The sequence below is a fragment of the Megascapheus bottae genome, unplaced genomic scaffold, assembly GCF_031878675.1.
Source record: "Megascapheus bottae isolate mThoBot1 unplaced genomic scaffold, mThoBot2.hap1 HAP1_SCAFFOLD_37, whole genome shotgun sequence".
Classification (NCBI taxonomy): domain Eukaryota; kingdom Metazoa; phylum Chordata; class Mammalia; order Rodentia; family Geomyidae; genus Megascapheus; species Megascapheus bottae.
The window spans coordinates 7,447,093-7,589,155 of record NW_028327804.1 but is presented as its reverse complement, the minus strand read 5'-3'; positions in this window follow the sequence as shown (position 1 = coordinate 7,589,155).

Below are 142,063 nucleotides of genomic sequence, written 5' to 3'. Positions count from 1 at the left end.
AATGGAGGTGTGTGAAGTCATAGAATGGAGGTGTGTGAAGTCATAGAATGGAGGTGTGTGAAGTCATAGAATGGACGTTTGTGAACTCATAGAATGGAGGTCTGTAAAGTCATAGAATGGATGTTTTTGAAATAAGAATGTAGGCGTGTGAAGTCATAGAACGGAGGTGTGTGCAATCAAAATGGTGGTATGTGAACTCATAGAATGGATGTGTGTGAACTGATAGAGTGGAGGTGTGTGAAGTCATGGAATGGAGCTGTGTGAAATCAAAGAATGGAGGTGTGTGAAGTCAAACAAGGAGGTATGCGAAGTCACAAAATGGAGGTGTGTGAAGTCACAGAATGGAAGTGTGTGAAGTCAAAATGGAGGTGTGTGAAGTCACAGAATGGAGGTTTGTGAAGTCACAGAATGGAGGTTTGTGAAGTCAAAATGGTGGTGTGTAAAGTCACAAATGGAGGTGTGTGAAGTCACAGAATGTAGGTGTGTGAACTCAAAATGGAGGTGTGTGAAGTAAAAGAATGGAGGTGTGCGAAGTCAAAGAATGGAGGTGTGTGAAGTCATAGAATGGAGGTGTGTGAAGTCATAGAATGGAGGTGTGTGAAGTCATAGAATGAAGGTGTGTGAAGTCACAGAATGAAGGTGTGTTAAGTCACAGAACGGAGGTGTGTGAACTCAGAATGGAGGTGTGTGAAGTCCCAGAATGGAGGTGTGGGAAGTCATAGAATGAAGTTGTGTGAAGTCACAGAATGGAGATGTGTGAATTCATAGAATCGAGGTGTGTGAAGTCATAGAATGGAGGTGTGTGAAGTCACAGAATGGAGGTGTGTGAAGTCACAGAATGGAGGTGTGTGAAGTCACAGAATGGAGGTGTGTGAACTCACAATGGAGGTGTGTGAAGTCAAAGAATGGAGGTGTGTGAAGTCATAGAATGGAAGTGTGTGAAGTCATAGAATGAAGGTGTGTGAAGGCAGAATTGAGGTGTGTGAAGACACAGAATTGAGGTGTGTGAACTCAGAATGAAGGTGTGTGAAGTCAAAGAATGGAGGTTTGTGAAGTCATAGAATGGAGGTGTATGAAGTCATAGAATGGATGTTTCTGAAGTAGAATGGAGGTGTGTGAAGTCATAGAATGGAGGTGTGTGAAGTCAAAATGGAGGTGTGCGAACTCATAAAATGGAGATGAGTGAAGTCATGGAAAGGAGGTGTGTGAAGTCCAAAAATGGAGGTGTGCGAAGTCAAACAATGGCGGTGTGTGAAGTCACAGAATGGAGGTGTGTGAAGTCAAAGAATGGAAGTGTGTGAAGTCTAAATGGAGGTGTGTGAAGTCACAGAATGGAGGTGTGTGAAGTCACAGAATGGCGGTGTGTGAAGTCAGAATGGAGTTGTGTGAAGTCATAGAATGTAGGTGTGTGAAGTCAGAATGTAGGTGTGTGAAGTCATAGAATGGAGGTGTGTGAAGTCAGAATGGAGGTGTGTGAACTCATAGAATGGAGGTGTGAAGTCACAATGGAGGTGTGTGAAGTCATAGAATGGAGGTGTGTGAAGTCACATTATGGAGGTGTGTGAAATCATAGAATGGAGCTGTGTGAAGTCAGATTTGATGAGTGTGAAGTCACAGAATGGAGGTGTGTGAACTCAGAATGGAGGTGTGTGAAGTCACAGAATGGAGGTGTGAAGTCATAGAATGGAGGTGTGTGAAGTCATAGAATGGAGGTGTTTGAAGTCATAATGGAGGTGTGTGAAGTCAAAGAATTGAGGTTTGTGAAGTCACAGATGGAGGTGTGGGAAGTCATAGAATGGAGGTGTGTGAAGTCATAGAATGGAGGTGTGTGAAGTCATAGAATTGATGTTTGTGAAGTAAGAATGAAGGTGTGTTAAGTAATAGAATGGAGGTGTTTGAAGGCACAGAATGGAGGTGTGTGAAGTCACAGAATGCAGGTGTGTGAACTCACAATGGAGGTGTGTGAAGTCAAAGAATGGAGGTGTGTGAAGTCATAGAATGGAAGTGTGTGAAGTCATAGAATGATGGTGTGTGAAGCCAGAATTGAGGTGTGTGAAGTCACAGAAGTGAGGTGTGTGAACTCAGAATGAAGGTGTGTTAAGTCATAGAATGGAGGTGTTTGAAGGCACAGAATGGAGGTGTGTGAAGTCATAGAATGGAGCTGTGTGAAGTCAGAATGGAGGTGTGTGAAGTCATAGAATGGAGGTGTGTGAACTCACAATGGAGGTGTGTGAAGTCAAAGAATGGAGGTTTGTGAAGTCATAGAATGGAATTGTGTGAAGTTATAGAATGGAGGTGAGTGAAGCCAGAATTGAGGTGTGTGAAGTCACAGAATTGAGGTGTGTGAACTCAGAATGGAGGTGTGTGAAGTCACAGAATGGAGGTTTGTGAAGTCATAGAATGGAGGTGTGTCAAGTCATAGAATGGATGTTTCTGAAGTAGAATGAAGGTGTGTGAAGTCATAGAATGGAGGTGTGTGAAGTCAAAATGGAGGTGTGTAAACTCATAAAATGGAGATGTGTGAAGTCATGGAATGGAGGTGTGTGAAGTCCAAAATGGAGGTGTGTGAAGTCAAAGAATGGAGGTGTGTGAAGTCATCGAATGGAGGTGTGTGAAGTCATGGAATGGAGGTGTGTGAAGTCACAGAATGGAGGTGTGTGAAGTCACAGGATGGAGATGTGTGAAGTCACAGAATGGAGGTGTGAAGTCACAGAATGGAGGTGTGTGAAGTCACAGAATGGATGTGTGTGAACTCACAATGGAGGTGTGTGAAGTCAAACAATAAAGGTGTGTGATGTCAAACAATAAAGGTTTGTGAAGTCACAGAATGAAGGTCTGTGAAGTCATAGAAAGGAGGTGTGTTTAATCACAGAATGGAGGTGTGTGAAGTCAGAGAATGGAGGTGTGTGAACTCAGAATGGAGGTGTGTGAAGTCACAGAACGGAGATTTGTTAAGTCATAGAATGGAAGTACGTGAAGTCATAGAATGGATGTTTCTGAAGTAAGAATGAAGGTGCGTGAAGTCATAGAATGCAGGTGTGTGAAGTCAAAATGGAGGTGTGTGAATTCAAAGAATGGAGGTGTGTGAACTCATAGAATGGAGGTGTGTGAAGTCATGGAATGGAGGTGTGTGAAGTCAAAGAATGGAGGTGTGTGAAGTCAAACAATAAAGGTGTGTGAAGTCACAGAATGGAGGTGTGTGAAATCACAGAATGGAGGTGTGTGAAGTCAATAAGGTGGTGTGTAGAGTCACAAATGGTGGTGTGTGAACTCATAGAATGGAGGTGTGTGAAGTCACAGAATGGAGGTTTGGGAAGTCATAGAATGGAGGTGTGTGAAGTCATAGAATGGATGTTTCTGAAGTAGAATGGAGGTGTGTGAAGTCATAGAATGTAGGTGTGTGAAGTCAAAATGGAGGTGTGTGAAGTCATAGAATGGAGGTGTGTGAAGTCAGAATGGAGGTGTGTGAAGTCATAGAATGGAGGTGTGTGAAGTCATAGAATGGAGGTGTATGAAGTCATGGAATGGAGGTTTGTGAAGTCAAATATTGGAAGCGTGTGAAGTTACAGAATTGAGGTATGTGAAGTCATAGAATGTAGGTGTGTGAAATCAGAGAATGGACGTGTGTGTAGTCAGAATGCAGGTGTGTGAAGTCATAGTATGGAGATGTGTGAAGTCATAGATTGGAAGCGGGTGAAGTCATAGAATGGAGGTGTGTGAAGGCATAGATTGAAGGTGTGGGGAGGTCATAGAATGGAGGTGTGTGAAGTCATAGAATGGAGGTCTGTGAAGTCATAGATTGGAAGCTTGTGAATTCACAGAAAGGAGGTGTGTGAAGTCACAGAATGGAGTTGTGTGAAGTCACAATGGAGGTGTGTGAAGTCATAGAATGGATTGTGTGTGAAATCACAGAATGGAGGTGTGTGAAGTCACAGAATGGAGGTGTGTAAAGTCACAGAGTGGAGGTGTGTGAAGTCACAGAATGGAGGTTTGTGAAGTCATAGAGTGGAGGTGTGTGAGGTCACAGAATTCAGGTGTGTGAAGTCAGAATAGAGGTGTGCGAAGTCATAGAATGGAGGTGTGTGAAGTCAGAATGGAGCTGTGTGAAGTCATAGAATGGATGTGTGTGAAGTCAGAATGGAGGTGTGTCAACTCATAGAATGGAGGTGTATGAAGTTACAATGGAGGTGTGTGAAGTCACAGAATGGATGTGTGTGAACTCAGAAAGGAGGTGTGTGAAGTCATAGAATGGAGGTCTGTGAAGTCATAGAATGGAGGTGTGTGAAATCATAGAATGGAGGTGTGTGAAGTCACAGAATTGAGGTGTGTGAAGTCAGAATGGAGGTGTGTGAAGTCAGAATGGAGGTGTGTGAAGTCAGAATAGAGGTGTACGAAGTCATAGAATGGAGGTGTGTGAAGTCATAGAATGGAAGTGTGTGAAGTCATAGAATGAAGGTGTGTGAAGGCAGAATTGAGGTGTGTGAAGACACAGAATTGAGGTGTGTGAACTCAGAATGAAGGTGTGTGAAGTCAAAGAATGGAGGTTTGTGAAGTCATAGAATGGAGGTGTATGAAGTCATAGAATGGATGTTTCTGAAGTAGAATGGAGGTGTGTGAAGTCATAGAATGGAGGTGTGTGAAGTCAAAATGGAGGTGTGCGAACTCATAAAATGGAGATGAGTGAAGTCATGGAAAGGAGGTGTGTGAAGTCCAAAAATGGAGGTGTGCGAAGTCAAACAATGGCGGTGTGTGAAGTCACAGAATGGAGGTGTGTGAAGTCAAAGAATGGAAGTGTGTGAAGTCTAAATGGAGGTGTGTGAAGTCACAGAATGGAGGTGTGTGAAGTCACAGAATGGCGGTGTGTGAAGTCAGAATGGAGTTGTGTGAAGTCATAGAATGTAGGTGTGTGAAGTCAGAATGTAGGTGTGTGAAGTCATAGAATGGAGGTGTGTGAAGTCAGAATGGAGGTGTGTGAACTCATAGAATGGAGGTGTGAAGTCACAATGGAGGTGTGTGAAGTCATAGAATGGAGGTGTGTGAAGTCACATTATGGAGGTGTGTGAAATCATAGAATGGAGCTGTGTGAAGTCAGATTTGATGAGTGTGAAGTCACAGAATGGAGGTGTGTGAACTCAGAATGGAGGTGTGTGAAGTCACAGAATGGAGGTGTGAAGTCATAGAATGGAGGTGTGTGAAGTCATAGAATGGAGGTGTTTGAAGTCATAATGGAGGTGTGTGAAGTCAAAGAATTGAGGTTTGTGAAGTCACAGATGGAGGTGTGGGAAGTCATAGAATGGAGGTGTGTGAAGTCATAGAATGGAGGTGTGTGAAGTCATAGAATTGATGTTTGTGAAGTAAGAATGAAGGTGTGTTAAGTCATAGAATGGAGGTGTTTGAAGGCACAGAATGGAGGTGTGTGAAGTCACAGAATGCAGGTGTGTGAACTCACAATGGAGGTGTGTGAAGTCAAAGAATGGAGGTGTGTGAAGTCATCGAATGGAGGTGTGTGAAGTCATGGAATGGAGGTGTGTGAAGTCACAGAATGGAGGTGTGTGAAGTCACAGAATGGAGATGTGTGAAGTCACAGAATGGAGGTGTGAAGTCACAGAATGGAGGTGTGTGAAGTCACAGAATGGATGTGTGTGAACTCACAATGGAGGTGTGTGAAGTCAAACAATAAAGGTGTGTGATGTCAAACAATAAAGGTTTGTGAAGTCACAGAATGAAGGTCTGTGAAGTCATAGAAAGGAGGTGTGTTTAATCACAGAATGGAGGTGTGTGAAGTCAGAGAATGGAGGTGTGTGAACTCAGAATGGAGGTGTGTGAAGTCACAGAACGGAGATTTGTGAAGTCATAGAATGGAAGTACGTGAAGTCATAGAATGGATGTTTCTGAAGTAAGAATGAAGGTGCGTGAAGTCATAGAATGCAGGTGTGTGAAGTCAAAATGGAGGTGTGTGAATTCAAAGAATGGAGGTGTGTGAACTCATAGAATGGAGGTGTGTGAAGTCATGGAATGGAGGTGTGTGAAGTCAAAGAATGGAGGTGTGTGAAGTCAAACAATAAAGGTGTGTGAAGTCACAGAATGGAGGTGTGTGAAATCACAGAATGGAGGTGTGTGAAGTCAAAAAGGTGGTGTGTAGAGTCACAAATGGTGGTGTGTGAACTCATAGAATGGAGGTGTGTGAAGTCACAGAATGGAGGTTTGTGAAGTCATAGAATGGAGGTGTGTGAAGTCATAGAATGGATGTTTCTGAAGTAGAATGGAGGTGTGTGAAGTCATAGAATGGAGGTGTGTGAGGTCAAAATGGAGGTGTGCGAACTCATAACATGAAGATGTGTGAAGTCATGGAAAGGAGGTGTGTGAAGTCCAAAAATGGAGGTGTGCGAAGTCAAACAATGGTGGTGTGTGAAGTCACAGAATGGAGGTGTGTAGTCAAAGAATGGAAGTGTGTGAAGTCAAAATGGAGGTGTGTGAAGTCACAGAATGGAGGTGTGTGAAGTCACAGAATGGAGGTGTGTGAAGTCATAGAATAGAGGTGTGTGAAGTCACAGAATGGAGGTGTGTGAAGTCACAGAATAGAGGTGTGTGAACTCACAGAATGGAGGTGTGTGAAGTCAAAATGGACGTGTGTGAACTCATAGAATGGAGGTTTGTGAACTCATAGAATGGAAGTGTGTGAAGTCATGGAATGGAGGTTTGTGAAGTCAAAGAATGGAGGTGTGAAGTCAAACAATAAAGGTGTGTGAAGTCACAGAATGAAGGTGTGTGAAATCACAGAATGGAGGTGTGTGAAGTCAAAAAGGTGGTGTGTAGAGTCACAAATGGAGGTGTGTGAACTCATAGAATGGAGGTGTGTGAAGTCACAGAATTGATGTTTGTGAAGTCAGAATGGAGGTGTGTGAACTCACAATGGAGGTGTGAGAAGTCAAAGAATGGAGGTGTGTAAAGTCACAGAGTGGAGGTGTGTGAAATCACAGAATGGAGGTTTGTGAAGTCATAGAGTGGAGGTGTGTGAAGTCACAGAATGCAGGTGTGTGAAGTCAGAATAGAGGTGTGCGAAGTCATAGAATGTAGGTGTGTGAAGTCAGAATGGAGCTGTGTGAAGTCATAGAATGGATGTGTGTGAAGTCAGAATGGAGGTGTGTGAAGTCACAGAATGGATATGTGTGAACTCAGAAAGGAGGTGTTTGAAGTCATAGAATGGAGGTGTGTGAAGTCATAGAATGGAGGTGTGTGAAATCATAGAATGGAGGTGTGTGAATTCACAGAATTGAGGTGTGTGAAGTCAGAATGGAGGTGTGTGAAGTCAGAATGGAGGTGTGTGAAGTCAGATAATGGAGGTGTGTGAAGTCACAATGAAGGTGTGTGAACTCATAGAATGGAGGTGTGTGAAGTAACAATGTAGGTTTCTGAAGTCATAGAATGGAGGTGTGTGAAGTCATAGAATGGAGGTGTGTGAAGTCAAAGAATGGATGTGTGTGAAGTCATAGAATGGAGATGTATGAAGTCATGGAATGGAGGTTTGTGAAGTCAAATATTGGAAGCGTGTGAAGTTACAGAATTGAGGTGTGTGAAGTCATAGAATGTAGGTGTGTGAAGTCATACAATGGAGGTGTGTGAAGTCATAGATTGGAAGCGTGTGAAGTCATAGAATGGAGGTGTGTGAAGTCATAGATTGAAGGTGTGGGGAGGTCATAGAATGGAGGTGTGTGAAGTCATAGAATGGAGGTCTGTGAAGTCATAGATTGGAAGCGTGTGAAGTCACAGAAAGGAGGTGTGTGAAGTCACAAAATGGAGTTGTGTGAAGTCACAATGGAGGTGTGTGAAGTCATAGAATGGATTCTGTGTGAAATCACAGAATGGAGGTGTGTGAAGTCACAGAATGGAGGTGTGTAAAGTCACAGAGTGGAGGTGTGTGAAATCACAGAATGGAGGTTTGTGATGTCATAGAGTGGAGGTGTGTGAAGTCAAACAATGGAGGTGTGCGAAGTCACAGAATGGAGGTGTGTGAAGTGAAAGAATGGAAGTGTGTGAAGTCAAAATGGAGGTGTGTGAAGTCACAGAATGGAGGTTTGTGAAGTCAAAATGGTGGTGTGTAAAGTCACAAATGGAGGTGTGTGAAGTCACAGAATGTAGGTGTGTGAACTCAAAATGGAGGTGTGTGAAGTGAAAGAATGCAGGTGTGTGAAGTCATAGAATGAAGGTGTGTGAAGTCACAGAACGGAGGTGTGTGAACTCAGAATGGAGGTGTGTGAAGTCCCAGAATGGAGGTGAGGGAAGTCATAGAATGGAGTTGTGTGAAGTCACAGAATGGAGATGTGTGAATTCATAGAATCGAGGTGTGTGAAGTCATAGAATGGAGGTGTGTGAAGTCACAGAATGGAGTTGTGTGAAGTCACAGAATGGAGGTGTGTGAAGTGACAGAATGGAGGTGTGTGAACTCACAATGGAGGTGTGTGAAGTCAAAGAATGGAGGTGTGTGAAGTCATAGAATGGATGTGTGTGAAGTCATAGAATGAAGGTGTGTGAAGCCAGAATTGAGGTGTGTGAAGACACAGAATTGAGGTGTGTGAACCCAGAATGAAGGTGTGTGAAGTCAAAGAATGGAGGTTTGTGAAGTCATAGAATGGAGGTTTATGAAGTCATAGAATGGATGTTTCTGAAGTAGAATGGAGGTGTGTGAAGTCATAGAATGGAGGTGTGTGAAGTCAAAATGGAGGTGTGCGAAATCATAAAATGGAGATGAGTGAAGTCATGGAAAGGAGGTGTGTGAAGTCCAAAAATGGAGGTGTGTGAAGTCAAACAATTGTGGTGTGTGATGTCAAAGAAGGGAGGTGTGTAAAGTCAAAGAATGGAAGTGTGTGAGGTCAAAATGGAGGTGTGTGAAGTCACAGAATGGAGGTGTGTGAAGACACAGAATGGAGGTGTGTTAAGTCATCGAAAGGAGGTGTGTGAAGTCATGGAATGGAGGTGTGTGAAGTCACAGAATGGCGGTGTGTGAAGTCAGAATGGAGTTGTGTGAAGTCATAGAATGTAGGTGTGTGAAGTCAAAATGGAGGTGTGTGAAGTCATAGAATGGAGGTGTGTGAAGTCAGAATGGAGGTGTGTGAAGTCATAGAATGGAGGTGTGTGAAGTCATAGAATGGAGGTGTATGAAGTCATGGAATGGAGGTTTGTGAAGTCAAATATTGGAAGCGTGTGAAGTTACAGAATTGAGGTGTGTGAAGTCATAGAATGTAGGTGTGTGAAATCAGAGAATGGACGTGTGTGTAGTCAGAATGCAGGTGTGTGAAGTCATAGAATGGAGATGTGTGAAGTCATAGATTGGAAGCGGGTGAAGTCATAGAATGGAGGTGTGTGAAGGCATAGATTGAAGGTGTGGGGAGGTCATAGAATGGAGGTGTGTGAAGTCATAGAATGGAGGTCTGTGAAGTCATAGATTGGAAGCTTGTGAATTCACAGAAAGGAGGTGTGTGAAGTCACAGAATGGAGTTGTGTGAAGTCACAATGGAGGTGTGTGAAGTCATAGAATGGATTGTGTGTGAAATCACAGAATGGAGGTGTGTGAAGTCACAGAATGGAGGTGTGTAAAGTCACAGAGTGGAGGTGTGTGAAGTCACAGAATGGAGGTTTGTGAAGTCATAGAGTGGAGGTGTGTGAAGTCACAGAATGCAGGTGTGTGAAGTCAGAATAGAGGTGTGCGAAGTCATAGAATGGAGGTGTGTGAAGTCAGAATGGAGCTGTGTGAAGTCATAGAATGGATGTGTGTGAAGTCAGAATGGAGGTGTGTGAACTCATAGAATGGAGGTGTATGAAGTTACAATGGAGGTGTGTGAAGTCACAGAATGGATGTGTGTGAACTCAGAAAGGAGGTGTGTGAAGTCATAGAATGGAGGTCTGTGAAGTCATAGAATGGAGGTGTGTGAAATCATAGAATGGAGGTGTGTGAAGTCACAGAATTGAGGTGTGTGAAGTCAGAATGGAGGTGTGTGAAGTCAGAATGGAGGTGTGTGAAGTCAGAATAGAGGTGTACGAAGTCATAGAATGGAAGTGTGTGAAGTCAGAATGGAGCTGTGTGAAGTCATAGAATGGATGTGTGTGAAGTCAGAATGGAGGTGTGTGAACTCATAGAATGGAGGTGTATGAAATCACAATGGAGGTGTGTGAAGTCACAGAATGGATGTGTGTGAACTCAGAAAGGAGGTGTCTGAAGTCATAGAATGGAGGTCTGTGAAGTCATAGAATGGAGGTGTGTGAAATCATAGAATGGAGTTGTGTGAAGTCACAGAACGGAGGTGTGTGAAGTCAAAGAATGGAAGTGTGTGAAGTCAAAATGGAGGTGTGTGAAGTCACAGAATGGAGGTTTGTGAAGTCAAAATGGTGGTGGGTAAAGTCACAAATGGAAGTGTGTGAAGTCACAGAATGTAGGTGTGTGAACTCAAAATGGAGGTGTGTGAAGTGAAAGAATGGAGGTGTGTGAAGTCATAGAATGAAGGTGTGTGAAGTCACAGAATGAAGGTGTGTTAAGTCACAGAACGGAGGTGTGTGAACTCAGAATGGAGGTGTGAGAAGTCCCAGAATGGAGGTGTGGGAAGTCATAGAATGGAGTTGTGTGAAGTCACAGAATGGAGATGTGTGAATTCATAGAATCGAGGTGTGTGAAGTCATAGAATGGAGGTGTGTGAAGTCACAGAATGGAGGTGTGTGAAGTCACAGAATGGAGGTGTGTGAAGTCACAGAATGGAGGTGTGTGAACTCACAATGGAGGTGTGTGAAGTCAAAGAATGGAGGTGTGTGAAGTCATAGAATGGAAGTGTGTGAAGTCATAGAATGAAGGTGTGTGAAGGCAGAATTGAGGTGTGTGAAGACACAGAATTGAGGTGTGTGAACTCAGAATGAAGGTGTGTGAAGTCAAAGAATGGAGGTTTGTGAAGTCATAGAATGGAGGTGTATGAAGTCATAGAATGGATGTTTCTGAAGTAGAATGGAGGTGTGTGAAGTCATAGAATGGAGGTGTGTGAAGTCAAAATGGAGGTGTGCGAACTCATAAAATGGAGATGAGTGAAGTCATGGAAAGGAGGTGTGTGAAGTCCAAAAATGGAGGTGTGCGAAGTCAAACAATTGTGGTGTGTGAAGTCACAGAACGGAGGTGTGTGAAGTCAAAGAATGGAAGTGTGTGAGGTCAAAATGGAGGTGTGTGAAGTCACAGAATGGAGGTGTGTGAACTCAGAAAGGAGGTGTGTGAAGTCACAATGAAGGTGTGTGAACACATAGAATGGAGGTGTGTGAAGTAACAATGTAGGTTTCTGAAGTCATAGAATGGAGGTGTGTGAAGTCAAAAAATTGTGGTGTGTGAAGTCACAGAACGGAGGTGTGTGAAGTCAAAGAATGGAAGTGTGTGAGGTCAAAATGGAGGTGTGTGAAGTCACAGAATGGAGGTGTGTGAAGTCACAGAATGGAGGTGTGTGAAGTCATCGAAAGGAGGTGTGTGAAGTCATGGAATGGAGGTGTGTGAAGTAACAGAATGGCGGTGTGTGAACTCAGAATCGAGTTGTGTGAAGTCATAGAATGTAGGTGTGTGAAGTCAAAATGGAGGTGTGTGAAGTCATAGAATGGAGATGTGTGAAGTCATAGATTGGAAGCGTGTGAAGTCATAGAATAGAGGTGTGTGAAGACATAGATTGAAGGTGTGGGGAGGTCATAGAGTGGAGGTGTGTGAAGTCATGGAATGGAGGTTTGTGAAGTCAAATATTGGAAGCATGTGAAGTTACAGAATTGAGGTGTGTGAAGTCATAGAATGTAGGTGTGTGAAATCAGAGAATGGAGGTGTGTGAAGTCAGAATGCAGGTGTGTGAAGTCATAGAATGGAGGTGTGTGAAGTCATAGAATGGAGATGTGTGAAGTCATAGATTGGAAGCGTGTGAAGTCATAGAATGGAGGTGTGTGAAGTCATAGATTGAAGGTGTGGAGAGGTCATAGAATGGAGGTGTGTGAAGTCATAGAATGGAGGTCTGTGAAGTCATAGATTGGAAGCGTGTGAAGTCACAGAAAGCAGGTGTGTGAAGTCACAGAATGGAGTTGTGTGAAGTCACAATGGAGGTGTGTGAAGTCATAGAATGGATTGTGTGTGAAATCACAGAATGGAGGTGTGTGAAGTCACAGAATGGAGGTGTGTAAAGTCACAGAGTGGAGGTGTGTGAAGTCATCGAAAGGAGGTGTGTGAAGTCATGGAATGGGGGTGTGTGAAGTCACAGAATGGCGGTGTGTGAAGTGAGAATGGAGTTGTGTGAAGTCATAGAATGTAGGTGTGTGAAGTCAAAATGGAGGTGTGTGAAGTCATAGAATGGAGGTGTGTGAAGTCAGAATGGAGGTGTGTGAACTCATAGAATGGAGGTGTATGAAGTCACAATGGAGGTGTGTGAAGTCATAGAATGGAGGTGTGTGAAGTCATAGAATGGAGGTGTGTGAAGTCACAGAATGGAGGTGTGTGAAGTCAGAGAATGGAGGTGTGTGAACTCACAATGGAGGTGTGTGAAGTCAAAGAATGGAGGTGTGTGAAGTCATAGAATGGAAGTGTGTGAAGTCATAGAATGAAGGTGTGAAGCCAGAATTGAGGTGTGTGAAGTCACAGAATTGAGGTTTGTGAACTCAGAATGAAGGTGTGTGAAGTCACAGAATGGAGGTTTGTGAAGTCATAGAATGGAGGTGTGTGAAGTCATAGAATGGATCTTTCTGAAGTAGAATGGAGGTGTGTGAAGTCATAGAATGGAGGTGTGTGAAGTCAAAATGGAGGTGTGCGAACTCATAACATGAAGATGTGTGTCATGGAAAGGAGGTGTGTGAAGTCCAAAAATGGAGGTGTGTGAAGTCAAACATTGGTGGTGTGTGAAGTCACAGAATGGAGGTGTGTAGTCAAAGAATGGAAGTGTGTGAAGTCAAAATGGAGGTGTGTGAAGTCACAGAATGGAGGTGTGTGAAGTCACAGAATGGAGGTGTGTGAAGTCATAGAATGGATGTGTGTGAAGTCACAGAATGGAGGTGTGTGAAGTCAAAATGGAGGTGTGTGAACTCATAGAATGGAGTTGTGTGAACTCATAGAATGGAAGTGTGTGAAGTCATGGAATGGAGGTGGGTGAAGTCAAAGAATGGAGGTGTGAAGTCAAACAATAAAGGTGTGTGAAGTCACAGAATGGAGGTGTGTGAAATCACAGAATGGAGGTGTGTGAAGTCAGATTTGAGGAGTGTGAATTCACAGAATGGAGGTGTGTGAACTCAGAATGGAGGTGTGTGAAGTCACAGAATTGATGTTTGTGAAGTCAGAATGGAGGTGTGTGAAGACAAAGAATGGAGGTGTGTGAAGTCAAAGAATGGAGGTGTGTGAAGTCATGGAATGGAGGTGTGTGAAGTCATAGAATGGAGGTGTGTGAAGACATAGAATGGAGGTGTGGGAAGTCACACAATTGATGTTTGTGAGGTCAGAATGGAGGTGTGTGAAGTCAGAATGGAGGTTTGGGAAGTCAGAGAATGGAGGTGTGTGAAGTTATACAATGGAGGCGTGTGAAGTCATAGAATGGAGGTGTGTGAAGTCACAATTGATGTTTGTGAGTCAGAATGGAGGTGTGTGAACTCACAATGGAGGTGTGTGAAGTCAAAGTTGAAGGTGTGTGAAGTCACAGAATTGATGTTTGTAAAGTCAGAATGGAGCTGTGTGAAGTCAGAATGGAGGTGTGTGAAGTCATAGAATGGAGATGTGTGAAGTCACAATGCAGTTGTGTGAACTCATAGAATGGAGATGTGTGAAGTCACAGAATGGAGGTGTGTGAAGTCATAGAATGGAGGTGTGTGAAGTCATAGAATGGAGGTGTGTGAAGTCATAGAATGGAGGTGTGTGAAGTCATAGAATGGACGTTTGTGAACTCATAGAATGGAGGTCTGTAAAGTCATAGAATGGATGTTTTTGAAATAAGAATGTAGGGGTGTGAAGTCATAGAACGGAGGTGTGTGCAATCAAAATGGTGGTACGTGAACTCATAGAATGGATGTGTGTGAACTGATAGAGTGGAGGTGTGTGAAGTCATGGAATGGAGGTGTGTGAAATCAAAGAATGGAGGTGTGTGAAGTCAAACAAGGAGGTATGCGAAGTCACAGAATGGAGGTGTGTGAAGTCACAAAATGGAAGTGTGTGAAGTCAAAATGGAGGTGTGTGAAGTCACAGAATGGAGGTTTGTGAAGTCACAGAATGGAGGTTTGTGAAGTCAAAATGGTGGTGTGTAAAGTCACAAATGGAGGTGTGTGAAGTCACAGAATGTAGGTGTGTGAACTCAAAATGGAGGTGTGTGAAGTAAAAGAATGGAGGTGTGCGAAGTCAAAGAATGGAGGTGTGTGAAGTCATAGAATGGAGGTGTGTGAAGTCATAGAATGGAGGTGTGTGAAGTCATAGAATGAAGGTGTGTGAAGTCACAGAATGAAGGTGTGTTAAGTCACAGAACGGAGGTGTGTGAACTCAGAATGGAGGTGTGTGAAGTCCCAGAATGGAGGTGTGGGAAGTCATAGAATGAAGTTGTGTGAAGTCACAGAATGGAGATGTGTGAATTCATAGAATCGAGGTGTGTGAAGTCATAGAATGGAGGTGTGTGAAGTCACAGAATGGAGGTGTGTGAAGTCACAGAATGGAGGTGTGTGAACTCACAATGGAGGTGTGTGAAGTCAAAGAATGGAGGTGTGTGAAGTCATAGAATGGAAGTGTGTGAAGTCATAGAATGAAGGTGTGTGAAGGCAGAATTGAGGTGTGTGAAGACACAGAATTGAGGTGTGTGAACTCAGAATGAAGGTGTGTGAAGTCAAAGAATGGAGGTTTGTGAAGTCATAGAATGGAGGTGTATGAAGTCATAGAATGGATGTTTCTGAAGTAGAATGGAGGTGTGTGAAGTCATAGAATGGAGGTGTGTGAAGTCAAAATGGAGGTGTGCGAACTCATAAAATGGAGATGAGTGAAGTCATGGAAAGGAGGTGTGTGAAGTCCAAAAATGGAGGTGTGCGAAGTCAAACAATTGTGGTGTGTGAAGTCACAGAAGGGAGGTGTGTGAAGTCAAAGAATGGAAGTGTGTGAAGTCTAAATGGAGGTGTGTGAAGTCACAGAATGGAGGTGTGTGAACTCAGAAAGGAGGTGTGTGAAGTCACAATGAAGGTGTGTGAACACATAGAATGGAGGTGTGTGAAGTAACAATGTAGGTTTCTGAAGTCATAGAATGGAGGTGTGTGAAGTCAAAAAATTGTGGTGTGTGAAGTCACAGAACGGAGGTGTGTGAAGTCAAAGAATGGAAGTGTGTGAGGTCAAAATGGAGGTGTGTGAAGTCACAGAATGGAGGTGTGTGAAGTCACAGAATGGAGGTGTGTGAAGTCATCGAAAGGAGGTGTGTGAAGTCATGGAATGGAGGTGTGTGAAGTCACAGAATGGCGGTGTGTGAACTCAGAATCGAGTTGTGTGAAGTCATAGAATGTAGGTGTGTGAAGTCAAAATGGAGGTGTGTGAAGTCATAGAATGGAGATGTGTGAAGTCATAGATTGGAAGCGTGTGAAGTCATAGAATAGAGGTGTGTGAAGACATAGATTGAAGGTGTGGGGAGGTCATAGAGTGGAGGTGTGTGAAGTCATGGAATGGAGGTTTGTGAAGTCAAATATTGGAAGCATGTGAAGTTACAGAATTGAGGTGTGTGAAGTCATAGAATGTAGGTGTGTGAAATCAGAGAATGGAGGTGTGTGAAGTCAGAATGCAGGTGTGTGAAGTCATAGAATGGAGGTGTGTGAAGTCATAGAATGGAGATGTGTGAAGTCATAGATTGGAAGCGTGTGAAGTCATAGAATGGAGGTGTGTGAAGTCATAGATTGAAGGTGTGGAGAGGTCATAGAATGGAGGTGTGTGAAGTCATAGAATGGAGGTCTGTGAAGTCATAGATTGGAAGCGTGTGAAGTCACAGAAAGCAGGTGTGTGAAGTCACAGAATGGAGTTGTGTGAAGTCACAATGGAGGTGTGTGAAGTCATAGAATGGATTGTGTGTGAAATCACAGAATGGAGGTGTGTGAAGTCACAGAATGGAGGTGTGTAAAGTCACAGAGTGGAGGTGTGTGAAGTCATCGAAAGGAGGTGTGTGAAGTCATGGAATGGGGGTGTGTGAAGCCACAGAATGGCGGTGTGTGAAGTGAGAATGGAGTTGTGTGAAGTCATAGAATGTAGGTGTGTGAAGTCAAAATGGAGGTGTGTGAAGTCATAGAATGGAGGTGTGTGAAGTCAGAATGGAGGTGTGTGAACTCAGAATGGAGGTGTATGAAGTCACAATGGAGGTGTGTGAAGTCATAGAATGGAGGTGTGTGAAGTCATAGAATGGAGGTGTGTGAAGTCACAGAATGGAGGTGTGTGAAGTCAGAGAATGGAGGTGTGTGAACTCACAATGGAGGTGTGTGAAGTCAAAGAATGGAGGTGTGTGAAGTCATAGAATGGAAGTGTGTGAAGTCATAGAATGAAGGTGTGTGAAGCCAGAATTGAGGTGTGTGAAGTCACAGAATTGAGGTTTGTGAACTCAGAATGAAGGTGTGTGAAGTCACAGAATGGAGGTTTGTGAAGTCATAGAATGGAGGTGTGTGAAGTCATAGAATGGATCTTTCTGAAGTAGAATGGAGGTGTGTGAAGTCATAGAATGGAGGTGTGTGAAGTCAAAATGGAGGTGTGCGAACTCATAACATGAAGATGTGTGTCATGGAAAGGAGGTGTGTGAAGTCCAAAAATGGAGGTGTGTGAAGTCAAACATTGGTGGTGTGTGAAGTCACAGAATGGAGGTGTGTAGTCAAAGAATGGAAGTGTGTGAAGTCAAAATGGAGGTGTGTGAAGTCACAGAATGGAGGTGTGTGAAGTCACAGAATGGAGGTGTGTGAAGTCATAGAATGGATGTGTGTGAAGTCACAGAATGGAGGTGTGTGAAGTCAAAATGGAGGTGTGTGAACTCATAGAATGGAGTTGTGTGAACTCATAGAATGGAAGTGTGTGAAGTCATGGAATGGAGGTGTGTGAAGTCAAAGAATGGAGGTGTGAAGTCAAACAATAAAGGTGTGTGAAGTCACAGAATGGAGGTGTGTGAAATCACAGAATGGAGGTGTGTGAAGTCAGATTTGAGGAGTGTGAATTCACAGAATGGAGGTGTGTGAACTCAGAATGGAGGTGTGTGAAGTCACAGAATTGATGTTTGTGAAGTCAGAATGGAGGTGTGTGAAGACAAAGAATGGAGGTGTGTGAAGTCAAAGAATGGAGGTGTGTGAAGTCATGGAATGGAGGTGTGTGAAGTCATAGAATGGAGGTGTGTGAAGACATAGAATGGAGGTGTGGGAAGTCACACAATTGATGTTTGTGAGGTCAGAATGGAGGTGTGTGAAGTCAGAATGGAGGTTTGGGAAGTCAGAGAATGGAGGTGTGTGAAGTTATACAATGGAGGCGTGTGATGTCATAGAATGGAGGTGTGTGAAGTCACAATTGATGTTTGTGAGTCAGAATGGAGGTGTGTGAACTCACAATGGAGGTGTGTGAAGTCAAAGTTGAAGGTGTGTGAAGTCACAGAATTGATGTTTGTAAAGTCAGAATGGAGCTGTGTGAAGTCAGAATGGAGGTGTGTGAAGTCATAGAATGGAGATGTGTGAAGTCACAATGCAGTTGTGTGAACTCATAGAATGGAGATGTGTGAAGTCACAGAATGGAGGTGTGTGAAGTCATAGAATGGAGGTGTGTGAAGTCATAGAATGGAGGTGTGTGAAGTCATAGAATGGAGGTGTGTGAAGTCATAGAATGGACGTTTGTGAACTCATAGAATGGAGGTCTGTAAAGTCATAGAATGGATGTTTTTGAAATAAGAATGTAGGGGTGTGAAGTCATAGAACGGAGGTGTGTGCAATCAAAATGGTGGTACGTGAACTCATAGAATGGATGTGTGTGAACTGATAGAGTGGAGGTGTGTGAAGTCATGGAATGGAGGTGTGTGAAATCAAAGAATGGAGGTGTGTGAAGTCAAACAAGGAGGTATGCGAAGTCACAGAATGGAGGTGTGTGAAGTCACAAAATGGAAGTGTGTGAAGTCAAAATGGAGGTGTGTGAAGTCACAGAATGGAGGTTTGTGAAGTCACAGAATGGAGGTTTGTGAAGTCAAAATGGTGGTGTGTAAAGTCACAAATGGAGGTGTGTGAAGTCACAGAATGTAGGTGTGTGAACTCAAAATGGAGGTGTGTGAAGTAAAAGAATGGAGGTGTGCGAAGTCAAAGAATGGAGGTGTGTGAAGTCATAGAATGGAGGTGTGTGAAGTCATAGAATGGAGGTGTGTGAAGTCATAGAATGAAGGTGTGTGAAGTCACAGAATGAAGGTGTGTTAAGTCACAGAACGGAGGTGTGTGAACTCAGAATGGAGGTGTGTGAAGTCCCAGAATGGAGGTGTGGGAAGTCATAGAATGAAGTTGTGTGAAGTCACAGAATGGAGATGTGTGAATTCATAGAATCGAGGTGTGTGAAGTCATAGAATGGAGGTGTGTGAAGTCACAGAATGGAGGTGTGTGAACTCACAATGGAGGTGTGTGAAGTCAAAGAATGGAGGTGTGTGAAGTCATAGAATGGAAGTGTGTGAAGTCATAGAATGAAGGTGTGTGAAGGCAGAATTGAGGTGTGTGAAGACACAGAATTGAGGTGTGTGAACTCAGAATGAAGGTGTGTGAAGTCAAAGAATGGAGGTTTGTGAAGTCATAGAATGGAGGTGTATGAAGTCATAGAATGGATGTTTCTGAAGTAGAATGGAGGTGTGTGAAGTCATAGAATGGAGGTGTGTGAAGTCAAAATGGAGGTGTGCGAACTCATAAAATGGAGATGAGTGAAGTCATGGAAAGGAGGTGTGTGAAGTCCAAAAATGGAGGTGTGCGAAGTCAAACAATTGTGGTGTGTGAAGTCACAGAAGGGAGGTGTGTGAAGTCAAAGAATGGAAGTGTGTGAAGTCTAAATGGAGGTGTGTGAAGTCACAGAATGGAGGTGTGTGAAGTCACAGAATGGCGGTGTGTGAAGTCAGAATGGAGTTGTGTGAAGTCATAGAATGTAGGTGTGTGAAGTCAGAATGTAGGTGTGTGAATTCATAGAATGGAGGTGTGCGAAGTCAGAATGGAGGTGTGTGAACTCATAGAATGGAGGTGTGAAGTCACAATGGAGGTGTGTGAAGTCATAGAATGGAGGTGTGTGAAGTCACATTATGGAGGTGTGTGAAATCATAGAATGGAGCTGTGTGAAGTCAGATTTGATGAGTGTGAAGTCACAGAATGGAGGTGTGTGAACTCAGAATGGAGGTGTGTGAAGTCACAGAATGGAGGTGTGAAGTCATAGAATGGAGGTGTGTGAAGTCATAGAATGGAGGTGTTTGAAGTCATAATGGAGGTGTGTGAAGTCAAAGAATTGAGGTTTGTGAAGTCACAGATGGAGGTGTGGGAAGTCATAGAATGGAGGTGTGTGAAGTCATAGAATGGAGGTGTGTGAAGTCATAGAATTGATGTTTGTGAAGTAAGAATGAAGGTGTGTTAAGTCATAGAATGGAGGTGTTTGAAGGCACAGAATGGAGGTGTGTGAAGTCACAGAATGCAGGTGTGTGAACTCACAATGGAGGTGTGTGAAGTCAAAGAATGGAGGTGTGTGAAGTCATAGAATGGAAGTGTGTGAAGTCATAGAATGATGGTGTGTGAAGCCAGAATTGAGGTGTGTGAAGTCACAGAAGTGAGGTGTGTGAACTCAGAATGAAGGTGTGTTAAGTCATAGAATGGAGGTGTTTGAAGGCACAGAATGGAGGTGTGTGAAGTCATAGAATGGAGCTGTGTGAAGTCAGAATGGAGGTGTGTGAAGTCATAGAATGGAGGTGTGTGAACTCACAATGGAGGTGTGTGAAGTCAAAGAATGGAGGTGTGTGAAGTCATAGAATGGAATTGTGTGAAGTTATAGAATGGAGGTGAGTGAAGCCAGAATTGAGGTGTGTGAAGTCACAGAATTGAGGTGTGTGAACTCAGAATGGAGGTGTGTGAAGTCACAGAATGGAGGTTTGTGAAGTCATAGAATGGAGGTGTGTCAAGTCATAGAATGGATGTTTCTGAAGTAGAATGAAGGTGTGTGAAGTCATAGAATGGAGGTGTGTGAAGTCAAAATGGAGGTGTGTAAACTAATAAAATGGAGATGTGTGAAGTCATGGAATGGAGGTGTGTGAAGTCCAAAATGGAGGTGTGTGAAGTCAAAGAATGGAGGTGTGTGAAGTCATCGAATGGAGGTGTGTGAAGTCATGGAATGGAGGTGTGTGAAGTCACAGAATGGAGGTGTGTGAAGTCACAGAATGGAGATGTGTGAAGTCACAGAATGGAGGTGTGAAGTCACAGAATGGAGGTGTGTGAAGTCACAGAATGGATGTGTGTGAACTCACAATGGAGGTGTGTGAAGTCAAACAATAAAGGTGTGTGATGTCAAACAATAAAGGTTGTGAAGTCACAGAATGAAGGTCTGTGAAGTCATAGAAAGGAGGTGTGTTTAATCACAGAATGGAGGTGTGTGAAGTCAGAGAATGGAGGTGTGTGAACTCAGAATGGAGGTGTGTGAAGTCACAGAACGGAGATTTGTGAAGTCATAGAATGGAAGTACGTGAAGTCATAGAATGGATGTTTCTGAAGTAAGAATGAAGGTGCGTGAAGTCATAGAATGCAGGTGTGTGAAGTCAAAATGGAGGTATGTGAATTCAAAGAATGGAGGTGTGTGAACTCATAGAATGGAGGTGTGTGAAGTCATGGAATGGAGGTGTGTGAAGTCAAAGAATGGAGGTGTGTGAAGTCAAACAATAAAGGTGTGTGAAGTCACAGAATGGAGGTGTGTGAAATCACAGAATGGAGGTGTGTGAAGTCAAAAAGGTGGTGTGTAGAGTCACAAATGGTGGTGTGTGAACTCATAGAATGGAGGTGTGTGAAGTCACAGAATGGAGGTTTGTGAAGTCATAGAATGGAGGTGTGTGAAGTCATAGAATGGATGTTTCTGAAGTAGAATGGAGGTGTGTGAAGTCATAGAATGGAGGTGTGTGAGGTCAAAATGGAGGTGTGCGAACTCATAACATGAAGATGTGTGAAGTCATGGAAAGGAGGTGTGTGAAGTCCAAAAATGGAGGTGTGCGAAGTCAAACAATGGTGGTGTGTGAAGTCACAGAATGGAGGTGTGTAGTCAAAGAATGGAAGTGTGTGAAGTCAAAATGGAGGTGTGTGAAGTCACAGAATGGAGGTGTGTGAAGTCACAGAATGGAGGTGTGTGAAGTCACAGAATAGAGGTGTGTGAAGTCACAGAATGGAGGTGTGTGAAGTCACAGAATAGAGGTGTGTGAACTCACATAATGGAGGTGTGTGAAGTCAAAATGGACGTGTGTGAACTCATAGAATGGAGGTTTGTGAACTCATAGAATGGAAGTGTGTGAAGTCATGGAATGGAGGTGTGTGAAGTCAAAGAATGGAGGTGTGAAGTCAAACAATAAAGGTGTGTGAAGTCACAGAATGAAGGTGTGTGAAATCACAGAATGGAGGTGTGTGAAGTCAAAAAGGTGGTGTGTAGAGTCACAAATGGAGGTGTGTGAACTCATAGAATGGAGGTGTGTGAAGTCACAGAATGGATGTTTGTGAAGTCAGAATGGAGGTGTGTGAACTCACAATGGAGGTGTGTGAAGTCAAAGAATGGAGGTGTGTGAAGTCAAAGAATGGAAGTGTGTGAAGTCATAGAATGGACGTGTGTGAAGTCATAGAATGGAGGTGTGTGAAGACATAGAATGGAGGTGTGTGAAGTCACAGAATTGATGTTTGTGAGGTCAGAATGGAGGTGTGTAAAGTCAGAATGGAGGTTTGGGAAGTCAGAGAATGGAGATGTGTGAAGTCATACAATGGAGGCGTGTGAAGTCATAGACTGGAGGTGTGTGAAGTCACAATTGATGTTTGTGAAGTCAGAATGGAGGTGTGTGAACTCACAATGGAGGTGTGTGAAGTCAAAGATGGAGGTGTGTGAAGTCACAGAATTGATGTTTGTAAAGTCAGAATGGAGGTGTGTGAAGTCAGAATGGAGGTGTGTGAAGTCATAGAATGGAGGTGTGTGAAGTCACAGTGCAGGTGTGTGAACTCATAGAATGGAGATGTTTGAAGTCACAGAATGGAGGTGTGTGAAGTCATAGAATGAGGTGTGTGAAGTCACAGAATGGAGGTGTGTGAAGTCATAGAATGGAGGTGTGTGAAGTCATAGAATGGACGTTTGTGAACTCATAGAATGGAGGTCTGTAAAGTCATAGAATTGATGTTTTTGAAATAAGAATGTAGGTGTGTGAAGTCATAGAATGGAGGTGTGTGCAATCAAAATGGTGGTATGTGAACTCATAGAATGGATGTGTGTGAACTAATAGAGTGGAGGTGTGTGAAGTCATGGAATGGAGGTGTGTGAAGTCCTAGAATGGAGGTGTGGGAAGTCATAGAATGGAGTTGTGTGACGTCACAGAATGGAGATGTGTGAATTCATAGAATCGAGGTGTGTGAAGTAATAGAATGGAGGTGTGAAGTCACAGAATAGAGGTGTGTGAAGTGAAAATGGTGGTGTGTAACGTCACACATGGAGGTGTGTGAAGTCACAGAATGTATGTGTTGAACTCAAAATGGGAGGTGTGTGAAGTCAAAGAATGGAGGTGTGCGAAGTCAAAGAATATAGGTGTGTGAAGTCATAGAATGGAGGTGTGTGAAGTCATAGAATGGAAGTGTGTGAAATCATAGAATGAAGGTGTGTGAAGTCACGGAATGAAGGTGTGTTAAGTCACAGAACGGACGTGTGTGAACTCAGAATGGAGGTGTGTGAAGTCCCACAATGGAGGTGTGGGAAGTCATAGAATGGAGTTGTGTGAAGTCACAGAATGGAGATGTGTGAAGTCAGAATGGAGGTGTGAAGTCAGAGAATGGGGGTGGGTGAAGTCATAGAAAGGTGGTGTGGGAGGTCATAGAATGGAGAAGTGTGAAGTCATAGAGTGGAGGTGAGTGAAGTCACAGATTCGAAGTCTGTGAAGTCATAGAATGGAGGTTTGTGAAGTCAGAATGGAGGTGTGTGAACTGATAGAATGGAGGTGTGTGAAGTCACAATGGAGGTGTGTGAAGTCATACAATGGAGGTGTTTGCAGTCACAGAATGGAGGTGTGTGAAGTCATAGAAAGGAGGTGTGTGAAGTCACAGAATGGAGGTGTGTGAAGTCATAGAATGGAGGTGTGTGAAGTCACAGAATGGAGGTGTGTGAAGTCATAGAATTGAGGTGTGTGAAGTCATAGAATGGAGGTGTGTGAAGTCACAGAATGGAGGTGTGTGAAGTCACGGAATGGAGGTGTGTGAAGTCACAGAATGGAGGTGTGTGAACTCAGAATGGAGGTGTGTGAAGTCACAGAATGGAGGTGTGTGAAGTCCTAGAATGGAAGTGTGTGAAGTCATAGAATGGAGGTGTGTGAAGTAAGAATGGAGGTGTGTGAAGTCACAGAATGGAGGTGTGTGAAGTCCTAGAATGGAAGTGTGTGAAGTCATAGAATGGAGGTGTGTGAAGTAAGAATGGAGGTGTGTGAAGTCACGGAATGGAGGTGTGTGAAGTCACAGAATGGAGCTGTGTGAACTCAGAATGGAGGTGTGAGAAGTCACAGAATGGAGGTGTGTGAAGTCATAGAATGGAGGTGTGTGAAGTCATAGAATGGAGGTGTGTGAACTCACAATGGAGGTGTGTGAAGTCAAAGAATGGAGGTGTGTGAAGTCATAGAATGGAAGTTTGTGAAGTCATACAATGAAGGTGTGAAGCCAGAATTGAGGTGTGTGAAGTCACAAAATTGAGGTGTGTGAACTCAGAATGAAGGTGTGTGAAGTCACAGAATGGAGGTTTGTGAAGTCATAGAATGGAGGTGTGTGAAGTCATAGAATGGATGTTTCTGAAGTAGAATGGAGGTGTGTGAAGTCATAGAATGGAGGTGTGTGAAGTCAAAATGGAGGTGTGCGAACTCATAACATGAAGATGTGTGAAGTCATGGAAAGGAGGTGTGTGAAGTCCAAAAATGGAGGTGTGTGAAGTCAAACAATGGTGGTGTGTGAAGTCACAGAATGGAGGTGTGTGAACTCAGAATGGAGGTGTGTGAAGTCACAGAATGGAGGTGTGAAGTCATAGAATGGAGGTCTGTGAAGTCATAGAATGGAGGTGAGTGAAGTCATAATGGAGGTGTGTGAAGTCACCGAATTGAGGTGTGTGAAGTCACAGATGGAGGTTTGTGAAGTCATAGAATGGAGGTGTGTGAAGTCATAGAATGGATGTTTCTGAAGTAGAATGGAGGTGTGTGAAGTCATAGAATGGAGGTGTTTGAAGTCACAGTATGGAGGTGTGTGAAATCATAGAATGGAGGTGTGTGAAGTCATAGAACGGAGGTGTGTGAACTCACAATGGAGGTGTGTGAAGTCAAAGAATGGAGGTGTGTGAAGTCATAGAATGGAAGTGTGTGAAGTCATAGAATGAAGGTGTGAAGCCAGAATTGAGGTGTGTGAAGTCACAAAATTGAGGTGTGTGAACTCAGAATGAAGGTGTGTGAAGTCACAGAATGGAGGTTTGTGAAGTCATAGAATGGAGGTGTGTGAAGTCATAGAATGGACGTTTCTGAAGTAGAATGGAGGTGTGTGAAGTCATAGAATGGAGGTGTGTGAAGTCAAAATGGAGGTGTGCGAACTCATAACATGAAGATGTGTGAAGTCATGGAAAGGAGGTGTGTGAAGTCCAAAAATGGAGGTGTGCGAAGTCAAACAATGGTGGTGTGTGAAGTCACAGAATGGAGGTGTGTAATCAAAGAATGGAAGTGTGTGAAGTCAAAATGGAGGTGTGTGAAGTCACAGAATGGAGGTGTGTGAAGTCACAGAATGTAGGTGTGTGAAGTCATAGAATGGAGGTGTGTGAAGTCACAGAATGGAGGTGTGTGAAGTCACAGAATAGAGGTGTGTGAACTCACAGAATGGAGGTGTGTGAAGTCAAAATGGAGGTGTGTGAACTCATAGAATGGAGGTGTGTGAACTCATAGAATGGAAGTGTGTGAAGTCATGGAATGGAGGTGTGTGAAGTCAAAGAATGGAGGTGTGAAGTCAAACAATAAAGGTGTGTGAAGTCACAGAATGAAGGTGTGTGAAATCACAGAATGGAGGTGTGTGAAGTCAAAAAGGTGGTGTGTAGAGTCACAAATGGAGGTGTGTGAACTCATAGAATGGAGGTGTGTGAAGTCACAGAATTGATGTTTGTGAAGTCAGAATGGAGGTGTGTGAACTCACAATGGAGGTGTGTGAAGTCAAAGAATGGAGGTGTGTGAAGTCAAAGAATGGAAGTGTGTGAAGTCATAGAATGGACGTGTGTGAAGTCATAGAATGGAGGTGTGTGAAGACATAGAATGGAGGTGTGTGAAGTCACAGAATTGATGTTTGTGAGGTCAGAATGGAGGTGTGTAAAGTCAGAATGGAGGTTTGGGAAGTCAGAGAATGGAGATGTGTGAAGTCATACAATGGAGGCGTGTGAATTCATAGAATGGAGGTGTGTGAAGTCACAATTGATGTTTGTGAAGTCAGAATGGAGGTGTGTGAACTCACAATGGAGGTGTGTGAAGTCAAAGTTGGAGGTGTGTGAAGTCACAGAATTGATGTTTGTAAAGTCAGAATGGAGGTGTGAAGTCAGAATGGAGGTGTGTGAAGTCATAGAATGGAGGTGTGTGAAGTCACAGTGCAGGTGTGTGAACTCATAGAATGGAGATGTTTGAAGTCACAGAATGGAGGTGTGTGAAGTCATAGAATGGAGGTGTGTGAAGTCACAGAATGGAGGTGTGTGAAGTCATAGAATGGAGGTGTGTGAAGTCATAGAATGGACGTTTGTGAACTCATAGAATGGAGGTCTGTAAAGTGATAGAATTGATGTTTTTGAAATAAGAATGTAGGTGTGTGAAGTCATAGAATGGAGGTGTGTGCAATCAAAATGGTGGTATGTGAACTCATAGAAAGGATGTGTGTGAACTGATAGAGTGGAGGTGTGTGAAGTCATGGAATGGAGGTGTGTAAAGTCCCAGAATGGAGGTGTGGGAAGTCATAGAATGGAGTTGTGTGACGTCACAGAAGGGAGATGTGTGAATTCATAGAATCGAGGTGTGTGAAGTCATAGAATGGAGGTGTGAAGTCACAGAATAGAGGTGTGTGAAGTCAAAATGGTGGTGTGTAACGTCACACATGGAGGTGTGTGAAGTTACAGAATGTATGTGTTGAACTCAAAATGGAGGTGTGTGAAGTCAAAGAATGGAGGTGTGCGAAGTCAAAGAATATAGGTGTGTGAAGTCATAGAATGGAGGTGTGTGAAGTCATAGAATGGAAGTGTGTGAAATCATAGAATGAAGGTGTGTGAAGTCACGGAATGAAGGTGTGTTAAGTCACAGAACGGACGTGTGTGAACTCAGAATGGAGGTGTGTGAAGTCCCACAATGGAGGTGTGGGAAGTCATAGAATGGAGATGTGTGAAGTCACAGAATGGAGGTGTGTGAAGTCAGAATGGAGGTGTGAAGTCAGAGAATGGGGGTGGGTGAAGTCATAGGTGGTGTGGGAAGTCATAGAATGGAGAAGTGTGAAGTCATAGAGTGGAGGTGAGTGAAGTCACAGATTCGAAGTCTGTGAAGTCATAGAATGGAGGTTTGTGAAGTCAGAATGGAGGTGTGTGAACTGATAGAATGGAGGTGTGTGAAGTCACAATGGAGGTGTGTGAAGTCATACAATGTAGGTGTTTGCAGTCACAGAATGGAGGTGTGTGAAGTCATAGAATGGAGGTGTGTGAAGTCACAGAATGGAGGTGTGTGAAGTCATAGAATGGAGGTGTGTGAAGTCACAGAATGGAGGTGTGTGAAGTCATAGAATTGAGGTGTGTGAAGTCACAGAATGGATGTGTGTGAAGTCCTAGAATGGAAGTGTGTGAAGTCATAGAATGGAGGTGTGTGAAGTAAGAATGGAGGTGTGTGAAGTCACGGAATGGAGGTGTGTGAAGTCACAGAAAGGAGCTGTGTGAACTCAGAATGGAGGTGTGAGAAGTCACAGAATGGAGGTGTGTGAAGTCATAGAATGGAAGTGTGTGAAGTCACAGAATGGAGGTTGGTGAAGTAAGAATGGAGGTGTGTGAAGTCACCGAATGGAGTTGTGTAAACTCAGAATAGAGGTGTGTGAATTCACAGAATGGAGGTTTGTTAAGTCATAGAATGGAATTGTGTGAGGTCATAGAATGGATGTTTCTGAAGTAAGAATGAAGGTGTGTGAAGTCATAGAATGGAGGTGTGTGAAGTCATAGAATTGAGGTGTGTGAAGTCAAAGAATGGAGGTATCTGAATTCAGAATGGAGGTGTGAAGTCATAGAATAGAGGTGGGTGAAATCATAGAATGGAGGTGTGTGAAGTCATAGAATGGAGTTGTGTGAAATCATAGAATGGAGGTGTGTGAAGTCATAGAAGGGAGCTGTGTGAATTCAGGATGGAGGTGTGTGAAGGCATAGAATGGAGGTGTGTGAAGTCAGAATGGAGATGTGTGAACTCATAGAATGGAGGTGTGTGACGTCACAATGGAAGTGTGTGAAGTCATAGAATGGAGGTGTGTGAAGTCACAGAATGGAGGTGTGTGAAGTCATAGAATGGAGTTTTGTGAAGTCATAGAATGGAGCTGTGTGAAGTCAGAATGGAGTTGTGTGAAGTCACAGAATGGAGGTGTGTGAAGTCAAATTGGAGTTGTGTGAAGTCATATAATGGAGGTGTGTCAACTCAGAAATTAGGTGTGTGAAGTCATAGAATGGAGGTGTGTGAAGTCATAGAATGGAGTTGTGTGAAATCATAGAATGGAGGTGTGTGAAGTCATAGAAGGGAGGTGTGTGAAGTCATAGAACGGAGGTGTGTGAAGTCACAGAATGGAGGTGTGGGAAGTAACAGAATGGAGGTGTGTGAAGTCAAAGAATGGAGGTGTGTGAACTCAGAATGGAGGTGTGTAAAGTCACAGAATGGAGGTGTGTGAAGTCATAGAATGGATCTGTGTGAATTCATAGAATGGAGGTGTGTGAAGTCACAGAATGGAGGTGTGTGAAGTCACAGATTGGAGGTGTGTGAACTTAGAATGGAGGTGTTTGACGTCACAGAATGGAGGTGTGTGAAGTCATAGAATGGAAGTGTGTGAAGTCATAGAATGGAGGTGTGTGAAGGCACAGAATGGAGGTGTGTGATGTCACCGAATGGAGTTGTGTGAACTCAGAATGGAGGTGTGTGAAGTCACAGAATGGAGGTTTGTGAAGTCATAGAATGGATGTTTCTGAAGTAAGAATGAAGGTGTGTGAAGTCACAGAATGGAGGTGTGTGAACTCATAGAATGGAGGTGTGTGAAGTCACAGAATGCAGGAGTGTGAAGTCAGAATGGAGGTGTGTAGTCATAGATTGGAGGTGGGTGAAGTCATAAAAAGGAGGTGTGGGAAATCATAGAATGGAGGAGTGTGAAGTCATAGAGTGCAGGTGAGTGAAGTCAAAGATTCGAGGTCTGTGAAGTCATAGAATGGAAGTGTGTGATGTAAAAATGGAGTGTGCGAAGTCATAGAATAGAGGTGTGTGAAGTCAGAATTGAGGTGTGTGAAGTCATAGATGGAGTTGTGTGAAGTCATACTATGGAGGTGTGTGAAATCATAGAATGGAGTTTTGTGAAGTCACAGAATGGAGCTGTGTGAATTCAGAATGGAGGTGTGTGAAGTCATAGAATGGAGGTGTGTGAAGTCAGAATGGAGATGTGTGAACTCATAGAATGGAGGTGTGTGAAGTCACAGAATGGCGGTGTGTGAAGTCATAGAATGGAGTTTTGTGAAGTCATAGAATGGAGCTGTGTGAAGTCAGAATGGAGGTGTGTGAAGTCACAGAATGGAGGTGTGTGAAGTCAAATTGGAGTTGTGTGAAGTCATATAATGGAGGTGTGTCAACTCAGAAAGGAGGTGTGTGAAGTCATAGAATGGAGGTGTGTGAAGTCATAGAATGGAGTTGTGTGAAATCATAGAATGGAGGTGTGTGAATTCACAGAATTTAGGTTTGTGAAAGAATGGAGGTGTGTGAGGTCAGAATGGATGTGAGTGAAGTCATAGAATGGAGGTGTGTGAACTCAGAGAATGGAGGTGTATGAAGTCACAATGTAGGTGTGTGAAGTCATAGAATGGAGGTGTGTGAAGTCATAGAATGGAGGTGTGTGAAGTCACAGAATGGAGGTGTGTGAAGTCATAGAATGGAGGTGTGTGAAGACAGAATGGAGCTGTGTGAAGTCATAGAATGGAGGTGTGTGAAGTCAGAATGGAAGTGTGTGAACTCATAGAATGGAGGTGTGTGAAGTCACAGAATGGAGGTGTGTGAAGTCAAATTGGAGTTGTGTGAAGTCATATAATGGAGGTGTGTCAACTCAGAAAGGAGGTGTGTGAAGTCATAGAATGGAGGTGTGTGAAGTCATAGAATGGAGTTGTGTGAAATCATATAATGGAGGTGTGTGAAGTCATAGAAGGGAGGTGTGTGAAGTCATAGAACGGAGGTGTGTGAAGTCACAGAATGGAGGTGTGGGAAGTAACAGAATGGAGGTGTGTGAAGTCAAAGAATGGAGGTGTGTGAACTCAGAATGGAGGTGTGTAAAGTCACAGAATGGAGGTGTGTGAAGTCATAGAATGGATCTGTGTGAATTCATAGAATGGAGGTGTGTGAAGTCACAGAATGGAGGTGTGTGAAGTCACAGATTGGAGGTGTGTGAACTTAGAATGGAGGTGTTTGACGTCACAGAATGGAGGTGTGTGAAGTCATAGAATGGAAGTGTGTGAAGTCATAGAATGGAGGTGTGTGAAGGCACAGAATGGAGGTGTGTGATGTCACCGAATGGAGTTGTGTGAACTCAGAATGGAGGTGTGTGAAGTCACAGAATGGAGGTTTGTGAAGTCATAGAATGGATGTTTCTGAAGTAAGAATGAAGGTGTGTGAAGTCACAGAATGGAGGTGTGTGAACTCATAGAATGGAGGTGTGTGAAGTCACAGAATGCAGGAGTGTGAAGTCAGAATGGAGGTGTGTAGTCATAGATTGGAGTTGGGTGAAGTCATAAAAAGGAGGTGTGGGAAATCATAGAATGGAGGAGTGTGAAGTCATAGAGTGCAGGTGAGTGAAGTCACAGATTCGAGGTCTGTGAAGTCATAGAATGGAAGTGTGTGATGTAAAAATGGAGTGTGCGAAGTCATAGAATAGAGGTGTGTGAAGTCAGAATTGAGGTGTGTGAAGTCATAGATGGAGTTGTGTGAAGTCATACTATGGAGGTGTGTGAAATCATAGAATGGAGTTTTGTGAAGTCACAGAATGGAGCTGTGTGAATTCAGAATGGAGGTGTGTGAAGTCATAGAATGGAGGTGTGTGAAGTAAGAATGGAGATGTGTGAACTCATAGAATGGAGGTGTGTGACGTCACAATGGAAGTGTGTGAAGTCATAGAATGGAGGTGTGTGAAGTCACAGAATGGCGGTGTGTGAAGTCATAGAATGGAGTTTTGTGAAGTCATAGAATGGAGCTGTGTGAAGTCAGAATGGAGGTGTGTGAAGTCACAGAATGGAGGTGTGTGAAGTCAAATTGGAGTTGTGTGAAGTCATATAAAGGAGGTGTGTCAACTCAGAAAGGAGGTGTGTGAAGTCATAGAATGGAGGTGTGTGAAGTCATAGAATGGAGTTGTGTGAAATCATAGAATGGAGGTGTGTGAATTCACAGAATTTAGGTTTGTGAAATCAGAATGGAGGTGTGTGAGGTCAGAATGGAGGTGAGTGAAGTCATAGAATGGAGGTGTGTGAACTCAGAGAATGGAGGTGTGTGAAGTCACAGAATGGAGGTGTGTGAAGTCATAGAATGGAGGTGTGTGAAGTCATAGAATGGAGGTGTGTGAAGTCACAGAATGGAGGTGTGTGAAGTCATAGAATGGAGGTGTGTGAAGTCAGAATGGAGCTGTGTGAAGTCATAGAATGGAGGTGTGTGAAGTCAGAATGGAGGTGTGTGAACTCATAGAATGGAGGTGTGTGAAGTCACAGAATGGAGGTGTGTGAAGTCAAATTGGAGTTGTGTGAAGTCATATAATGGAGGTGTGTCAACTCAGAAAGGAGGTGTGTGAAGTCATAGAATGGAGGTGTGTGAAGTCATAGAATGGAGTTGTGTGAAATCATAGAATGGAGGTGTGTGAATTCACAGAATTTAGGTTTGTGAAAGAATGGAGGTGTGTGAGGTCAGAATGGATGTGAGTGAAGTCATAGAATGGAGGTGTGTGAACTCAGAGAATGGAGGTGTATGAAGTCACAATGTAGGTGTGTGAAGTCATAGAATGGAGGTGTGTGAAGTCATAGAATGGAGGTGTGTGAAGTCACAGAATGGAGGTGTGTGAAGTCATAGAATGGAGGTGTGTGAAGTCAGAATGGAGCTGTGTGAAGTCATAAAATGGAGGTGTGTGAAGTCAGAATGGAGGTGTGTGAACTCATAGAATGGAGGTGTATGAAGTTACAATGGAGGTGTGTGAAGTCACAGAATGGATGTGTTTGAACTCAGAAAGGAGGTGTGTGAAGTCATAGAATTGAGGTGTGTGAAGTCAGAATGGAGGTGTGTGAAGTCAGAATGGAGGTGTGTGAAGTCAGAATAGAGGTGTACGAAGTCATAGAATGGAGGTGTGTGAAGTCAGAATGGAGCTGTGTGAACTCATAGAATGGAGGTGTGTGAAGTCACAATGGAGATGTGTGAATTCATAGAATGGAGGTTTTTGAAGTCACAGAATGGAGGTGTGTGAAGTCAGAATGGAGCTGTGTGAAGTCATAGAATGGATGTGTGTGAAGTCAGAATGGAGGTGTGTGAACTCATAGAAAGGAGGTGTATGAAATCACAATGGAGGTGTGTGAAGTCACAGAATGGATGTGTGTGAACTCAGAAAGGAGGTGTCTGAAGTCATAGAATGGAGGTCTGTGAAGTCATAGAATGGAGGTGTGTGAAATCATAGAATGGAGGTGTGTGAAGTCACAGAATTGAGGTGTGTGAAGTCAGAATGGAGGTGTGTGAAGTCAGATTGGTGCTGTGTGAACTCATAGAATGGAGGAGTGTGAAGTCACAATGGAGATGTGTGAATTCATAGAATGGTGGTTTTTGAAGTCACAGAATGGATGTGTGTGAAGTCATAGAATGGAGGTGTATGAAGTCAGATTGCAGGTACGTGAAGTCAAAGAATGGAGGTGTGTCAACTCAGAAATGTGGTATGTGAAGTCATAGAATGGAGGTGTGTGAAGTCATAGAATGGAGGTGTGTGAAGTCACAGAATGGAGCTGTGTGAAGTCAGAATGGAGGAGTGTGAAGTCATAGAATGGAAGTGTGTGAAGACAGAATGGAGGTGTGTGAACTCATAGAATGGACGTGTGTGAAGTCACAATGGATGTGTGTGAAGACATAGAATGGAGGTGTGTGAAGTCATAGAATGGAGGTGTGTGAAGTCATAGAATGGAGGTTTCTGAAGTAAGAATGGAGGTGTGTGAAGTCATAGAATGGAGGTGTGTGAAGTCAAAATGGAGGTGTGTGAACTCATAGAATGGAGGTGTGTGAAGTCACAGAATGGAGGTGTGTGAAGTCAGAATGGAGGTGTGAAGTCAGAGAATGGGGGTGGGTGAAGTCATAGAAAGGAGGTGTGGGAAGTCATAGAATGGAGAAGTGTGAACTCATAGAGAGGAGGTGAGTGAAGTCACAGATTCGAAGTCTGTGAAGTCATAGAATGGAGGTTTGTGAAGTCAGAATGGAGGTGTGTGAACTCACAATGGAGGTGTGTGAAGTCAAAGAATGGAGGTGTTTGAAGTCACAGAATTGATGTTTGTAAAGTCAGAATGGAGGTGTGAAGTCAGAATGGAGGTGTGTGAAGTCATAGAATGGAGGTGTGTGAAGTCACAGTGCAGGTGTGTGAACTCATAGAATGGAGATGTTTGAAGTCACAGAATGGAGGGTGTGTGAAGTCATAGAATGGAGGTGTGTGAAGTCACAGAATGGAGGTGTGTGAAGTCATAGAATGGAGGTGTGTGAAGTCATAGAATGGACGTTTGTGAACTCATAGAATGGAGGTCTGTAAAGTGATAGAATTGATGTTTTTGAAATAAGAATGTAGGTGTGTGAAGTCATAGAATGGAGGTGTGTGCAATCAAAATGGTTGTATGTGAACTCATAGAAAGGATGTGTGTGAACTGATAGAGTGGAGGTGTGTGAAGTCATGGAATGGAGGTGTGTAAAGTCCCAGAATGGAGGTGTGGGAAGTCATAGAATGGAGTTGTGTGACGTCACAGAAGGGAGATGTGTGAATTCATAGAATCGAGGTGTGTGAAGTCATAGAATGGAGGTGTGAAGTCACAGAATAGAGGTGTGTGAAGTCAAAATGGTGGTGTGTAACGTCACACATGGAGGTGTGTGAAGTTACAGAATGTATGTGTTGAACTCAAAATGGAGGTGTGTGAAGTCAAAGAATGGAGGTGTGCGAAGTCAAAGAATATAGGTGTGTGAAGTCATAGAATGGAGGTGTGTGAAGTCATAGAATGGAAGTGTGTGAAATCATAGAATGAAGGTGTGTGAAGTCACGGAATGAAGGTGTGTTAAGTCACAGAACGGACGTGTGTGAACTCAGAATGGAGGTGTGTGAAGTCCCACAATGGAGGTGTGGAAGTCATAGAATGGAGTTGTGTGAAGTCACAGAATGGAGGTGTGTGAAGTCAGAATGGAGGTGTGTGAAGTCATAGAATGGAGGTGTGTGCAATCAAAATGGTGGTATGTGAACTCATAGAATGGATGTGTGTGAACTGATAGAGTGGAGGTTTTTGAAGTCATGGAATGGAGGTGTGTGAAGTCATAGAATGGAGGTGTGTGAAGTCAAACAATGGAGGTGTGCGAAGTCACAGAATGGAGGTGTGTGAAGTCAAAGAATGGAAGTGTGTGAAGTCAAAATGGAGGTGTGTGAAGTCACAGAATGGAGGTTTGTGAAGTCATAATGGTGGTGTGTAAAGTCACAAATGGAGGTGTGTGAAGTCACAGAATGTAGGTGTTGTGAACTCAAAATGGAGGTGTGTGAAGTGAAAGAATGGAGGTGTGTGAAGTCATAGAATGAAGGTGTGTGAAGTCACAGAATGAAGGTGTGTTAAGTCACAGAACGGAGGTGTGTGAACTCAGAATGGAGGTGTGTGAAGTCCCAGAATGGAGGTGTGGGAAGTCATAGAATGGAGGTGTGTGAAGTCACAGAATGGAGGTGTGTGAAGTCACAGAATGGAGGTGTGTGAAGTCACAGAATGGAGGTGTGTGAACTCACAATGGAGGTGTAAGGGTGTGAAGTCAAAGAATGGAGGTGTGTGAAGTCATAGAATGGAAGTGTGTGAAGTCATAGAATGAAGGTGTGTGAAGCCAGAATTGAGGTGTGTGAAGACACAGAATTGAGGTGTGTGAACTCAGAATGAAGGTGTGTGAAGTCAAAGAATGGAGGTTTGTGAAGTCATAGAATGGAGGTGTATGAAGTCATAGAATGGATGTTTCTGAAGTAGAATGGAGGTGTGTGAAGTCATTGAATGGAGGTGTGTGAAGTCAAAATGGAGGTGTGCGAACTCATAAAATGGAGATGAGTGAAGTCATGGAAAGGAGGTGTGTGAAGTCCAAAAATGGAGGTGTGTGAAGTCAAACAATTGTGGTGTGTGAAGTCACAGAACGGAGGTGTGTGAAGTCAAAGAATGGAAGGGTGTGAGGTCAAAATGGAGGTGTGTGAAGTCACAGAATGGAGGTGTGTGAAGTCACAGAATGGAGGTGTGTGAACTCAGAAAGGAGGTGTGTGAAGTCACAATGAAGGTGTGTGAACACATAGAATGGAGGTGTGTGAAGTAACAATGTAGGTTTCTGAAGTCATAGAATGGAGGTGTGTGAAGTCAAAAAATTGTGGTGTGTGAAGTCACAGAACGGAGGTGTGTGAAGTCAAAGAATGGAAGTGTGTGAGGTCAAAATGGAGGTGTGTGAAGTCACAGAATGGAGGTGTGTGAAGTCACAGAATGGAGGTGTGTGAAGTCATCGAAAGGAGGTGTGTGAAGTCATGGAATGGAGGTGTGTGAAGTCACAGAATGGCGGTGTGTGAGTCAGAATGGAGTTGTGTGAAGTCATAGAATGTAGGTGTGTGAAGTCAAAATGGAGGTGTGTGAAGTCATAGAATGGAGATGTGTGAAGTCATAGATTGGAAGCGTGTGAAGTCATAGAATAGAGGTTTGTGAAGACATAGATTGAAGGTGTGGGGAGGTCATAGAATGGAGGTGTGTGAAGTCATGGAATGGAGGTTTGTGAAGTCAAATATTGGAAGCGTGTGAAGTGACAGAATTGAGGTGTGTGAAGTCATAGAATGTAGGTGTGTGAAATCAGAGAATGGAGGTGTGTGAAGTCAGAATGCAGGTGTGTGAAGTCATAGAATGGAGGTGTGTGAAGTCATAGAATGGATATGTGTGAAGTCATAGATTGGAAGCGTGTGAAGTCATAGAATGGAGGTGTGTGAAGTCATAGATTGAAGGGGTGGGGAGGTCATAGAATGGAGTTGTGTGAAGTCATAGAATGGAGGTCTGTGAAGTCATAGATTGGAAGCGTGTGAAGTCACAGTAAGGAGGTGTGTGAAGTCACAGAATGGAGTTGTGTGAAGTCACAATGGAGGTGTGTGAAGTCATAGAATGGATTGTGTGTGAAATCACAGAATGGAGGTGTGTGAAGTCACAGAATGGAGGTGTGTAAAGTCACAGAGTGGAGGTGTGTGAAGTCATCGAAAGGAGGTGTGTGAAGTCATGGAATGGAGGTGTGTGAAGTCACAGAATGGCGGCGTGTGAAGTGAGAATGGAGTTGTGTGAAGTCATAGAATGTAGGTGTGTGAAGTCAAAATGGAGGTGTGTGAAGTCATAGAATGGAGGTGTGTGAAGTCAGAATGGAGGTGTGTGAAGTCACAGAATGGAGGTGTGTGAAGTCAAATTGGAGTTGTGTGAAGTCATATAATGGAGGTGTGTCAACTCAGAAAGGAGGTGTGTGAAGTCATAGAATGGAGGTGTGTGTAGTCATAGAATGGAGTTGTGTGAAATCATAGAATGGAGGTGTGTGAATTCACAGAATTTAGGTTTGTGAAAGAATGGAGGTGTGTGAGGTCAGAATGGATGTGAGTGAAGTCATAGAATGGAGGTGTGTGAACTCAGAGAATGGAGGTGTATGAAGTCACAATGTAGGTGTGTGAAGTCATAGAATGGAGGTGTGTGAAGTCATAGAATGGAGGTGTGTGAAGTCACAGAATGGAGGTGTGTGAAGTCATAGAATGGAGGTGTGTGAAGTCAGAATGGAGCTGTGTGAAGTCATAGAATGGAGGTGTGTGAAGTCAGAATGGTGGTGTGTGAACTCATAGAATGGAGGTGTATGAAGTTACAATGGAGGTGTGTGAAGTCACAGAATGGATGTGTGTGAACTCAGAAAGGTGGTGTGTGAAGTCATAGAATTGAGGTGTGTGAAGTCACAGAATGGAGGTGTGTGAAGTCAGAATGGAGGTGTGTGAAGTCAGAATAGAGGTGTACGAAGTCATAGAATGGAGGTGTGTGAAGTCAGAATGGAGCTGTGTGAACTCATAGAATGGAGGTGTGTGAAGTCACAATGGAGATGTGTGAATTCATAGAATGGAGGTTTTTGAAGTCACAGAATGGAGGTGAGTGAAGTCAGAATGGAGCTGTGTGAAGTCATAGAATGTATGTGTGTGAAGTCAGAATGGAGGTGTGTGAACTCATAGAATGGAGGTGTATGAAATCACAATGGAGGTGTGTGAAGTCACAGAATGGATGTGTGTGAACTCAGAAAGGAGGTGTCTGAAGTCATAGAATGGAGGTCTGTGAAGTCATAGAATGGAGGTGTGTGAAATCATAGAATGGAGGTGTGTGAAGTCACAGAATTGAGGTGTGTGAAGTCAGAATGGAGGTGTGTGAAGTCAGAATAGAGGTGTACGAAATCATAGAATGGAGGTGTGTGAAGTCAGATTGGTGCTGTGTGAACTCATAGAATGGAGGAGTGTGAAGTCACAATGGAGATGTGTGAATTCATAGAATGGTGGTTTTTGAAGTCACAGAATGGATGTGTGTGAAGTCATAGAATGGAGGTGTATGAAGTCAGATTGCAGGTATGTGAAGTCAAAGAATGGAGGTGTGTCAACTCAGAAATGTGGTATGTGAAGTCATAGAATGGAGGTGTGTGAAGTCATAGAATGGAGGTGTGTGAAGTCACAGAATGGAGCTGTGTGAAGTCAGAATGGAGGAGTGTGAAGTCATAGAATGGAAGTGTGTGAAGACAGAATGGAGGTGTGTGAACTCATAGAATGGACGTGTGTGAAGTCACAATGGATGTGTGTGAAGACATAGAATGGAGGTGTGTGAAGTCATAGAATGGAGGTGTGTGAAGTCATAGAATGGAGGTGTGTGAAGTCATAGAATGGAGGTTTCTGAAGTAAGAATGGAGGTGTGTGAAGTCATAGAATGGAGGTGTGTGAAGTCAAAATGGAGGTGTGTGAACTCATAGAATGGAGGTGTGTGAAGTCACAGAATGAAGGTGTGTTAAGTCACAGAACGGAGGTGTGTGAACTCAGAATGTAGGTGTGTGAACTCAAAATGGAGGTGTGGGAAGTCATAGAATGGAGGTGTGTGAAGTCACAGAATGGAGGTGTGTGAAGTCACAGAATGGAGGTGTGTGAAGTCACAGAATGGAGGTGTGTGAACTCACAATGGAGGTGTGTGAAGTCAAAGAATGGAGGTGTGTGAAGTCATAGAATGGAAGTGTGTGAAGTCATAGAATGAAGGTGTGTGAAGCCAGAATTGAGGTGTGTGAAGACACAGAATTGAGGTGTGTGAACTCAGAATGAAGGTGTGTGAAGTCAAAGAATGGAGGTTTGTGAAGTCATAGAATGGAGGTGTATGAAGTCATAGAATGGATGTTTCTGAAGTAGAATGGAGGTGTGTGAAGTCATAGAATGGAGGTGTGTGAAGTCAAAATGGAGGTGTGCGAACTCATAAAATGGAGATGAGTGAAGTCATGGAAAGGAGGTGTGTGAAGTCCAAAAATGGAGGTGTGTGAAGTCAAACAATTGTGGTGTGTGAAGTCACAGAACGGAGGTGTGTGAAGTCAAAGAATGGAAGTGTGTGAGGTCAAAATGGAGGTGTGTGAAGTCACAGAATGGAGGTGTGTGAAGTCACAGAATGGAGGTGTGTGAACTCAGAAAGGAGGTGTGTGAAGTCACGATGAAGGTGTGTGAACACATAGAATGGAGGTGTGTGAAGTAACAATGTAGGTTTCTGAAGTCATAGAATGGAGGTGTGTGAAGTCAAAAAATTGTGGTGTGTGAAGTCACAGAACGGAGGTGTGTGAAGTCAAAGAATGGAAGTGTGTGAGGTCAAAATGGAGGTGTGTGAAGTCACAGAATGGAGGTGTGTGAAGTCACAGAATGGAGGTGTGTGAAGTCATCGAAAGGAGGTGTGTGAAGTCATGGAATGGAGGTGTGTGAAGTCACAGAATGGCGGTGTGTGAGTCAGAATGGAGTTGTGTGAAGTCATAGAATGTAGGTGTGTGAAGTCAAAATGGAGGTGTGTGAAGTCATAGAATGGAGATGTGTGAAGTCATAGATTGGAAGCGTGTGAAGTCATAGAATAGAGGTTTGTGAAGACATAGATTGAAGGTGTGGGGAGGTCATAGAATGGAGGTGTGTGAAGTCATGGAATGGAGGTTTGTGAAGTCAAATATTGGAAGCGTGTGAAGTGACAGAATTGAGGTGTGTGAAGTCATAGAATGTAGGTGTGTGAAATCAGAGAATGGAGGTGTGTGAAGTCAGAATGCAGGTGTGTGAAGTCATAGAATGGAGGTGTGTGAAGTCATAGAATGGATATGTGTGAAGTCATAGATTGGAAGCGTGTGAAGTCATAGAATGGAGGTGTGTGAAGTCATAGATTGAAGGGGTGGGGAGGTCATAGAATGGAGGTGTGTGAAGTCATAGAATGGAGGTCTGTGAAGTCATAGATTGGAAGCGTGTGAAGTCACAGTAAGGAGGTGTGTGAAGTCACAGAATGGAGTTGTGTGAAGTCACAATGGAGGTGTGTGAAGTCATAGAATGGATTGTGTGTGAAATCACAGAATGGAGGTGTGTGAAGTCACAGAATGGAGGTGTGTAAAGTCACAGAGTGGAGGTGTGTGAAGTCATCGAAAGGATGTGTGTGAAGTCATGGAATGGAGGTGTGTGAAGTCACAGAATGGCGGCGTGTGAAGTGAGAATGGAGTTGTGTGAAGTCATAGAATGTAGGTGTGTGAAGTCAAAATGGAGGTGTGTGAAGTCATAGAATGGAGGTGGGTGAAGTCAGAATGGAGGTGTGTGAAGTCACAGAATGGAGGTGTGTGAAGTCAAATTGGAGTTGTGTGAAGTCATATAATGGAGGTGTGTCAACTCAGAAAGGAGGTGTGTGAAGTCATAGAATGGAGGTGTGTGAAGTCATACAATGGAGTTGTGTGAAATCATAGAATGGAGGTGTGTGAATTCACAGAATTAAGGTTTGTGAAAGAATGGAGGTGTGTGAGGTCAGAATGGATGTGAGTGAAGTCATAGAATGGAGGTGTGTGAACTCAGAGAATGGAGGTGTATGAAGTCACAATGTAGGTGTGTGAAGTCATAGAATGGAGGTGTGTGAAGTCATAGAATGGAGGTGTGTGAAGTCACAGAATGGAGGTGTGTGAAGTCATAGAATGGAGGTGTGTGAAGTCAGAATGGAGCTGTGTGAAGTCATAGAATGGAGGTGTGTGAAGTCAGAATGGTGGTGTGTGAACTCATAGAATGGAGGTGTATGAAGTTACAATGGAGGTGTGTGAAGTCACAGAATGGATGTGTGTGAACTCAGAAAGGAGGTGTGTGAAGTCATAGAATTGAGATGTGTGAAGTCAGAATGGAGGTGTGTGAAGTCAGAATGGAGGTGTGTGAAGTCAGAATAGAGGTGTACGAAGTCATAGAATGGAGGTGTGTGAAGTCAGAATGGAGCTGTGTGAACTCATAGAATGGAGGTGTGTGAAGTCACAATGGAGATGTGTGAATTCATAGAATGGAGGTTTTTGAAGTCACAGAATGGAGGTGTGTGAAGTCAGAATGGAGCTGTGTGAAGTCATAGAATGGATGTGTGTGAAGTCAGAATGGAGGTGTGTGAACTCATAGAATGGAGGTGTATGAAATCACAATGGAGGTGTGTGAAGTCACAGAATGGATGTGTGTGAACTCAGAAAGGAGGTGTCTGAAGTCATAGAATGGAGGTCTGTGAAGTCATAGAATGGAGGTGTGTGAAATCATAGAATGGAGGTGTGTGAAGTCACAGAATTGAGGTGTGTGAAGTCAGAATGGAGGTGTGTGAAGTCAGAATAGAGGTGTACGAAATCATAGAATGGAGGTGTGTGAAGTCAGATTGGTGCTGTGTGAACTCATAGAATGGAGGAGTGTGAAGTCACAATGGAGATGTGTGAATTCATAGAATGGTGGTTTTTGAAGTCACAGAATGGATGTGTGTGAAGTCATAGAATGGAGGTGTATGAAGTCAGATTGCAGGTATGTGAAGTCAAAGAATGGAGGTGTGTCAACTCAGAAATGTGGTATGTGAAGTCATAGAATGGAGGTGTGTGAAGTCATAGAATGGAGGTGTGTGAAGTCACAGAATGGAGCTGTGTGAAGTCAGAATGGAGGAGTGTGAAGTCATAGAATGGAAGTGTGTGAAGACAGAATGGAGGTGTGTGAACTCATAGAATGGACGTGTGTGAAGTCACAATGGAGGTGTGTGAAGACATAGAATGGAGGTGTGTGAGTCATAGAATGGAGGTGTGTGAAGTCATAGAATGGAGGTGTGTGAAGTCATAGAATGGAGGTTTCTGAAGTAAGAATGGAGGTGTGTGAAGTCATAGAATGGAGGTGTGTGAAGTCAAAATGGAGGTGTGTGAACTCATAGAATGGAGGTGTGTAAAGTCACAGAATGGAGGTGTGTGAAGTCAGAATGGAGGTGTGAAGTCAGAGAATGGGGGTGGGTGAAGTCATAGAAAGGAGGTGTGGGAAGTCATAGAATGGAGAAGTGTGAACTCATAGAGAGGAGGTGAGTGAAGTCACAGATTCGAAGTCTGTGAAGTCATAGAATGGAGGTTGGTGAAGTCAGAATGGAGGTGTGTGAACTCACAATGGAGGTGTGTGAAGTCAAAGAATGGAGGTGTGTGAAGTCACAGAATTGATGTTTGTGAAGTCAGAATGGAGGTGTGTGAAGTCAGAATGGAGGTGTGTGAAGTCATAGAATGGAGGTGTGTGCAATCAAAATGGTGGTATGTGAACTCATAGAATGGATGTGTGTGAACTGATAGAGTGGAGGTTTTTGAAGTCATGGAATGGAGGTGTGTGAAGTCATAGAATGGAGGTGTGTGAAGTCAAACAATGGAGGTGTGCGAAGTCACAGAATGGAGGTGTGTGAAGTCAAAGAATGGAAGTGTGTGAAGTCAAAATGGAGGTGTGTGAAGTCACAGAATGGAGGTTTGTGAAGTCATAATGGTGGTGTGTAAAGTCACAAATGGAGGTGTGTGAAGTCACAGAATGTAGGTGTGTGAACTCAAAATGGAGGTGTGTGAAGTGAAAGAATGGAGGTGTGTGAAGTCATAGAATGAAGGTGTGTGAAGTCACAGAATGAAGGTGTGTTAAGTCACAGAACGGAGGTGTGTGAAGTCAAAGAATGGAAGTGTGTGAAGTCATAGAATGAAGGTGTGTGAAGCCAGAATTGAGGTGTGTGAAGTCACAGAATGGAGGTTTGTGAAGTCATAATGGTGGTGTGTGAACTCAAAATGGAGGTGTGTGAAGTCATAGAATGGAGGTGTGTGAAGTCACAGAATGGAGGTGTGTGAAGTCACAGAATGGAGGTGTGTGAAGTCACAGAATGGAGGTGTGTGAACTCACAATGGAGGTGTGTGAAGTCAAAGAATGGAGGTGTGTGAAGTCATAGAATGGAAGTGTGTGAAGTCATAGAATGAAGGTGTGTGAAGCCAGAATTGAGGTGTGTGAAGACACAGAATTGAGGTGTGTGAACTCAGAATGAAGGTGTGTGAAGTCAAAAATGGAGGTTTGTGAAGTCATAGAATGGAGGTGTATGAAGTCATAGAATGGATGTTTCTGAAGTAGAATGGAGGTGTGTGAAGTCATAGAATGGAGGTGTGTGAAGTCAAAATGGAGGTGTGCGAACTCATAAAATGGAGATGAGTGAAGTCATGGAAAGGAGGTGTGTGAAGTCCAAAAATGGAGGTGTGTGAAGTCAAACAATTGTGGTGTGTGAAGTCACAGAACGGAGGTGTGTGAAGTCAAAGAATGGAAGTGTGTGAGGTCAAAATGGAGGTGTGTGAAGTCACAGAATGGAGGTGTGTGAAGTCACAGAATGGAGGTGTGTGAACTCAGAAAGGAGGTGTGTGAAGTCACAATGAAGGTGAGTGAACACATAGAATGGAGGTGTGTGAAGTAACAATGTAGGTTTCTGAAGTCATAGAATGGAGGTGTGTGAAGTCGAAAAATTGTGGTGTGTGAAGTCACAGAACGGAGGTGTGTGAAGTCAAAGAATGGAAGTGTGTGAGGTCAAAATGGAGGTGTGTGAAGTCACAGAATGCAGGTGTGTGAAGTCACAGAATGGAGGTGTGTGAAGTCATCGAAAGGAGGTGTGTGAAGTCATGGAATGGAGGTGTGTGAAGTCACAGAATGGCGGTGTGTGAGTCAGAATGGAGTTGTGTGAAGTCATAGAATGTAGGTGTGTGAAGTCAAAATGGAGGTGTGTGAAGTCATAGAATGGAGATGTGTGAAGTCATAGATTGGAAGCGTGTGAAGTCATAGAATAGAGGTTTGTGAAGACATAGATTGAAGGTGTGGGGAGGTCATAGAATGGAGGTGTGTGAAGTCATGGAATGGAGGTTTGTGAAGTCAAATATTGGAAGCGTGTGAAGTGACAGAATTGAGGTGTGTGAAGTCATAGAATGTAGGTGTGTGAAATCAGAGAATGGAGGTGTGTGAAGTCAGAATGCAGGTGTGTGAAGTCATAGAATGGAGGTGTGTGAAGTCATAGAATGGATATGTGTGAAGTCATAGATTGGAAGCGTGTGAAGTCATAGAATGGAGGTGTGTGAAGTCATAGATTGAAGGGGTGGGGAGGTCATAGAATGGAGGTGTGTGAAGTCATAGAATGGAGGTCTGTGAAGTCATAGATTGGAAGCGTGTGAAGTCACAGTAAGGAGGTGTGTGAAGTCACAGAATGGAGTTGTGTGAAGTCACAATGGAGGTGTGTGAAGTCATAGAATGGATTGTGTGTGAAATCACAGAATGGAGGTGTGTGAAGTCAAAGAATGGAGGTGTGTGAAGTCATAGAATGGAAGTGTGTGAAGTCATAGAATGAAGGTGTGAAGCCAGAATTGAGGTGTGTGAAGTCACAAAATTGAGGTGTGTGAACTCAGAATGAAGGTGTGTGAAGTCACAGAATGGAGGTTTGTGAAGTCATAGAATGGAGGTGTGTGAAGTCATAGAATGGACGTTTCTGAAGTAGAATGGAGGTGTGTGAAGTCATAGAATGGAGGTGTGTGAAGTCAAAATGGAGGTGTGCGAACTCATAACATGAAGATGTGTGAAGTCATGGAAAGGAGGTGTGTGAAGTCCAAAAATGGAGGTGTGCGAAGTCAAACAATGGTGGTGTGTGAAGTCACAGAATGGAGGTGTGTAATCAAAGAATGGAAGTGTGTGAAGTCAAAATGGAGGTGTGTGAAGTCACAGAATGGAGGTGTGTGAAGTCACAGAATGTAGGTGTGTGAAGTCATAGAATGGAGGTGTGTGAAGTCACAGAATGGAGGTGTGTGAAGTCACAGAATAGAGGTGTGTGAACTCACAGAATGGAGGTGTGTGAAGTCAAAATGGAGGTGTGTGAACTCATAGAATGGAGGTGTGTGAACTCATAGAATGGAAGTGTGTGAAGTCATGGAATGGAGGTGTGTGAAGTCAAAGAATGGAGGTGTGAAGTCAAACAATAAAGGTGTGTGAAGTCACAGAATGAAGGTGTGTGAAATCACAGAATGGAGGTGTGTGAAGTCAAAAAGGTGGTGTGTAGAGTCACAAATGGAGGTGTGTGAACTCATAGAATGGAGGTGTGTGAAGTCACAGAATTGATGTTTGTGAAGTCAGAATGGAGGTGTGTGAACTCACAATGGAGGTGTGTGAAGTCAAAGAATGGAGGTGTGTGAAGTCAAAGAATGGAAGTGTGTGAAGTCATAGAATGGACGTGTGTGAAGTCATAGAATGGAGGTGTGTGAAGACATAGAATGGAGGTGTGTGAAGTCACAGAATTGATGTTTGTGAGGTCAGAATGGAGGTGTGTAAAGTCAGAATGGAGGTTTGGGAAGTCAGAGAATGGAGATGTGTGAAGTCATACAATGGAGGCGTGTGAATTCATAGAATGGAGGTGTGTGAAGTCACAATTGATGTTTGTGAAGTCAGAATGGAGGTGTGTGAACTCACAATGGAGGTGTGTGAAGTCAAAGTTGGAGGTGTGTGAAGTCACAGAATTGATGTTTGTAAAGTCAGAATGGAGGTGTGAAGTCAGAATGGAGGTGTGTGAAGTCATAGAATGGAGGTGTGTGAAGTCACAGTGCAGGTGTGTGAACTCATAGAATGGAGATGTTTGAAGTCACAGAATGGAGGTGTGTGAAGTCTTAGAATGGAGGTGTGTGAAGTCACAGAATGGAGGTGTGTGAAGTCATAGAATGGAGGTGTGTGAAGTCATAGAATGGACGTTTGTGAACTCATAGAATGGAGGTCTGTAAAGTGATAGAATTGATGTTTTTGAAATAAGAATGTAGGTGTGTGAAGTCATAGAATGGAGGTGTGTGCAATCAAAATGGTGGTATGTGAACTCATAGAAAGGATGTGTGTGAACTGATAGAGTGGAGGTGTGTGAAGTCATGGAATGGAGGTGTGTAAAGTCCCAGAATGGAGGTGTGGGAAGTCATAGAATGGAGTTGTGTGACGTCACAGAAGGGAGATGTGTGAATTCATAGAATCGAGGTGTGTGAAGTCATAGAATGGAGGTGTGAAGTCACAGAATAGAGGTGTGTGAAGTCAAAATGGTGGTGTGTAACGTCACACATGGAGGTGTGTGAAGTTACAGAATGTATGTGTTGAACTCAAAATGGAGGTGTGTGAAGTCAAAGAATGGAGGTGTGCGAAGTCAAAGAATATAGGTGTGTGAAGTCATAGAATGGAGGTGTGTGAAGTCATAGAATGGAAGTGTGTGAAATCATAGAATGAAGGTGTGTGAAGTCACGGAATGAAGGTGTGTTAAGTCACAGAACGGACGTGTGTGAACTCAGAATGGAGGTGTGTGAAGTCCCACAATGGAGGTGTGGGAAGTCATAGAATGGAGATGTGTGAAGTCACAGAATGGAGGTGTGTGAAGTCAGAATGGAGGTGTGAAGTCAGAGAATGGGGGTGGGTGAAGTCATAGGTGGTGTGGGAAGTCATAGAATGGAGAAGTGTGAAGTCATAGAGTGGAGGTGAGTGAAGTCACAGATTCGAAGTCTGTGAAGTCATAGAATGGAGGTTTGTGAAGTCAGAATGGAGGTGTGTGAACTGATAGAATGGAGGTGTGTGAAGTCACAATGGAGGTGTGTGAAGTCATACAATGGAGGTGTTTGCAGTCACAGAATGGAGGTGTGTGAAGTCATAGAATGGAGGTGTGTGAAGTCACAGAATGGAGGTGTGTGAAGTCATAGAATGGAGGTGTGTGAAGTCACAGAATGGAGGTGTGTGAAGTCATAGAATTGAGGTGTGTGAAGTCACAGAATGGATGTGTGTGAAGTCCTAGAATGGAAGTGTGTGAAGTCATAGAATGGAGGTGTGTGAAGTAAGAATGGAGGTGTGTGAAGTCACGGAATGGAGGTGTGTGAAGTCAGAGAAAGGAGCTGTGTGAACTCAGAATGGAGGTGTGAGAAGTCACAGAATGGAGGTGTGTGAAGTCATAGAATGGAAGTGTGTGAAGTCACAGAATGGAGGTTGGTGAAGTAAGAATGGAGGTGTGTGAAGTCACCGAATGGAGTTGTGTAAACTCAGAATAGAGGTGTGTGAATTCACAGAATGGAGGTTTGTTAAGTCATAGAATGGAATTGTGTGAGGTCATAGAATGGATGTTTCTGAAGTAAGAATGAAGGTGTGTGAAGTCATAGAATGGAGGTGTGTGAAGTCATAGAATTGAGGTGTGTGAAGTCAAAGAATGGAGGTATCTGAATTCAGAATGGAGGTGTGAAGTCATAGAATAGAGGTGGGTGAAATCATAGAATGGAGGTGTGTGAAGTCATAGAATGGAGTTGTGTGAAATCATAGAATGGAGGTGTGTGAAGTCATAGAAGGGAGCTGTGTGAATTCAGGATGGAGGTGTGTGAAGGCATAGAATGGAGGTGTGTGAAGTCAGAATGGAGATGTGTGAACTCATAGAATGGAGGTGTGTGACGTCACAATGGAAGTGTGTGAAGTCATAGAATGGAGGTGTGTGAAGTCACAGAATGGAGGTGTGTGAAGTCATAGAATGGAGTTTTGTGAAGTCATAGAATGGAGCTGTGTGAAGTCAGAATGGAGTTGTGTGAAGTCACAGAATGGAGGTGTGTGAAGTCAAATTGGAGTTGTGTGAAGTCATATAATGGAGGTGTGTCAACTCAGAAATTAGGTGTGTGAAGTCATAGAATGGAGGTGTGTGAAGTCATAGAATGGAGTTGTGTGAAATCATAGAATGGAGGTGTGTGAAGTCATAGAAGGGAGGTGTGTGAAGTCATAGAACGGAGGTGTGTGAAGTCACAGAATGGAGGTGTGGGAAGTAACAGAATGGAGGTGTGTGAAGTCAAAGAATGGAGGTGTGTGAACTCAGAATGGAGGTGTGTAAAGTCACAGAATGGAGGTGTGTGAAGTCATAGAATGGATCTGTGTGAATTCATAGAATGGAGGTGTGTGAAGTCACAGAATGGAGGTGTGTGAAGTCACAGATTGGAGGTGTGTGAACTTAGAATGGAGGTGTTTGACGTCACAGAATGGAGGTGTGTGAAGTCATAGAATGGAAGTGTGTGAAGTCATAGAATGGAGGTGTGTGAAGGCACAGAATGGAGGTGTGTGATGTCACCGAATGGAGTTGTGTGAACTCAGAATGGAGGTGTGTGAAGTCACAGAATGGAGGTTTGTGAAGTCATAGAATGGATGTTTCTGAAGTAAGAATGAAGGTGTGTGAAGTCACAGAATGGAGGTGTGTGAACTCATAGAATGGAGGTGTGTGAAGTCACAGAATGCAGGAGTGTGAAGTCAGAATGGAGGTGTGTAGTCATAGATTGGAGGTGGGTGAAGTCATAAAAAGGAGGTGTGGGAAATCATAGAATGGAGGAGTGTGAAGTCATAGAGTGCAGGTGAGTGAAGTCAAAGATTCGAGGTCTGTGAAGTCATAGAATGGAAGTGTGTGATGTAAAAATGGAGTGTGCGAAGTCATAGAATAGAGGTGTGTGAAGTCAGAATTGAGGTGTGTGAAGTCATAGATGGAGTTGTGTGAAGTCATACTATGGAGGTGTGTGAAATCATAGAATGGAGTTTTGTGAAGTCACAGAATGGAGCTGTGTGAATTCAGAATGGAGGTGTGTGAAGTCATAGAATGGAGGTGTGTGAAGTCAGAATGGAGATGTGTGAACTCATAGAATGGAGGTGTGTGAAGTCACAGAATGGCGGTGTGTGAAGTCATAGAATGGAGTTTTGTGAAGTCATAGAATGGAGCTGTGTGAAGTCAGAATGGAGGTGTGTGAAGTCACAGAATGGAGGTGTGTGAAGTCAAATTGGAGTTGTGTGAAGTCATATAATGGAGGTGTGTCAACTCAGAAAGGAGGTGTGTGAAGTCATAGAATGGAGGTGTGTGAAGTCATAGAATGGAGTTGTGTGAAATCATAGAATGGAGGTGTGTGAATTCACAGAATTTAGGTTTGTGAAAGAATGGAGGTGTGTGAGGTCAGAATGGATGTGAGTGAAGTCATAGAATGGAGGTGTGTGAACTCAGAGAATGGAGGTGTATGAAGTCACAATGTAGGTGTGTGAAGTCATAGAATGGAGGTGTGTGAAGTCATAGAATGGAGGTGTGTGAAGTCACAGAATGGAGGTGTGTGAAGTCATAGAATGGAGGTGTGTGAAGTCAGAATGGAGCTGTGTGAAGTCATAGAATGGAGGTGTGTGAAGTCAGAATGGAAGTGTGTGAACTCATAGAATGGAGGTGTGTGAAGTCACAGAATGGAGGTGTGTGAAGTCAAATTGGAGTTGTGTGAAGTCATATAATGGAGGTGTGTCAACTCAGAAAGGAGGTGTGTGAAGTCATAGAATGGAGGTGTGTGAAGTCATAGAATGGAGTTGTGTGAAATCATATAATGGAGGTGTGTGAAGTCATAGAAGGGAGGTGTGTGAAGTCATAGAACGGAGGTGTGTGAAGTCACAGAATGGAGGTGTGGGAAGTAACAGAATGGAGGTGTGTGAAGTCAAAGAATGGAGGTGTGTGAACTCAGAATGGAGGTGTGTAAAGTCACAGAATGGAGGTGTGTGAAGTCATAGAATGGATCTGTGTGAATTCATAGAATGGAGGTGTGTGAAGTCACAGAATGGAGGTGTGTGAAGTCACAGATTGGAGGTGTGTGAACTTAGAATGGAGGTGTTTGACGTCACAGAATGGAGGTGTGTGAAGTCATAGAATGGAAGTGTGTGAAGTCATAGAATGGAGGTGTGTGAAGGCACAGAATGGAGGTGTGTGATGTCACCGAATGGAGTTGTGTGAACTCAGAATGGAGGTGTGTGAAGTCACAGAATGGAGGTTTGTGAAGTCATAGAATGGATGTTTCTGAAGTAAGAATGAAGGTGTGTGAAGTCACAGAATGGAGGTGTGTGAACTCATAGAATGGAGGTGTGTGAAGTCACAGAATGCAGGAGTGTGAAGTCAGAATGGAGGTGTGTAGTCATAGATTGGAGTTGGGTGAAGTCATAAAAAGGAGGTGTGGGAAATCATAGAATGGAGGAGTGTGAAGTCATAGAGTGCAGGTGAGTGAAGTCACAGATTCGAGGTCTGTGAAGTCATAGAATGGAAGTGTGTGATGTAAAAATGGAGTGTGCAAAGTCATAGAATAGAGGTGTGTGAAGTCAGAATTGAGGTGTGTGAAGTCATAGATGGAGTTGTGTGAAGTCATACTATGGAGGTGTGTGAAATCATAGAATGGAGTTTTGTGAAGTCACAGAATGGAGCTGTGTGAATTCAGAATGGAGGTGTGTGAAGTCATAGAATGGAGGTGTGTGAAGTAAGAATGGAGATGTGTGAACTCATAGAATGGAGGTGTGTGACGTCACAATGGAAGTGTGTGAAGTCATAGAATGGAGGTGTGTGAAGTCACAGAATGGCGGTGTGTGAAGTCATAGAATGGAGTTTTGTGAAGTCATAGAATGGAGCTGTGTGAAGTCAGAATGGAGGTGTGTGAAGTCACAGAATGGAGGTGTGTGAAGTCAAATTGGAGTTGTGTGAAGTCATATAATGGAGGTGTGTCAACTCAGAAAGGAGGTGTGTGAAGTCATAGAATGGAGGTGTGTGAAGTCATAGAATGGAGTTGTGTGAAATCATAGAATGGAGGTGTGTGAATTCACAGAATTTAGGTTTGTGAAATCAGAATGGAGGTGTGTGAGGTCAGAATGGAGGTGAGTGAAGTCATAGAATGGAGGTGTGTGAACTCAGAGAATGGAGGTGTGTGAAGTCACAGAATGGAGGTGTGTGAAGTCATAGAATGGAGGTGTGTGAAGTCATAGAATGGAGGTGTGTGAAGTCACAGAATGGAGGTGTGTGAAGTCATAGAATGGAGGTGTGTGAAGTCAGAATGGAGCTGTGTGAAGTCATAGAATGGAGGTGTGTGAAGTCAGAATGGAGGTGTGTGAACTCATAGAATGGAGGTGTGTGAAGTCACAGAATGGAGGTGTGTGAAGTCAAATTGGAGTTGTGTGAAGTCATATAATGGAGGTGTGTCTACTCAGAAAGGAGGTGTGTGAAGTCATAGAATGGAGGTGTGTGAAGTCATAGAATGGAGTTGTGTGAAATCATAGAATGGAGGTGTGTGAATTCACAGAATTTAGGTTTGTGAAAGAATGGAGGTGTGTGAGGTCAGAATGGATGTGAGTGAAGTCATAGAATGGAGGTGTGTGAACTCAGAGAATGGAGGTGTATGAAGTCACAATGTAGGTGTGTGAAGTCATAGAATGGAGGTGTGTGAAGTCATAGAATGGAGGTGTGTGAAGTCACAGAATGGAGGTGTGTGAAGTCATAGAATGGAGGTGTGTGAAGTCAGAATGGAGCTGTGTGAAGTCATAAAATGGAGGTGTGTGAAGTCAGAATGGAGGTGTGTGAACTCATAGAATGGAGGTGTATGAAGTTACAATGGAGGTGTGTGAAGTCACAGAATGGATGTGTTTGAACTCAGAAAGGAGGTGTGTGAAGTCATAGAATTGAGGTGTGTGAAGTCAGAATGGAGGTGTGTGAAGTCAGAATGGAGGTGTGTGAAGTCAGAATAGAGGTGTACGAAGTCATAGAATGGAGGTGTGTGAAGTCAGAATGGAGCTGTGTGAACTCATAGAATGGAGGTGTGTGAAGTCACAATGGAGATGTGTGAATTCATAGAATGGAGGTTTTTGAAGTCACAGAATGGAGGTGTGTGAAGTCAGAATGGAGCTGTGTGAAGTCATAGAATGGATGTGTGTGAAGTCAGAATGGAGGTGTGTGAACTCATAGAAAGGAGGTGTATGAAATCACAATGGAGGTGTGTGAAGTCACAGAATGGATGTGTGTGAACTCAGAAAGGAGGTGTCTGAAGTCATAGAATGGAGGTCTGTGAAGTCATAGAATGGAGGTGTGTGAAATCATAGAATGGAGGTGTGTGAAGTCACAGAATTGAGGTGTGTGAAGTCAGAATGGAGGTGTGTGAAGTCAGATTGGTGCTGTGTGAACTCATAGAATGGAGGAGTGTGAAGTCACAATGGAGATGTGTGAATTCATAGAATGGTGGTTTTTGAAGTCACAGAATGGATGTGTGTGAAGTCATAGAATGGAGGTGTATGAAGTCAGATTGCAGGTACGTGAAGTCAAAGAATGGAGGTGTGTCAACTCAGAAATGTGGTATGTGAAGTCATAGAATGGAGGTGTGTGAAGTCATAGAATGGAGGTGTGTGAAGTCACAGAATGGAGCTGTGTGAAGTCAGAATGGAGGAGTGTGAAGTCATAGAATGGAAGTGTGTGAAGACAGAATGGAGGTGTGTGAACTCATAGAATGGACGTGTGTGAAGTCACAATGGATGTGTGTGAAGACATAGAATGGAGGTGTGTGAAGTCATAGAATGGAGGTGTGTGAAGTCATAGAATGGAGGTTTCTGAAGTAAGAATGGAGGTGTGTGAAGTCATAGAATGGAGGTGTGTGAAGTCAAAATGGAGGTGTGTGAACTCATAGAATGGAGGTGTGTGAAGTCACAGAATGGAGGTGTGTGAAGTCAGAATGGAGGTGTGAAGTCAGAGAATGGGGGTGGGTGAAGTCATAGAAAGGAGGTGTGGGAAGTCATAGAATGGAGAAGTGTGAACTCATAGAGAGGAGGTGAGTGAAGTCACAGATTCGAAGTCTGTGAAGTCATAGAATGGAGGTTTGTGAAGTCAGAATGGAGGTGTGTGAACTCACAATGGAGGTGTGTGAAGTCAAAGAATGGAGGTGTTTGAAGTCACAGAATTGATGTTTGTAAAGTCAGAATGGAGGTGTGAAGTCAGAATGGAGGTGTGTGAAGTCATAGAATGGAGGTGTGTGAAGTCACAGTGCAGGTGTGTGAACTCATAGAATGGAGATGTTTGAAGTCACAGAATGGAGGTGTGTGAAGTCATAGAATGGAGGTGTGTGAAGTCACAGAATGGAGGTGTGTGAAGTCATAGAATGGAGGTGTGTGAAGTCATAGAATGGACGTTTGTGAACTCATAGAATGGAGGTCTGTAAAGTGATAGAATTGATGTTTTTGAAATAAGAATGTAGGTGTGTGAAGTCATAGAATGGAGGTGTGTGCAATCAAAATGGTTGTATGTGAACTCATAGAAAGGATGTGTGTGAACTGATAGAGTGGAGGTGTGTGAAGTCATGGAATGGAGGTGTGTAAAGTCCCAGAATGGAGGTGTGGGAAGTCATAGAATGGAGTTGTGTGACGTCACAGAAGGGAGATGTGTGAATTCATAGAATCGAGGTGTGTGAAGTCATAGAATGGAGGTGTGAAGTCACAGAATAGAGGTGTGTGAAGTCAAAATGGTGGTGTGTAACGTCACACATGGAGGTGTGTGAAGTTACAGAATGTATGTGTTGAACTCAAAATGGAGGTGTGTGAAGTCAAAGAATGGAGGTGTGCGAAGTCAAAGAATATAGGTGTGTGAAGTCATAGAATGGAGGTGTGTGAAGTCATAGAATGGAAGTGTGTGAAATCATAGAATGAAGGTGTGTGAAGTCACGGAATGAAGGTGTGTTAAGTCACAGAACGGACGTGTGTGAACTCAGAATGGAGGTGTGTGAAGTCCCACAATGGAGGTGTGGGAAGTCATAGAATGGAGTTGTGTGAAGTCACAGAATGGAGGTGTGTGAAGTCAGAATGGAGGTGTGTGAAGTCATAGAATGGAGGTGTGTGCAATCAAAATGGTGGTATGTGAACTCATAGAATGGATGTGTGTGAACTGATAGAGTGGAGGTTTTTGAAGTCACAGAATGGAGGTGTGTGAAGTCAAATTGGAGTTGTGTGAAGTCATATAATGGAGGTGTGTCAACTCAGAAAGGAGGTGTGTGAAGTCATAGAATGGAGGTGTGTGAAGTCATAGAATGGAGTTGTGTGAAATCATATAATGGAGGTGTGTGAAGTCATAGAAGGGAGGTGTGTGAAGTCATAGAACGGAGGTGTGTGAAGTCACAGAATGGAGGTGTGGGAAGTAACAGAATGGAGGTGTGTGAAGTCAAAGAATGGAGGTGTGTGAACTCAGAATGGAGGTGTGTAAAGTCACAGAATGGAGGTGTGTGAAGTCATAGAATGGATCTGTGTGAATTCATAGAATGGAGGTGTGTGAAGTCACAGAATGGAGGTGTGTGAAGTCACAGATTGGAGGTGTGTGAACTTAGAATGGAGGTGTTTGACGTCACAGAATGGAGGTGTGTGAAGTCATAGAATGGAAGTGTGTGAAGTCATAGAATGGAGGTGTGTGAAGGCACAGAATGGAGGTGTGTGATGTCACCGAATGGAGTTGTGTGAACTCAGAATGGAGGTGTGTGAAGTCACAGAATGGAGGTTTGTGAAGTCATAGAATGGATGTTTCTGAAGTAAGAATGAAGGTGTGTGAAGTCACAGAATGGAGGTGTGTGAACTCATAGAATGGAGGTGTGTGAAGTCACAGAATGCAGGAGTGTGAAGTCAGAATGGAGGTGTGTAGTCATAGATTGGAGTTGGGTGAAGTCATAAAAAGGAGGTGTGGGAAATCATAGAATGGAGGAGTGTGAAGTCATAGAGTGCAGGTGAGTGAAGTCACAGATTCGAGGTCTGTGAAGTCATAGAATGGAAGTGTGTGATGTAAAAATGGAGTGTGCGAAGTCATAGAATAGAGGTGTGTGAAGTCAGAATTGAGGTGTGTGAAGTCATAGATGGAGTTGTGTGAAGTCATACTATGGAGGTGTGTGAAATCATAGAATGGAGTTTTGTGAAGTCACAGAATGGAGCTGTGTGAATTCAGAATGGAGGTGTGTGAAGTCATAGAATGGAGGTGTGTGAAGTAAGAATGGAGATGTGTGAACTCATAGAATGGAGGTGTGTGACGTCACAATGGAAGTGTGTGAAGTCATAGAATGGAGGTGTGTGAAGTCACAGAATGGCGGTGTGTGAAGTCATAGAATGGAGTTTTGTGAAGTCATAGAATGGAGCTGTGTGAAGTCAGAATGGAGGTGTGTGAAGTCACAGAATGGAGGTGTGTGAAGTCAAATTGGAGTTGTGTGAAGTCATATAATGGAGGTGTGTCAACTCAGAAAGGAGGTGTGTGAAGTCATAGAATGGAGGTGTGTGAAGTCATAGAATGGAGTTGTGTGAAATCATAGAATGGAGGTGTGTGAATTCACAGAATTTAGGTTTGTGAAATCAGAATGGAGGTGTGTGAGGTCAGAATGGAGGTGAGTGAAGTCATAGAATGGAGGTGTGTGAACTCAGAGAATGGAGGTGTGTGAAGTCACAGAATGGAGGTGTGTGAAGTCATAGAATGGAGGTGTGTGAAGTCATAGAATGGAGGTGTGTGAAGTCACAGAATGGAGGTGTGTGAAGTCATAGAATGGAGGTGTGTGAAGTCAGAATGGAGCTGTGTGAAGTCATAGAATGGAGGTGTGTGAAGTCAGAATGGAGGTGTGTGAACTCATAGAATGGAGGTGTGTGAAGTCACAGAATGGAGGTGTGTGAAGTCAAATTGGAGTTGTGTGAAGTCATATAATGGAGGTGTGTCAACTCAGAAAGGAGGTGTGTGAAGTCATAGAATGGAGGTGTGTGAAGTCATAGAATGGAGTTGTGTGAAATCATAGAATGGAGGTGTGTGAATTCACAGAATTTAGGTTTGTGAAAGAATGGAGGTGTGTGAGGTCAGAATGGATGTGAGTGAAGTCATAGAATGGAGGTGTGTGAACTCAGAGAATGGAGGTGTATGAAGTCACAATGTAGGTGTGTGAAGTCATAGAATGGAGGTGTGTGAAGTCATAGAATGGAGGTGTGTGAAGTCACAGAATGGAGGTGTGTGAAGTCATAGAATGGAGGTGTGTGAAGTCAGAATGGAGCTGTGTGAAGTCATAAAATGGAGGTGTGTGAAGTCAGAATGGAGGTGTGTGAACTCATAGAATGGAGGTGTATGAAGTTACAATGGAGGTGTGTGAAGTCACAGAATGGATGTGTTTGAACTCAGAAAGGAGGTGTGTGAAGTCATAGAATTGAGGTGTGTGAAGTCAGAATGGAGGTGTGTGAAGTCAGAATGGAGGTGTGTGAAGTCAGAATAGAGGTGTACGAAGTCATAGAATGGAGGTGTGTGAAGTCAGAATGGAGCTGTGTGAACTCATAGAATGGAGGTGTGTGAAGTCACAATGGAGATGTGTGAATTCATAGAATGGAGGTTTTTGAAGTCACAGAATGGAGGTGTGTGAAGTCAGAATGGAGCTGTGTGAAGTCATAGAATGGATGTGTGTGAAGTCAGAATGGAGGTGTGTGAACTCATAGAAAGGAGGTGTATGAAATCACAATGGAGGTGTGTGAAGTCACAGAATGGATGTGTGTGAACTCAGAAAGGAGGTGTCTGAAGTCATAGAATGGAGGTCTGTGAAGTCATAGAATGGAGGTGTGTGAAATCATAGAATGGAGGTGTGTGAAGTCACAGAATTGAGGTGTGTGAAGTCAGAATGGAGGTGTGTGAAGTCAGATTGGTGCTGTGTGAACTCATAGAATGGAGGAGTGTGAAGTCACAATGGAGATGTGTGAATTCATAGAATGGTGGTTTTTGAAGTCACAGAATGGATGTGTGTGAAGTCATAGAATGGAGGTGTATGAAGTCAGATTGCAGGTACGTGAAGTCAAAGAATGGAGGTGTGTCAACTCAGAAATGTGGTATGTGAAGTCATAGAATGGAGGTGTGTGAAGTCATAGAATGGAGGTGTGTGAAGTCACAGAATGGAGCTGTGTGAAGTCAGAATGGAGGAGTGTGAAGTCATAGAATGGAAGTGTGTGAAGACAGAATGGAGGTGTGTGAACTCATAGAATGGACGTGTGTGAAGTCACAATGGATGTGTGTGAAGACATAGAATGGAGGTGTGTGAAGTCATAGAATGGAGGTGTGTGAAGTCATAGAATGGAGGTTTCTGAAGTAAGAATGGAGGTGTGTGAAGTCATAGAATGGAGGTGTGTGAAGTCAAAATGGAGGTGTGTGAACTCATAGAATGGAGGTGTGTGAAGTCACAGAATGGAGGTGTGTGAAGTCAGAATGGAGGTGTGAAGTCAGAGAATGGGGGTGGGTGAAGTCATAGAAAGGAGGTGTGGGAAGTCATAGAATGGAGAAGTGTGAACTCATAGAGAGGAGGTGAGTGAAGTCACAGATTCGAAGTCTGTGAAGTCATAGAATGGAGGTTTGTGAAGTCAGAATGGAGGTGTGTGAACTCACAATGGAGGTGTGTGAAGTCAAAGAATGGAGGTGTTTGAAGTCACAGAATTGATGTTTGTAAAGTCAGAATGGAGGTGTGAAGTCAGAATGGAGGTGTGTGAAGTCATAGAATGGAGGTGTGTGAAGTCACAGTGCAGGTGTGTGAACTCATAGAATGGAGATGTTTGAAGTCACAGAATGGAGGTGTGTGAAGTCATAGAATGGAGGTGTGTGAAGTCACAGAATGGAGGTGTGTGAAGTCATAGAATGGAGGTGTGTGAAGTCATAGAATGGACGTTTGTGAACTCATAGAATGGAGGTCTGTAAAGTGATAGAATTGATGTTTTTGAAATAAGAATGTAGGTGTGTGAAGTCATAGAATGGAGGTGTGTGCAATCAAAATGGTTGTATGTGAACTCATAGAAAGGATGTGTGTGAACTGATAGAGTGGAGGTGTGTGAAGTCATGGAATGGAGGTGTGTAAAGTCCCAGAATGGAGGTGTGGGAAGTCATAGAATGGAGTTGTGTGACGTCACAGAAGGGAGATGTGTGAATTCATAGAATCGAGGTGTGTGAAGTCATAGAATGGAGGTGTGAAGTCACAGAATAGAGGTGTGTGAAGTCAAAATGGTGGTGTGTAACGTCACACATGGAGGTGTGTGAAGTTACAGAATGTATGTGTTGAACTCAAAATGGAGGTGTGTGAAGTCAAAGAATGGAGGTGTGCGAAGTCAAAGAATATAGGTGTGTGAAGTCATAGAATGGAGGTGTGTGAAGTCATAGAATGGAAGTGTGTGAAATCATAGAATGAAGGTGTGTGAAGTCACGGAATGAAGGTGTGTTAAGTCACAGAACGGACGTGTGTGAACTCAGAATGGAGGTGTGTGAAGTCCCACAATGGAGGTGTGGGAAGTCATAGAATGGAGTTGTGTGAAGTCACAGAATGGAGGTGTGTGAAGTCAGAATGGAGGTGTGTGAAGTCATAGAATGGAGGTGTGTGCAATCAAAATGGTGGTATGTGAACTCATAGAATGGATGTGTGTGAACTGATAGAGTGGAGGTTTTTGAAGTCATGGAATGGAGGTGTGTGAAGTCATAGAATGGAGGTGTGTGAAGTCAAACAATGGAGGTGTGCGAAGTCACAGAATGGAGGTGTGTGAAGTCAAAGAATGGAAGTGTGTGAAGTCAAAATGGAGGTGTGTGAAGTCACAGAATGGAGGTTTGTGAAGTCATAATGGTGGTGTGTAAAGTCACAAATGGAGGTGTGTGAAGTCACAGAATGTAGGTGTGTGAACTCAAAATGGAGGTGTGTGAAGTGAAAGAATGGAGGTGTGTGAAGTCATAGAATGAAGGTGTGTGAAGTCACAGAATGAAGGTGTGTTAAGTCACAGAACGGAGGTGTGTGAACTCAGAATGGAGGTGTGTGAAGTCCCAGAATGGAGGTGTGGGAAGTCATAGAATGGAGGTGTGTGAAGTCACAGAATGGAGGTGTGTGAAGTCACAGAATGGAGGTGTGTGAAGTCACAGAATGGAGGTTTGTGAACTCACAATGGAGGTGTGTGAAGTCAAAGAATGGAGGTGTGTGAAGTCATAGAATGGAAGTGTGTGAAGTCATAGAATGAAGGTGTGTGAAGCCAGAATTGAGGTGTGTGAAGACACAGAATTGAGGTGTGTGAACTCAGAATGAAGGTGTGTGAAGTCAAAGAATGGAGGTTTGTGAAGTCATAGAATGGAGGTGTATGAAGTCATAGAATGGATGTTTCTGAAGTAGAATGGAGGTGTGTGAAGTCATTGAATGGAGGTGTGTGAAGTCAAAATGGAGGTGTGCGAACTCATAAAATGGAGATGAGTGAAGTCATGGAAAGGAGGTGTGTGAAGTCCAAAAATGGAGGTGTGTGAAGTCAAACAATTGTGGTGTGTGAAGTCACAGAACGGAGGTGTGTGAAGTCAAAGAATGGAAGTGTGTGAGGTCAAAATGGAGGTGTGTGAAGTCACAGAATGGAGGTGTGTGAAGTCACAGAATGGAGGTGTGTGAACTCAGAAAGGAGGTGTGTGAAGTCACAATGAAGGTGTGTGAACACATAGAATGGAGGTGTGTGAAGTAACAATGTAGGTTTCTGAAGTCATAGAATGGAGGTGTGTGAAGTCAAAAAATTGTGGTGTGTGAAGTCACAGAACGGAGGTGTGTGAAGTCAAAGAATGGAGGTGTGTGAAGTCACAGAATGGAGCTGTGTGAAGTCAGAATGGAGGAGTGTGAAGTCATAGAATGGAAGTGTGTGAAGACAGAATGGAGGTGTGTGAACTCATAGAATGGACGTGTGTGAAGTCACAATGGATGTGTGTGAAGACATAGAATGGAGTTGTGTGAAGTCATAGAATGGAGGTGTGTGAAGTCATAGAATGGAGGTTTCTGAAGTAAGAATGGAGGTGTGTGAAGTCATAGAATGGAGGTGTGTGAAGTCAAAATGGAGGTGTGTGAACTCATAGAATGGAGGTGTGTGAAGTCACAGAATGGAGGTGTGTGAAGTCAGAATGGAGGTGTGAAGTCAGAGAATGGGGGTGGGTGAAGTCATAGAAAGGAGGTGTGGGAAGTCATAGAATGGAGAAGTGTGAACTCATAGAGAGGAGGTGAGTGAAGTCACAGATTCGAAGTCTGTGAAGTCATAGAATGGAGGTTTGTGAAGTCAGAATGGAGGTGTGTGAACTCACAATGGAGGTGTGTGAAGTCAAAGAATGGAGGTGTTTGAAGTCACAGAATTGATGTTTGTAAAGTCAGAATGGAGGTGTGAAGTCAGAATGGAGGTGTGTGAAGTCATAGAATGGAGGTGTGTGAAGTCACAGTGCAGGTGTGTGAACTCATAGAATGGAGATGTTTGAAGTCACAGAATGGAGGTGTGTGAAGTCATAGAATGGAGGTGTGTGAAGTCACAGAATGGAGGTGTGTGAAGTCATAGAATGGAGGTGTGTGAAGTCATAGAATGGACGTTTGTGAACTCATAGAATGGAGGTCTGTAAAGTGATAGAATTGATGTTTTTGAAATAAGAATGTAGGTGTGTGAAGTCATAGAATGGAGGTGTGTGCAATCAAAATGGTTGTATGTGAACTCATAGAAAGGATGTGTGTGAACTGATAGAGTGGAGGTGTGTGAAGTCATGGAATGGAGGTGTGTAAAGTCCCAGAATGGAGGTGTGGGAAGTCATAGAATGGAGTTGTGTGACGTCACAGAAGGGAGATGTGTGAATTCATAGAATCGAGGTGTGTGAAGTCATAGAATGGAGGTGTGAAGTCACAGAATAGAGGTGTGTGAAGTCAAAATGGTGGTGTGTAACGTCACACATGGAGGTGTGTGAAGTTACAGAATGTATGTGTTGAACTCAAAATGGAGGTGTGTGAAGTCAAAGAATGGAGGTGTGCGAAGTCAAAGAATATAGGTGTGTGAAGTCATAGAATGGAGGTGTGTGAAGTCATAGAATGGAAGTGTGTGAAATCATAGAATGAAGGTGTGTGAAGTCACGGAATGAAGGTGTGTTAAGTCACAGAACGGACGTGTGTGAACTCAGAATGGAGGTGTGTGAAGTCCCACAATGGAGGTGTGGGAAGTCATAGAATGGAGTTGTGTGAAGTCACAGAATGGAGGTGTGTGAAGTCAGAATGGAGGTGTGTGAAGTCATAGAATGGAGGTGTGTGCAATCAAAATGGTGGTATGTGAACTCATAGAATGGATGTGTGTGAACTGATAGAGTGGAGGTTTTTGAAGTCATGGAATGGAGGTGTGTGAAGTCATAGAATGGAGGTGTGTGAAGTCAAACAATGGAGGTGTGCGAAGTCACAGAATGGAGGTGTGTGAAGTCAAAGAATGGAAGTGTGTGAAGTCAAAATGGAGGTGTGTGAAGTCACAGAATGGAGGTTTGTGAAGTCATAATGGTGGTGTGTAAAGTCACAAATGGAGGTGTGTGAAGTCACAGAATGTAGGTGTGTGAACTCAAAATGGAGGTGTGTGAAGTGAAAGAATGGAGGTGTGTGAAGTCATAGAATGAAGGTGTGTGAAGTCACAGAATGAAGGTGTGTTAAGTCACAGAACGGAGGTGTGTGAACTCAGAATGGAGGTGTGTGAAGTCCCAGAATGGAGGTGTGGGAAGTCATAGAATGGAGGTGTGTGAAGTCACAGAATGGAGGTGTGTGAAGTCACAGAATGGAGGTGTGTGAAGTCACAGAATGGAGGTGTGTGAACTCACAATGGAGGTGTGTGAAGTCAAAGAATGGAGGTGTGTGAAGTCATAGAATGGAAGTGTGTGAAGTCATAGAATGAAGGTGTGTGAAGCCAGAATTGAGGTGTGTGAAGACACAGAATTGAGGTGTGTGAACTCAGAATGAAGGTGTGTGAAGTCAAAGAATGGAGGTTTGTGAAGTCATAGAATGGAGGTGTATGAAGTCATAGAATGGATGTTTCTGAAGTAGAATGGAGGTGTGTGAAGTCATTGAATGGAGGTGTGTGAAGTCAAAATGGAGGTGTGCGAACTCATAAAATGGAGATGAGTGAAGTCATGGAAAGGAGGTGTGTGAAGTCCAAAAATGGAGGTGTGTGAAGTCAAACAATTGTGGTGTGTGAAGTCACAGAACGGAGGTGTGTGAAGTCAAAGAATGGAAGTGTGTGAGGTCAAAATGGAGGTGTGTGAAGTCACAGAATGGAGGTGTGTGAAGTCACAGAATGGAGGTGTGTGAACTCAGAAAGGAGGTGTGTGAAGTCACAATGAAGGTGTGTGAACACATAGAATGGAGGTGTGTGAAGTAACAATGTAGGTTTCTGAAGTCATAGAATGGAGGTGTGTGAAGTCAAAAAATTGTGGTGTGTGAAGTCACAGAACGGAGGTGTGTGAAGTCAAAGAATGGAAGTGTGTGAGGTCAAAATGGAGGTGTGTGAAGTCACAGAATGGAGGTGTGTGAAGTCACAGAATGGAGGTGTGTGAAGTCATCGAAAGGAGGTGTGTGAAGTCATGGAATGGAGGTGTGTGAAGTCACAGAATGGCGGTGTGTGAGTCAGAATGGAGTTGTGTGAAGTCATAGAATGTAGGTGTGTGAAGTCAAAATGGAGGTGTGTGAAGTCATAGAATGGAGATGTGTGAAGTCATAGATTGGAAGCGTGTGAAGTCATAGAATAGAGGTTTGTGAAGACATAGATTGAAGGTGTGGGGAGGTCATAGAATGGAGGTGTGTGAAGTCATGGAATGGAGGTTTGTGAAGTCAAATATTGGAAGCGTGTGAAGTGACAGAATTGAGGTGTGTGAAGTCATAGAATGTAGGTGTGTGAAATCAGAGAATGGAGGTGTGTGAAGTCAGAATGCAGGTGTGTGAAGTCATAGAATGGAGGTGTGTGAAGTCATAGAATGGATATGTGTGAAGTCATAGATTGGAAGCGTGTGAAGTCATAGAATGGAGGTGTGTGAAGTCATAGATTGAAGGGGTGGGGAGGTCATAGAATGGAGTTGTGTGAAGTCATAGAATGGAGGTCTGTGAAGTCATAGATTGGAAGCGTGTGAAGTCACAGTAAGGAGGTGTGTGAAGTCACAGAATGGAGTTGTGTGAAGTCACAATGGAGGTGTGTGAAGTCATAGAATGGATTGTGTGTGAAATCACAGAATGGAGGTGTGTGAAGTCACAGAATGGAGGTGTGTAAAGTCACAGAGTGGAGGTGTGTGAAGTCATCGAAAGGAGGTGTGTGAAGTCATGGAATGGAGGTGTGTGAAGTCACAGAATGGCGGCGTGTGAAGTGAGAATGGAGTTGTGTGAAGTCATAGAATGTAGGTGTGTGAAGTCAAAATGGAGGTGTGTGAAGTCATAGAATGGAGGTGTGTGAAGTCAGAATGGAGGTGTGTGAAGTCACAGAATGGAGGTGTGTGAAGTCAAATTGGAGTTGTGTGAAGTCATATAATGGAGGTGTGTCAACTCAGAAAGGAGGTGTGTGAAGTCATAGAATGGAGGTGTGTGTAGTCATAGAATGGAGTTGTGTGAAATCATAGAATGGAGGTGTGTGAATTCACAGAATTTAGGTTTGTGAAAGAATGGAGGTGTGTGAGGTCAGAATGGATGTGAGTGAAGTCATAGAATGGAGGTGTGTGAACTCAGAGAATGGAGGTGTATGAAGTCACAATGTAGGTGTGTGAAGTCATAGAATGGAGGTGTGTGAAGTCATAGAATGGAGGTGTGTGAAGTCACAGAATGGAGGTGTGTGAAGTCATAGAATGGAGGTGTGTGAAGTCAGAATGGAGCTGTGTGAAGTCATAGAATGGAGGTGTGTGAAGTCAGAATGGTGGTGTGTGAACTCATAGAATGGAGGTGTATGAAGTTACAATGGAGGTGTGTGAAGTCACAGAATGGATGTGTGTGAACTCAGAAAGGTGGTGTGTGAAGTCGTAGAATTGAGGTGTGTGAAGTCACAGAATGGAGGTGTGTGAAGTCAGAATGGAGGTGTGTGAAGTCAGAATAGAGGTGTACGAAGTCATAGAATGGAGGTGTGTGAAGTCAGAATGGAGCTGTGTGAACTCATAGAATGGAGGTGTGTGAAGTCACAATGGAGATGTGTGAATTCATAGAATGGAGGTTTTTGAAGTCACAGAATGGAGGTGAGTGAAGTCAGAATGGAGCTGTGTGAAGTCATAGAATGTATGTGTGTGAAGTCAGAATGGAGGTGTGTGAACTCATAGAATGGAGGTGTATGAAATCACAATGGAGGTGTGTGAAGTCACAGAATGGATGTGTGTGAACTCAGAAAGGAGGTGTCTGAAGTCATAGAATGGAGGTCTGTGAAGTCATAGAATGGAGGTGTGTGAAATCATAGAATGGAGGTGTGTGAAGTCACAGAATTGAGGTGTGTGAAGTCAGAATGGAGGTGTGTGAAGTCAGAATAGAGGTGTACGAAATCATAGAATGGAGGTGTGTGAAGTCAGATTGGTGCTGTGTGAACTCATAGAATGGAGGAGTGTGAAGTCACAATGGAGATGTGTGAATTCATAGAATGGTGGTTTTTGAAGTCACAGAATGGATGTGTGTGAAGTCATAGAATGGAGGTGTATGAAGTCAGATTGCAGGTATGTGAAGTCAAAGAATGGAGGTGTGTCAACTCAGAAATGTGGTATGTGAAGTCATAGAATGGAGGTGTGTGAAGTCATAGAATGGAGGTGTGTGAAGTCACAGAATGGAGCTGTGTGAAGTCAGAATGGAGGAGTGTGAAGTCATAGAATGGAAGTGTGTGAAGACAGAATGGAGGTGTGTGAACTCATAGAATGGACGTGTGTGAAGTCACAATGGATGTGTGTGAAGACATAGAATGGAGGTGTGTGAAGTCATAGAATGGAGGTGTGTGAAGTCATAGAATGGAGGTGTGTGAAGTCATAGAATGGAGGTTTCTGAAGTAAGAATGGAGGTGTGTGAAGTCATAGAATGGAGGTGTGTGAAGTCAAAATGGAGGTGTGTGAACTCATAGAATGGAGGTGTGTGAAGTCACAGAATGAAGGTGTGTTAAGTCACAGAACGGAGGTGTGTGAACTCAGAATGTAGGTGTGTGAACTCAAAATGGAGGTGTGGGAAGTCATAGAATGGAGGTGTGTGAAGTCACAGAATGGAGGTGTGTGAAGTCACAGAATGGAGGTGTGTGAAGTCACAGAATGGAGGTGTGTGAACTCACAATGGAGGTGTGTGAAGTCAAAGAATGGAGGTGTGTGAAGTCATAGAATGGAAGTGTGTGAAGTCATAGAATGAAGGTGTGTGAAGCCAGAATTGAGGTGTGTGAAGACACAGAATTGAGGTGTGTGAACTCAGAATGAAGGTGTGTGAAGTCAAAGAATGGAGGTTTGTGAAGTCATAGAATGGAGGTGTATGAAGTCATAGAATGGATGTTTCTGAAGTAGAATGGAGGTGTGTGAAGTCATTGAATGGAGGTGTGTGAAGTCAAAATGGAGGTGTGCGAACTCATAAAATGGAGATGAGTGAAGTCATGGAAAGGAGGTGTGTGAAGTCCAAAAATGGAGGTGTGTGAAGTCAAACAATTGTGGTGTGTGAAGTCACAGAACGGAGGTGTGTGAAGTCAAAGAATGGAAGTGTGTGAGGTCAAAATGGAGGTGTGTGAAGTCACAGAATGGAGGTGTGTGAAGTCACAGAATGGAGGTGTGTGAACTCAGAAAGGAGGTGTGTGAAGTCACGATGAAGGTGTGTGAACACATAGAATGGAGGTGTGTGAAGTAACAATGTAGGTTTCTGAAGTCATAGAATGGAGGTGTGTGAAGTCAAAAAATTGTGGTGTGTGAAGTCACAGAACGGAGGTGTGTGAAGTCAAAGAATGGAAGTGTGTGAGGTCAAAATGGAGGTGTGTGAAGTCACAGAATGGAGGTGTGTGAAGTCACAGAATGGAGGTGTGTGAAGTCATCGAAAGGAGGTGTGTGAAGTCATGGAATGGAGGTGTGTGAAGTCACAGAATGGCGGTGTGTGAGTCAGAATGGAGTTGTGTGAAGTCATAGAATGTAGGTGTGTGAAGTCAAAATGGAGGTGTGTGAAGTCATAGAATGGAGATGTGTGAAGTCATAGATTGGAAGCGTGTGAAGTCATAGAATAGAGGTTTGTGAAGACATAGATTGAAGGTGTGGGGAGGTCATAGAATGGAGGTGTGTGAAGTCATGGAATGGAGGTTTGTGAAGTCAAATATTGGAAGCGTGTGAAGTGACAGAATTGAGGTGTGTGAAGTCATAGAATGTAGGTGTGTGAAATCAGAGAATGGAGGTGTGTGAAGTCAGAATGCAGGTGTGTGAAGTCATAGAATGGAGGTGTGTGAAGTCATAGAATGGATATGTGTGAAGTCATAGATTGGAAGCGTGTGAAGTCATAGAATGGAGGTGTGTGAAGTCATAGATTGAAGGGGTGGGGAGGTCATAGAATGGAGGTGTGTGAAGTCATAGAATGGAGGTCTGTGAAGTCATAGATTGGAAGCGTGTGAAGTCACAGTAAGGAGGTGTGTGAAGTCACAGAATGGAGTTGTGTGAAGTCACAATGGAGGTGTGTGAAGTCATAGAATGGATTGTGTGTGAAATCACAGAATGGAGGTGTGTGAAGTCACAGAATGGAGGTGTGTAAAGTCACAGAGTGGAGGTGTGTGAAGTCATCGAAAGGATGTGTGTGAAGTCATGGAATGGAGGTGTGTGAAGTCACAGAATGGCGGCGTGTGAAGTGAGAATGGAGTTGTGTGAAGTCATAGAATGTAGGTGTGTGAAGTCAAAATGGAGGTGTGTGAAGTCATAGAATGGAGGTGGGTGAAGTCAGAATGGAGGTGTGTGAAGTCACAGAATGGAGGTGTGTGAAGTCAAATTGGAGTTGTGTGAAGTCATATAATGGAGGTGTGTCAACTCAGAAAGGAGGTGTGTGAAGTCATAGAATGGAGGTGTGTGAAGTCATACAATGGAGTTGTGTGAAATCATAGAATGGAGGTGTGTGAATTCACAGAATTAAGGTTTGTGAAAGAATGGAGGTGTGTGAGGTCAGAATGGATGTGAGTGAAGTCATAGAATGGAGGTGTGTGAACTCAGAGAATGGAGGTGTATGAAGTCACAATGTAGGTGTGTGAAGTCATAGAATGGAGGTGTGTGAAGTCATAGAATGGAGGTGTGTGAAGTCACAGAATGGAGGTGTGTGAAGTCATAGAATGGAGGTGTGTGAAGTCAGAATGGAGCTGTGTGAAGTCATAGAATGGAGGTGTGTGAAGTCAGAATGGTGGTGTGTGAACTCATAGAATGGAGGTGTATGAAGTTACAATGGAGGTGTGTGAAGTCACAGAATGGATGTGTGTGAACTCAGAAAGGAGGTGTGTGAAGTCATAGAATTGAGGTGTGTGAAGTCAGAATGGAGGTGTGTGAAGTCAGAATGGAGGTGTGTGAAGTCAGAATAGAGGTGTACGAAGTCATAGAATGGAGGTGTGTGAAGTCAGAATGGAGCTGTGTGAACTCATAGAATGGAGGTGTGTGAAGTCACAATGGAGATGTGTGAATTCATAGAATGGAGGTTTTTGAAGTCACAGAATGGAGGTGTGTGAAGTCAGAATGGAGCTGTGTGAAGTCATAGAATGGATGTGTGTGAAGTCAGAATGGAGGTGTGTGAACTCATAGAATGGAGGTGTATGAAATCACAATGGAGGTGTGTGAAGTCACAGAATGGATGTGTGTGAACTCAGAAAGGAGGTGTCTGAAGTCATAGAATGGAGGTCTGTGAAGTCATAGAATGGAGGTGTGTGAAATCATAGAATGGAGGTGTGTGAAGTCACAGAATTGAGGTGTGTGAAGTCAGAATGGAGGTGTGTGAAGTCAGAATAGAGGTGTACGAAATCATAGAATGGAGGTGTGTGAAGTCAGATTGGTGCTGTGTGAACTCATAGAATGGAGGAGTGTGAAGTCACAATGGAGATGTGTGAATTCATAGAATGGTGGTTTTTGAAGTCACAGAATGGATGTGTGTGAAGTCATAGAATGGAGGTGTATGAAGTCAGATTGCAGGTATGTGAAGTCAAAGAATGGAGGTGTGTCAACTCAGAAATGTGGTATGTGAAGTCATAGAATGGAGGTGTGTGAAGTCATAGAATGGAGGTGTGTGAAGTCACAGAATGGAGCTGTGTGAAGTCAGAATGGAGGAGTGTGAAGTCATAGAATGGAAGTGTGTGAAGACAGAATGGAGGTGTGTGAACTCATAGAATGGACGTGTGTGAAGTCACAATGGAGGTGTGTGAAGACATAGAATGGAGGTGTGTGAGTCATAGAATGGAGGTGTGTGAAGTCATAGAATGGAGGTGTGTGAAGTCATAGAATGGAGGTTTCTGAAGTAAGAATGGAGGTGTGTGAAGTCATAGAATGGAGGTGTGTGAAGTCAAAATGGAGGTGTGTGAACTCATAGAATGGAGGTGTGTAAAGTCACAGAATGGAGGTGTGTGAAGTCAGAATGGAGGTGTGAAGTCAGAGAATGGGGGTGGGTGAAGTCATAGAAAGGAGGTGTGGGAAGTCATAGAATGGAGAAGTGTGAACTCATAGAGAGGAGGTGAGTGAAGTCACAGATTCGAAGTCTGTGAAGTCATAGAATGGAGGTTGGTGAAGTCAGAATGGAGGTGTGTGAACTCACAATGGAGGTGTGTGAAGTCAAAGAATGGAGGTGTGTGAAGTCACAGAATTGATGTTTGTGAAGTCAGAATGGAGGTGTGTGAAGTCAGAATGGAGGTGTGTGAAGTCATAGAATGGAGGTGTGTGCAATCAAAATGGTGGTATGTGAACTCATAGAATGGATGTGTGTGAACTGATAGAGTGGAGGTTTTTGAAGTCATGGAATGGAGGTGTGTGAAGTCATAGAATGGAGGTGTGTGAAGTCAAACAATGGAGGTGTGCGAAGTCACAGAATGGAGGTGTGTGAAGTCAAAGAATGGAAGTGTGTGAAGTCAAAATGGAGGTGTGTGAAGTCACAGAATGGAGGTTTGTGAAGTCATAATGGTGGTGTGTAAAGTCACAAATGGAGGTGTGTGAAGTCACAGAATGTAGGTGTGTGAACTCAAAATGGAGGTGTGTGAAGTGAAAGAATGGAGGTGTGTGAAGTCATAGAATGAAGGTGTGTGAAGTCACAGAATGAAGGTGTGTTAAGTCACAGAACGGAGGTGTGTGAAGTCATAGAATGGAAGTGTGTGAAGTCATAGAATGAAGGTGTGTGAAGCCAGAATTGAGGTGTGTGAAGTCACAGAATGGAGGTTTGTGAAGTCATAATGGTGGTGTGTGAACTCAAAATGGAGGTGTGTGAAGTCATAGAATGGAGGTGTGTGAAGTCACAGAATGGAGGTGTGTGAAGTCACAGAATGGAGGTGTGTGAAGTCACAGAATGGAGGTGTGTGAACTCACAATGGAGGTGTGTGAAGTCAAAGAATGGAGGTGTGTGAAGTCATAGAATGGAAGTGTGTGAAGTCATAGAATGAAGGTGTGTGAAGCCAGAATTGAGGTGTGTGAAGACACAGAATTGAGGTGTGTGAACTCAGAATGAAGGTGTGTGAAGTCAAAAATGGAGGTTTGTGAAGTCATAGAATGGAGGTGTATGAAGTCATAGAATGGATGTTTCTGAAGTAGAATGGAGGTGTGTGAAGTCATAGAATGGAGGTGTGTGAAGTCAAAATGGAGGTGTGCGAACTCATAAAATGGAGATGAGTGAAGTCATGGAAAGGAGGTGTGTGAAGTCCAAAAATGGAGGTGTGTGAAGTCAAACAATTGTGGTGTGTGAAGTCACAGAACGGAGGTGTGTGAAGTCAAAGAATGGAAGTGTGTGAGGTCAAAATGGAGGTGTGTGAAGTCACAGAATGGAGGTGTGTGAAGTCACAGAATGGAGGTGTGTGAACTCAGAAAGGAGGTGTGTGAAGTCACAATGAAGGTGAGTGAACACATAGAATGGAGGTGTGTGAAGTAACAATGTAGGTTTCTGAAGTCATAGAATGGAGGTGTGTGAAGTCGAAAAATTGTGGTGTGTGAAGTCACAGAACGGAGGTGTGTGAAGTCAAAGAATGGAAGTGTGTGAGGTCAAAATGGAGGTGTGTGAAGTCACAGAATGCAGGTGTGTGAAGTCACAGAATGGAGGTGTGTGAAGTCATCGAAAGGAGGTGTGTGAAGTCATGGAATGGAGGTGTGTGAAGTCACAGAATGGCGGTGTGTGAGTCAGAATGGAGTTGTGTGAAGTCATAGAATGTAGGTGTGTGAAGTCAAAATGGAGGTGTGTGAAGTCATAGAATGGAGATGTGTGAAGTCATAGATTGGAAGCGTGTGAAGTCATAGAATAGAGGTTTGTGAAGACATAGATTGAAGGTGTGGGGAGGTCATAGAATGGAGGTGTGTGAAGTCATGGAATGGAGGTTTGTGAAGTCAAATATTGGAAGCGTGTGAAGTGACAGAATTGAGGTGTGTGAAGTCATAGAATGTAGGTGTGTGAAATCAGAGAATGGAGGTGTGTGAAGTCAGAATGCAGGTGTGTGAAGTCATAGAATGGAGGTGTGTGAAGTCATAGAATGGATATGTGTGAAGTCATAGATTGGAAGCGTGTGAAGTCATAGAATGGAGGTGTGTGAAGTCATAGATTGAAGGGGTGGGGAGGTCATAGAATGGAGGTGTGTGAAGTCATAGAATGGAGGTCTGTGAAGTCATAGATTGGAAGCGTGTGAAGTCACAGTAAGGAGGTGTGTGAAGTCACAGAATGGAGTTGTGTGAAGTCACAATGGAGGTGTGTGAAGTCATAGAATGGATTGTGTGTGAAATCACAGAATGGAGGTGTGTGAAGTCAAAGAATGGAGGTGTGTGAAGTCATAGAATGGAAGTGTGTGAAGTCATAGAATGAAGGTGTGAAGCCAGAATTGAGGTGTGTGAAGTCACAAAATTGAGGTGTGTGAACTCAGAATGAAGGTGTGTGAAGTCACAGAATGGAGGTTTGTGAAGTCATAGAATGGAGGTGTGTGAAGTCATAGAATGGACGTTTCTGAAGTAGAATGGAGGTGTGTGAAGTCATAGAATGGAGGTGTGTGAAGTCAAAATGGAGGTGTGCGAACTCATAACATGAAGATGTGTGAAGTCATGGAAAGGAGGTGTGTGAAGTCCAAAAATGGAGGTGTGCGAAGTCAAACAATGGTGGTGTGTGAAGTCACAGAATGGAGGTGTGTAATCAAAGAATGGAAGTGTGTGAAGTCAAAATGGAGGTGTGTGAAGTCACAGAATGGAGGTGTGTGAAGTCACAGAATGTAGGTGTGTGAAGTCATAGAATGGAGGTGTGTGAAGTCACAGAATGGAGGTGTGTGAAGTCACAGAATAGAGGTGTGTGAACTCACAGAATGGAGGTGTGTGAAGTCAAAATGGAGGTGTGTGAACTCATAGAATGGAGGTGTGTGAACTCATAGAATGGAAGTGTGTGAAGTCATGGAATGGAGGTGTGTGAAGTCAAAGAATGGAGGTGTGAAGTCAAACAATAAAGGTGTGTGAAGTCACAGAATGAAGGTGTGTGAAATCACAGAATGGAGGTGTGTGAAGTCAAAAAGGTGGTGTGTAGAGTCACAAATGGAGGTGTGTGAACTCATAGAATGGAGGTGTGTGAAGTCACAGAATTGATGTTTGTGAAGTCAGAATGGAGGTGTGTGAACTCACAATGGAGGTGTGTGAAGTCAAAGAATGGAGGTGTGTGAAGTCAAAGAATGGAAGTGTGTGAAGTCATAGAATGGACGTGTGTGAAGTCATAGAATGGAGGTGTGTGAAGACATAGAATGGAGGTGTGTGAAGTCACAGAATTGATGTTTGTGAGGTCAGAATGGAGGTGTGTAAAGTCAGAATGGAGGTTTGGGAAGTCAGAGAATGGAGATGTGTGAAGTCATACAATGGAGGCGTGTGAATTCATAGAATGGAGGTGTGTGAAGTCACAATTGATGTTTGTGAAGTCAGAATGGAGGTGTGTGAACTCACAATGGAGGTGTGTGAAGTCAAAGTTGGAGGTGTGTGAAGTCACAGAATTGATGTTTGTAAAGTCAGAATGGAGGTGTGAAGTCAGAATGGAGGTGTGTGAAGTCATAGAATGGAGGTGTGTGAAGTCACAGTGCAGGTGTGTGAACTCATAGAATGGAGATGTTTGAAGTCACAGAATGGAGGTGTGTGAAGTCATAGAATGGAGGTGTGTGAAGTCACAGAATGGAGGTGTGTGAAGTCATAGAATGGAGGTGTGTGAAGTCATAGAATGGACGTTTGTGAACTCATAGAATGGAGGTCTGTAAAGTGATAGAATTGATGTTTTTGAAATAAGAATGTAGGTGTGTGAAGTCATAGAATGGAGGTGTGTGCAATCAAAATGGTGGTATGTGAACTCATAGAAAGGATGTGTGTGAACTGATAGAGTGGAGGTGTGTGAAGTCATGGAATGGAGGTGTGTAAAGTCCCAGAATGGAGGTGTGGGAAGTCATAGAATGGAGTTGTGTGACGTCACAGAAGGGAGATGTGTGAATTCATAGAATCGAGGTGTGTGAAGTCATAGAATGGAGGTGTGAAGTCACAGAATAGAGGTGTGTGAAGTCAAAATGGTGGTGTGTAACGTCACACATGGAGGTGTGTGAAGTTACAGAATGTATGTGTTGAACTCAAAATGGAGGTGTGTGAAGTCAAAGAATGGAGGTGTGCGAAGTCAAAGAATATAGGTGTGTGAAGTCATAGAATGGAGGTGTGTGAAGTCATAGAATGGAAGTGTGTGAAATCATAGAATGAAGGTGTGTGAAGTCACGGAATGAAGGTGTGTTAAGTCACAGAACGGACGTGTGTGAACTCAGAATGGAGGTGTGTGAAGTCCCACAATGGAGGTGTGGGAAGTCATAGAATGGAGATGTGTGAAGTCACAGAATGGAGGTGTGTGAAGTCAGAATGGAGGTGTGAAGTCAGAGAATGGGGGTGGGTGAAGTCATAGGTGGTGTGGGAAGTCATAGAATGGAGAAGTGTGAAGTCATAGAGTGGAGGTGAGTGAAGTCACAGATTCGAAGTCTGTGAAGTCATAGAATGGAGGTTTGTGAAGTCAGAATGGAGGTGTGTGAACTGATAGAATGGAGGTGTGTGAAGTCACAATGGAGGTGTGTGAAGTCATACAATGGAGGTGTTTGCAGTCACAGAATGGAGGTGTGTGAAGTCATAGAATGGAGGTGTGTGAAGTCACAGAATGGAGGTGTGTGAAGTCATAGAATGGAGGTGTGTGAAGTCACAGAATGGAGGTGTGTGAAGTCATAGAATTGAGGTGTGTGAAGTCACAGAATGGATGTGTGTGAAGTCCTAGAATGGAAGTGTGTGAAGTCATAGAATGGAGGTGTGTGAAGTAAGAATGGAGGTGTGTGAAGTCACGGAATGGAGGTGTGTGAAGTCAGAGAAAGGAGCTGTGTGAACTCAGAATGGAGGTGTGAGAAGTCACAGAATGGAGGTGTGTGAAGTCATAGAATGGAAGTGTGTGAAGTCACAGAATGGAGGTTGGTGAAGTAAGAATGGAGGTGTGTGAAGTCACCGAATGGAGTTGTGTAAACTCAGAATAGAGGTGTGTGAATTCACAGAATGGAGGTTTGTTAAGTCATAGAATGGAATTGTGTGAGGTCATAGAATGGATGTTTCTGAAGTAAGAATGAAGGTGTGTGAAGTCATAGAATGGAGGTGTGTGAAGTCATAGAATTGAGGTGTGTGAAGTCAAAGAATGGAGGTATCTGAATTCAGAATGGAGGTGTGAAGTCATAGAATAGAGGTGGGTGAAATCATAGAATGGAGGTGTGTGAAGTCATAGAATGGAGTTGTGTGAAATCATAGAATGGAGGTGTGTGAAGTCATAGAAGGGAGCTGTGTGAATTCAGGATGGAGGTGTGTGAAGGCATAGAATGGAGGTGTGTGAAGTCAGAATGGAGATGTGTGAACTCATAGAATGGAGGTGTGTGACGTCACAATGGAAGTGTGTGAAGTCATAGAATGGAGGTGTGTGAAGTCACAGAATGGAGGTGTGTGAAGTCATAGAATGGAGTTTTGTGAAGTCATAGAATGGAGCTGTGTGAAGTCAGAATGGAGTTGTGTGAAGTCACAGAATGGAGGTGTGTGAAGTCAAATTGGAGTTGTGTGAAGTCATATAATGGAGGTGTGTCAACTCAGAAATTAGGTGTGTGAAGTCATAGAATGGAGGTGTGTGAAGTCATAGAATGGAGTTGTGTGAAATCATAGAATGGAGGTGTGTGAAGTCATAGAAGGGAGGTGTGTGAAGTCATAGAACGGAGGTGTGTGAAGTCACAGAATGGAGGTGTGGGAAGTAACAGAATGGAGGTGTGTGAAGTCAAAGAATGGAGGTGTGTGAACTCAGAATGGAGGTGTGTAAAGTCACAGAATGGAGGTGTGTGAAGTCATAGAATGGATCTGTGTGAATTCATAGAATGGAGGTGTGTGAAGTCACAGAATGGAGGTGTGTGAAGTCACAGATTGGAGGTGTGTGAACTTAGAATGGAGGTGTTTGACGTCACAGAATGGAGGTGTGTGAAGTCATAGAATGGAGGTGTGTGAAGGCACAGAATGGAGGTGTGTGATGTCACCGAATGGAGTTGTGTGAACTCAGAATGGAGGTGTGTGAAGTCACAGAATGGAGGTTTGTGAAGTCATAGAATGGATGTTTCTGAAGTAAGAATGAAGGTGTGTGAAGTCACAGAATGGAGGTGTGTGAACTCATAGAATGGAGGTGTGTGAAGTCACAGAATGCAGGAGTGTGAAGTCAGAATGGAGGTGTGTAGTCATAGATTGGAGGTGGGTGAAGTCATAAAAAGGAGGTGTGGGAAATCATAGAATGGAGGAGTGTGAAGTCATAGAGTGCAGGTGAGTGAAGTCAAAGATTCGAGGTCTGTGAAGTCATAGAATGGAAGTGTGTGATGTAAAAATGGAGTGTGCGAAGTCATAGAATAGAGGTGTGTGAAGTCAGAATTGAGGTGTGTGAAGTCATAGATGGAGTTGTGTGAAGTCATACTATGGAGGTGTGTGAAATCATAGAATGGAGTTTTGTGAAGTCACAGAATGGAGCTGTGTGAATTCAGAATGGAGGTGTGTGAAGTCATAGAATGGAGGTGTGTGAAGTCAGAATGGAGATGTGTGAACTCATAGAATGGAGGTGTGTGAAGTCACAGAATGGCGGTGTGTGAAGTCATAGAATGGAGTTTTGTGAAGTCATAGAATGGAGCTGTGTGAAGTCAGAATGGAGGTGTGTGAAGTCACAGAATGGAGGTGTGTGAAGTCAAATTGGAGTTGTGTGAAGTCATATAATGGAGGTGTGTCAACTCAGAAAGGAGGTGTGTGAAGTCATAGAATGGAGGTGTGTGAAGTCATAGAATGGAGTTGTGTGAAATCATAGAATGGAGGTGTGTGAATTCACAGAATTTAGGTTTGTGAAAGAATGGAGGTGTGTGAGGTCAGAATGGATGTGAGTGAAGTCATAGAATGGAGGTGTGTGAACTCAGAGAATGGAGGTGTATGAAGTCACAATGTAGGTGTGTGAAGTCATAGAATGGAGGTGTGTGAAGTCATAGAATGGAGGTGTGTGAAGTCACAGAATGGAGGTGTGTGAAGTCATAGAATGGAGGTGTGTGAAGTCAGAATGGAGCTGTGTGAAGTCATAGAATGGAGGTGTGTGAAGTCAGAATGGAAGTGTGTGAACTCATAGAATGGAGGTGTGTGAAGTCACAGAATGGAGGTGTGTGAAGTCAAATTGGAGTTGTGTGAAGTCATATAATGGAGGTGTGTCAACTCAGAAAGGAGGTGTGTGAAGTCATAGAATGGAGGTGTGTGAAGTCATAGAATGGAGTTGTGTGAAATCATATAATGGAGGTGTGTGAAGTCATAGAAGGGAGGTGTGTGAAGTCATAGAACGGAGGTGTGTGAAGTCACAGAATGGAGGTGTGGGAAGTAACAGAATGGAGGTGTGTGAAGTCAAAGAATGGAGGTGTGTGAACTCAGAATGGAGGTGTGTAAAGTCACAGAATGGAGGTGTGTGAAGTCATAGAATGGATCTGTGTGAATTCATAGAATGGAGGTGTGTGAAGTCACAGAATGGAGGTGTGTGAAGTCACAGATTGGAGGTGTGTGAACTTAGAATGGAGGTGTTTGACGTCACAGAATGGAGGTGGGTGAAGTCATAGAATGGAAGTGTGTGAAGTCATAGAATGGAGGTGTGTGAAGGCACAGAATGGAGGTGTGTGATGTCACCGAATGGAGTTGTGTGAACTCAGAATGGAGGTGTGTGAAGTCACAGAATGGAGGTTTGTGAAGTCATAGAATGGATGTTTCTGAAGTAAGAATGAAGGTGTGTGAAGTCACAGAATGGAGGTGTGTGAACTCATAGAATGGAGGTGTGTGAAGTCACAGAATGCAGGAGTGTGAAGTCAGAATGGAGGTGTGTAGTCATAGATTGGAGTTGGGTGAAGTCATAAAAAGGAGGTGTGGGAAATCATAGAATGGAGGAGTGTGAAGTCATAGAGTGCAGGTGAGTGAAGTCACAGATTCGAGGTCTGTGAAGTCATAGAATGGAAGTGTGTGATGTAAAAATGGAGTGTGCAAAGTCATAGAATAGAGGTGTGTGAAGTCAGAATTGAGGTGTGTGAAGTCATAGATGGAGTTGTGTGAAGTCATACTATGGAGGTGTGTGAAATCATAGAATGGAGTTTTGTGAAGTCACAGAATGGAGCTGTGTGAATTCAGAATGGAGGTGTGTGAAGTCATAGAATGGAGGTGTGTGAAGTAAGAATGGAGATGTGTGAACTCATAGAATGGAGGTGTGTGACGTCACAATGGAAGTGTGTGAAGTCATAGAATGGAGGTGTGTGAAGTCACAGAATGGCGGTGTGTGAAGTCATAGAATGGAGTTTTGTGAAGTCATAGAATGGAGCTGTGTGAAGTCAGAATGGAGGTGTATGAAGTCACAGAATGGAGGTGTGTGAAGTCAAATTGGAGTTGTGTGAAGTCATATAATGGAGGTGTGTCAACTCAGAAAGGAGGTGTGTGAAGTCATAGAATGGAGGTGTGTGAAGTCATAGAATGGAGTTGTGTGAAATCATAGAATGGAGGTGTGTGAATTCACAGAATTTAGGTTTGTGAAATCAGAATGGAGGTGTGTGAGGTCAGAATGGAGGTGAGTGAAGTCATAGAATGGAGGTGTGTGAACTCAGAGAATGGAGGTGTGTGAAGTCACAGAATGGAGGTGTGTGAAGTCATAGAATGGAGGTGTGTGAAGTCATAGAATGGAGGTGTGTGAAGTCACAGAATGGAGGTGTGTGAAGTCATAGAATGGAGGTGTGTGAAGTCAGAATGGAGCTGTGTGAAGTCATAGAATGGAGGTGTGTGAAGTCAGAATGGAGGTGTGTGAACTCATAGAATGGAGGTGTGTGAAGTCACAGAATGGAGGTGTGTGAAGTCAAATTGGAGTTGTGTGAAGTCATATAATGGAGGTGTGTCAACTCAGAAAGGAGGTGTGTGAAGTCATAGAATGGAGGTGTGTGAAGTCATAGAATGGAGTTGTGTGAAATCATAGAATGGAGGTGTGTGAATTCACAGAATTTAGGTTTGTGAAAGAATGGAGGTGTGTGAGGTCAGAATGGATGTGAGTGAAGTCATAGAATGGAGGTGTGTGAACTCAGAGAATGGAGGTGTATGAAGTCACAATGTAGGTGTGTGAAGTCATAGAATGGAGGTGTGTGAAGTCATAGAATGGAGGTGTGTGAAGTCACAGAATGGAGGTGTGTGAAGTCATAGAATGGAGGTGTGTGAAGTCAGAATGGAGCTGTGTGAAGTCATAAAATGGAGGTGTGTGAAGTCAGAATGGAGGTGTGTGAACTCATAGAATGGAGGTGTATGAAGTTACAATGGAGGTGTGTGAAGTCACAGAATGGATGTGTTTGAACTCAGAAAGGAGGTGTGTGAAGTCATAGAATTGAGGTGTGTGAAGTCAGAATGGAGGTGTGTGAAGTCAGAATGGAGGTGTGTGAAGTCAGAATAGAGGTGTACGAAGTCATAGAATGGAGGTGTGTGAAGTCAGAATGGAGCTGTGTGAACTCATAGAATGGAGGTGTGTGAAGTCACAATGGAGATGTGTGAATTCATAGAATGGAGGTTTTTGAAGTCACAGAATGGAGGTGTGTGAAGTCAGAATGGAGCTGTGTGAAGTCATAGAATGGATGTGTGTGAAGTCAGAATGGAGGTGTGTGAACTCATAGAAAGGAGGTGTATGAAATCACAATGGAGGTGTGTGAAGTCACAGAATGGATGTGTGTGAACTCAGAAAGGAGGTGTCTGAAGTCATAGAATGGAGGTCTGTGAAGTCATAGAATGGAGGTGTGTGAAATCATAGAATGGAGGTGTGTGAAGTCACAGAATTGAGGTGTGTGAAGTCAGAATGGAGGTGTGTGAAGTCAGATTGGTGCTGTGTGAACTCATAGAATGGAGGAGTGTGAAGTCACAATGGAGATGTGTGAATTCATAGAATGGTGGTTTTTGAAGTCACAGAATGGATGTGTGTGAAGTCATAGAATGGAGGTGTATGAAGTCAGATTGCAGGTACGTGAAGTCAAAGAATGGAGGTGTGTCAACTCAGAAATGTGGTATGTGAAGTCATAGAATGGAGGTGTGTGAAGTCATAGAATGGAGGTGTGTGAAGTCACAGAATGGAGCTGTGTGAAGTCAGAATGGAGGAGTGTGAAGTCATAGAATGGAAGTGTGTGAAGACAGAATGGAGGTGTGTGAACTCATAGAATGGACGTGTGTGAAGTCACAATGGATGTGTGTGAAGACATAGAATGGAGGTGTGTGAAGTCATAGAATGGAGGTGTGTGAAGTCATAGAATGGAGGTTTCTGAAGTAAGAATGGAGGTGTGTGAAGTCATAGAATGGAGGTGTGTGAAGTCAAAATGGAGGTGTGTGAACTCATAGAATGGAGGTGTGTGAAGTCACAGAATGGAGGTGTGTGAAGTCAGAATGGAGGTGTGAAGTCAGAGAATGGGGGTGGGTGAAGTCATAGAAAGGAGGTGTGGGAAGTCATAGAATGGAGAAGTGTGAACTCATAGAGAGGAGGTGAGTGAAGTCACAGATTCGAAGTCTGTGAAGTCATAGAATGGAGGTTTGTGAAGTCAGAATGGAGGTGTGTGAACTCACAATGGAGGTGTGTGAAGTCAAAGAATGGAGGTGTTTGAAGTCACAGAATTGATGTTTGTAAAGTCAGAATGGAGGTGTGAAGTCAGAATGGAGGTGTGTGAAGTCATAGAATGGAGGTGTGTGAAGTCACAGTGCAGGTGTGTGAACTCATAGAATGGAGATGTTTGAAGTCACAGAATGGAGGTGTGTGAAGTCATAGAATGGAGGTGTGTGAAGTCACAGAATGGAGGTGTGTGAAGTCATAGAATGGAGGTGTGTGAAGTCATAGAATGGACGTTTGTGAACTCATAGAATGGAGGTCTGTAAAGTGATAGAATTGATGTTTTTGAAATAAGAATGTAGGTGTGTGAAGTCATAGAATGGAGGTGTGTGCAATCAAAATGGTTGTATGTGAACTCATAGAAAGGATGTGTGTGAACTGATAGAGTGGAGGTGTGTGAAGTCATGGAATGGAGGTGTGTAAAGTCCCAGAATGGAGGTGTGGGAAGTCATAGAATGGAGTTGTGTGACGTCACAGAAGGGAGATGTGTGAATTCATAGAATCGAGGTGTGTGAAGTCATAGAATGGAGGTGTGAAGTCACAGAATAGAGGTGTGTGAAGTCAAAATGGTGGTGTGTAACGTCACACATGGAGGTGTGTGAAGTTACAGAATGTATGTGTTGAACTCAAAATGGAGGTGTGTGAAGTCAAAGAATGGAGGTGTGCGAAGTCAAAGAATATAGGTGTGTGAAGTCATAGAATGGAGGTGTGTGAAGTCATAGAATGGAAGTGTGTGAAATCATAGAATGAAGGTGTGTGAAGTCACGGAATGAAGGTGTGTTAAGTCACAGAACGGACGTGTGTGAACTCAGAATGGAGGTGTGTGAAGTCCCACAATGGAGGTGTGGGAAGTCATAGAATGGAGTTGTGTGAAGTCACAGAATGGAGGTGTGTGAAGTCAGAATGGAGGTGTGTGAAGTCATAGAATGGAGGTGTGTGCAATCAAAATGGTGGTATGTGAACTCATAGAATGGATGTGTGTGAACTGATAGAGTGGAGGTTTTTGAAGTCATGGAATGGAGGTGTGTGAAGTCATAGAATGGAGGTGTGTGAAGTCAAACAATGGAGGTGTGCGAAGTCACAGAATGGAGGTGTGTGAAGTCAAAGAATGGAAGTGTGTGAAGTCAAAATGGAGGTGTGTGAAGTCACAGAATGGAGGTTTGTGAAGTCATAATGGTGGTGTGTAAAGTCACAAATGGAGGTGTGTGAAGTCACAGAATGTAGGTGTGTGAACTCAAAATGGAGGTGTGTGAAGTGAAAGAATGGAGGTGTGTGAAGTCATAGAATGAAGGTGTGTGAAGTCACAGAATGAAGGTGTGTTAAGTCACAGAACGGAGGTGTGTGAACTCAGAATGGAGGTGTGTGAAGTCCCAGAATGGAGGTGTGGGAAGTCATAGAATGGAGGTGTGTGAAGTCACAGAATGGAGGTGTGTGAAGTCACAGAATGGAGGTGTGTGAAGTCACAGAATGGAGGTGTGTGAACTCACAATGGAGGTGTGTGAAGTCAAAGAATGGAGGTGTGTGAAGTCATAGAATGGAAGTGTGTGAAGTCATAGAATGAAGGTGTGTGAAGCCAGAATTGAGGTGTGTGAAGACACAGAATTGAGGTGTGTGAACTCAGAATGAAGGTGTGTGAAGTCAAAGAATGGAGGTTTGTGAAGTCATAGAATGGAGGTGTATGAAGTCATAGAATGGATGTTTCTGAAGTAGAATGGAGGTGTGTGAAGTCATTGAATGGAGGTGTGTGAAGTCAAAATGGAGGTGTGCGAACTCATAAAATGGAGATGAGTGAAGTCATGGAAAGGAGGTGTGTGAAGTCCAAAAATGGAGGTGTGTGAAGTCAAACAATTGTGGTGTGTGAAGTCACAGAACGGAGGTGTGTGAAGTCAAAGAATGGAAGTGTGTGAGGTCAAAATGGAGGTGTGTGAAGTCACAGAATGGAGGTGTGTGAAGTCACAGAATGGAGGTGTGTGAACTCAGAAAGGAGGTGTGTGAAGTCACAATGAAGGTGTGTGAACACATAGAATGGAGGTGTGTGAAGTAACAATGTAGGTTTCTGAAGTCATAGAATGGAGGTGTGTGAAGTCAAAAAATTGTGGTGTGTGAAGTCACAGAACGGAGGTGTGTGAAGTCAAAGAATGGAAGTGTGTGAGGTCAAAATGGAGGTGTGTGAAGTCACAGAATGGAGGTGTGTGAAGTCACAGAATGGAGGTGTGTGAAGTCATCGAAAGGAGGTGTGTGAAGTCATGGAATGGAGGTGTGTGAAGTCACAGAATGGCGGTGTGTGAGTCAGAATGGAGTTGTGTGAAGTCATAGAATGTAGGTGTGTGAAGTCAAAATGGAGGTGTGTGAAGTCATAGAATGGAGATGTGTGAAGTCATAGATTGGAAGCGTGTGAAGTCATAGAATAGAGGTTTGTGAAGACATAGATTGAAGGTGTGGGGAGGTCATAGAATGGAGGTGTGTGAAGTCATGGAATGGAGGTTTGTGAAGTCAAATATTGGAAGCGTGTGAAGTGACAGAATTGAGGTGTGTGAAGTCATAGAATGTAGGTGTGTGAAATCAGAGAATGGAGGTGTGTGAAGTCAGAATGCAGGTGTGTGAAGTCATAGAATGGAGGTGTGTGAAGTCATAGAATGGATATGTGTGAAGTCATAGATTGGAAGCGTGTGAAGTCATAGAATTGAGGTGTGTGAAGTCATAGATTGAAGGGGTGGGGAGGTCATAGAATGGAGTTGTGTGAAGTCATAGAATGGAGGTCTGTGAAGTCATAGATTGGAAGCGTGTGAAGTCACAGTAAGGAGGTGTGTGAAGTCACAGAATGGAGTTGTGTGAAGTCACAATGGAGGTGTGTGAAGTCATAGAATGGATTGTGTGTGAAATCACAGAATGGAGGTGGGTGAAGTCACAGAATGGAGGTGTGTAAAGTCACAGAGTGGAGGTGTGTGAAGTCATCGAAAGGAGGTGTGTGAAGTCATGGAATGGAGGTGTGTGAAGTCACAGAATGGCGGCGTGTGAAGTGAGAATGGAGTTGTGTGAAGTCATAGAATGTAGGTGTGTGAAGTCAAAATGGAGGTGTGTGAAGTCATAGAATGGAGGTGTGTGAAGTCAGAATGGAGGTGTGTGAAGTCACAGAATGGAGGTGTGTGAAGTCAAATTGGAGTTGTGTGTGAAGTCATATAATGGAGGTGTGTCAACTCAGAAAGGAGGTGTGTGAAGTCATAGAATGGAGGTGTGTGTAGTCATAGAATGGAGTTGTGTGAAATCATAGAATGGAGGTGTGTGAATTCACAGAATTTAGGTTTGTGAAAGAATGGAGGTGTGTGAGGTCAGAATGGATGTGAGTGAAGTCATAGAATGGAGGTGTGTGAACTCAGAGAATGGAGGTGTATGAAGTCACAATGTAGGTGTGTGAAGTCATAGAATGGAGGTGTGTGAAGTCATAGAATGGAGGTGTGTGAAGTCACAGAATGGAGGTGTGTGAAGTCATAGAATGGAGGTGTGTGAAGTCAGAATGGAGCTGTGTGAAGTCATAGAATGGAGGTGTGTGAAGTCAGAATGGTGGTGTGTGAACTCATAGAATGGAGGTGTATGAAGTTACAATGGAGGTGTGTGAAGTCACAGAATGGATGTGTGTGAACTCAGAAAGGTGGTGTGTGAAGTCATAGAATTGAGGTGTGTGAAGTCACAGAATGGAGGTGTGTGAAGTCAGAATGGAGGTGTGTGAAGTCAGAATAGAGGTGTACGAAGTCATAGAATGGAGGTGTGTGAAGTCAGAATGGAGCTGTGTGAACTCATAGAATGGAGGTGTGTGAAGTCACAATGGAGATGTGTGAATTCATAGAATGGAGGTTTTTGAAGTCACAGAATGGAGGTGAGTGAAGTCAGAATGGAGCTGTGTGAAGTCATAGAATGTATGTGTGTGAAGTCAGAATGGAGGTGTGTGAACTCATAGAATGGAGGTGTATGAAATCACAATGGAGGTGTGTGAAGTCACAGAATGGATGTGTGTGAACTCAGAAAGGAGGTGTCTGAAGTCATAGAATGGAGGTCTGTGAAGTCATAGAATGGAGGTGTGTGAAATCATAGAATGGAGGTGTGTGAAGTCACAGAATTGAGGTGTGTGAAGTCAGAATGGAGGTGTGTGAAGTCAGAATAGAGGTGTACGAAATCATAGAATGGAGGTGTGTGAAGTCAGATTGGTGCTGTGTGAACTCATAGAATGGAGGAGTGTGAAGTCACAATGGAGATGTGTGAATTCATAGAATGGTGGTTTTTGAAGTCACAGAATGGATGTGTGTGAAGTCATAGAATGGAGGTGTATGAAGTCAGATTGCAGGTATGTGAAGTCAAAGAATGGAGGTGTGTCAACTCAGAAATGTGGTATGTGAAGTCATAGAATGGAGGTGTGTGAAGTCATAGAATGGAGGTGTGTGAAGTCACAGAATGGAGCTGTGTGAAGTCAGAATGGAGGAGTGTGAAGTCATAGAATGGAAGTGTGTGAAGACAGAATGGAGGTGTGTGAACTCATAGAATGGACGTGTGTGAAGTCACAATGGATGTGTGTGAAGACATAGAATGGAGGTGTGTGAAGTCATAGAATGGAGGTGTGTGAAGTCATAGAATGGAGGTGTGTGAAGTCATAGAATGGAGGTTTCTGAAGTAAGAATGGAGGTGTGTGAAGTCATAGAATGGAGGTGTGTGAAGTCAAAATGGAGGTGTGTGAACTCATAGAATGGAGGTGTGTGAAGTCACAGAATGAAGGTGTGTTAAGTCACAGAACGGAGGTGTGTGAACTCAGAATGTAGGTGTGTGAACTCAAAATGGAGGTGTGGGAAGTCATAGAATGGAGGTGTGTGAAGTCACAGAATGGAGGTGTGTGAAGTCACAGAATGGAGGTGTGTGAAGTCACAGAATGGAGGTGTGTGAACTCACAATGGAGGTGTGTGAAGTCAAAGAATGGAGGTGTGTGAAGTCATAGAATGGAAGTGTGTGAAGTCATAGAATGAAGGTGTGTGAAGCCAGAATTGAGGTGTGTGAAGACACAGAATTGAGGTGTGTGAACTCAGAATGAAGGTGTGTGAAGTCAAAGAATGGAGGTTTGTGAAGTCATAGAATGGAGGTGTATGAAGTCATAGAATGGATGTTTCTGAAGTAGAATGGAGGTGTGTGAAGTCATAGAATGGAGGGTGTGTGAAGTCAAAATGGAGGTGTGCGAACTCATAAAATGGAGATGAGTGAAGTCATGGAAAGGAGGTGTGTGAAGTCCAAAAATGGAGGTGTGTGAAGTCAAACAATTGTGGTGTGTGAAGTCACAGAACGGAGGTGTGTGAAGTCAAAGAATGGAAGTGTGTGAGGTCAAAATGGAGGTGTGTGAAGTCACAGAATGGAGGTGTGTGAAGTCACAGAATGGAGGTGTGTGAACTCAGAAAGGAGGTGTGTGAAGTCACGATGAAGGTGTGTGAACACATAGAATGGAGGTGTGTGAAGTAACAATGTAGGTTTCTGAAGTCATAGAATGGAGGTGTGTGAAGTCAAAAAATTGTGGTGTGTGAAGTCACAGAACGGAGGTGTGTGAAGTCAAAGAATGGAAGTGTGTGAGGTCAAAATGGAGGTGTGTGAAGTCACAGAATGGAGGTGTGTGAAGTCACAGAATGGAGGTGTGTGAAGTCATCGAAAGGAGGTGTGTGAAGTCATGGAATGGAGGTGTGTGAAGTCACAGAATGGCGGTGTGTGAGTCAGAATGGAGTTGTGTGAAGTCATAGAATGTAGGTGTGTGAAGTCAAAATGGAGGTGTGTGAAGTCATAGAATGGAGATGTGTGAAGTCATAGATTGGAAGCGTGTGAAGTCATAGAATAGAGGTTTGTGAAGACATAGATTGAAGGTGTGGGGAGGTCATAGAATGGAGGTGTGTGAAGTCATGGAATGGAGGTTTGTGAAGTCAAATATTGGAAGCGTGTGAAGTGACAGAATTGAGGTGTGTGAAGTCATAGAATGTAGGTGTGTGAAATCAGAGAATGGAGGTGTGTGAAGTCAGAATGCAGGTGTGTGAAGTCATAGAATGGAGGTGTGTGAAGTCATAGAATGGATATGTGTGAAGTCATAGATTGGAAGCGTGTGAAGTCATAGAATGGAGGTGTGTGAAGTCATAGATTGAAGGGGTGGGGAGGTCATAGAATGGAGGTGTGTGAAGTCATAGAATGGAGGTCTGTGAAGTCATAGATTGGAAGCGTGTGAAGTCACAGTAAGGAGGTGTGTGAAGTCACAGAATGGAGTTGTGTGAAGTCACAATGGAGGTGTGTGAAGTCATAGAATGGATTGTGTGTGAAATCACAGAATGGAGGTGTGTGAAGTCACAGAATGGAGGTGTGTAAAGTCACAGAGTGGAGGTGTGTGAAGTCATCGAAAGGATGTGTGTGAAGTCATGGAATGGAGGTGTGTGAAGTCACAGAATGGCGGCGTGTGAAGTGAGAATGGAGTTGTGTGAAGTCATAGAATGTAGGTGTGTGAAGTCAAAATGGAGGTGTGTGAAGTCATAGAATGGAGGTGGGTGAAGTCAGAATGGAGTTGTGTGAAGTCACAGAATGGAGGTGTGTGAAGTCAAATTGGAGTTGTGTGAAGTCATATAATGGAGGTGTGTCAACTCAGAAAGGAGGTGTGTGAAGTCATAGAATGGAGGTGTGTGAAGTCATACAATGGAGTTGTGTGAAATCATAGAATGGAGGTGTGTGAATTCACAGAATTAAGGTTTGTGAAAGAATGGAGGTGTGTGAGGTCAGAATGGATGTGAGTGAAGTCATAGAATGGAGGTGTGTGAACTCAGAGAATGGAGGTGTATGAAGTCACAATGTAGGTGTGTGAAGTCATAGAATGGAGGTGTGTGAAGTCATAGAATGGAGGTGTGTGAAGTCACAGAATGGAGGTGTGTGAAGTCATAGAATGGAGGTGTGTGAAGTCAGAATGGAGCTGTGTGAAGTCATAGAATGGAGGTGTGTGAAGTCAGAATGGTGGTGTGTGAACTCATAGAATGGAGGTGTATGAAGTTACAATGGAGGTGTGTGAAGTCACAGAATGGATGTGTGTGAACTCAGAAAGGAGGTGTGTGAAGTCATAGAATTGAGGTGTGTGAAGTCAGAATGGAGGTGTGTGAAGTCAGAATGGAGGTGTGTGAAGTCAGAATAGAGGTGTACGAAGTCATAGAATGGAGGTGTGTGAAGTCAGAATGGAGCTGTGTGAACTCATAGAATGGAGGTGTGTGAAGTCACAATGGAGATGTGTGAATTCATAGAATGGAGGTTTTTGAAGTCACAGAATGGAGGTGTGTGAAGTCAGAATGGAGCTGTGTGAAGTCATAGAATGGATGTGTGTGAAGTCAGAATGGAGGTGTGTGAACTCATAGAATGGAGGTGTATGAAATCACAATGGAGGTGTGTGAAGTCACAGAATGGATGTGTGTGAACTCAGAAAGGAGGTGTCTGAAGTCATAGAATGGAGGTCTGTGAAGTCATAGAATGGAGGTGTGTGAAATCATAGAATGGAGGTGTGTGAAGTCACAGAATTGAGGTGTGTGAAGTCAGAATGGAGGTGTGTGAAGTCAGAATAGAGGTGTACGAAATCATAGAATGGAGGTGTGTGAAGTCAGATTGGTGCTGTGTGAACTCATAGAATGGAGGAGTGTGAAGTCACAATGGAGATGTGTGAATTCATAGAATGGTGGTTTTTGAAGTCACAGAATGGATGTGTGTGAAGTCATAGAATGGAGGTGTATGAAGTCAGATTGCAGGTATGTGAAGTCAAAGAATGGAGGTGTGTCAACTCAGAAATGTGGTATGTGAAGTCATAGAATGGAGGTGTGTGAAGTCATAGAATGGAGGTGTGTGAAGTCACAGAATGGAGCTGTGTGAAGTCAGAATGGAGGAGTGTGAAGTCATAGAATGGAAGTGTGTGAAGACAGAATGGAGGTGTGTGAACTCATAGAATGGACGTGTGTGAAGTCACAATGGAGGTGTGTGAAGACATAGAATGGAGGTGTGTGAGTCATAGAATGGAGGTGTGTGAAGTCATAGAATGGAGGTGTGTGAAGTCATAGAATGGAGGTTTCTGAAGTAAGAATGGAGGTGTGTGAAGTCATAGAATGGAGGTGTGTGAAGTCAAAATGGAGGTGTGTGAACTCATAGAATGGAGGTGTGTAAAGTCACAGAATGGAGGTGTGTGAAGTCAGAATGGAGGTGTGAAGTCAGAGAATGGGGGTGGGTGAAGTCATAGAAAGGAGGTGTGGGAAGTCATAGAATGGAGAAGTGTGAACTCATAGAGAGGAGGTGAGTGAAGTCACAGATTCGAAGTCTGTGAAGTCATAGAATGGAGGTTGGTGAAGTCAGAATGGAGGTGTGTGAACTCACAATGGAGGTGTGTGAAGTCAAAGAATGGAGGTGTGTGAAGTCACAGAATTGATGTTTGTGAAGTCAGAATGGAGGTGTGTGAAGTCAGAATGGAGGTGTGTGAAGTCATAGAATGGAGGTGTGTGCAATCAAAATGGTGGTATGTGAACTCATAGAATGGATGTGTGTGAACTGATAGAGTGGAGGTTTTTGAAGTCATGGAATGGAGGTGTGTGAAGTCATAGAATGGAGGTGTGTGAAGTCAAACAATGGAGGTGTGCGAAGTCACAGAATGGAGGTGTGTGAAGTCAAAGAATGGAAGTGTGTGAAGTCAAAATGGAGGTGTGTGAAGTCACAGAATGGAGGTTTGTGAAGTCATAATGGTGGTGTGTAAAGTCACAAATGGAGGTGTGTGAAGTCACAGAATGTAGGTGTGTGAACTCAAAATGGAGGTGTGTGAAGTGAAAGAATGGAGGTGTGTGAAGTCATAGAATGAAGGTGTGTGGTCACAGAATGAAGGTGTGTTAAGTCACAGAACGGAGGTGTGTGAAGTCATAGAATGGAAGTGTGTGAAGTCATAGAATGAAGGTGTGTGAAGCCAGAATTGAGGTGTGTGAAGTCACAGAATGGAGGTTTGTGAAGTCATAATGGTGGTGTGTGAACTCAAAATGGAGGTGTGTGAAGTCATAGAATGGAGGTGTGTGAAGTCACAGAATGGAGGTGTGTGAAGTCACAGAATGGAGGTGTGTGAAGTCACAGAATGGAGGTGTGTGAACTCACAATGGAGGTGTGTGAAGTCAAAGAATGGAGGTGTGTGAAGTCATAGAATGGAAGTGTGTGAAGTCATAGAATGAAGGTGTGTGAAGCCAGAATTGAGGTGTGTGAAGACACAGAATTGAGGTGTGTGAACTCAGAATGAAGGTGTGTGAAGTCAAAAATGGAGGTTTGTGAAGTCATAGAATGGAGGTGTATGAAGTCATAGAATGGATGTTTCTGAAGTAGAATGGAGGTGTGTGAAGTCATAGAATGGAGGTGTGTGAAGTCAAAATGGAGGTGTGCGAACTCATAAAATGGAGATGAGTGAAGTCATGGAAAGGAGGTGTGTGAAGTCCAAAAATGGAGGTGTGTGAAGTCAAACAATTGTGGTGTGTGAAGTCACAGAACGGAGGTGTGTGAAGTCAAAGAATGGAAGTGTGTGAGGTCAAAATGGAGGTGTGTGAAGTCACAGAATGGAGGTGTGTGAAGTCACAGAATGGAGGTGTGTGAACTCAGAAAGGAGGTGTGTGAAGTCACAATGAAGGTGAGTGAACACATAGAATGGAGGTGTGTGAAGTAACAATGTAGGTTTCTGAAGTCATAGAATGGAGGTGTGTGAAGTCGAAAAATTGTGGTGTGTGAAGTCACAGAACGGAGGTGTGTGAAGTCAAAGAATGGAAGTGTGTGAGGTCAAAATGGAGGTGTGTGAAGTCACAGAATGCAGGTGTGTGAAGTCACAGAATGGAGGTGTGTGAAGTCATCGAAAGGAGGTGTGTGAAGTCATGGAATGGAGGTGTGTGAAGTCACAGAATGGCGGTGTGTGATTCAGAATGGAGTTGTGTGAAGTCATAGAATGTAGGTGTGTGAAGTCAAAATGGAGGTGTGTGAAGTCATAGAATGGAGATGTGTGAAGTCATAGATTGGAAGCGTGTGAAGTCATAGAATAGAGGTTTGTGAAGACATAGATTGAAGGTGTGGGGAGGTCATAGAATGGAGGTGTGTGAAGTCATGGAATGGAGGTTTGTGAAGTCAAATATTGGAAGCGTGTGAAGTGACAGAATTGAGGTGTGTGAAGTCATAGAATGAGGTGTGTGAAATCAGAGAATGGAGGTGTGTGAAGTCAGAATGCAGTGTGTGAAGTCATAGAATGGAGGTGTGTGAAGTCCTAGAATGGATATGTGTGAAGTCAATAGATTGGAAGCGTGTGAAGTCATAGAATGGAGGTGTGTGAAGTCATAGATTGAAGGGGTGGGGAGGTCATAGAATGGAGGTGTGTGAAGTCATAGAATGGAGGTCTGTGAAGTCATAGATTGGAAGCGTGTGAAGTCACAGTAAGGAGGTGTGTGAAGTCACAGAATGGAGTTGTGTGAAGTCACAATGGAGGTGTGTGAAGTCATAGAATGGATTGTGTGTGAAATCACAGAATGGAGGTGTGTGAAGTCAAAGAATGGAGGTGTGTGAAGTCATAGAATGGAAGTGTGTGAAGTCATAGAATGAAGGTGTGTGAAGCCAGAATTGAGGTGTGTGAAGTCACAAAATTGAGGTGTGGGAACTCAGAATGAAGGTGTGTGAAGTCACAGAATGGAGGTTTGTGAAGTCATAGAATGGAGGTGTGTGAAGTCATAGAATGGATGTTTCTGAAGTAGAATGGAGGTGTGTGAAGTCATAGAATGGAGGTTTGTGAAGTCAATATGGAGGTGTGCGAACTCATAACATGAAGATGTGTGAAGTCATGGAAAGGAGGTGTGTGAAGTCCAAAAATGGAGGTGTGTGAAGTCAAACATTGGTGGTGTGTGAAGTCACAGAATGGAGGTGTGTAGTCAAAGAATGGAAGTGTGTGAAGTCAAAATGGAGGTGTGTGAAGTCACAGAATGGAGGTGTGTGAAGTCACAGAATGGAGGTGTGTGAAGTCATAGAATGGATGTGTGTGAAGTCACAGAATGGAGGTGTGTGAAGTCAAAATGGAGGTGTGTGAACTCATAGAATGGAGTTGTGTGAACTCATAGAATGGAAGTGTGTGAAGTCATGGAATGGAGGTGTGTGAAGTCAAAGAATGGAGGTGTGAAGTCAAACAATAAAGGTGTGTGAAGTCACAGAATGGAGGTGTGTGAAATCACAGAATGGAGGTGTGAGAAGTCAAAAATGTTGTGTGTAGAGTCACAAATGGAGGTGTGTGTACTCATAGAATGGAGGTGTGTGAAGTCACAGAATTGATGTTTGTGAAGTCAGAAATGGAGGTGTGTGAAGACAAAGAATGGAGGTGTGTGAAGTCAAAGAATTGGAGGTGTGTGAAGTCACAGAATGGAGGTGTGTGAAGGTCATAGAATGGATGTGTGTGAAGTCACAGAATGGAGGTGTGTGAAGGCAAAATGGAGGTGTGTGAACTCATAGAATGGAGTTGTGTGAACTCATAGAATGGAAGTGTGTGAAAGTCATGGAATGGAGGTGTGTGAAGTCAAAGAATGGAGGTGTGAAGTCAAACAATAAAGGTGTGTGAAGTCACAGAATGGAGGTGTGTGAAATCACAGAATGGAGGTGTGTGAAGTCAAAAAGGTTGTGTGTAGAGTCACAAATGAGGTGTGTGAACTCATAGAATGGAGGTGTGTGAAGTCACAGAATTGATGTTTGTGAAGTCAGAATGGAGGTGTGTGAAGACAAAGAATGGAGGAGTGTGAAGTCAAAGAATGGAAGTGTGTGAAGTCATAGAATGGAGGTGTGTGAAGTCATAGAATAGAGGTGTGTGAAGACATAGAATGGAGGTGTGTGAAGTCACACAATTGATGTTTGTGAGGTCAGAATGGAGGTGTGTGAAGTCAGAATGGAGGTTTGGGTAGTCAGGAGATGGAGGTGTGTGAAGTCATACAATGGAGGCGTGTGAAGTTATAGAATGGAGGTGTGTGAAGTCACAATTGATGTTTGTGAAGTCAGAATGGAGCTGTGTGAACTCACAATGGAGGTGTGTGAAGTCAAAGTTGAAGGTGTGTGAAGTCACAGAATTGATGTTTGTAAAGTCAGAATGGAGGTGTGTGAAGTCAGAATGGAGGTGTGTGAAGTCATAGAATGGAGGTGTGTGAAGTCACAATGCAGTTGTGTGAACTCATAGAATGGAGATGTGTGAAGTCACAGAATGGAGGTGTGTGAAGTCATAGAATGGAGGTGTGTGGAGTCATAGAATGGAGGTGTGTGAAGTCATAGAATGGAGGTGTGTGAAGTCATAGAATGGACGTTTGTGAACTCATAGAATGGAGGTCAGTAAAGTCATAGAATGGATGTTTTTGAAATAAGAATGTAGGGGTGTGAAGTCATAGAACGGAGGTGTGTGCAATCAAAATGGTGGTATGTGAACTCATAGAATGGATGTGTGTGAACTGATAGAGTGGAGGGTGTTGTGAAGTCATGGAATGGAGGTGTGTGAAATCAAAGAATGGAGGTGTGTGAAGTCAACAAACAATGGAGGTATGCGAAGTCACAGAATGGAGGTGTGTGAAGTCACAGAATGGAATTGTGTGAAGTCAAAATGGAGGTGTGTGAAGTCACAGAATGGAGGTTTGTGAAGTCACAGAATGGAGGTTTGTGAAGTCAAAATGGTGGTGTGTAAAGTCACAAATGGAGGTGTGTGAAGTCACAGAATGTAGGTGTGTGAACTCAAAATGGAGGTGTGTGAAGTAAAAGAATGGAGGTGTGCGAAGTCAAAGAATGGAGGTGTGTGAAGTCATAGAATGGAGGTGTGTGAAGTCATAGAAATGGAGGTGTGTGAAGTCATAGAATGAAGGTGTGTGAAGTCACAGAATGAAGGTGAGTTAAGTCACAGAAACGGAGGTGTGTGAACTCAGAATGGAGGTGTGTGAAGTCCCAGAATGGAGGTGTGGGAAGTCATAGAATGAAGTTGTGTGAAGTCACAGAATGGAGATGTGTGAATTCATAGAATCGAGGTGTGTGAAGTCATAGAATGGAGGTGTGTGAAGTCACAGAATGGAGGTGTGTGAAGTCACAGAATGGAGGTGTGTGAAGTCACAGAATGGAGGTGTCGTGAACTCACAATGGAGGTGTGTGAAAGTCAAAGAATGGAGTTGTGTGAAGTCATAGAATGGAAGTGTGTGAAGTCATAGAATGAAGGTGTGTGAAGGCAGAATTGAGGTGTGTGAAGACACAGAATTGAGGTGTGTGAACACAGAATGAAGGTGTGTGAAGTCAAAGAATGGAGGTTTGTGAAGTCATAGAATGGAGGTGTATGAAGTCATAGAATGGATGTTTCTGAAGTAGAATGGAGGTGTGTGAAGTCATAGAATGGAGGTGTGTGAAGTCAAAATGGAGGTGTGCGAACTCATAGAATGGAGGTGTGAAGTCACAATGGAGGTGTGTGAAGTCATAGAATGGAGGTGTGTGAAGTCACATTATGGAGGTGTGTGAAATCATAGAATGGAGCTGTGTGAAGTCAGATTTGAGGAGTGTGAAGTCACAGAATGAAGGTGTGTGAACTCAGAATGGGAGGTGTGTGAAGTCACAGAATGGAGGTGTGAAGTCATAGAATGGAGGTGTGTGAAGTCATAGAATGGAGGTGTGTGAAGTCATAGAATGGAGGTGTTTGAAGTCATAATGGAGGTGTGTGAAGTCACAGATGGAGGTGTGGGCAAGTCATAGAATGGAGGTGTGTGAAGTCATAGAATGGAGGTGTGTGAAGTCATAGAATTGATGTTTGTGAAGTAAGAATGAAGGTGTGTGAAGTCAAAGAATGGAGGTGTGTGAAGTCACAGAAGTGAGGTGTGTGAACTCAGAATGAAGGTGTGTTAAGTCATAGAATGGAGTTGTTTGAAGGCACAGAATGGAGGTGTGTGAAGTCATAGAATGGAGCTGTGTGAAGTCAGAATGGAGGTGTGTGAAGTCATAGAATGGAGGTGTGTGAACTCACAATGGAGGTGTGTGAAGTCAAAGAATGAGGTGTGTGAAGTCATAGAATGGAAGTGTGTGAAGTTATAGAATGGAGGTGAGTGAAGCCAGAATTGAGGTGTGTGAAGTCACAGAATTGAGGTGTGTGAACTCACAATGGAGGTGTGTGAAGTCACAGAATGGAGGTTTGTGAAGTCATAGAATGGAGGTGTGTCAAGTAATAGAATGGATGTTCTGAAGTAGAATGAAGGTGTGTGAAGTCATAGAATGGAGGTGTGTGAAGTCAAAATGGAGGTGTGTAAACTCATAAAATGGAGATGTGTGAAGTCATGGAATGGAGGTGTGTGAAGTCCAAAATGGAGGTGTGTGAAGTCAAAGAATGGAGGTGTGTGAAGTCATCGAATGGAGGTGTGTGAAGTCATGGAATGGAGGTGTGTGAAGTCACAGAATGGAGGTGTGTGAAGTCACAGAATGGAGATGTGTGAAGTCACAGAATGGAGGTGTGAAGTCACAGAATGGAGGTGTGTGAAGTCACAGAATGGAGGTGTGTGAAGTCACAGAACGGAGATTTGTGAAGTCATAGAATGGAAGTACGTGAAGTCATAGAATGGATGTTCTGAAGTAAGAATGAAGGTGCGTGAAGTCATAGAATGCAGGTGTGTGAAGCCAAAATGGAGGTGTGTGAATTCAAAGAATGGAGGTGTGTGAACTCATAGAATGGAGGTGTGTGAAGTCATGGAATGGAGGTGTGTGAAGTCAAAGAATGGAGGTGTGTGAAGTCAAACAATAAAGGTGTGTGAAGTCACAGAATGGAGGTGTGTGAAGTCACAGAATGGAGGTGTGTGAAGTCAAAAAGGTGGTGTGTAGAAGTCACAAATGGTGGTGTGTGAACTCATAGAATGGAGGTGTGTGAAGTCAAAGAATGGATGGTGGGTGTAGTCATAGAATAGAGGTGTGTGAAGTCATAGAATGGATGTTTCTGATGTAGAATGAAGGTGTGTGAAGTCATAGATTGGAGATGTGTGAAGTCAAAATGGAGGTGTGCAAACTCATAAAATGGACATGAGTGAAGTCATGGAAAGGAGGTGTGTGAAGTCCAAAAATGGAGGTGTGTGAAGTCAAACAATGGTGGTGTGTGAAGTCACAGAACAGAGGTGTGTGAAGTCAAAGAATGGAAGTGTGTGAGGTCAAAATGGAGGTGTGTGAAATCACAGAATGGAGGTGTGTGAAGTCACAGAATGGAGGGTGTGTGAAGTCATCAAAAGGAGGTGTGTGAAGTCATGGAATGGAGGTGTGTGAAGTCACAGAATGGCGGTGTGTGAAGTCAGAATGGAGTTGTGTGACGTCATAGAATGTAGGTGTGTGAAGTCAAAATGGAGGATTGTGAAGTCATAGAATGGAGGTGTGTGAAGTCAGAATGTAGGTGTGTGAACTCATAGAATGGAGGTGTGAAGTCACAATGGAGGTGTGTGAAGTCATAGAATGGAGGTGTCTGAAGTCACAGTATGGAGGTGTGTGAAATGATAGAATGGAGCTGTGTGAAGTCAGATTTGAGGAGTGTGAATTCACAGAATGGAGGTGTGTGAACTCAGAATGGAGGTGTGTGAAGTCACAGAATGGAGGTGTGAAGTCACAGAATGGAGGTGTGTGAAGTCATAGAATGGAGGTGAGTGAAGTCAAAATGGAGGTGTGTGAAGTCACCGAATTGAGGTGTGTGAAGTCACAGATGGAGGTTTGTGAAGTCATAGAATGGAGGTGTCGTGAAGTCATAGAATGGATGTTTCTGAAGTAGAATGGAGGTGTGTGAAGTCATAGAATGGAGGTGTGTGAAGTCACAGTATGGAGGTGTGTGAAATCATAGAATGGAGGTGTGTGAAGTCATAGAATGGAGGTGTGTGAACTCACAATGGAGGTGTGTGAAGTCAAAGAATGGAGGTGTGTGAAGTCATAGAATGGAAGTGTGTGAAGTCATAGAATGAAGGTGTGAAGCCAGAATTGAGGTGTGTGAAGTCACAAAATTGAGGTGTGTGAACTCAGAATGAAGGTGTGTGAAGTCACAGAATGGAGGTTTGTGAAGTCCTAGAATGGAGGTGTGTGAAGTCATAGAATGGATGTTTCTGAAGTAGAATGGAGGTGCGTGAAAGAGGTGTGTGAAGTCAAAATGGAGGTGTGCGAACTCATAACATGAAGATGTGTGAAGTCATGGAAAGGAGGTGTGTGAAGTCCAAAAATGGAGGTGTGTGAAGTCCAACAATGGTGGTGTGTGAAGTCACAGAATGGAGGTGTGTGAAGTCACAGAATGGAGGTGTGTGAAGTCATAGAATGGAGGTGTGTGAAGTCACAGAATGGAGGTGTGTGAAGTCACAGAATAGAGGTGTGTGAACTCACAGAATGGAGGTGTGTGAAGTCAAAACGGAGGTGTGTGAACTCATAGAATGGAGGTGTGTGAACTCATAGAATGGAAGTGTGTGAAGTCATGGAATGGAGGTGTGTGAAGTCAAAGAATGGAGGTGTGAAGTCAAACAATAAAGGTGTGTGAAGTCACAGAATGGAGGTGTGTGAAATCACAGAATGGATGTGTGTGAAGTCAAAAAGGTGGTGTGTAGAGTCACAAATGGAGGTGTGGGAACTCATAGAATGGAGGTGTGTGAAGTCACAGAATTGATGTTTGTGAAGTCAGAATGGAGGTGTGTGAACTCACAATGGAGGTGTGTGAAGTCAAAGAATGGAGGTGTGTGAAGTCAAAGAATGGAAGTGTGTGAAGTCATAGAATGGACGTGTGTGAAGTCATAGAATGGAGGTGTGTGAAGACATAGAATGGAGGTGTGTGAAGTCACAGAATTGATGTTTGTGAGGTCAGAATGGAGGTGTGTAAAGTCAGAATGGAGGTTTGGGAAGTCAGAGCATGGAGGTGTGTGAAGTCATACAATGGAGGCGTGTGAAGTCATAGAATGGAGGTGTGTGAAGTCACAATTGATGTTTGTGAAGTCAGAATGGAGGTGTGTGAACTCACAATGGAGGTGTGTGAAGTCAAAGTTGGAGGTGTGTGAAGACACAGAATTGATGTTTGTAAAGTTAGAATGGAGGTGTGTGAAGTCAGAATGGAGGTGTGTGAAGTCATAGAATGGAGATGTTTGAAGTCACAGAATGGAGGTGTGTGAAGTCATAGAATGGAGGTGTGTGAAGTCACAGAATGGAGGTGTGTGAAGTCATAGAATGGAGGTGTGTGAAGTCATAGAATGGACGTTTGTGAACTCATAGAATGGAGGTCTGTAAAGTCATAGAACTGATGTTTTTGAAATAAGAATGTAGGTGTGTGAAGTCATAGAATGGAGGTGTGTGCAATCAAAATGGTGGTATGTGAACTCATAGAATGGATGTGTGTGAACTGATAGAGTGGAGGTGTGTGAAGTCATGGAAGGGAGGTGTGTGAAGTCCCAGAATGGAGGTGTGGGAAGTCATAGAATGGAGTTGTGTGACGTCACAGAATGGAGATGTGTGAATTCATAGAATCGAGGTGTGTGAAGTCATAGAATGGAGGTGTGAAGTCACAGAATAGAGGTGTGTGAAGTCAAAATGGTGGTGTGTAACGTCACACATGGAGGTGTGTGAAGTCACAGAATATATGTGTTGAACTCAAAATGGAGGTGTGTGAAGTCAAAGAATGGAGGTGTGCGAAGTCAAAGAATATAGGTGTGTGAAGTCATAGAATGGAGGTGTGTGAAGTCATAGAATGGAAATGTGTGAAATCATAGAATGAAGGTGTGTGAAGTCACGGAATGAAGGTGTGTTAAGTCACAGAACGGACGTGTGTGAACTCAGAATGGAGGTGTGTGAAGTCCCACAATGGAGGTGTGGGAAGTCATAGAATGGAGTTGTGTGAAGTCACAGAATGGAGGTGTGTGAAGTCAGAATGGAGGTGTGAAGTCAGAGAATGGGGGTGGGTGAAGTCATAGAAAGGTGGTGTGGGAAGTCATAGAATGGAGAAGTGTGAAGTCATAGAGTGGAGGTGAGTGAAGTCACAGATTCGAAGTCTGTGAAGTCATAGAATGGAGGTTTGTGAAGTCAGAATGGAGGTGTGTGAACTGATAGAATGGAGGTGTGTGAAGTCACAATGGAGGTGTGTGAAGTCATACAATGGAAGTGTTTGCAGTCACAGAATGGAGGTGTGTGAAGTCATAGAAAGGAGGTGTGTGAAGTCACAGAATGGAGGTGTGTGAAGTCATAGAATGGAGGTGTGTGAAGTCACACAATGGAGGTGTGTGAAGTCATAGAATTGAGGTGTGTGAAGTCATAGAATGGAGGTGTGTGAAGTCACAGAATGGAGGTGTGTGAAGTCACGGAATGGAGGTGTGTGAAGTCACAGAATGGAGGTGTGTGAACTCAGAATGGAGGTGTGTGAAGTCACAGAATGGAGGTGTGTGAACTCACAATGGAGGTGTGTGAAGTCAAAGAATGGAGGTGTGTGAAGTCATAGAATGGAAGTGTGTGAAGTCATAGAATGAAGGTGTGTGAAGCCAGAATTGAGGTGTGTGAAGTCACAAAATTGAGGTGTGGGAACTCAGAATGAAGGTGTGTGAAGTCACAGAATGGAGGTTTGTGAAGTCATAGAATGGAGGTGTGTGAAGTCATAGAATGGATGTTTCTGAAGTAGAATGGAGGTGTGTGAAGTCATAGAATGGAGGTTTGTGAAGTCAAAATGGAGGTGTGCGAACTCATAACATGAAGATGTGTGAAGTCATGGAAAGGAGGTGTGTGAAGTCCAAAAATGGAGGTGTGTGAAGTCAAACATTGGTGGTGTGTGAAGTCACAGAATGGAGGTGTGTAGTCAAAGAATGGAAGTGTGTGAAGTCAAAATGGAGGTGTGTGAAGTCACAGAATGGAGGTGTGTGAAGTCACAGAATGGAGGTGTGTGAAGTCATAGAATGGATGTGTGTGAAGTCACAGAATGGAGGTGTGTGAAGTCAAAATGGAGGTGTGTGAACTCATAGAATGGAGTTGTGTGAACTCATAGAATGGAAGTGTGTGAAGTCATGGAATGGAGGTGTGTGAAGTCAAAGAATGGAGGTGTGAAGTCAAACAATAAAGGTGTGTGAAGTCACAGAATGGAGGTGTGTGAAATCACAGAATGGAGGTGTGAGAAGTCAAAAATGTTGTGTGTAGAGTCACAAATGGAGGTGTGTGTACTCATAGAATGGAGGTGTGTGAAGTCACAGAATTGATGTTTGTGAAGTCAGAATGGAGGTGTGTGAAGACAAAGAATGGAGGTGTGTGAAGTCAAAGAATGGAGGTGTGTGAAGTCACAGAATGGAGGTGTGTGAAGTCATAGAATGGATGTGTGTGAAGTCACAGAATGGAGGTGTGTGAAGGCAAAATGGAGGTGTGTGAACTCACAGAATGGAGTTGTGTGAACTCATAGAATGGAAGTGTGTGAAGTCATGGAATGGAGGTGTGTGAAGTCAAAGAATGGAGGTGTGAAGTCAAACAATAAAGGTGTGTGAAGTCACAGAATGGAGGTGTGTGAAATCACAGAATGGAGGTGTGTGAAGTCAAAAAGGTTGTGTGTAGAGTCACAAATGGAGGTGTGTGAACTCATAGAATGGAGGTGTGTGAAGTCACAGAATTGATGTTTGTGAAGTCAGAATGGAGGTGTGTGAAGACAAAGAATGGAGGAGTGTGAAGTCAAAGAATGGAAGTGTGTGAAGTCATAGAATGGAGGTGTGTGAAGTCATAGAATAGAGGTGTGTGAAGACATAGAATGGAGGTGTGTGAAGTCACACAATTGATGTTTGTGAGGTCAGAATGGAGGTGTGTGAAGTCAGAATGGAGGTTTGGGTAGTCAGAGAATGGAGGTGTGTGAAGTCATACAATGGAGGCGTGTGAAGTTATAGAATGGAGGTGTGTGAAGTCACAATTGATGTTTGTGAAGTCAGAATGGAGGTGTGTGAACTCACAATGGAGGTGTGTGAAGTCAAAGTTGAAGGTGTGTGAAGTCACAGAATTGATGTTTGTAAAGTCAGAATGGAGGTGTGTGAAGTCAGAATGGAGGTGTGTGAAGTCATAGAATGGAGGTGTGTGAAGTCACAATGCAGTTGTGTGAACTCATAGAATGGAGATGTGTGAAGTCACAGAATGGAGGTGTGTGAAGTCATAGAATGGAGGTGTGTGGAGTCATAGAATGGAGGTGTGTGAAGTCATAGAATGGAGGTGTGTGAAGTCATAGAATGGACGTTTGTGAACTCATAGAATGGAGGTCAGTAAAGTCATAGAATGGATGTTTTTGAAATAAGAATGTAGGGGTGTGAAGTCATAGAACGGAGGTGTGTGCAATCAAAATGGTGGTATGTGAACTCATAGAATGGATGTGTGTGAACTGATAGAGTGGAGGTGTGTGAAGTCATGGAATGGAGGTGTGTGAAATCAAAGAATGGAGGTGTGTGAAGTCAAACAATGGAGGTATGCGAAGTCACAGAATGGAGGTGTGTGAAGTCACAGAATGGAATTGTGTGAAGTCAAAATGGAGGTGTGTGAAGTCACAGAATGGAGGTTTGTGAAGTCACAGAATGGAGGTTTGTGAAGTCAAAATGGTGGTGTGTAAAGTCACAAATGGAGGTGTGTGAAGTCACAGAATGTAGGTGTGTGAACTCAAAATGGAGGTGTGTGAAGTAAAAGAATGGAGGTGTGCGAAGTCAAAGAATGGAGGTGTGTGAAGTCATAGAATGGAGGTGTGTGAAGTCATAGAATGGAGGTGTGTGAAGTCATAGAATGAAGGTGTGTGAAGTCACAGAATGAAGGTGTGTTAAGTCACAGAACGGAGGTGTGTGAACTCAGAATGGAGGTGTGTGAAGTCCCAGAATGGAGGTGTGGGAAGTCATAGAATGAAGTTGTGTGAAGTCACAGAATGGAGATGTGTGAATTCATAGAATCGAGGTGTGTGAAGTCATAGAATGGAGGTGTGTGAAGTCACAGAATGGAGGTGTGTGAAGTCACAGAATGGAGGTGTGTGAAGTCACAGAATGGAGGTGTGTGAACTCACAATGGAGGTGTGTGAAGTCAAAGAATGGAGTTGTGTGAAGTCATAGAATGGAAGTGTGTGAAGTCATAGAATGAAGGTGTGTGAAGGCAGAATTGAGGTGTGTGAAGACACAGAATTGAGGTGTGTGAACACAGAATGAAGGTGTGTGAAGTCAAAGAATGGAGGTTTGTGAAGTCATAGAATGGAGGTGTATGAAGTCATAGAATGGATGTTTCTGAAGTAGAATGGAGGTGTGTGAAGTCATAGAATGGAGGTGTGTGAAGTCAAAATGGAGGTGTGCGAACTCATAGAATGGAGGTGTGAAGTCACAATGGAGGTGTGTGAAGTCATAGAATGGAGGTGTGTGAAGTCACATTATGGAGGTGTGTGAAATCATAGAATGGAGCTGTGTGAAGTCAGATTTGAGGAGTGTGAAGTCACAGAATGAAGGTGTGTGAACTCAGAATGGAGGTGTGTGAAGTCACAGAATGGAGGTGTGAAGTCATAGAATGGAGGTGTGTGAAGTCATAGAATGGAGGTGTTTGAAGTCATAATGGAGGTGTGTGAAGTCACAGAATTGAGGTTTGTGAAGTCACAGATGGAGGTGTGGGAAGTCATAGAATGGAGGTGTGTGAAGTCATAGAATGGAGGTGTGTGAAGTCATAGAATTGATGTTTGTGAAGTAAGAATGAAGATGTGTGAAGTCAAAGAATGGAGGTGTGTGAAGTCACAGAAGTGAGGTGTGTGAACTCAGAATGAAGGTGTGTTAAGTCATAGAATGGAGTTGTTTGAAGGCACAGAATGGAGGTGTGTGAAGTCATAGAATGGAGCTGTGTGAAGTCAGAATGGAGGTGTGTGAAGTCATAGAATGGAGGTGTGTGAACTCACAATGGAGGTGTGTGAAGTCAAAGAATGGAGGTGTGTGAAGTCATAGAATGGAAGTGTGTGAAGTTATAGAATGGAGGTGAGTGAAGCCAGAATTGAGGTGTGTGAAGTCACAGAATTGAGGTGTGTGAACTCACAATGGAGGTGTGTGAAGTCACAGAATGGAGGTTTGTGAAGTCATAGAATGGAGGTGTGTCAAGTAATAGAATGGATGTTTCTGAAGTAGAATGAAGGTGTGTGAAGTCATAGAATGGAGGTGTGTGAAGTCAAAATGGAGGTGTGTAAACTCATAAAGTGGAGATGTGTGAAGTCATGGAATGGAGGTGTGTGAAGTCCAAAATGGAGGTGTGTGAAGTCAAAGAATGGAGGTGTGTGAAGTCATCGAATGGAGGTGTGTGAAGTCATGGAATGGAGGTGTGTGAAGTCACAGAATGGAGGTGTGTGAAGTCACAGAATGGAGATGTGTGAAGTCACAGAATGGAGGTGTGAAGTCACAGAATGGAGGTGTGTGAAGTCACAGAATGGAGGTGTGTGAAGTCACAGAACGGAGATTTGTGAAGTCATAGAATGGAAGTACGTGAAGTCATAGAATGGATGTTTCTGAAGTAAGAATGAAGGTGCGTGAAGTCATAGAATGCAGGTGTGTGAAGCCAAAATGGAGGTGTGTGAATTCAAAGAATGGAGGTGTGTGAACTCATAGAATGGAGGTGTGTGAAGTCATGGAATGGAGGTGTGTGAAGTCAAAGAATGGAGGTGTGTGAAGTCAAACAATAAAGGTGTGTGAAGTCACAGAATGGAGGTGTGTGAAGTCACAGAATGGAGGTGTGTGAAGTCAAAAAGGTGGTGTGTAGAGTCACAAATGGTGGTGTGTGAACTCATAGAATGGAGGTGTGTGAAGTCAAAGAATGGAGGTGGGTGTAGTCATAGAATAGAGGTGTGTGAAGTCATAGAATGGATGTTTCTGATGTAGAATGAAGGTGTGTGAAGTCATAGATTGGAGATGTGTGAAGTCAAAATGGAGGTGTGCAAACTCATAAAATGGACATGAGTGAAGTCATGGAAAGGAGGTGTGTGAAGTCCAAAAATGGAGGTGTGTGAAGTCAAACAATGGTGGTGTGTGAAGTCACAGAACAGAGGTGTGTGAAGTCAAAGAATGGAAGTGTGTGAGGTCAAAATGGAGGTGTGTGAAATCACAGAATGGAGGTGTGTGAAGTCACAGAATGGAGGTGTGTGAAGTCATCAAAAGGAGGTGTGTGAAGTCATGGAATGGAGGTGTGTGAAGTCACAGAATGGCGGTGTGTGAAGTCAGAATGGAGTTGTGTGACGTCATAGAATGTAGGTGTGTGAAGTCAAAATGGAGGTGTGTGAAGTCATAGAATGGAGGTGTGTGAAGTCAGAATGTAGGTGTGTGAACTCATAGAATGGAGGTGTGAAGTCACAATGGAGGTGTGTGAAGTCATAGAATGGAGGTGTCTGAAGTCACAGTATGGAGGTGTGTGAAATCATAGAATGGAGCTGTGTGAAGTCAGATTTGAGGAGTGTGAATTCACAGAATGGAGGTGTGTGAACTCAGAATGGAGGTGTGTGAAGTCACAGAATGGAGGTGTGAAGTCATAGAATGGAGGTGTGTGAAGTCATAGAATGGAGGTGAGTGAAGTCAAAATGGAGGTGTGTGAAGTCACCGAATTGAGGTGTGTGAAGTCACAGATGGAGGTTTGTGAAGTCATAGAATGGAGGTGTGTGAAGTCATAGAATGGATGTTTCTGAAGTAGAATGGAGGTGTGTGAAGTCATAGAATGGAGGTGTGTGAAGTCACAGTATGGAGGTGTGTGAAATCATAGAATGGAGGTGTGTGAAGTCATAGAATGGAGGTGTGTGAACTCACAATGGAGGTGTGTGAAGTCAAAGAATGGAGGTGTGTGAAGTCATAGAATGGAAGTGTGTGAAGTCATAGAATGAAGGTGTGAAGCCAGAATTGAGGTGTGTGAAGTCACAAAATTGAGGTGTGTGAACTCAGAATGAAGGTGTGTGAAGTCACAGAATGGAGGTTTGTGAAGTCCTAGAATGGAGGTGTGTGAAGTCATAGAATGGATGTTTCTGAAGTAGAATGGAGGTGCGTGAAGTCACAGAATGGAGGTGTGTGAAGTCAAAATGGAGGTGTGCGAACTCATAACATGAAGATGTGTGAAGTCATGGAAAGGAGGTGTGTGAAGTCCAAAAATGGAGGTGTGTGAAGTCCAACAATGGTGGTGTGTGAAGTCACAGAATGGAGGTGTGTAGTCAAAGAATGGAAGTGTGTGAAGTCAAAATGGAGGTGTGTGAAGTCACAGAATGGAGGTGTGTGAAGTCACAGAATGGAGGTGTGTGAAGTCATAGAATGGAGGTGTGTGAAGTCACAGAATGGAGGTGTGTGAAGTCACAGAATAGAGGTGTGTGAACTCACAGAATGGAGGTGTGTGAAGTCAAAACGGAGGTGTGTGAACTCATAGAATGGAGGTGTGTGAACTCATAGAATGGAAGTGTGTGAAGTCATGGAATGGAGGTGTGTGAAGTCAAAGAATGGAGGTGTGAAGTCAAACAATAAAGGTGTGTGAAGTCACAGAATGGAGGTGTGTGAAATCACAGAATGGATGTGTGTGAAGTCAAAAAGGTGGTGTGTAGAGTCACAAATGGAGGTGTGGGAACTCATAGAATGGAGGTGTGTGAAGTCACAGAATTGATGTTTGTGAAGTCAGAATGGAGGTGTGTGAACTCACAATGGAGGTGTGTGAAGTCAAAGAATGGAGGTGTGTGAAGTCAAAGAATGGAAGTGTGTGAAGTCATAGAATGGACGTGTGTGAAGTCATAGAATGGAGGTGTGTGAAGACATAGAATGGAGGTGTGTGAAGTCACAGAATTGATGTTTGTGAGGTCAGAATGGAGGTGTGTAAAGTCAGAATGGAGGTTTGGGAAGTCAGAGCATGGAGGTGTGTGAAGTCATACAATGGAGGCGTGTGAAGTCATAGAATGGAGGTGTGTGAAGTCACAATTGATGTTTGTGAAGTCAGAATGGAGGTGTGTGAACTCACAATGGAGGTGTGTGAAGTCAAAGTTGGAGGTGTGTGAAGACACAGAATTGATGTTTGTAAAGTTAGAATGGAGGTGTGTGAAGTCAGAATGGAGGTGTGTGAAGTCATAGAATGGAGATGTTTGAAGTCACAGAATGGAGGTGTGTGAAGTCATAGAATGGAGGTGTGTGAAGTCACAGAATGGAGGTGTGTGAAGTCATAGAATGGAGGTGTGTGAAGTCATAGAATGGACGTTTGTGAACTCATAGAATGGAGGTCTGTAAAGTCATAGAACTGATGTTTTTGAAATAAGAATGTAGGTGTGTGAAGTCATAGAATGGAGGTGTGTGCAATCAAAATGGTGGTATGTGAACTCATAGAATGGATGTGTGTGAACTGATAGAGTGGAGGTGTGTGAAGTCATGGAAGGGAGGTGTGTGAAGTCCCAGAATGGAGGTGTGGGAAGTCATAGAATGGAGTTGTGTGACGTCACAGAATGGAGATGTGTGAATTCATAGAATCGAGGTGTGTGAAGTCATAGAATGGAGGTGTGAAGTCACAGAATAGAGGTGTGTGAAGTCAAAATGGTGGTGTGTAACGTCACACATGGAGGTGTGTGAAGTCACAGAATATATGTGTTGAACTCAAAATGGAGGTGTGTGAAGTCAAAGAATGGAGGTGTGCGAAGTCAAAGAATATAGGTGTGTGAAGTCATAGAATGGAGGTGTGTGAAGTCATAGAATGGAAATGTGTGAAATCATAGAATGAAGGTGTGTGAAGTCACGGAATGAAGGTGTGTTAAGTCACAGAACGGACGTGTGTGAACTCAGAATGGAGGTGTGTGAAGTCCCACAATGGAGGTGTGGGAAGTCATAGAATGGAGTTGTGTGAAGTCACAGAATGGAGGTGTGTGAAGTCAGAATGGAGGTGTGAAGTCAGAGAATGGGGGTGGGTGAAGTCATAGAAAGGTGGTGTGGGAAGTCATAGAATGGAGAAGTGTGAAGTCATAGAGTGGAGGTGAGTGAAGTCACAGATTCGAAGTCTGTGAAGTCATAGAATGGAGGTTTGTGAAGTCAGAATGGAGGTGTGTGAACTGATAGAATGGAGGTGTGTGAAGTCACAATGGAGGTGTGTGAAGTCATACAATGGAAGTGTTTGCAGTCACAGAATGGAGGTGTGTGAAGTCATAGAAAGGAGGTGTGTGAAGTCACAGAATGGAGGTGTGTGAAGTCATAGAATGGAGGTGTGTGAAGTCACACAATGGAGGTGTGTGAAGTCATAGAATTGAGGTGTGTGAAGTCATAGAATGGAGGTGTGTGAAGTCACAGAATGGAGGTGTGTGAAGTCACGGAATGGAGGTGTGTGAAGTCACAGAATGGAGGTGTGTGAACTCAGAATGGAGGTGTGTGAAGTCACAGAATGGAGGTGTGTGAAGTCCTAGAATGGAAATGTGTGAAGTCATAGAATGGAGGTGTGTGAACTAAGAATGGAGGTGTGTGAAGTCACAGAATGGAGCTTTGTGAAGTCCTAGAATGGAAGTGTGTGAAGTCATAGAATGGAGGTGTGTGAAGTAAGAATGGAGGTGTGTAAAGTCACGGAATGGAGGTGTGTGAAGTCACAGAATGGAGCTGTGTGAACTCAGAATGGAGGTGTGAGAAGTCACAGAATGGAGGTGTGTGAAGTCATAGAATGGAAGTGTGTGAAGTCACAGAATGGAGGTTGGTGAAGTAAGAATGGAGGTGTGTGAAGTCACCGAATGGAGTTGTGTGAACTCAGAATAGAGGTGTGTGAATTCACAGAATGGAGGTTTGTGAAGTCATAGAATGGAATTGTGTGAGGTCATAGATTGGATGTTTCTGAAGTAAGAATGAAGGTGTGTGAAGTCATAGAATGGAGGTGTGTGAAGTCATAGAATTGAGGTGTGTGAAGTCACAGAATGGAGGTATCTGAATTCAGAATGGAGGTGTGAAGTCATAGAATAGAGGTGGGTGAAATCATAGAAAGGAGGTGTGTGAAGTCATAGAATGGAGTTGTGTGAAATCATAGAATGGAGGTGTGTGAAGTCATAGAAGGGAGGTGTGTGAAGTCATAGAACGGAGGTGTGTGAAGTCACAGAATGGAGGTGTGGGAAGTAACAGAATGGAGGTGTGTGAAGTCAAAGAATGGAGGTGTGTGAACTCAGAATGGAGGGGTGTAAAGTCACAGAATGGAGGTGTGTGAAATCATAGAATGGATCTGTGTGAATTCATAGAATGGAGGTGTGTGAAGTCACACAATGGAGGTGTGTGAAGTCACAGATTGGAGGTGTGTGAACTTAGAATGGAGGTGTGTGACGTCACAGAATGGACGTGTGTGAAGTCATAGAATGGAAGTGTGTGAAGTCATAGAATGGAGGTGTGTGAAGGCACAGAATGGAGATGTGTGATGTCACCGAATGGAGTTGTGTGAACTCAGAATGGAGGTGTGTGAAGTCACAGAATGGAGGTTTGTGAAGGCATAGAATGGATGTTTCTGAAGTAAGAATGAAGGTGTGTGAAGTCACAGAATGGAGGTGTGTGAACTCATAGAATGGAGGTGTGTGAAGTCACAGAATGCAGGAGTGTGAAGTCAGAATGGAGGTGTGTAGTCATAGATTGGAGGTGGGTGAAGTCATAAAAAGGAGGTGTGGGAAATCATAGAATGGAGGAGTGTGAAGTCATAGAGTGCAGGTGAGTGAAGTCACAGATTCGAGGTCTGTGAAGTCATAGAATGGAGGTGTGTGATGTAAAAATGGAGTGTGCGAAGTCATAGAATAGAGGTGTGTGAAGTCAGAATTGAGGTGTGTGAAGTCATAGATGGAGTTGTGTGAAGTCATACTATGGAGGTGTGTGAAATCATAGAATGGAGTTTTGTGAAGTCACAGAATGGAGCTGTGTGAATTCAGAATGGAGGTGTGCGAAGTCATAGAATGGAGGTGTGTGAAGTCAGAATGGAGATGTGTGAACTCATAGAATGGAGGTGTGTGACGTCACAATGGAAGTGTGTGAAGTCATAGAATGGAGGTGTGTGAAGTCACAGAATGGCGGTGTGTGAAGTCATAGAATGGAGTTTTGTGAAGTCATAGAATGGAGCTGTGTGAAGTCAGAATGGAGGTGTGTAAAGTCACAGAATGGAGGTGTGTGAAGTCAAATTGGAGTTGTGTGAAGTCATATAATGGAGGTGTGTCAACTCAGAAAGGAGGTGTGTGAAGTCATAGAATGGAGGTGTGTGAAGTCATAGATTGGAGTTGTGTGAAATCATAGAATGGAGGTGTGTGAATTCACAGAACTTAGGTTTGTGAAAGAATGGAGGTGTGTGAGGTCAGAATGGATGTGAGTGAAGTCATAGAATGGAGGTGTGTGAACTCAGAGAATGGAGGTGTATGAAGTCACAATGTAGGTGTGTGAAGTCATAGAATGGAGGTGTGTGAAGTCATAGAATGGAGGTGTGTGAAGTCACAGAATGGAGGTGTGTCAAGTCATAGAATGGAGGTGTGTGAAGTCAGAATGGAGCTGTGTGAAGTCATAGAATGGAGGTGTGTGAAGTCAGAATGGAGGTGTGTGAACTCATAGAATGGAGGTGTGTGAAGTCACAGAATGGAGGTGTGTGAAGTCAAATTGGAGTTGTGTGAAGTCATATAATGGAGGTGTGTCAAGTCAGAAAGGAGGTGTGTGAAGTCATAGAATGGAGGTGTGTGAAGTCATAGAATGGAGTTGTGTGAAATCATAGAATGGAGGTGTGTGAAATCATAGAAGGGAGGTGTGTGAAGTCATAGAACGGAGGTGTGTGAAGTCACAGAATGGAGGTGTGGGAAGTAACAGAATGGAGGTGTGTGAAGTCAAAGAATGGAGGTGTGTGAACTCAGAATGGAGGTGTGTGAAGTCACAGAATGGAGGTGTGTGAAGTCAAATTGGAGTTGTGTGAAGTCATATAATGGAGGTGTGTCAACTCAGAAAGGAGGTGTGTGAAGTCATAGAATGGAGGTGTGTGAAGGCATAGAATGGAGTTGTGTGAAATCATAGAATGGAGGTGTGTGAATTCACAGAATTTAGGTTTGTGAAAGAATGGAGGTGTGTGAGGTCAGAATGGATGTGAGTGAAGTCATAGAATGGAGGTGTGTGAACTCAGAGAATGGAGGTGTATGAAGTCACAGTGTAGGTGTGTGAAGTCATAGAATGGAGGTGTGTGAAGTCATAGAATGGAGGTGTGTGAAGTCACAGAATGGAGGTATGTGAAGTCATAGAATGGAGGTGTGTGAAGTCAGAATGGAGCTGTGTGAAGTCATAGAATGGAGGTGTGTGAAGTCAGAATGGAGGTGTGTGAACTCATAGAATGGAGGTGTGTGAAGTCACAGAATGGAGGTGTGTGAAGTCAAATTGGAGTTGTGTGAAGTCATATAATGGAGGTGTGTCAACTCAGAAAGGAGGTGTGTGAAGTCATAGAATGGAGGTGTGTGAAGTCATAGAATGGAGTTGTGTGAAATCATAGAATGGAGGTGTGTGAAGTCATAGAAGGGAGGTGTGTGAAGGCATAGAACGGAGGTGTGTGAAGTCACAGAATGGAGGTGTGGGAAGTAACAGAATGGAGGTGTGTGAAGTCAAAGAATGGAGGTGTGTGAACTCAGAATGGAGGTGTGTAAAGTCACAGAATGGAGGTGTGTGAAGTCATAGAATGGATCTGTGTGAATTCATAGAATGGAGGTGTGTGAAGTCACAGAATGGAGGTGTGTGAAGTCACAGATTGGAGGTGTGTGAACTTAGAATGGAGGTGTTTGACCTCACAGAATGGAGGTGTGTGAAGTCATAGAATGGAAGTGTGTGAAGTCATAGAATGGAAGTTTGTGAAATCACAGAATGGAGGTGTGTGACGTCAGAGAATGGAGGTTTGTGAAGTCATAGAATGGAGGTATGTAAAGTCAAATTGGAGGTGTGTGAAGTCATAGAATGGAGGTGGGTGAAGTCATAGAATGGACGTGTGTGAAGTCAGAGAACTGAGGTGTGTGAAGTCACAAATTTGACGGGTATGAAGTCATAGAATGGAGGTGTGTGAAGTCACAGAATTCAGGTGTTTATAGTCATATATTGGAGGTGTGTGAAGTCATAGAATGGAGGTGTGTGAAGTCATAGAATGGAGGTGTGTGAAGTCACAGAATGGAGGTGTGTGAAGTAATAGAAGGGAGGTGTGGGAAGTAACAGAATGGAGGTGTGTGAAGTCAAAGAATGGAGGTGTGTGAACTCAGAATGGAGGTGTGTAAAGTCACCGAATGGAGGTGTGTGAAGTCATAGAATGGAGGTGTGTGAAGTCACAGATTGGAGGTGTGTGAACTTAGAATGGAGGTGTTTGACGTCACAGAATGGAGGTGTGTGAAGTCATAGAATGGAAGTGTGTGAAGTCATAGAATGGAGGTGTGTGAAGGGACAGAATGGAGGTGTGTGAAGTCACCGAATGGAGTTGTGTGAACTCAGAATGGAGGTGTGTGAAGTCACAGAATGGAGGTTTGTGAAGTCATAGAATGGATGTTTCTGAAGTAAGAATGAAGGTGTGTGAAGTCACAGAATGGAGGTGTGTGAACTCATAGAATGGAGGTGTGTGAAGTCACAGAATGCAGGTGAGTGAAGTCAGAATGGAGGTGTGTAGTCATAGATTGGAGGTGGGTGAAGTCATTAAAAGGAGGTGTGGAAAATCATAGAATGGAGGAGTGTGAAGTCATAGAGTGCAGGTGAGTGAAGTCACAGATTCGAGGTCTGTGAAGTCATAGAATGGAGGTGTGTGATGTAAAAATGGAGTGTGCGAAGTCATAGACTAGAGGTGTGTGAAGTCAGAATTGAGGTGTGTGAAGTCATAGATGGAGTTGTGTGAAGTCATACTATGGAGGTGTGTGAAATCATAGAATGGAGTTTTGTGAAGTCACAGAATGGAGCTGTGTGAATTCAGAATGGAGGTGTGTGAAGTCATAGAATGGAGGTGTGTGAAGTCAGAATGGAGATGTGTGAACTCATAGAATGGAGGTGTGTGACGTCACAATGGAAGTGTGTGAAGTCATAGAATGGAGGTGTGTGAAGTCACAGAATGGCGGTGTGTGAAGTCATAGAATGGAGTTTTGTGAAGTCATAGAATGGAGCTGTGTGAAGTCAGAATGGAGGTGTGTGAAGTCACAGAATGCAGGTGTGTCAACTCAGAATTTAGGTGTATGAAGTCAAAGAATGGAGGTGTGCGAATTCATAGAAGGGAGGTGTGTGAAGTCATAGAATGAAGGTGTGTGAAGTCAAAATGGAGGTGTGTGAAGTCACAGAATTGAGGTGTGTGAACACAGAATGGAGGTGTGTGAAGTCAAAGAATGGAGGTGTGTGAAGTCATAGTATGGAGGTGTGAGAAGTCATAGAATGTATGTTTGTGAAGTAAGAATGAAGGTGTGTGAAGTCACAGGATTGAGGTGTGTGACGTCACAGAATGGAGGTGTGTGAAGTCATAGAATGGAGGTGTGTGAAGTCAGAATGGAGGTGTGTGAAGTCACCGAATGGAGGTATGTGAACTCAGAATGGAGGTGTGTGAAGTCACAGAATGGTTTGCGAAGTCACAGAATGGAGTTGCGGGAAGTCATAAAATGGATGTTTCTGAATTAAGAATGAAGGTGGGTGAAGTCATAGAATGGAGGTGTGTGAAGACAAAATTGTGGTGTGTGAACTAATAGAATGGATGTGTGTGAACTCATCGAATGGAGGTGTGTGAAGTCGTGGAATGGAGGTGTGTGAAGTCAAAGAATGGAGGTGTGTGAAGTCAAACAATAGTGGTGTGTGAAGTCACAGAATGGAGGTGTGTGAAGTCACAGAATGGAAGTGTGTGAAGTCAAAATAGAGGTGTGTGAAGTCAAAGAATGGAGGTGTGTGAAGTCACAGAATGGAGGTGTGTGAAGTCAAAATGGTGGTGTGGGAATTCACAAATGGAGGTGTATGAAGTCACAGAATGTAGGTGTGTGAAGTCAAAATGGAGGTGTGTGAAGTCAAAGAATGGAGGTGTGTGAACTCATAGAATGGAGGTGTGTGAAATCATGGAATGGAGGTTTGTGAAGTCAAACATTGTAAGTGTGGGAAGTTACAAAAAGGAGATGTGTGAAGTCATAGAATGGAGGTGTGTGAAGTCATAGAATGGAGGACTGTGAAGTCAGAATGGAGATTTGAGAAGTCACAGAATGGAGGTGTGTGAAGGCATAGAATGTTGGTGTATGAAGTCATAGAAGGGAGGTGTATGAAGTCATAGAATGGAGGTGTGTGAAGTCAGAGTGCAGGTGTGTGAAGTCATAGAATGGAGGTTTGTGAAGTCATAGACAGGAGGTGTGTGAAGTCATAGAATGGAAGTGTGTGAAGTCATAGAATGGAGGTGTGTGATGTCGTAGAATGGAGGTGTGTGAAGTCATAGAATGGAGGTGTGTGAAGTCACGTAAGGGAGGTGTGTGAAGGCACAGAATGGACGTGTGTGAAGTCAAAATGGAGGTTTGTGAAGTCATAGAGTGGAGGTGTGTGAAATCACAAAATGGAGGGGTATGAATTCGCAGAATGGAGGTGTGTAAAGACACAGAGTGGAGATGTGTGCATTCACAGAGTGGAGGTGTGTGAAGTCATAGGAAGGAGGTTTGTGAAGTCACAGAATGGAGGTGTGTGAAGTCAGAATGGAGGTATGTGAACTCATAGAATGGAGGTGTGTGAAGTCACAGAATGGAGGTGTGTGAAGTCAAATTGGAGTTGTGTGAAGTCATATAATGGAGGTGTGTCAACTCAGAAAGGAGGTGTGTGAAGTCATAGAATGGAGGTGTGTGAAGGCATAGAATGGAGTTGTGTGAAATCATAGAATGGAGGTGTGTGAATTCACAGAATTTAGGTTTGTGAAATCAGAATGGAGGTGTGTGAGGTCAGAATGGATGTGAGTGAAGTCATAGAATGGAGGTGTGTGAACTCAGAGAATGGAGGTGTGTGAAGTCACAGAATGGAGGTGTGTGAAGTCATAGAACGGAGGTGTGTGAAGTCATAGAATGGAGGTGTGTGAAGTCACAGAATGGAGGTGTGTGAAGTCATAGAATGGAGGTGTGTGAAGTCAGAATGGAGTTGTGTGAAGTCATAGAATGGAGGTGTGTGAAGTCAGAATGGAGGTGTGTGAACTCATAGAATGGAGGTGTGTGAAGTCACAGAATGGAGGTGTGTGAAGTCAAATTGGAGTTGTGTGAAGTCATATAATGGAGGTGTGTCAACTCAGAAAGGAGGTGTGTGAAGTCATAGAATGGAGGTGTGTGAAGTCAAAGAACGGAGGTGTGTGAACTCAGAATGGAGGTGTGTAAAGTCACAGAATGGAGGTGTGTGAAGTCATAGAATGGATCTGTGTGAATTCATAGAATGGAGGTGTGTGAAGTCATAAATGGAGGTCTGTGAAGTCACAGATTGGAGGTGTGTGAACTTAGAATGGAGGTGTTTGACGTCACAGAATGGAGGTGTGTGAAGTCATAGAATGGAAGTGGGTGAAGTCATAGAATGGAGGTGTGTGAAGGCACAGAATGGAGGTGTGTGATGTCACCGAATGGAGTTGTGTGAACTCAGAATGGAGGTGTGTGAAGTCACAGAATGGAGGTTTGTGAAGTCATAGAATGGATGTTTCTGAAGTAAGAATGAAGGTGTGTGAATTCACAGAATGGAGGTGTGTGAACTCATAGAATGGAGGTGTGTGAAGTCACAGAATGCAGGAGTGTGAAGTCAGAATGGAGGTGTGTAGTCATAGATTGGAGGTGGGTGAAGTCATAAAAAGGAGGTGTGGGAAATCATAGAATGGAGGAGTGTGAAGTCATAGAGTGCAGGTGAGTGAAGTCACAGATTCGAGGTCTGTGAAGTCATAGAATGGAAGTGTGTGATGTAAAAATGGAGTGTGCGAAGTCATAGAATAGAGGTGTGTGAAGTCAGAATTGAGGTGTGTGAAGTCATAGATGGAGATGTGTGAAGTCATACTATGGAGGTGTGTGAAATCATAGAATGGAGTTTTGTGAAGTCACAGAATGGAGCTGTGTGAATTCAGAATGGAGGTGTGTGAAGTCATAGAATGGAGGTGTGTGAAGTCAGAATGGAGATGTGTGAACTCATAGAATGGAGGTGTGTGACGTCACAATGGAAGTGTGTGAAGTCATAGAATGGAGGTGTGTGAAGTCACAGAATGGCGGTGTGTGAAGTCATAGAATGGAGTTTTGTGAAGTCATAGAATGGAGCTGTGTGAAGTCAGAATGGAGGTGTGTGAAGTCACAGAATGGAGGTGTGTCAACTCAGAATTTAGGTGTGTGAAGTCAAAGAATGGAGGTGTGCGAATTCATAGAAGGGAGGTGTGTGAAGTCATAGAATGGAGGTGTGTGAAGTCAAAATGGAGGTGTGTGAAGTCACAGAATTGAGGTGTGTGAACACAGAATTGAGGTGTGTGAAGTCAAAGAATGGAGGTGTGTGAAGTCATAGTATGGAGGTGTGAGAAGTCATAGAATGTATGTTTGTGAAGTAAGAATGAAGGTGTGTGAAGTCACAGGATTGAGGTGTGTGACGTCACAAAATGGAGGTGTGTGAAGTCATAGAATGGAGGTGTGTGAAGTCAGAATGGAGGTGTGTGAAGTCACCGAATGGAGGTATGTGAACTCAGAATGGAGGTGTGTGAAGTCACAGAATGAAGGTTTGCGAAGTCACAGAATGGAGTTGCGGGAAGTCATAAAATGGATGTTTCTGAATTAAGAATGAAGGTGGGTGAAGTCATAGAATGGAGGTGTGTGAAGACAAAATTGTGGTGTGTGAACTCATAGAATGGATGTGTGTGAACTCATCGAATGGAGGTGTGTGAAGTCGTGGAATGGAGGTGTGTGAAGTCAAAGAATGGAGGTGTGTGAACTCAAACAATAGTGGTGTGTGAAGTCACAGAATGGAGGTGTGTGAAGTCACAGAATGGAAGTGTGTGAAGTCAAAATAGAGGTGTGTGAAGTCAAAGAATGGAGGTGTGTGAAGTCACAGAATGGAGGTGTGTGAAGTCAAAATGGAGGTGTGTGAAGCCATAGAATGGAGGTTGGTGAACTCATAGAATGGAGGTGTGTGAAATCATGGAATGGAGGTTTGTGAAGTCAAACATTGTAAGTGTGGGAAGTTACAAAAAGGAGATGTGTGAAGTCATAGAATGGAGGTGTGTGAAGTCATAGAATGGAGGAGTGTGAAGTCAGAATGGAGATTTGTGAAGTCACAGAATGGAGGTATGTGAAGGCATAGAATGTTGGTGTATGAAGTCATGGAAGGGAGGTGTATGAAGTCATAGAATGGAGGTGTGTGAAGTCAGAGTGCAGGTGTGTGAAGTCATAGAATGGAGGTTTGTTAAGTCATAGACTGGAGGTGTGTGAAGTCATAGAATGGAAGTGTGTGAAGTCATAGAATGGAGGTGTGTGATGTCATAGAATGGAGGTGTGTGAAGTCATGGAATGGAGGTGTGTGAAGTCACGTAAAGGAGGTGTGTGAAGGCACAGAATGGACGTGTGAAGTCAAAATGGAGGTTTGTGAAGTCATAGAATGGAGGTGTGTGAAGTCATAGAATGGAGGTGTGTGAAATCACAGAATGGAGGGGTATGAATTCGCAGAATGGAGGTGTGTAAAGACACAGAGTGGAGATGTGTGCATTCACAGAGTGGAGGTGTGTGAAGTCATAGAAAGGAGGTTTGTGAAGTCACAGAATGGAGGTGTGTGAAGTAAGAATGGAGGTATGTGAACTCATAGAATGGAGGTGTGTGAAGTCACAGAATGGAGGTGTGTGAAGTCAAATTGGAGTTGTGTGAAGTCATATAATGGAGGTGTGTCAACTCAGAAAGGAGGTGTGTGAAGTCATAGAATGGAGGTGTGTGAAGTCATAGAATGGAGTTGTGTGAAATCATAGAATGGAGGTGTGTGAATTCACAGAATTTAGGTTTGTGAAATCAGAATGGAGGTGTGTGAGGTCAGAATGGAGGTGAGTGAAGTCATAGAATGGAGGTGTGTGAACTCAGAGAATTGAGGTGTGTGAAGTCACAGAATGGAGGTGTGTGAAGTCATAGAATGGAGGTGTGTGAAGTCATAGAATGGAGGTGTGTGAAGTCACAGAATGGAGGTGTGTGAAGTCATAGAATGGAGGTGTGTGAAGTCAGAATGGAGCTGTGTGAAGTCATAGAATGGAGGTGTGTGAAGTCAGAATGGAGGTGTGTGAACTCATAGAATGGAGGTGTGTGAAGTCACAGAATGGAGGTGTGTGAAGTCAAATTGGAGTTGTGTGAAGTCATATAATGGAGGTGTGTCAACTCAGAAAGGAGGTGTGTGAAGTCATAGAATGGAGGTGTGTGAAGTCATAGAATGGAGTTGTGTGAAATCATAGAATGGAGGTGTGTGAAGTCATAGAAGGGAGGTGTGTGAAGTCATAGAACGGAGGTGTGTGAAGTCACAGAATGGAGGTGTGGGAAGTAACAGAATGGAGGTGTGTGAAGTCAAAGAACGGAGGTGTGTGAACTCAGAATGGAGGTGTGTAAAGTCACAGAATGGAGGTGTGTGAAGTCATAGAATGGATCTGTGTGAATTCATAGAATGGAGGTGTGTGAAGTCACAGAATGGAGGTGTGTGAAGTCACAGATTGGAGGTGTGTGAACTTAGAATGGAGGTGTTTGACGTCACAGAATGGAGGTGTGTGAAGTCATAGAATGGAAGTGTGTGAAGTCATAGAATGGAGGTGTGTGAAGGCACAGAATGGAGGTGTGTGATGTCACCGAATGGAGTTGTGTGAACTCAGAATGGAGGTGTGTGAAGTCACAGAATGGAGGTTTGTGAAGTCATAGAATGGATGTTTCTGAAGTAAGAATGAAGGTGTGTGAAGTCACAGAATGGAGGTGTGTGAACTCATAGAATGGAGGTGTGTGAAGTCACAGAATGCAGGAGTGTGAAGTCAGAATGAAGGTGTGTAGTCATAGATTGGAGGTGGGTGAAGTCATAAAAAGGAGGTGTGGGAAATCATAGAATGGAGGAGTGTGAAGTCATAGAGTGCAGGTGAGTGAAGTCACAGATTCGAGGTCTGTGAAGTCATAGAATGGAAGTGTGTGATGTAAAAATGGAGTGTGCGAAGTCATAGAATAGAGGTGTGTGAAGTCAGAATTGAGGTGTGTGAAGTCATAGATGGAGTTGTGTGAAGTCATAGTATGGAGGTGTGTGAAATCATAGAATGGAGTTTTGTGAAGTCACAGAATGGAGCTGTGTGAATTCAGAATGGAGGTGTGTGAAGTCATAGAATGGAGGTGTGTGAAGTCAGAATGGAGATGTGTGAACTCATAGAATGGAGGTGTGTGACGTCACAATGGAAGTGTGTGAAGTCATAGAATGGAGGTGTGTGAAGTCACAGAATGGCGGTGTGTGAAGTCATAGAATGGAGTTTTGTGAAGTCATAGAATGGAGCTGTGTGAAGTCAGAATGGAGGTGTGTGAAGTCACAGAATGGAGGTGTGTCAACTCAGAATTTAGGTGTGTGAAGTCAAAGAATGGAGGTGTGCGAATTCATAGAAGGGAGGTGTGTGAAGTCATAGAATGGAGGTGTGTGAAGTCAAAATGGAGGTGTGTGAAGTCACAGAATTGAGGTGTGTGAGCACAGAATGGAGGTGTGTGAAGTCAAAGAATGGAGGTGTGTGAAGTCATAGTATGGAGGTGTGAGAAGTCATAGAATATATGTTTGTGAAGTAAGAATGAAGGTGTGTGAAGTCACAGAATTGAGGTGTGTGACGTCACAGAATGGAGGTGTGAAGTCATAGAATGGAGGTGTGTGAAGTCAGAACGGAGGTGTGTGAAGTCACCGAATGGAGGTATGTGAACTCAGAATGGAGGTGTGTGAAGTCACAGAATGAAGGTTTGCGAAGTCACAGAATGGAGTTGCGGGAAGTCATAAAATGGATGTTTCTGAATTAAGAATGAAGGTGGGTGAAGTCATAGAATGGAGGTGTGTGAAGACAAAATTGTGGTGTGTGAACTCATAGAATGGATGTGTGTGAACTCATCGAATGGAGGTGTGTGAAGTCGTGGAATGGAGGTGTGTGAAGTCAAAGAATGGAGGTGTGTGAACTCAAACAATAGTGGTGTGTGAAGTCACAGAATGGAGGTGTGTGAAGTCACAGAATGGAAGTGTGTGAAGTCAAAATAGAGGTGTGTGAAGTCAAAGAATGGAGGTGTGTGAAGTCACAGAATGGAGGTGTGTGAAGTCAAAATGGTGGTGTGGGAATTCACAAATGGAGGTGTGTGAAGTCACAGAATGTAGGTGTGTGAAGTCAAAATGGAGGTGTGTGAAGTCAAAGAATGGAGGTGTGTGAACTCATAGAATGGAGGTGTGTGAAATCATGGAATGGAGGTTTGTGAAGTCAAACATTGTAAGTGTGGGAAGTTACAAAAAGGAGATGTGTGAAGTCATAGAATGGAGGTGTGTGAAGTCATAGAATGGAGGACTGTGAAGTCAGAATGGAGATTTGTGAAGTCACAGAATGGAGGTGTGTGAAGGCATAGAATGTTGGTGTATGAAGTCATAGAAGGGAGGTGTATGAAGTCATAGAATGGAGGTGTGTGAAGTCAGAGTGCAGGTGTGTGAAGTCATAGAATGGAGGTTTGTGAAGTCATAGACAGGAGGTGTGTGAAGTCATAGAATGGAAGTGTGTGGAAGTCATAGAATGGAGGTGTGTGATGTCGTAGAATGGAGGTGTGTGAAGTCATAAAATGGAGGTGTGTGAAGTCACGTAAGGGAGGTGTGTGAAGGTACAGAATGGACGCGTGTGAAGTCAAAATGGAGGTTTGTGAAGTCATAGAGTGGAGGTGTGTGAAATCACAAAATGGAGGGGTATGAATTCGCAGAATGGAGGTGTGTAAAGACACAGAGTGGAGATGTGTGCATTCACAGAGTGGAGGTGTGTGAAGTCATAGGAAGGAGGTTTGTGAAGTCACAGAATGGAGGTGTGTGAAGTCAGAATGGAGGTATGTGAACTCATAGAATGGAGGTGTGTGAAGTCACAGAATGGAGGTGTGTGAAGTCAAATTAGAGTTGTGTGAAGTCATATAATGGAGGTGTGTCAACTCAGAAAGGAGGTGTGTGAAGTCATAGAATGGAGGTGTGTGAAGGCATAGAATGGAGTTGTGTGAAATCATAGAATGGAGGTGTGTGAATTCACAGAATTTAGGTTTGTGAAAGAATGGAGGTGTGTGAGGTCAGAATGGATGTGAGTGAAGTCATAGAATGGAGGTGTGTGAACTCAGAGAATGGAGGTGTATGAAGTCACAATGTAGGTGTGTGAAGTCATAGAATGGAGGTGTGTGAAGTCATAGAATGGAGGTGTGTGAAGTCACAGAATGGAGGTGTGTGAAGTCATAGAATGGAGGTGTGTGAAGTTAAAATGGAGCTGTGTGAAGTCATAGAATGGAGGTGTGTGAAGTCAGAATGGAGGTGTGTGAACTCATAGAATGGAGGTGTGTGAAGTCACAGAATGGAGGTGTGTGAAGTCAAATTGGAGATGTGTGAAGTCATATAATGGAGGTGTGTCAACTCAGAAAGGAGGTGTGTGAAGTCATAGAATGGAGGTGTGTGAAGTCATAGAATGGAGTTGTGTGAAATCATAGAATGGAGGTGTGTGAAGTCATAGAAGGGAGGTGTGTGAAGTCATAGAACGGAGGTGTGTGAAGTCACGGAATGGAGGTGTGGGAAGTAACAGAATGGAGGTGTGTGAAGTCAAAGAATGGAGGTGTGTGAACTCAGAATGGAGGTGTGTAAAGTCACAGAATGGAGGTGTGTGAAGTCATAGAATGGATCTGTGTGAATTCATAGAATGAAGGTGTGTGAAGTCACAGAATGGAGGTGTGTGAAGTCACAGATTGGAGGTGTGTGAACTTAGAATGGAGGTGTTTGACGTCACAGAATGGAGGTGTGTGAAGTCATAGAATGGAAGTGTGTGAAGTCATAGAATGGAGGTGTGTGAAGGCACAGAATGGAGGTGTGTGATGTCACTGAATGGAGTTGTGTGAACTCAGAATGGAGGTGTGTGAAGTCACAGAATGGAGGTTTGTGAAGTCAAAGAATGGATGTTTCTGAAGTAAGAATGAAGGTTTGTGTAGTCACAGAATGGAGGTGTGTGAACTCATAGAATGGAGGTGTGTGAAGTCACAGAATGCAGGAGTGTGAAGTCAGAATGGAGGTGTGTAGTCATAGATTGGAGGTGGGTGAAGTCATAAAAAGGAGGTGTGGGAAATCATAGAATGGAGTTTTGTGAAGTCACAGAATGGAGCTGTGTGAATTCAGAATGGAGGTGTGTGAAGTCATAGAATGGAGGTGTGTGAAGTCAGAATGGAGATGTGTGAACTCATAGAATGGAGGTGTGTGACGTCACAATGGAAGTGTGTGAAGTCATAGAATGGAGGTGTGTGAAGTCACAGAATGGCGGAGTGTGAAGTCATAGAATGGCGTTTTGTGAAGTCATAGAATGGAGCTGTGTGAAGTCAGAATGGAGGTGTGTGAAGTCACAGAATGGAGGTGTGTCAACTCAAAATTTAGGTGTGTGAAGTCAAAGATGGAGGTGTGCGAATTCATAGAAGGGAGGTGTGTGAAGTCATAGAAGGGAGGGGTGTGAAGTCAAAATGGAGGTGTGTGAAGTCACAGAATTGTGGTGTGTGAACACAGAATGGAGGTGTGTGAAGTCAAAGAATGGAGGTGTGTGAAGTCATAGAATGGAGGTGTGTGAAGTCAGAATGGAGGTGTGTGAAGTCACAGAATGAAGGTTTGCGAAGTCACAGAATGGAGGTGCGGGAAGTCATAAAATGGATGTTTCTGAATTAAGAATGAAGGTGGGTGAAGTCATAGAATGGAGGTGTGTGAAGTCAAAATGGAGGTGTGTGAAGTCACAGAATTTAGGTTTGTGAAATCAGAATGGAGGTGTGTGATGTCAGAATGGAGGTGAGTGAAGTCATAGAATGGAGGTGTGTGAACTCAGAGAATGGAGGTGTGTGAAGTCACAGAATGGAGGTGTGTGAAATCATAGAATGGAGGTGTGTGAAGTCATAGAATGGAGGTGTGTGAAGTCACAGAATGGAGGTGTGTGAAGTCAAAGAATGGAGGTGTGTGAAGTCATAGAATGGATCTGTGTGAATTCATAGAATGGAGGTGTGTGAAGTCAAAGAATGGAGGTGTGTGAAGTCAAAGAATGGAGGTGTGTGAAGTCAAACCATAGTGGTGTGTGAAGTCACAGAATGGAGGTGTGTTAAGTCACAGAATTTAAGTGTGTGAAGTCAAAATAGAGGTGTATGAAGTCAAAGAATGGAGGTATGTGAAGTCACAGAATGGAGGTGTGTGAAGTCAATATAGTGGTGTGTGAATTCACAAATGGAGGTGTGTGAAGTCACAGAATGTAGGTGTGTGAAGTCAAAATGGAGGTGTGTGAAGTCAAAGAATGGAGGTGTGTGAACTCATAGAATGTAGGTGTGTGAAATCATGGAATGGAGGTTTGTGAAGTCAAACATTGGAAGTGTGGGAAGTTACAAAAAGGAGATGTGTGAAGTCATAGAATGGAGGTGTGTGAAGTCATAGAATGGAGGAGTGTGAAGTCAGAATGGAGATTTGTGAAGTCACACAATGGAGGTGTGTGATGGCATAGAATGTTGGTGTATGAAGTCATAGAAGGGAGGTGTATGAAGTCATAGAATGGAGGTGTGTGAAGTCAGAGTTCAGGTGTGTGAAGTCATAGAATGGAGGTTTGTTAAGTCATAGACTGGAGGTGTGTGAAGTCATAGAATGGAAGTGTGTGAAGTCATAGAATGGAGGTGTGTGATGTCCTAGAATGGAGGTGTGTGAAGTCATAGAATGGAGGTGTGTGAAGTCACGTAAGGGAGGTGTGTGAAGGCACAGAATGGACGTGTGTGAAGTCAAAATGGAGGTTTGTGAAGTCATAGAATGGAGGTGTGTGAAGTCATAGAATGGAGGTGTGTGAAATCACAGAATGGAGGGGTATGAATTCGCAGAATGGAGGTGTGTAAGGACACAGAGTGGAGATGTGTGCATTCACAGAGTGGAGGTGTGTGAAGTCATAGAAAGGAGGTTTGTGAAGTCACAGAATGGAGGTGTGTGAAGTCAGAATGGAGGTATGTGAACTCATAGAATGGAGGTGTGTGAAGTCACAGAATGGAGGTGTGTGAAGTCAAATTGGAGTTGTGTGAAGTCATATAATGGAGGTGTGTCAACTCAGAAAGGAGGTGTGTGAAGTCATAGAATGGAGTTGTGTGAAATCATAGAATGGAGGGGTGTGAATTCACAGAATTTAGGTTTGTGAAATCAGAATAGAGGTGTGTGAGGTCAGAATGGAGGTGAGTGAAGTCATAGAATGGAGGTGTGTGAACTCAGAGAATGGAGGTGTGTGAAGTCACAGAATGGAGGTGTGTGAAGTCATAGAATGGAGGTGTGTGAAGTCATAGAATGGAGGTGTGTGAAGTCACAGAATGGAGGTGTGTGAAGTCATAGAATGGAGGTGTGTGAAGTCAGAATGGAGCTGTGTGAAGTCATAGAATAGAGGTGTGTGAAGTCAGAATGGAGGTGTGTGAACTCATAGAATGGAGGTGTGTGAAGTCACAGAATGGAGGTGTGTGAAGTCAAATTGGAGTTGTGTGAAGTCATATAATGGAGGTGTGTCAACTGAGAAAGGAGGTGTGTGAAGTCATAGAATGGAGGTGTGTGAAGTCATAGAATGGAGTTGTGTGAATCATAGAATGGAGGTTTGTGAAGTCATAGAAGGGAGGTGTGTGAAGTCATAGAACGGAGGTGTGTGAAGTCACAGAATGGAGGTGTGGGAAGTAACAGAATGGAGGTGTGTGAAGTCAAAGAATGGAGGTGTGTGAACTCAGAATGGAGGTGTGTAAAGTCACAGAATGGAGGTGTGTGAAGTCATAGAATGGATCTGTGTGAATTCATAGAATGGAGGTGTGTGAAGTCACAGAATGGAGGTGTGTGAAGTCACAGATTGGAGGTGTGTGAACTTAGAATGGAGGTGTGTGAGTCACAGAATGAAGGTTTGCGAAGTCACAGAATGGAGTTGCGGGAAGTCATAAAATGGATGTTTCTGAATTAAGAATGAAGGTGGGTGAAGTCATAGAATGGAGGTGTGTGAAGTCACGTAAGGGAGGTGTGTGAAGGCACAGAATGGACGTGAGTGAAGTCAAAATGGAGGTTTGTGAAGTCATAGAATGGAGGTGTGTGAAGTCACAGAATGGAGGTGTGTGAAATCACAGAATGGAGGGGTATGAATTCGCAGAATGGAGTTGTGTAAAAACACGGAGTGGAGATGTGTGCATTCACAGAGTGGAGGTGTGTGAAGTCATAGAAAGGAGGTTTGTGAAGTCACAGAATGGAGGTGTGTGAAGTCAGAGCATGGAGGTTTGTGAAGTCATAGAATGGAAGTATGTAAAGTCAAATTGGAGGTGTGTGAAGTCATAGAATGGAGGTGGGTGAAGTCATAGAATGGACGTGTGTGAAGTCAGAGAACTGAGGTGTGTGAAGTCACAGAATTGACGGGTATGAAATCATAGAATGGAGGTGTTTGAAGTCACAGAATTCAGGTGTTTGTAGTCATATATTGGAGGTGTGTGAAGTCATAGAATGGAGGTGTGTGAAGTCATAGAATTGAGGTGTGTGAAGTCACAGAAAGGAGGTGTGTGAAGTCATAGAAGGGAGGTGTGTGAAGTCATAGAACGAAGGTGTGTGAAGTCACAGAATGGAGGTGGGGGAAGTAACAGAATGGAGGTGTGTGAAGTCAAAGAATGGAGGTGTGTGAACTCAGAATGGAGGTGTGTAAAGTCACAGAATGGAGGTGTGTGAAGTCATAGAATTGATGTGTGTGAATTCATAGAATGGAGGTGTGTGAAGTCACAGAATGGAGGTGTGTGAAGTCACAGATTGTAGGTGTGTGAACTTAGAATGGAGGTGTTTGACGTCACAGAATGGAGGTGTGTGAAGTCATAGAATGGAAGTGTGTGAAGTCATAGAATGGAGGTGTGTGAAGGCACAGAATGGAGGTGTGTAAAGTCACCGAATGGAGTTGTGTGAACGCAGAATGAAGGTGTGTGAAGTCACAGAATGGAGGTTTGTGAAGTCATAGAATGGATGTTTCTGAAGTAAGAATGAAGGTGTGTGAAGTCACAGAATGGAGGTGTGTGAACTCATAGAATGGAGGTGTGTGAAGTCACAGAATGCAGGTGTGTGAAGTCAGAATGGAGGTGTGTAGTCATAGATTGGAGGTGGGTGAAGTCATAAAAAGGAGGTGTGGGAAATCATAGAATGGAGGAGTGTGAAGTCATAGAGTGCAGGTGAGTGAAGTCACAGATTCGAGGTCTGTGAAGTCATAGAATGGAGGTGTGTGATGTAAAAATGGAGTGTGCGAAGTCATAGAATAGAGGTGTGTGAAGTCAGAATTGAGGTGTGTGAAGTCATAGATGGAGTTGTATGAAGTCATAGTATGGAGGTGTGTGAAATCATAGAATGGAGTTTTGTGAAGTCACAGAATGGAGCTGTGTGAATTCAGAAGGGAGGTGTGTGAAGTCATAGAATGGAGGTGTGTGAAGTCAGAATGGAGATGTGTGAACTCATAGAATGGAGTTGTGTGACGTCACTATGGAAGTGTGTGAAGTCATAGAATGGAGGTGTGTGAAGTCACAGAATGGCGGTGTGTGAAGTCATAGAATGGAGATTTGTGAAGTCATAGAATGGAGCTGTGTGAAGTCAGAATGGAGGTGTGTGAAGTCACAGAATGGAGGTGTGTCAACTCAGAATTTAGGTGTGTGAAGTCAAAGAATGGAGGTGTGCGAAGTCATAGAAGGGAGGTGTGTGAAGTCATAGAATGGAGGTGTGTGAAGTCAAAATGGAGGTGTGTGAAGTCACAGAATTGAGGTGTGTGAACACAGAATGGAGGTGTGTGAAGTCAAAGAATGGAGGTGTGTGAAGTCATAGTATGGAGGTGTGAGAAGTCATAGAATGTATGTTTGTGAAGTAAGAATGAAGGTGTGTGAAGTCACAGAACTGAGGTGTGTGACGTCACAGAATGGAGGTGTGTGAAGTCATAGAATGGAGGTGTGTGAAGTCACAGAATGAAGGTTTGCGAAGTCACAGAATGGAGTTGCGGGAATTCATAAAATGGATGTTTCTGAAATAAGAATGAAGGTGGGTGAAGTCATAGAATGGAGGTGTGTGAAGACAAAATTGTGGTGTGTGAACTCATAGAATGGATGTGTGTGAATCATCGAATGGAGGTGTGTGAAGTCGTGGAATGGAGGTGTGTGAAGTCAAAGAATGGAGGTGTGTGAAGTCAAACAATAGTGGTGTGTGAAGTCACAGAATGGAGGTGTGTGAAGTCACAGAATGGAAGTGTGTGAAGTCAAAATAGAGGTGTGTTAAGTCAAAGAATGGAGGTGTGTAAAGTCACAGAATGGAGGTGTGTGAAGTCAAAATGGTGGTGTGTGAATTCACAAATGGAGGTGTGTGAAGTCAAAGAATGGAGGTGTGTGAACTCAGAGAATGGAGGTGTGTGAAATCATGGAATGGAGGTTTGTGAATTCAAACATTGGAAGTGTGGGAAGTTACAAAACGGAGATGTGTGAAGTCATAGAATGGAGGTGTGTGAAGTCATAGAATGGAGGAGTGTGAAGTCAGAATGGAGATTTGTGAAGTCACACAATGGACGTGTGTGAAGGCATAGAATGTTGGTGTATGAAGTCATAGAAGGGAGGTGTATGAAGTCATAGAATGGAGGTGTGTGAAGTCAGAGTGCAGGTGTGTGAAGTCATAGAATGGAGGTTTGTTAAGTCATAGACTGGAGGTGTGTGAAGTCATAGAATGGAAGTGGGTGAAGTCATAGAATGGAGGTGTGTGATGTCCTAGAATGGAGGTGTGTGAAGTCATAGAATGGAGTTGTGTGAAGTCACGTAATCGAGGTGTGTGAAGGCACAGAATGGACGTGTGTGAAGTCAAAATGGAGGTTTGTGAAGTCATAAAATGGAGGTGTGTGAAGTCATAGAATGGAGGTGTGTGAAATCACAGAATGGAGGGGTATGAATTCGCAGAATGGAAGTGTGTAAAGACACAGAGTGGAGATGTGTGCATTCACAGAGTGGAGGTGTGTGAAGTCATAGAAAGGAGGTTTGTGGAGTCACAGAATGGAGGTGTATGAAGTCAGAGAATGGAGGTTTGTGAAGTCATAGAATGGAGGTATGTAAAGTCAAATTGGAGGTGTGTGAAGTCATAGAATGGAGGTGGGTGAAGTCATAGAATGGACGTGTGTGAAGTCAGAGATCTGAGGTGTGTGAAGTCACAGAATTGACGGGTATGAAATCATAGAATGGAGGTGTGTGAAGTCACAGAATTCAGGTGTTTGTAGTCATATATTGGAGGTGTGTGAAGTCATAGAATGGAGGTGTGTGAAGTCACAGAATGAAGGTGTGTGAAGTCATAGAAGGGAGGTGTGTGAAGTCATGGAACGGAGGTGTGTGAAGTCACAGAATGGAGGTGTGGGAAGTAACAGAATGGAGGTGTGTGAAGTCAAAGAATGGAGGTGTGTGAAATCAGAATGGAGGTGTGTAAAGTCACAGAATGGAGGTGTGTGAAGTCATAGAATGGATGTGTGTGAATTCATAGAATGGAGGTGTGTGAAGTCACAGAATGGAGGTGTGTGAAGTCACAGATTGGAGGTGTGTGAACTTAGAATGGAGGTGTTTGACGTCACAGAATGGAGGTGTGTGAAGTCATAGAATGGAAGTGTGTGAAGTCATAGAATGGAGGTGTGTGAAGGCACAGAATGGAGGTGTGTGAAGTCACCGAATGGAGTTGTGTGAACTCAGAATGAAGGTGTGTGAAGTCACAGAATGGAGGTTTGTGAAGTCATAGAATGGATGTTTCTGAAGTAAGAATGAAGGTGTGTGAAGTCACAGAATGGAGGTGTGTGAACTCATAGAATGGAGGTGTGTGAAGTCACAGAATGCAGGTGAGTGAAGTCAGAATGGAGGTGTGCAGTCATAGATTGGAGGTGGGGGAATTCATAAAAATGAGGTGTGGGAAATCATAGAATGGAGGAGTGTGAAGTCATAGAGTGCAGGTGAGTGAAGTCACAGATTCGAGGTCTGTGAATTCATAGAATGGAGGTGTGTGATGTAAAAATGGAGTGTGCGAAGTCATAGAATAGAGGTGTGTGAAGTCAGAATTGAGGTGTGTGAAGTCAAAGAATGGAGGTGTGTGAAGTCATAGAAGGGAGGTGTGTGAAGTCATAGAATGGAGGTGTGTGAAGTCAGCATGGAGGTGTGTGAAGTCAAGAAATGAGGTGTGTGAAGTCAAAATGGAGGTGTGTGAAGTCAGAATGTAGGTGTGTTGAGTCACAGAATGGAGGTATGTGAACTCAGAATGGAGGTGTGTGAAGTCACAGAATGGAGGTGTGTGAAATGAGAGCATGGAGGTATGTGAAATCATAGAATGGAAGTGAGTGAAGTCGTAGAATGGAGGTGTGTGAAGTCATAGAATGTAGATGTGTGAAGTCATAGAACGGAGGTGTGTGAAGTCACCGAAGGGATTAGTGTGAAGTCACATAATGGAGGTGAGTGAAGTCAAAATGGAGGTGTGTGACGTCATAAAATGGAGGTGTGTGAAATCATAGAATGGAGGTGGGTGAAGTCATAGAATGGACGTGTGTGAAGTCAGAGAACTGAGGTGTGTGAAGTCACAGAATTCACGGGTATGAAGTCATAGAATGGAGATGTGTGAAGTCACAGAATTCAGGTCTTTGTAGTCATATATTGGAGGTGTGTGAAGTCATAGAATGGAGGTGTGTGAAGTCATAGAATGGAGGTGTGTGAAGTCACAGAATGGAGGTGTGTGAAGTCATAGAAGGGAGGTGTGTGAAGTCATAGAACGGAGGTGTGTGAAGTCACAGAATGGAGGTGTGGGAAGTAACAGAATGGAGGTGTGTGAAGTCAAAGAATGGAGGTGTGTGAACTCAGAATGGAGGTGTGTAAAGTCACAGAATGGAGGTGTGTGAAGTCATAGAATGGATGTGTGTGAATTCATAGAATTGAGGTGTGTGAAGTCACAGAATGGAGGTGTGTGAAGTCAGAGATTGGAGGTGTGTGAAGTCATAGAATGGAGGTGTGTGACGTCACAGAATGGAGGTGTGTGAAGTCACAGAATGGAAGTGTGTGAAGTCATAGAATGGAGGTGTGTGAAGGCACAGAATGGAGGTGTGTGAAGTCACCGAATGGAGTTGTGTGAACTCAGAATGGAGGTGTGTGAAGTCACAGAATGGAGGTTTGTGAAGTCATAGAATGGATGTTTCTGAAGTAAGAAAGAAGGTGTGTGAAGTCACAGAATGGAGGTGTGTGAACTCATAGAATGGAGGTGTGTGAAGTCACAGAATGCAGGTGTGTGAAGTCAGAATGGAGGTGTGTAGGCATAGATTGGAGGTGGGTGAAGTCAGAAAAAGGAGGTGTTGGAAATCATAGAATGGAGGAGTGTGAAGTCATAGAGTGCAGGTGAGTGAAGTCACAGATTCGAGGTCCGTGAAGTCATAGAATGGAGGTGTGTGATGTAAAAATGGAGTGTGCGAAGTCATAGAATAGAGGTGTGTGAAGTCAGAATTGAGGTGTGTGAAGTCATAGATGGAGTTGTGTGAAGTCATAGTATGGAGGTGTGTGAAATCATAGAATGGAGTTTTGTGAAGTCACAGAATTGAGGTGTGTGAACACAGAATGGAGGTGTGTGAAGTAAAAGAATGGAGGTGTGTGAAGTCATAGTATGGAGGTGTGAGAAGTCATAGAATGTATGTTTGTGAAGTAAGAATGAAGGTGTGTGAAGTCACAGAATAGAGGTGTGTGACGTCACAGAATGGAGGTGTGTGAAGTCATAGAATGGAGGTGTGTAAAGTCAGAATGGAGGTGTGTGAAGTCACCGAATGGAGGTGTGTGAACTTAGAATGGAGGTGTATGAAGTCACAGAATGAAGGTTTGCGAAGTCACAGAATGGAGTTGCGGGAAGTCATAAAATGGATGTTTCTGAATTAAGAATGAAGGTGGGTGAAGTCATAGAATGGAGGTGTGTGAAGACAAAATTATGGTGTGTGAACTCATAGAATGGATGTGTGTGAACTCATCGAATGGAGGTGTGTGAAGTCGTGGAATGGAGGTGTGTGAAGTCAAAGAATGGAGGTGTGTGAAGTCAAACAATAGTGGTGTGTGAAGTCACAGAATGGAGGTGTGTTAAGTCACAGAATGGAAGTGTGTGAAGTCAAAATAGAGGTGTGTGAAGTCAAAGAATGGAGGTGTGTGAAGTCACAGAATGGAGGTGTGTGAAGTCAAAATGGTAGTGTGTGAAGTCACAAATGGAGGTGTGTGAAGTCAAAGAATGGAGGTGTGTGAACTCATAGAATGGAGTTGTGTGAAATCATGGAATGGAGGTTTGTGAAGTCAAACATTGGAAGTGTGGGAAGTTACAAAAAGGAGATGTGTGAAATCATAGAATGGAAGTTTGTGAAGTCATAGAATGGAGGAGTGTGAAGTCAGAATGGAGGTTTGTGAAGTCACAGAATGGAGGTGTGTGAAGTCAGAATGGAGGTATGTGAACTCACAGAATGGAGGTGTGTGAAGTCACAGAATGGAGGTGTGTGAAGTCAAATTGGAGTTGTGTGAAGTCATATAATGGAGGTGTGTCAACTCAGAAAGGAGGTGTGTGAAGTCATAGAATGGAGGTGTGTGAAGTCATAGAATGGAGTTGTGTGAAATCATAGAATGGAGGTGTGTGAATTCACAGAATTTAGGTTTGTGAAATCAGAATGGAGGTGTGTGAGGTCAGAATGGAGGTGAGTGAAGTCATAGAATTGAGGTGTGTGAACACAGAATGGAGGTGTGTTCACTCATCGAATGGAGGTGTGTGAAGTTGTGGAATGGAGGTGTGTGAAGTCAAAGAATGGAGCTGTGTGAATTCAGAATGGAGGTGTGTGAAGTCATAGAATGGAGGTGTGTGAAGTCAGAATGGAGATGTGTGAACTCATAGAATGGAGGTGTGTGACGTCACAATGGAAGTATGTGAAGTCATAGAATGTAGTTTTGTGAAGTCATAGAATGGAGCTGTGTGAAGTCAGAATGGAGGTGTGTGAAGTCACAGAACGGAGGTGTGTCAACTCAGAATTTAGGTGTGTGAAGTCAAAGAATGGAGGTTTGCGAAGTCATAGAAGGGAGGTGTGTGAAGTCATAGAATGGAGGTGTGTGAAGTCAGAATGGAGGTGTGTGAAGTCATAGAATTGAGGTGTGTGAACACAGAATGGAGGTGTGTGAAGTCAAAGAATGGAGGTGTGTGAAGTCATAGTATGGAGGTGTGTGAAGTCATAGAATGTATGTTTGTGAAGTAAGAAAGAAGGTGTGTGAAGTCACAGAATTGAGGTGTGTGACGTCACAGAATGGAGGTGTGTGAAGTCATAGAATGGAGGTGTGTGAAGTCAGAATGGAGATGTGTGAAGTCACCGAATGGAGGTGTGTGAACTCAGAATGGAGGTGTGTGAAGTCACAGAATGAAGGTTTGCGAAGTCACAAATGGAGTTGTGGGAAGTCATAAAATGGATGTTTCTGAATTAAGAATGAAGGAGGGTGAAGTCATAGAATGGAGGTGTGTGAAGTCAGAATGGAGGTGTGTGAAGTCATAGAATTGAGGTGTGTGAACACAGAATGGAGGTGTGTTCACTCATCGAATGGAAGTGTGTGAAGTCGTGGAATGGAGGTGTGTGAAGTCAAAGAATGGAGGTGTGTGAAGTCACACACTAGTGGTGTGTGAAGTCACAGAATGGATTTGAGTGAAGTCATAGAATGGAGGTGTGTGAACTCATAGAATGGAGGTGTGTGAAGTGACAATGTAGGTGTGTAAAGTCATAGAATGGAGGTGTGTGAAGTCATAGAATGGAGGTGTGTTAAATCAAAATGGAGGTGTGTGAAGTCACAGAATTGAGGTGTCTGAAGTCACAGAATGGAGGTGTGTGAAGTCACAGAATGGAGGTGGGCGAAGTCATAGAATGGATGTTTCTGAAGTAACAATGAAGGTGTGTGAAGTCATAGAATGGAGGTGTGTGAAGTCACAGAATGAAGGTGTGTGAAGTCATACAATGGAGATGTGTAAAGTCAGAATGGAGGTTTGTGAAGTCACAGAATGGAGGTGTGTGAACTCAGAATGGAGGTGTGTGAAGTCATAGAATAGAGCTGTGTGAAGTCATAGAATGGAGGTGTGTGAAGTCAGCATGGAGGTGTGTGAAGTCAAGAAATGAGGTGTGTGAAGTAAACTGGAGGTGTGTGAAGTCAGAATGTAGGTGTGTTGAGTCACAGAATGGAGGTATGTGAACTCAGAATGGAGGTGTGTGAAGTCACAGAATGGAGGTGTGTGAAATGATAGCATGGAGGTATGTGAAATCATAGAATGGAAGTGTGTGAAGTCATAGAATGGAGGAGTGTGAAGTCATAGAATGTAGATGTGTGAAGTCATAGAATGGAGGTGTGTGAAGTCACCGAAGGGAGGAGTGTGAAGTCACATAATGGAGGTGAGTGAAGTAAAAATGGAGGTGTGTGACATCATAAAATGGAGGTGTGTGAAATCACAGAATGGAGGTTTGTGAAATCACAGAATGGAGGTGTGTGAAGTCAGAGAATGGAGGTTTGTGAAGTCATAGAATGGAGGTATGTAAAGTCAAATTGGAGGTGTGTGAAGTCATAGAATGGAGGTGGGTGATGTCATAGAATGGACGTGTGTGAAGTCAGAGAACTGAGGTGTGTGAAGTCACAGAATTGACGGGTATGAAGTCATAGAATGGAGGTGTGTGAAGTCACAGAATTCAGGTGTTTGTAGTCATATATTGGAGGTGAGTGAAGTCATAGAATGGAGGTGTGTGAAGTCATAAAATGGAGGTGTGTGAAGTCAGAATGGAGCTGTGTGAAGACATAGAATGGAGGTGTGTGAAGTCAGAATGGAGGTGTGTGAACTCATAGAATGGAGGTGTGTGAAGTCACAGAATTCAGGTTTGTGAAGTCAGAATGGAGGTGTGTATTCATAGATTGGAGGAGGGTGAAGTCATAAAAAGGAGGTGTGGGAAATCATAGAATGGAGGAGTGTGAAGTCATAGAATGCAGGTGAGTGAAGTCACAGATTCGATGTCTATGAAGTCATCGAATGGAGGTGTGTGATGTCAAAATGGAGGTGTGCGAAGTCATAGATGGAGTTGTGTGAAGTCATAGTATGGAGGTGTGTGAAATCATAGAATGGAGTTTTGTGAAGTCACAGAATGGAGCTGTGTGAATTCAGAATGGAGGTGTGTGAAGTCATAGAACGGAGGTGTGTGAAGTCAGAATGGAGATGTGTGAACTCATAGAATGGAGGTGTGTGACGTCACAATGGAAGTGTGTGAAGTCATAGAATGGAGGTGTGTGAAGTCATAGAATGGAGGTGTGTGAAGTCATAGAATGGAGTTTTGTGAAGTCATAGAATGGAGCTGTGTGAAGTCAGAATGGAGGTGTGTGAAGTCACAGCACGGAGGGGTGTCAACTCAGAATTTAGGTGTGTGAAGTCAAAGAATGGAGGTGTGCGGAGTCATAGAAGGGAGGTGTGTGAAGTCATAGAATGGAGGTGTGTGAAGACAGAATGGAGGTGTGTGAAGTCATAGAATTGAGGTGTGTGAACACAGAATGGAGGTGTGTGAAATCAAAGAATGGAGGTGTGTGAAGTCATAGTATGGAGGTGTGTGAAGTCATAGAATGTATGTTTGTGAAGTAAGAATGAAGGTGTGTGAAGTCACAGAATTGAGGTGTGTGACGTCACAGAATGGAGGTGTGTGAAGTCATAGAATGGAGATGTGTGAAATCAGAACAGAGGTGTGTGAAGTCACCGAATGGAGGTGTGTGAACTCAGAATGGAGTTGTGTGAAGTCACAGAATGAAGGTCTGCGAAGTCACAAATGGAGTTGTGGGAAGTCATAAAATGGATGTTTCTGAATTAAGAATGAAGGTGGGTGAAGTCATAGAATGGAGGTGTGTGAAGACAAAATTGTGGTGTGTGAACTCATAGAATGGATGTGTGTGAACTCATCGAATGGAGGTGTGTGAAGTCGTGGAATGGAGGTGTGTGAAGTCAAAGAATGGAGGTGTGTGAAGTCAAACAGTAGTGGTGTGTGAAGTCACAGAATGGAGGTGAGTGAAGTCATACAATGGAGGTGTGTGAACTCATAGAATGGAGGTGTGTGAAGTGACAATGTAGGTGTGTCAAGTCATAGAATGGAGGTGTGTGAAGTCATAGAATGGAGGTGTGTGAAGTCACAGAATGGAGGAGTGTGAAGTCATAGAATGGAGGGGTGTGAAGTCACAGAATGGAGGTGTGTGAAATCATAGAAGGCAGGTGTGTGAAGTCACAGAATGGAGGTGTGTGAAGTCAGAATGGAGGTGTGTGAAGTCATAGAATGGAGGTGTGTGAAGTCAGAATGGAGTTGTGAAATCATAGAATGGGGGTGGGTGAAATCATAGAAATTAGGTGTGGGAAGTCATACAATGGAGAAGTGTGAAGTCACAGAGTTGAGGTGAGTGAAGTCACAGATTCGAGGTCTGTGAAGTCACAAAATGGAGGTGTGTGAAGTCAGAATGTAGGTATGCGAAGTCATAGAATAGAGGTTTGTGAAGTCAGAATGGAGGTGTGTGAAGTCATAGAATGGAGGTATGTGAACTCATAGAATGGAGGTGTGACGTCACAATGGAAATGTGTGAAGTCATAGAATGGAGGTGTGTGAAGTCACAGAATGGAAGTGTGTGAAGTCATACAATGGAAGTGTGAAGTCAGAATGGAGGTCTGTGAAGTCACAGAATGGAGGTGTGTGAACTCAGAATGGAGGTGTGTGAAGTCATAGATGGAGGTGTGTGAAGTCATAGTATGGAGATGAGTGAAATCATAGAATGGAGTTTTGTGAAGTCACAGAATGGAGCTGTGTGAGTCAGAATTGAGGTGTGTGAAGTCATAGAATGCAGATGTGTGAAGTCATAGAATGGAGGATTGTGAGGTCACCAAAGGGAGGTTTGTGAAGTCATAGAATGGAGGTATGTGAAGTCAAATTGGAAGGGTGTGAAGTCGGAGAATATAGGTGTGTGAACTCATAGAATGGAGGTGGGTGAAGTCATAGAATGGACGGGTATGAAGTCATAGATTGAAGGTGTGTGAAGTCAGAGAATTGAGGTGTTTGAAGTCATATATTGGAGGTGTGTGAAGTCAAAAAATGGAGGTGTGTGAACTCAGAAAGGAGGTGTGTGAAGTCACTGAATGGAAGTGTGTGAGGTAATAGAATGGAAGTGTGTGAAGTCATAGAGTGGAGCTGTGTGAAGTCAGATTGGAGGTGTGTGAAGTGACCGAATGGAGTTGTGTGAACTCAGAATGGAGGTGAGTGAAGCCACAGAATTGAGGTTTGCGAAGTCATAGAATGGAGGTGTGTGAAGTCTTAGAATGGATGTTTCTGAATTAAGAATTAAGGTGTGTGAAGTCATAGAATGGAGGTGTGTGAAGACAAAATTGTGGTGTGGGAACTCATAGAATGGATGTGTGTGAACTCATAGAATGGACATGTGTGAAGTCGTGGAATGGAGGTGTGCGAAGTCAAAGAATGGAGGTGTGTGATGTCAAACAATGGTGGTGTGTGAAGTCACAGAATGGAGGTGTGTGATATCACAGAATGTAAGTGTGTGAAGTCGAAATGGAGGTGTGTGAAGTCACAGAATGGAGGTGTGTGAAGTCACAGAATGGAGGTGTGTGAAGACAAAATGGTTGTGTGTGAAGTCACAAATGGAGGTGTGTGAAGTCACAGAATGTAGGTGTGTGAAGTCAAAATGGAGGTGTGTGAAGTCAAAGAATGGAGGTGTGTGAAGTCATGGAATGGAGGTTTGTGAAGTCAATCTTTGGAAGTGTGTGAAGTTACAGAAAGGAGATGTGTGAAGTCATAGTATGGAGGAGTGTAAAGTCAGAATGGAGATTTGTGAAGTCATAGAATGGAGGTGTGTGAAGTCATAGAATGTTGGTGTATGAAGTCATAGAATGGAGGTATATGAAATCATATAATGGAGGTGTGTGAAGTCCGAATGCAGGTGTGTGAAGTCATAGAATGGAGGTGTGTGAAGTCATAGAATGGAGGTGTGTGAAGTCATACAATGGAAGTGTGTGAAGTCATAGAATGGAGGTGTGTGATGTCATAGAATGTAGGTGTGTGAAGTCATACAATGGAGGTGTGTGAAGTCACGGAAGTGAGGTGTGTGAAGTCACAGAATGGAGGTGTGTGAAGTCACAATGGAGGTGTGTGAAGTCATAGAATGGAGGTGTGTGAAGTCAAAGAATGGAGGTGTGTGAAGTCATAGAATGGAGGTGTGTAAAATCACAGAATGGAGGTGTGTGAATTCGCAGAATGGAGGTGTGTAAAGTCACAGAGTGGAGATGTGTGAAGTCACAGAGTGGAGGTGTGTGAAGTCATAGAAGGGAGGTTTGTGAAGTCATAGAATGGAGGTGTGTGAAGTCAGAATAGAGGTGTGTAAAGTCATATAATTGAGGTGTGTGAAGTCAGAATGGAGCTGTGTGAAGTCATAGAATGGAGGTGTGTGAAGTCAAAATGGAAGTGTGTAAACTCATAGAATGGAGGTGTGTGAAGTCACAGAATGGAGGTGTGTGAATTCAGATTGGAGGTGTGTGAAGTCATAGAATGGAGGTGTGTCAACTCATAAAGTAGGTCTGTGAAGTCATAGAATGGAGGTGTGTGAAGTCATAGAATGGAGGTGTGTGAAATCATAGAATGGAGGTGTGTGAAGTCACAGAATTTAGGTGTGAGAAGTCAGTATGGAGGTGTGTGAGGTCAGAATGGAGATGTGTGAAGTCATAGAAAGGACGTGTGTGTAGTCACAATGCAGGTGTGTGAACTCATAGAATGGAGGTGTGTAAAGTCACAATGTAGGTGTGTGAAGTCATAGAATGGAGGTGTGTGAAGTCATGGAATGGAGGTTTGTGAAGTCAAACATTGGAAGTGTGGGAAGTTACAAAAAGGAGATGTGTGAAGTCATAGAATGGAGGTGTGTAAAGTCATAGAATGGAGGAGTGTGAAGTCAAAATGGAGATTTGTGAAGTCACAGAATGGAGGTGTGTGAAGTCATAGAATGTTGGTGTATGAAGTCATAGAATGGAGGTGTGTGAAGTCAGAGTGCAGGTGTGTGAAGTCATAGAATGGAGGTTTGTGAAGTCATAGACTGGAGCTGTGTGAAGTCATAGAATGGAAGTGTGTGAAGTCATAGAATGGAGGTCTGTGATGATATAGAATGGAGGTGTGTGAAGTCAAAGAATGGACGTGTGTGAAGTCACAATGGAGGTTTGTGAAGTCATAGAATGGAGGTGTGTGAAATCTCAGAATGGAGGGGTATGAATTCGCAGAATGGAGGTGTGTAAAGACACAGAGTGGAGATGTGTGCATTCACAGAGTGGAGTTGGCTGAAGTCATAGAAAGGAGGTTCGTGAAGTCACAGAATGGAGGTGTGTGAAGTCAGAATAGAGGTGTGCAAAGTCAAAGAATGGAGGTGTGTGAAGTCAGAATGGAGCTCTGTGAAGTCATAGAATGGAGGTGTGTGAAGTCAGAATGGAGGTGTGTGAACTCATAGAATGGAGGTGGGTTCAGTCACAGAATGGAGGTGTTTGAAGTCATAGAATGTAGGTGTGTGAAATCATAGAATGGAGGTGTGTGAAGTCACAGAATGGAGGTGTGTGAAGTCATAGTATGGAGATGTGTGAAATCATAGAATGGAGCTCTGTGAAGTCACAGAATGGAGCTGTGTGAGTCAGAATTGAGGTGTGTGAAGTCATAGAATGCAGATGTGTGAAGTCATAGAATGGAGGATTGTGAAGCCAACGAAGGGAGGTTTGTGAAGTCATAGAATGGAGGTATGTGAAGTCAAATTGGAGGAGTGTGAAGTCAGAGAATGGAGGTGTGTGAAGTCATAGAATGGAGGGGGGCGAAGTCATAGAATGGAGGTGTATGAAGTCATAGAATGGAGGTCTGTGAAGTCACAGAATGGACGGGTATGAAGTCATAGAACGAAGGTGTGTGAAGTCAGAGAATTGAGGTGTTTGAGGTCATATATTGGATGTGTGTGAAGTCAAACAAAGGAGGTGTGTGAACTTAGAAAGGAGGTGTGTGAAGTCACAAAATGGAACTGTGTGAAGTAATAGAAAGGAAGTGTGTGAAGTCATAGAATGGAGGTGTGTGAAGTCACAGAATGGAGGTGTGTGAAGTCAAAATGGAGGTGTGTGAAGTCACAAATGGAGGTGTGTGAAGTCACAGAATGTAGGTGTGTGAAGTCAAAATGGAGGTGTGTAAAGTCAAAAATGGCGGTGTGTGAACTCATGGAATGGAGGTGTGTGAAGTCATGGAATGGAGGTTTGTGAAGTCAAACATTGGAAGTGTGTTAAGTTACACAAAGGAGATGTGTGAAGTCATAGAATGGAGGTCTGTGAAGTCATAGAATGAAGGTGTGTGAAGTCAGAATGTAGGTGTACGAAGTCGTAGAATAGAGGTGCGTGAAGTCAGAATGGAGGTGTGTGAAGTCATAGAATGGAGGTGTGTGCACTCATAGAATGGAGGTGTGTGACGTCACAATGGAAGTTTGTGAAGTCATAGAATGGAGGTGTGTGAAGTCACAGAATGGAGGTCTGTGAAGTCATACAATGGAGGTGTGTGAAGTCAAAGTATGGAGGTGTGTGAGCTCAGAATGGCGGTGTGTGAAGTAATAGATGGAGGTGTGTGAAGTCATAGTATGGAGATATGTGAAATCATAGAATGGAGTTTTGTGAAGTCACAGAATGGAGTTGTGTGAGTCAGAATTGAGGTGTGTGAAGTCATAGAATGTAGATGTGTGAAGTCATAGAATGGAGTATTGTGAAGTCACCGAAGGGAGGTTTGTGAAGTCATAGAATGGAGGTATGAGAAATCAAATTAGAGGGGTGTGAAGTCGGAGAATGGAGGTGTGTGAAGTCATAGAATGGAGGTGGGTGAAGTCATAAAATGGAGGTGTGTGAATTCAGATTGGAGGTGTGTGAAGCCATAGAATGGAGATGTGTGAAGTCATAGAATGGAAGTGTGTGAAGTCACAGATTGGAGGTGTGTGAAATCATAGAATGAGGGTGTGTGACGTCATAGAATGGAGGTGTGTGAAGTCACAGAATGGAGGTGTGTGAAGCCATAGAATGGAGATGTGTGAAGTCATAGAATGGAAGTGTGTGAAGTCACAGATTGGAGGTGTGTGAAGTTACAGAATCCAGGTGTGAGAAGTCACAGAATGGAGGTGTGTGAACTCAGAATGGAAGTGTGTGATGTCACAGAATGGAGGTGTGCGAAGTCATAGAATGGAGGTGTGTGAGGTCACAGAATGGAGGTGTGAAATCCTAGAATGGAGGTGTGTGAAGTCACAGAATGGAGGTGTGTGAAGTCAGAATGGAGGTGTGTGAAGTCATAGAGTGGCGGTGTGTGAAGTCAGAATGGAGGTGTGAAGTCATAGAATGGAGGTTGGTGAAGTCATAGAACTTTGGTGTGGGAAGTCATAGAATGGAGAATTGTGAAGTCATAGAGTGGAGGTTAGTGAAGTCACAGATTCGAGGTCTGTGAAGTCATAGAATGGAGGTGTGTGAAGTCATAGAATGGAGTATTGTGAAGTCACCGAAGGGAGGTTTGTGAAGTCATAGAATGGAGGTATGAGAAATCAAATTAGAGGGGTGTGAAGTCAGAATGGAGGTGTGTGAAGTCATAGAATGGAGGTGGGTGAAGTCATAGAATGGAGGTGTGTGAATTCAGATTGGAGGTGTGTGAAGTCATAGAATGGAGGTGTGTCAACACAGAAAGGAGATGTGTGAAGTCATAGAATGGAGGTGAGTGAAGTCATAGAATGGAGGTGTGTGAAATCATAGAATGGAGGTGTGTGAAGTCACAGAATTTAGGTGTGTGAAATCAGAATGGAGGTGTGTGAGGTCAGAATGGAGGTGTGTGAAGTCATAGAGTGGAGGTGGGTGAAGTCACAATGCAGGTGTGTGAACTTATAGAATGGAGGTGTGTGAAGTCACAGTGTAGGTGTGTGAAGTCATAGAATGGAGGTGTGTGAAGTCATAGAATGGAGGTGTGTGAAGTCGCAGAATAGAGGTGTGTGAAGTCATAAAATGGAGGTGTGTGAAGTCACAAAATGGAGGTGTGTGAAATCATAGAATGGAGGTGTGTGAACACATAGAATGGAGGTCTGTGACGTCACAATGGAAGTTTGTGAAGTCATAGAATGGAGGTGTGTGAAGTCACAGAATGGAGGTGTGTGAAGTCAAAATGGAGGTGTGAAGTCATAGAATGGAGCTGGGTGAAGTCATAGAAATTAGGTGTGTGAAGTCATAGAATGGAGGTGTGTGAACTCATAGAATGGAGGTGTGTGACATCACAATGGAAGTTTGTGAAGTCATAGAATGGAGGTGTGTGAAGTCACAGAATGGAGGTGTGTGAAGTCTTACAATGGAGGTGAGTGAAGTCAGAATGGAGGTGTGTGAAGTCACAGAATGTAGGTGTGTGAACTCATAATGGAGGTGTGTGAAGTCATAGATGGAGGTGTGTGAAGTCATAATATGGAGATATGTGAAATCATAGAATGGAGTTTTGTGAAGTCACAGAATGGAGTTGTGTGAGTCAGAATTGAGGTGTGTGAAGTCATAGAATGTAGATATGTGAAGTCATAGAATGGAGTATTTTGAAGTCAACGAAGGGAGGTTTGTGAAGTCATAGAATGGAGGTATGAGAAATCAAATTAGAGTGGTGTGAAGTCGCAGAATGGAGGTGTGTGAAGTCATAGAATGGAGGTGGGTGAAGTCATAGAATGGAGGTGTGTGAAGTCACTGAATGGACGAGTTTAAAGTCATAGAATGGAGGTGTGTGAAGTCAGAGAATTGAGCTGTTTGAAGTCATATATTGGAGGTGTGTGAAGTCAAAATGGATGTGTGAAGTCATAGAATGGAGGTGTGTGAAGTCATAGAATGGAGGTGTGTGAAGTCAGAATAGAGGTGTGTAAAGTCATATAATTGAGGTTTGTGAAGTCAGAATGGAGCTGTGTGAAGTCATAGAATGGAGGTGTGTGAAGTCAAAATGGAAGTGTGTAAACTCAAGGAATGGAGGTGTGTGAAGTCACAGAATGGAGGTGTGTGAATTCAGATTGGAGGTGTGTGAAGTCATAGAATGGAGGTGTGTCAACTCATAAAGTAGGTCTGTGAAGTCATAGAATGGAGGTGTGTGAAGTCATAGAATGGAGGTGTGTGAAATCATAGAATGGAGGTGTGTGAAGTCACAGAATTTAGGTGTGAGAAGTCAGTATGGAGGTGTGTGAGGTCAGAATGGAGATGTGTGAAGTCATAGAATTGAGGTGTGTGAAGTCACAATGCAGGTGTGTGAACTCATAGAATGGAGGTGTGTGAAGTCACAATGTAGGTGTGTGAAGTCATAGACTGAAGGTGTGTGAAGTCATAGAATGGAGGTGTGTAAAGTCACAGAATGGAGGTGTGTGAAGTCAAAATGGTGGTGTGTGAAGTCACAAATGGAGGTGTGTGAAGTCACAGAATGTAGGTGTGTGAAGTCAAAATGGAGGTGTGTGAAGTCAAAGAATAGAGGTGTGTGAAGTCATAGAATGGAGGTGTGTGAAGTCATAGAATGGAGGAGTGTGAAGTCAAAATGGAGATTTGTGAAGTCACAGAATGGAGGTGTGTGAAGTCATAGAATGTTGGTGTATGAAGTCAAAGAAGGGAGGTGTATGAAGTCATAGAATGGAGGTGTGTGAAGTCACAGTGCAGGTGTGTGAAGTCATAGAATGGAGGTTTGTGAAGTCATAGACTGGAGCTGTGTGAAGTCATAGAATGGAAGTGTGTGAAGTCATAGAATGGAGGTCTGTGATGATATAGAATGGAGGTGTGTGAAGTCACAGAATGGACATGTGTGAAGTCACAATGGAGGTTTGTGAAGTCATAGAATGGAGGTGTGTCAGCTGAGAAAGGAGGTGTGTGAAGTCATAGAATGGAGGTGAGTGAAGTCATAGAATGGAGGTGTGTGAACTCATAGAATGGAGGTGTGTGACGTCACAATGGTAGTTTGTGAAGTCATAGAATGGAGGTGTGTGAACTCATAGAATGGAGGTGTGTGACGTCACAATGGTAGTTTTTGAAGTCATAGAATGGAGGTGTGTGAAGTCACAGAATTGAGGTGTGTGAAGTCAGAATGGAGGTGTGAAGTCATAGAATGGAGGTGGGTGAAGTCATAGAAATTAGGTGTGTGAAGTCATAGAATGGAGGTGTGTGAACTCATAGAATGGAGGTGTGTGACGTCACAATGGAAGTTTGTGAAGTCATAGAATGGAGGTGTGTGAAGTCACAGAATGGAGGTGTGTGAAGTCATACAATGGAGGTGTGTGAAGTCAGAATGGAGGTTTGTGAAGTCACAGAATGGAGGTGGGTGAACTCAGAATGGAGGTGTGTGAAGTCATAGATGGAGGTGTGTAAAGTCATAGTATGGAGATATGTGAAATCATAGAATGGAGTTTTGTGAAGTCACAGAATGGAGTTGTGTGAGTCAGAATTGAGGTGTGTGAAGTCATAGAATGTAGATTTGTGAAGTCATAGAATGGAGTATTGTGAAGTCACCGAAGGGACGTTTGTGAAGTCATACAATGGAGGTATGAGAAATCAAATTAGAGGGGTGTGAAGTCGGAGAATGGAGGTGTGTGAAGTCATAGAATGGAGGTGGGTGAAGTCATAGAATGGAGGTGTATGAAGTCATAGAATGGAGGTGTGTGAAGTCACTGAATGGACGGGTTTAAAGTCATAAAATGGAGGTGTGTGAAGTCAGAGAATTGAGCTGTTTGAAGTCATATATTGGAGGTGTGTGAAGTCAAAATGGATGTGTGAAGTCATAGAATGTAGGTGTGTGAAGTCATAGAATGGAGGTGTGTGAAGTCACAGAATGGAGGTGTGTGAACTCAGAATGGAGGTGTGTGAAGTCACAGAATGGAGGTTTGTGAAGTCATAGAATGGAAGTGTGTGAAGTCATAGAACGGACGTGTGTGAAGTCAGAATGGACGTGTGTTAAGTCACCGAATGGAGTTTTGTGAACTCCATAGAAGGGAGGTGTATGAAGTCATAGAATGGAGGTGTGTGAAGTCAAAGTGCAGGTGTGTGAAGTCATAGAATGGAGGTTTGTGAAGTCATAGACTGGAGCTGTGTGAAGTCATAGAATGGAAGTGTGTGAAGTCATAGAATGGAGGTCTGTGATGATATAGAATGGAGGTGTGTGAAGTCACAGAATGGACATGTGTGAAGTCACAATGGAGGTTTGTGAAGTCATAGAATGGAGGTGTGTGAAATCATACAATGGAGGTGTGTGAAATCTCAGAATGGACGGATATGAATTCGCAGAATGGAGGTGTGTAAAGACACAGAGTGGAGATGTGTGCATTCACAGAGTGGAGTTGGGTGAAGTCATAGAAAGGAGGTTTGTGAAGTCACAGAATGGAGGTGTGTGAAGTCAGAATGGAGGTGTGTGAACTCATAGTATGGAGGTGTGTGAAGTCACAGAATGGAGGTGTGTGAAGTCATAGAATGGAGGTCTGTGAAGTCATAGAATGGAGGAGTGTGAGGTCAGAATGGAGATTTTTGAAGTCATAGAATGGAGGTGTGTGAAGTCCTAGAATGTTGGTGTATGAAGTCATAGAATGGAGGTGTATGAAGTCATAGAATGGAGGTGTGTGAAGTCAGAATGCAGGTGTGTGAAGTCATAGAATGGAGGTGTGTGAAGTCATAGAATGGAGGTGTGTGAAGTCATAGAATGGAAGTGTGTGAAGTCATCGAATGGAGGTGTGTGATGTCATAGAATGTAGGTGGGTGAAGTCTTAGAATGGAGGTGAGTGAAGTCGCGGAAGAGCGGTGTGTGAAGTCACAGAATGGAGGTGTGTGAAGTTACAATGGAGGTGTGTGAAGTCATAGAATGGAGGTGTGTGAAGTCAAAGAATGGAGGTGTGTGAAGTCACAGAATTTAGGTGTGTGAAGTCAGAATGGAGGTGTGTGAGGTCAGAATGGAGGTGTGTGAAGTCATAGAATGAAGGAGTGTGAATTCAGATTGGAGGTGTGTGAAGTCATAGAATGGAGGTGTGTCAACTCAGAAAGGAAGTGTGTGAGTCATAGTATGGAGGTGAGTGAAGTCATAGAATGGAGGTGTGTGAAATCATAGAATGGAGGTGTGTGAAGTCACAGAATTTAGGTGTGTGAAGTCAGAATGGAGGTGTGTGAGGTCAGAATGGAGGTGTGTGAAGTCATAGAATGGAGGTGTGTGAAGTCACAATGCAGGTGTGTGAACTCATAAAATGGAGTTGTGTGAAGTCACAATGTAGGTGTGTGAAGTCATAGAATGGAGGTGTGTGAAGTCATACAATGGAGGATTGTGAAATCTCAGAATGGACGGGTATGAATTCGCAGAATGGAGGTCTGTAAAGACACAGAGTGGAGATGTGTGCATTCACAGAGTGGAGTTGGGTGAAGTCACACAATGGAGGTGTGTGAAGTCAGAAGAGAGGTGTGCAAAGTCAAAGATTGGAGGTGTGTGAAGTCAGAATGGAGCTTTGTGAAGTCATAGAATGGAGGTGTGTGAAGTCAGAATGGAGGTGTGTGAACTCATAGAATGGAGGTGTGTGAAGTCACAGAATGCAGGTGTGTGAAGTCATAGAATGGAGGTGCGTGAAATTA